The 121,896-nt window shown below is 42.8% G+C and overlaps 1 protein-coding gene across 1 annotated transcript; it reads right to left on the bottom strand.

Moving 5' to 3' along the window:
* Nucleotides 1-2,604: 2,604 nt before the first annotated feature.
* Nucleotides 2,605-61,530, bottom strand: MRPS9 (mitochondrial ribosomal protein S9). The gene is made up of 11 exons (XM_069972426.1): nt 61,372-61,530; nt 48,608-48,811; nt 28,699-28,761; nt 28,021-28,051; nt 26,951-27,030; nt 15,040-15,128; nt 13,772-13,847; nt 8,430-8,598; nt 6,513-6,621; nt 5,147-5,316; nt 2,605-2,790 (listed from the first exon to the last, which is right to left on the bottom strand). Exons 1-11 carry the CDS (start codon nt 61,468-61,470, stop codon nt 2,699-2,701), a joined length of 1,182 nt encoding a protein of 393 aa, XP_069828527.1. The 5' UTR covers nt 61,471-61,530; the 3' UTR covers nt 2,605-2,698.
* Between the last annotated feature and the right edge of the window lie 60,366 nt (nt 61,531-121,896).

Below are 121,896 nucleotides of genomic sequence, written 5' to 3'. Positions count from 1 at the left end.
ATTTACGTTTAAAGACCCCTAATTTCCCATAGAAAATAATGGCCCATAGGAAATAATGGCCACACTCTAACCGCTTACAGCCAATCACAGCACATATGCAAATAGCTGAAATATAGCAGCCAATAGAAATTCTAAGGTCTTGTCAGGCAATGTCTCACAACAGCCACACAGTCACATGTCCACTATTGGCCAATAGAAGATCCTAAACAATTTTGTCTCCCTGACATGAGTAAGATTGTCATGGTAACCGAGCAATGATCTTTACCATTATAAGTAGCAGAGTTTAGTCAGTAAAATAGGACAGCTGAGGCAGCCGTGTAGCAGTGACAGGACCCAAGCAGCTCTTAAAGAGACCCAGGTCGCTCTTAAAGGGACCGGGGTCGTTCTTAAGAGCGACACTGGGTCCCACCCCTTTAAGAGCGACACTGGGTCCCGTCCCTTTAAGAGCGACTTGGGTCCCGTCCCTTTAAGAGCGACTTGGGTCCCGTCCCTTTAAGAGCGTTTAACACCTAAAGGGACCCAAGTCGCTCTTAAAAAGGGACCCAAGTCGCTCTTAAAGGAACCCAAGTCGCTCTTAAAGGGACTCACGTCGCTCTTAAAGGGACGGGACCCAAGTCGCTCTTAAAGGGACCCATGTTGCTCTTAAAGGGACGTGACCCAAGTTGCTCTCAAAGGGACAGGACCCAAGTCGCTCTTAAAGGGATGGGACCCAAGTCGCTCTTAAAGGGACGGCACCCAGGGTTAAAGTTTCTCTTAAGTCACTGGTAAAGGGGCGCTCTTTTCAAGCACTATGTATTTCCCTGGAAATACAAATCTAGTTTCCCTTTAATGCTTGCCTAATGTATGCTGTTGGTTTTGATTTCACAGCTCCTGCAGTCCATTTAGTGCTTCATTGTGCTGCTCATGCTTCTGCAACTTACTTGAGTTGGTGAACGGGCCCTTAGTTAATTTTTTTTAGTGGGTTTATTCAGCTGCAGCAGTGCACAGGATGTGTACAGAGGCTGGTAAATTAGTATTCATCTTTACTGAGCCAGTCTGTGCAGGGCGGAGGGACAACTCACATCACACCCTGCATTTGGTCTCTTTTTTCTGTTACAGATGACCAAATGGCCTTCATGACGGAGCCTCAACTGCAGTTGTGAAACACCTAGTGGCCGATATTATAGCATTGTGTAATTGTACAATGCTAGATTGCAAAGATGTAGAATACATTGATGCTGATTTTACATTATTTTTTGGTAATGACAGTGCCCATTTAAGCCTGGATAACCCTTTTAATGACTAAAGATTTAGTACGGCTTGTCCTATAAGCAACTGTAGGTGTCCCAATAATTTTGACCATATAGTGTATATTAACTTTATGCTCTTTGGGATTCCTACCGATCTTGAGAATAAAAGGCAATAAAGTGGTGGTGTAGTGCTGCGTCCCCTTCACAGAAACACAGTTTTCACTGAGCTAGAGGGTGGAGACTTGCTGTTATGATGTAAATATTGGTGCAATATATGGAAGACGTCACAACCCCAGAAGCAGCAGAGGGCACTATATACTACTACTGAACATAGTAAGATGTGAATCCAGCACTATACCAAGATAAAAAATTTACCACAAGCTTCTGCAATGTCCCTGTAAAATATCTCCCATCTAAACGGTAGGAGACAGTTATTTTGTACAAGTTAGTGAGTTTTCTGAAACTATACTTTCAACTGAAGTTTTTCTGAGATGAGTTAGTAAATGCAGACTACCGATGTTAGGGTATGTTCACACTGGGTAATATAGGCGGAACCCTGCCTGCCTTCCGTCACTTTCCGCTCAAAGAATTGACAGGTCAATTCTTTGAGCAGAAATCGGCGGGAGCAAAGGCGCGCAAGCCCTCCCAAAGAGACACCAAGGCAGGCAGGATTCTGTGGCGGAATTCCGCCTATATTACTCAGTGTGAACATACCCTTAAGTTGTATCAGCAGGTTAGTGCACTGATCTGCTCCGGCCAGCCTGCTCTACTGATACTGATTAAAAGAACTCCCCAGTGCACCAAAATGCCTCATTAGCATAGGGAATAAACTGCTAATATTACGAAAACACCACCAAGGATAAAGGCAACAAACTTACCTTTATCCTCAGTGCTCCATACACTATAGGGACGTATCAACAGGTTAGATTCCCCTAGCTGATAGTTTCCCCGTTAAATAGCTTTGATAAATGAGGCCCAAAGACTGGCATTTTGCACACCAATTTTTAGGGGAAGCCTATTGGGAGGACATTACTACAAATATGGTGTGTAGGCCTCTTCATAAATGTGTCAGATCTGTAGCTGTACATGTGCCAAAGATTCTTAGCTATGTCTGTTACCAGCTGGAATAGATTTTAGCCACAATTTACACCAGCTTTTTGGTTAAAAAGGAGAAAGACAAACATTCCTTTTTTTGTTTTTTACACCAAAAGTGTAAAATGGTAGCTGAAAATGATTCCAGCTTGTAGGAAAGACTTGGTGGGGAAAAGGTTTGGTTGGCCCGTCCACTTTCTTAAAAGCATAAGACTGCTTTGTACAAAAGATGGAGTACAAGACCTAGTAAATTCTTCAAATGGTGTGAAAGAAATAAAGAATGTAGAGTAATATATTACCACTTTATTAGAAAAGGAAAAACTATAATACAGTCAGGTTTCTTGCAGTCCTACAGCTTGCAACTTCTGTGCAGCAGGTTAACGCTTCTTCCAGGTGAATTTCCTGCGGGCACCTTCCTGGCCAGGTTTTTTCCTTTCCCTATTGCGTGGATCTACAGTAAGTAATCCAGCTAAAAGAAACAGTTACAGGTCAGGAAGAAAGAGTCAAACTATAAAAGTTCAGGAAAACAGTGTACATGTTGTTAGCAAAGTGCACTTTTCTCATATAGTACCATCATAAATAGGGATAGTATCCAACACATCATTCTACTATTCACAGTGCACAGTGTCAGTTACACACTCCTCAGCTCCTTAAAACCAGATCGACTGCCTGGCACACAAGTGTAGTGGTTTTTGTACTTGTAAACTAAGAGTTATTTTGGCTTCTGGGAAATTTTCTGTCTGAACACCCCCTGAAATGCTAAAGATGCTATAAATTAGCCTCTTTATTTCCATAAGACATTTTGCATTTGGCGTATTCTTTATTAAGCAAGAAATGAATGCTTTGCACATTTACACATGGGGGCTGCGTTCACACTATGTATATTTCAGTCAGTATATTTCAGTCAGTATTGCAACCAAAACCAGGAGTGGATTAAAAACACAGAAAGGATCTGTTCACACAATGTTGAAATTGAGTGGATGGCCGCCATATAACAGTAAATAACGGCCATTATTTCAATATAACAGCCGTTGTTCTAAAATAACAGCAAATATTTGCCATTAAATGGCGGCCATCCACTCAATTTCAACATTGTGTGAACAGAGCCTTTCTGTGTTTTTAATCCACTCCTGGTTTTGGTTGCAATACTGACTGAAACTTACTGACTGAAATATACATATACTGACTGAAATATACGTAGTGTGAACCCAGCCTTAAAGACACTGGTCATTAAAGCAACCCTGTACCCACAATCTGACCCCCCCCAAACCACTTGTACCTTTGGATGGCTGCTTTTAATCCAAGATCTGTCCTGGGGTCCGTTCGGCAGGTGATGCAGTTATTGTCCTAAAAACTTTTAAAATGGCAGCCCCGTGCCCAAAGGCCTGGGCTTAGATTGTGTATGCATTAGGCTGGCACACCCTCTCCGTCCCTCCTCCCCGCCCTCATCATCATTAGGAATGCTACAGGCAGTTTGTCTCCTATTTATCAGCTGTGTCAGCACGGCACATGGGCTGGATCGTTAAGGCACCTGTGCAATGTTCAGACAGGAGAAAATGTTCCAGTGGCATTCCTAATGATGAAGAGGGTGGTGGGGAGGGACAGAGCAGTGGTGCAAAGTTAGGGCACAGATACTCTAAGCCACCGCCATTGGGCACGGGGCTGCCTGCCGAGCGGACCCCAGGACAGATCTTGGATTAAAAGCAGCTATCCAAAAGGTACAAGTGGTTTGGGGGGGTCAGATTGCGGGTACAGAGTTGCTTTAAGTGTTATTGGTTTCAAAAAAAAAAATTTAAGTTTCATAATGAAGGAAAAGAAATGTAAATGATCATGCAGGTAAATATGAGATCCTTCCCTTGAAGAAAGACTTGTTACATCAGTGCTTCTCAATTCCAGTCCTCATCAACAGGTCATGTTTTGAGGATTTCCTTAGTATTTCACAGGTGATATAATTATACTTGGTGCATCAGGTATTATCACAGGTGTCTTTGTATGGGAAATCCTCAAAACATGACCTGTTGGTGAGGCCTGAGGACTGGAATTGAGAAGCACAGTGTTACATAGTACCAACATCACAAAACAACATGTTAATGCAAAAGTACCATCAGGTACATCGCGCTTTGTTTTTTTTTTACATGAATGGACTGTCACTGGCATGGGGATGCCGAAGCCGCAGTCCTTTTTTTTGAACTATCGCCTGGTTCCCGCACGCAGCGCTGGCCTATTCCCAAACAACACCCCGGAGCAAACTTGGAGCCAGCAGGGCCGCCTCCAGTGTTTCATGCCGGGCCGGTGTTTGGGAATAGACCAACGCCATGCACAGGGACTGGGTGGAGGATCAAAAAAGGACCGTGCCACCAGCATCCCCAGGCCAGCGCGGATCCATTTATGTAAAAAAAAAAAAGCGATGTACCTTATGGTACATTCACTTTAAATGAGTTGTCCAAGACAATTAAAAAATACAGCCTAGGGTTCTAAATTAATGAAATACACATTGTCTGCCTTCCAAGTCTGGAGACACCACTCTGCTCAATGCACCTTTGTTTACTTGCCTGGATGATATGCTCTCCTGATGACATTGGTGGGGCTCCCTGTAGTCAACCATTCAGGCAAAAACCAGAGCAGTGTAATAGACTCAAAAAACGTATAACAGAGTATAGTGTATTTTATTATTTAACATTCCTAGAAGGCTACTTTTTTTTTTTTTTTACCGCTTGGACATCACTGTAAGGTGTTACTGGCAAGGAAAAATGTACTGTATGGTTTTAATTCTACTATTTGGCTTTAAAAAAAAAAACACTGATTATTAAGTAAAGGTCCATTACCTTGTCTCATAGCCTCTATTTCTTTGTCGGAGACAAAACTAAGCAGGGCCTTTGATATAGCTAAGCGGACGGCACCAGCTTGTGCGGATCTTCCACTGTCGGTAACCGTGCATTCTGTGTCATGCTTCATTAATCGATTCAAGAATTGAAATGGGAACATAAGTTGCTCTCTGAAAATAAAATACAAAGTATAAGAAAATGACAGTGCAAATATTTTTATTTCTTCATGTAGAAAATTAATATCATATTTGTGTCATTGTTCATCATCACATTTGTTTCCTTCACTTAATTTTTTCATTCTTTTAAGAAGAAATATAATACATAAGAATATACAAGCCTGCCGTGTATGTTGTTGCACACTAACAGTGGGAAAATAATGCAGTGCAAATCTAGTAGTATTCCCTCTTTTTTCCATTAGGGGATGCTACAAAGACATACATTGAAGCTGAAACATACTATCACTGTAACTGGAGGCGTTTAAAGACTGCACTATGAAAATATCATATGAAGAATCATACAAAACCTGGGTCTGTTTCATAAACTGCTTTCAATGGCCAAAACATGGAAGTATTATTGAGTCTAATGTGGCTGTAAAGTCTGAGCTTCCCACATTTCATCTCAACAAGGCTAAGCCTGTGGCAATCATAGTGTATTGCCATAATACAGGTGTACTAATGTGTCTATGCTACAGATATGTGATAAGTAGTTATTGCAATCATAGCTGTATAAAGAAAAATCACATCCACAGCTGGAAAATGCTTTACTTTAAAATTTGCATGAAATTTTTTTAGGAAAAAAGCCAGACTTCCTGCTCTACAAGTCTGCTGTAACTGATGAAATATCCTTAGGATACACTGTCCACTATTGATCACTGTGGATGCAAGTGCAATGACCCTACTGTTCCTTAGAATGATGGGGACATGGCACTAGTTAAATGAATGAAGCTGTAACATCATTTCTCAGCAACTTTTCTAGCACCTTAGGGCAACTATAGCTCAATCTGCAAAGTGGAAGGTGTCCGAAGTTAGTGTGTCATTTTGGTAACTTCACCTGTCTAGCCCAGTAACATGCAGCCATTCTGCTATTTCTCCTAGTTCTATAGTGTGCAAAGCACAATGGAAATTTGCCTTTAAAGGACCACAGTGAAAGCCCTTGTTTGTTACACAACACTAGGAGGTTCATTTAACTAATTAAAAAAAATAAAATAATGGTTTGAACTTTGACTTTACGCTTGAGGCTGGAATATAAAATTAGCTGTTGAATAGTGAACTAAAAGGAAGTATAATAACATGAACTGCTCAACATATTTCATAAGACTTTATACACAGCATGTTTGGCTTATACACAAATCAAGCACATCTTATACCTGTCTTGAAGTACTGTAAAATATTCTGTGTAATCCTTGCAGTTTATAGTAATTTTTCCTTTTCCCTGGTCCCGTACTATGGCTGTTGCCTCTGCCGTTTTCCTTTTGCCTAAAACAGTAACATGCATACAAAGAAAGTGCCACGGTGTTATTCTGTTTCAAGTAAGACCAACACTAACACACAAAACACTTTGGTCCTGCAGTACAGCCATAGGACCGACCCCCAGCCTTGTTTGGACACATTCTGCCTACATACCTGCTGTATAGGGAACAGAAACAGAGCTAGATTGCAGCTCCCTGTACATCTGCTATGAAGAAAAGAATTTGAAGAGACCTCTATTCTCTAAAGTTCAAACCTCCACCCACCCATTAATAACGTTACACTACATTCACACATTTAGTAGTTTTTCCAGACTGTTTATGATGTCAGCAATGTCCGCAATCCATCCAATTTGCATCCGCAATCTGTATTTTTTGTGGATCAGCAAAGAAAGAAGACTCTGGCTAAATATGTGGTAATGGGTTAAAATGATTACTTATCTGTATATTTTACGGATTTGGGTGTTACCGGCGCTTCTTCCTTAAAAAAATTCTGGATGTGCAAAAATTACAGACACTCCCATAGACGACTTTAGGACAATCTGTGTCACAATTATGGTGCATTCTAGAGCGTGACCAACCTAAATGAAATCAATGGGCCCTAAACCTGGCCATTATTACGGATCTGCAATTACAAACGGAATGTGTGAATGTAGCCGTATAGTATTTTTTTTTATTTTTTTATTTACCAATGTGGTGTAGCATTCTAAAAAAAATGAATAACCCTGTAGAAATGAGGGGGGCTAAACAGGTCGGCAATCAAGCAAACTGCGGAAAACAGTAAAAAAAAAAAAAAAAATACCCCTCTCTTATATTATTGTAATTATATTACATTATTATTATATTTCTTATATTATATAATGTTACATCTGGCCTGTATATAGTTTTATAATAGATAATTCATCCTGTCGTTTTTACTTCTGCCCTCTAGTGATAATACGAAGACAGATCTGATGGAATTTAGCCTGTAATTTGTATGAAGCACACAAAATTAAAGGATTTTTCCACAAAATGTGATGAGTATCTGACCATCTACCAAACTGATTAGAATGAAAGTGTAAATGTCCGATTGTCACTCTAATTCAAATGTGGGGACACAGGACCCCATTTTGTGATTGGCAAGTTCTGCTGGTGGGAAGGCCACGTATAAGTGCAAACCGTCTGCTCTTTCTAACAGTGTGAAAACTAAGGGTATATGTACACTAGACAGATTTGCTTCATAGAAGTTTGCATGGCAAACCCATAGCAAATTACAGCACCAGAAACGTAAACTGGATACAGCAGATACTTCCTGACTGAAACTGGCCTGCATTCAATTAATGTTACCAATGTGTTGTGGATTTTCTCACTGAAATTAAGAAGGTAAAATCTGCGCTGCAGCATTTCAGCGGGTTTTTTTTTTGCAAGTAATTTTGCAAGTAATCCTTAATTTCCCTAAAGTAAGGGAGAGGTAACAGATATTTCTCATAGCGTTTTTTGTAAAAAATCCAGGATGAATCCATCTGCATGTGTTTGTGTAGATTTTACTCTATGCATTACAAACGGTGAAATCCACCTTGATAATCTGCAACAAATCCACACAATACTTGACATAATGCCAATTTAAAAATCCACAGTACGCAACGAATTGCACACAGATTTTATTGCACTAGATGTAAATAGGGTTATGCAAACACCATCCTCGTACAAAGTACTGCAAAGAGTGAATTTACCTTAATATTTCAGAGTAAGTTCTTATATTAAGAAATCACATGAAAAACAAAAAAGTATCACAACCCAAAAAAATGGTCTGCTGAATATATATGGTAATGTAGTTACCTTCCCCTGTGCTGAATGCTACTCCATTCTCGTCATACTGCAGAGGATTAAACATCTGCTTTTTGGACTGGATCTCAAGGCTCTTGCAGTATGCGTGTATATAGCCCTCCTCAATGCTGCTGTGTGGCAGGCTCACCAAGCGTTCCATCGTTTGTAAGAAATACAGGTACTGCGGGCAAACAAAAACTCATTAGGAGGTGTCAGTGTAATTGCCTGTGCTATAGTTCTAGGCTGAAGCTTGGCAAAGCAGGACTCTCATTGACATTCCCTGTCAGATTGACACTTTGGCATATGGATGTTCATTTTCAAACAGTGTGAGACAATACATTTCTATGCTCCACAAAATCCCCAGGACCTGTTTTGCAGACAACAATGAATCAAAGCAGTTTTAAGCTACTCATTTGTAATTGAAGGAATCTTGTCACAAACCTCTGCAAATTATATGAGCCTTCAAGAATTTCTCTCCACTTGCCAGCTGATTTGCATTTTCTTTTGGCACTTTCTACAAATGGCGTTTATGAAATTTTGCCACCTTTAAGACCTTATTAGACTTTAATCTCTTTAAACAAATAACTTTCTTTGTTTATGGGGATGTGGTTGTTATTCTAGAATGCCAAAATGTAGCTAACATATACTAACAATAAAACTATAACTGCCTGCACCTTTTTCAGTTTGAAAGCTCAGTAGAAAACAACTAATGAATAGCTATAAATCCTTGGAGCCATCCTTTTCCGGAAAGTTGGTGAAAATTTCTACTCAGCCATTTCTTAGTTATTTACTTACTGGAAAGCTATGTCATCACCAACATCACCTCCTTCATCTGATATCCTAGCAATGGCACTCTCCCTATCAATCTCAGTGAAGAAATTCAGTGGATGAGTACTCGTTCGGAATATAGCTCTTAAGGTCCCTATACACTTTACACTTTTGTTAGCAGTACCGCTGCCTGTGATTGGTTCAGCCATCAGTATGTGGTGTATGGGGCTCTCCCGACAGTCGACCAGATAGCAGTCAGGTGTGATGTTAAATCACTACCTAACCCCATTGTATTTGGCCATGCTGAAGGTTCCTGGGAAGGGGGGGGGGATGGGAGAGATAACTGTTCGGCTGGAACTTACTGAAGGTGTATGGCCACATTCTAGCATATTTGAAGGGGTTGGAAATTCTATAATAAAATTGCCCAGGGTACAGTATTAGTAAGTGTACTCAGTGCACTTACTAACAGCAGCTCCCTGTGTACCTCATAGAGCTAAAATCAGCCTCCTCTCCTGCAGGCTGTGCTGTCCTGCTCTGTGGTGAGTCTGTGCAAAAGATGGCTGACATGGAGGAGCATGTGACCATGCCCTGCCCCCAGTGTCCACCACTAAGCCTGTATTTACCTATAGCGTATGACCAAATTTAGATTTTCTACTATATCTTTAGTCAACTTGTGAAGAAGTAGAGAAGTAGAAACAATTATGTATAATATGTATTAAAGTACATGACAACAATATCTATCAGATATACTGCAAAGGCTTTGTTCATGCTGTCATTTCTTCCTTTCATCAGGGTTTTGTTCCTTTTAAACAGAAGATTCAAAAAGAATGGTTCAGTGGGGGACACCAATATTGACTTCAAAGACACCACAACCTAATGTGGGTCAAACAGTTGTTGAGCCAACATCTATTTCATCCGATGTCACCATAGGAGGATGAGATTGCTGTAATGCCCCCCCAAAAAATAAAATAAAATAATCTGCTGTCATGGGTAAAGTCAACATACCTCATAACACATTAGATTGAGGGCTTGCATATTGGTACTTTTAAAGGCTAAGGACACTGATTCAATTAAAAACAACCCAATCGCATCTTTAGTGCCCCATTATTTTTAATGGTTTTCTGCACCATAGTCTATAAAAAGGAGAGTTTTGTGTCATGGATTTAAAAGCCCGACCAGCCAATCACTGCCCACAGCACTGTTCCATCTCATTCAGTGATTCCTCCGCCAAGACAAATCTGCCTTGGAAGCGGGGATCCCAAAGGGACCCAAAGACACCGCAGGAGGAGACAGGGGAGCGCATTGAGATAAGCATAGCTCTGCATTATTTTTTATGTAACTGCAGCAACATATAAAAAATGTTCAAATGCAGGAGTACCCCCTTAATTTCAAACGCTGTAAAGGCTTTGCACTGCACTTTTTTCCCACTAAATGTAAAATGAAACAACTTTCTAAGATTCATTACACACGACCTCAGATTGTGGACAGTGTGGAGAAAATTGTAGACAGAGAAGAGAGCAGATACAACACCGTTTGTAGGGGAGAATCACATAGGCTGTAAACTAGTGCAGATAAATGCAACATTTTAATAAAAAACAATGTATATGTAATTTTCGTAAAAAGTACAGCCTTTAAATTTCCCAATATTCAATATTATCACATTAATTATATCAAATCTAGTATTTAATTTAAGAGAGTCACTGCCAACATAAAAACTATGAAACAAGCATCCTAAGTATAAAGGTGCCTTTAAAATTTTAGAAGCAATGCTCCTGTGGAATAGATTTAAAAGATGAGTGGGGACGAGTGTGAATGAGATTTTATCTGATAATAAAAGAGCTCCTTATGTCAGTCTGCTCTACCACAGGCGGCATCTAGCTTCAATAAATGGTCACTTTGAGCCTCCTCCCTTATCTTTTCCACAACACGATCAAGTCTAGCAGTTCACAGCTTGCGAGCTTAACTAAAACCAGGGGTCTAGCCCAAAAGCTCCACAGGTGATGTATGAGAGCATCAGGGCTGGCAGGGGATCCCAACAAAAGCAAAATATTTAAATATGTATTACTCTACGACAAATACATTCAAACAGTATGAAATGTAAGCTTTCCTTATACAATAGAATAATCATGGAATTTATAAAATATACTAATAATTCAGTCATTGGAAAGGGCAGTTTTCAAATTTTCAGTCTTCTATATTGCACAAGCATACACAGGATTATAAGTTAAATTCTAGACTCTACTTGATCCTCACTCTGTTATAGTTATGCAATAGAGGAGCTGTCAAGGTCCAAAAAAAAATTTGTATACTCACCTGCCTCGTGCCCAGCAATGTCTGCCCCAATGGTGTCTGGTTCGGGCTAAGCAGCGCTTCCTGTTCTTCTGCCTCAACATGCATGAGTCGTCCTACTAATACTCTCTTAGTAATGGAGTGTGCAGGCATTTCCTTTGGGTCAAGCTGAAATAGGTGATAATTATCTCATCGCAGGGACAGTCCTGATCCTCTGTTATCAACCCACAATCTCGGGAGTCGGGACCCGAGTGTCTCATCAAAACAGTGCGGTAGTGCTCTCATCAAAACAGTGAGCTTTACCACTGCTACATTAAAGGGGCTATCCAGCGCTACAAAAACATGGCCACTTTCTTTCAGAGACAGCCTCACTATTGTCTCCAGCTTGGGTGAGGTTTTAGCTGCTCAGTTCCTTTGAAGTGAATGGAGCTTAAAAGGGTTATACAGTGCTACAAAAACATGGCCACTTTTCCCCCTCTCTTGTCTCCAGATTGGGTGGGATTTCAAACTCCGTTCCATTGAAGTAAATGGAGCTTAATTGTAAACCACACCTGAACTGGAGATGAGCGGGGAAAAAGTGTCCATGTTTTTGTAGCGCTGGATAACCCCTTTAATTGCAAACCACACCTGAACTGGAGACAAGAGTTGTGTTGTCTCTGTAAGAAAGTGGCCATGTTTATGTAGCACTGTATGCTGTAAGCGGTCTTAAAGCACCAATAGAGCGGCAGTCATGTAAATTTTTTACAGGGATTCTCACCAATCTCTTTCAGGTTTCTAAATTGCAAATCTATCCTTATACTGCAATATAGGGGATTGATATTTTTCAATGCATTACTATGCAGATGTAGCATACTGTGGTCTAGAAAAGCAAGATAACCCTGGGTCATGGCTAACTACTACAGGAAGTGGCATACTGCAGAGAATTTACTAATACTTTCTAAGTCTGATACCATGCAAATGTTGACATACAGCCTTCAAATGCTCCAGATTTATTACGGTGCCTCATGCTTCTTCGATAGATCTGATACATCTAGTTTGGTCCACTTTTGGCATCAAGGTAACACCTCCTTTACTGCAAAGCCATGTCTTATTCCCTTTGTCAGTTAAACTTCACTCCACTTTAAAACATAGGTGAAATCAGGCACTGGTCACACAAGGTTCCAAATGTAAAAAAAAATATTTATGAAAACGCGTTTCAAGCCGGACTGGCTTCTTTATCAAGTGTGTTTCAATTGTTTGCATTGTGGAGAGTTGTGCCTTACCCTTGCACAAGCACCACGAGTGAGCGTTTCACTTTTGTGCACCCACCACGCTTTCAGAGGGGTCTGTACCATTGAAGCTTTCTTTTTGTTTCCCACTCCCTTTTTAGACTAGGTATAAAAAAGGTCTAAGGCTGTAGTCACACACAACAATTTTTGGAAAACTGCCAGTGCCGGTTTTGAGCCAAAGCTAGAAGATGATACGGCAGGAATCAGAAGTATAAAGACCCTATTACCCAGAGCGAAAATCTGCTGAATCAGGTTGATTTGGCACATTATTGCTCTGTGTAATAAAGATAACAAACAGCTCAGCCGATCACTGGCCGTGGCACTGTCCAGTCTCAGACAGTGATTGGCTAAGCAGTTTGTCACTTTAGATGTACCAGCAGCAGCTGTGGTGGTAAGCTTTAAAGGATATTGCGGAGCGTAGATAGGTAAGTAAACTTTTACACTTTTAAGGCAAGGGCTGCACAGGCATCACTAAAATTCTGCGCTTACATTACATTTTGTCCCGCTTAATACTGCCCTAAATATTTTTTTATATTTCCCATTCCTTTTAAATAACTCTTATTTTTGGCTCAGAAACTGCAGTGGCAGTATTCCAAAAAGCTGTTGTGTGTGACTGTTTCCTAAAAAACATAATTAGGTTATGTTCACACACCGTCAAAATGGCATCTATTTATATTGGATTTGAGTTTAAAATAACGTTCGTCCAATGGAAATTTGAACACAGCCTAAAGGTGACAAGTCATGTAATACAGACTTTGGTACAAATTGAAACTGAATTCTGGTGCATCTGCGATAGTAAATCTTTCCTATTGCATTTGCAGTAGTGGTCAGTACATGAAGAAGCACAAACAATTAGACCACCACCATTTAAAAGAAAAATTATATAGTAAAAACCTTTCATATTCTCAGTAATATTAGATTATTAGTAAATTACATCAGTACTATAAAGTACAGTCAAATGTTCTGTTCTAATGTTTCACTGATACGTGCATGTAGAAGTGATTTTACCTGCTGTAAAGAGTTACTTACGTCTTGGTCAGACAGCTTCTCTACTAGCAGGTCCTCCAGTTCTTCCTTAATCACCCATCTTCTCCCGGAGAGGTCTCTGTTCAGAACAAACACACAGCATTGCGCATTCGCTAATTATTCCGGCAATTAGAGACGCATCACCTGATATCACTAATATTGGCATCCGTGGCGTGATGACAAACCACAACACTGTAGAAAATCACAATTTCAACTGCTGCCTATAAATAGCACCTTTCTATGAAAACAGCAGTTCTGCTTCACTGATATCAGGAACATGAGGAGGCAGCAGTGTGCTTAATAAGGGGGATTCAAAGGCAAAGTATAATGTTAAATTGATTTCTTTTTCATTAAATGTTAAATATTGAGGAAAAATTTAGAAGTATTCAAAAATACACCTACCCAAAACTTCTAAAAGCTTATTCCAGGAATGTGATAATGGAGCACACAAATTTTTGTGTCTCTATTTACATATGCAATACAACTGAATTAGCTATACACATTTTCTGAAATGTAGGTATCATTAGTGGGATCTGTACACTGTGACCCCAGCATTACTCTTAGCACTACAGCCCTTCATATTCTGCTGTCTCAGTACAGTAAATGGGGCAAACACTTACAAACTAGGAGACCAGATTTAAAACAAAGGAGTCTGGTACTCAGAGGAGAGGCACTGCCCCTTTGTTTTAGCAATATTTTCTAGTGACCATGTCAGGTGGGTAAGCATTCCCCCTTAAAGGCTATGTTCAGAAATTGAAGACTGAGCCCAAGAGATCTTCCATGGATACACTGTAGTTTTGCTGTGTGTGCAGTAGATCCATAGTAGACTGCCATTGGGCTAATCCTTGGCTTTTTTTCCACCTGATTTTATTCCGTGGTGGTGCCACCAAAATGTTTCACTGCATATGAGCAGCATTGTGGAATGTCCATTCACATATACACAATAGTAATAACATATATAACACTACATTGAAACCTCCTTGCTCCCACTATGTAAGCAGCTAGCACCCCCAGCAGCTCTCTGCAGGACGATGAAGTATTATGTCAGTATGTCCCACAGTACCAGGGCAGACTTCTTGACACTAGTAACATCCATGCTACCCATTACATTAAAAACAGGACAAGCTCCAGCCTCCAATTAAATTAGTATTCATGGTACTATTTTGTTAGCTATAGGTGAATGGCCACTGATGATCTGCAACTCCAGTTCGGACTATACATAAAATGCTAATAATTTCTTCTGAGAAAATAATAAGTTTCCAAAAACTTACACGACTGGTTTATCATTTTCTGCATTCAAGCCTTTTCTCTTGACCTCTTCTCCATATGCACGAATTGACAGAAACTTTGAATGTGCCTCCTAAAAACCAACAGGTAAAGAGAATTAGAGGTAGTCGACATATGATATATCATTATATGAATTATACAAGTTTACCCCAATTTATTGCAGATTTTGGTCAGTATTGCTGTGGATTGTCTGCAGCATATCCATCTTGTGTGAACATGCCCTAAGGGTACAGCCACAGCTGAAACATTTGTAGCATTTCTGCAATGCATAACCCTACCCTAGGACTGGGTTCACACTGTGTGGGTTTGTTGTGCAACAAAAACGCACAGTGTGAATACAGCCATACTGTAATTGATCACATAAAATGGCTCACAGTCACTAAATAGAAATCAGGCTCCCTATGTTTTTGCTGTACAGGAAACCACTTTTATTATGAATAAATAATATATGTCATATATGATTGAAAACTTCTACAGGAATCAAGTTTTCTCTTGGTTCCTAAGCATGAAGCAACAAGAATGAGACCTACCTCCGTTGCTTTATATTCTATTCAGATTAAAGGACATTTCCCGTGGGACCCCCCCCCCCCCCCCCAACACAGACACCATACTCGCCATCCCTCCAGTGACGATCGCCACTCTATTTGCCCGCCGTCCGCCTCTCCGTCACGTCTTGCCGCCGTCCAGCGATGTCTCTCACTTCCAGGTCCATGGGAGAAAAAAGGCTGCCAGTGCGCTTGCGCACCGGAAGCCTTTTCATTGGCTGGAGCGCATCACATGGCTTCCAGCAAGCTCAGCCAACCAGCAGCCTTTTCTCTCCCACTCACTTTCTATTAAGACGCAGAGGAGGAAGAAAGTGGGGGAAGGGGGCCAGACCGGTTATTTAACCACATTACAGAGTTATATAAAACTTTGTAATGTGTGTTAAATAAGCCAAAAAATGTTTTTCGTGGGAGTTGTCCTTTAAGTGGTGTATACTATGAGCAAAGCCAAGCCTTGGAATATGATATATGTTGTCAAGGGCCGACTAGAATGTAGTTTTACAAAAAGAACAATGTGAATTTAAACGGTAGAGAAATAAAGTGTCTGTGACCACAGGTACTGACTCCAGTACGCTCTGGAAAGGGCAGGCAGGTTTACACATTGTTATCCATCCTAGTTATTCTCTTATGACCAGAAATGGGATTTAAACAGTATGTAAATGAATACTAATAGCAGTGATATTTCCTAGATTTAGTACTCCGAAGTGCTTTGCTATTCACAGCCGAACCCTCCGCTGAGCAGAGGACAGACAAGAGCAATGAGACTGTCACTACACAAAACACCAGCTGAGGCAGGGGAGCACGCACAAGACTACAGGACCGCATTACCCAGAACGCTATGTGCCATTTATAAACACTGCCAATTCACAGCTGGGTTACCACTGGATTCACACTACAGTCCCCAAGTCACTGGAGCAGAAAAGACATATTGTAAAACACAAGTACATAAATGATAACATTTATTTATAGAGTCAAGGGTGAGCAGAAAGGTCCCTGCCAATGGACAGAACTACAGAACGAAGGCTGGGAGGCTGGCAAACCTGAACTAGTAATTGTTGAAATGCCATTTGGTGTCACATACCAGACTGCACACTGCTATGCATCTTACTGTTCTGGCTAGTTAGGATTTATTTGTACACATGCCATATATCATCTCCACCATACAACAGGGGATGCAATGAGCTTTAAACACATCGTAAAACCTCTTTACTCCCTCATTTTACATACAGGGGAGGGCTAGGTTTGCAACGCGTACATACATCGCTGATGAATGTGTATTCAAAAAAAGATTTTAAAAAGTAAATAAACACATGCACACTACAGAAAGTCTTCCCATAAACGTTTATTTGTTGTGTAAGCCTTTAATCATATACAACGCTATACAATTCATGTCCTATAGACAGCCCACTTATATCTCTGACCCTATTCATACGTCCGCAAAACTTGCCCGTAATTGCGGATCTGTAATTATGGATAATTTAATGTTTCATAGGTTTTTAGGTGTCTATTCACATTTTTGTGGATCCGTGATTAGGCAGAGATCTGTGCCTGAAATGGGATCCTTTTTTTTTGGCAGTCGTTGCGGATGTTAGTTATAAACCTTTATAACTATCTATAACATAAAACACTTGTCTCCTTTAAGCTATGTTCACACACCTTATTGCTGTCAGTATTTGTAGCCATAACCAGGAGTGGATGTGACTGAAAACAATGACAATGGAAATATTTGCACAATTTCTTTGTCTTTAACCCACACCTGGTTGAAAAAATACTGACCAAAATACGCTCTACTGCTTTATTGGAGTCTAATTTTGGGCCACTAAAATCTGTTTACAACTGCACTACACTGGCTAATTCCTTTGGACATGAAGATTTTTTTTTTAGGGGAAATGTGTGGTACAGCTTAAGGCTACGTTCACACTACGTATATTTCAGTCAGTATATGTATATTTCAGTCAGTATATTTCAGTCAGTATTGCAACCAAAACCAGGAGTGGATTAAAAACACAGAAAGGATCTGTTCACACAATGGTGAAATTGAGTGGATGGCCGCCATATAACAGTAAATAACTGCCATTATTTCAATACAACAGCCGTTGTTTTAAAATAACAGCAAATATTTGCCATTAAATGGCGGCCATCCACTCAATTTCACCATTGTGTGAACAGATCCTTTCTGTGTTTTTAATCCACTCCTGGTTTTGGTTGCAATGCTGACTGAAATATACATAGTGTGAACGCAGCCTAAGAGTGCTGGGCATTTTGGAGGCATAGTGGTCATGGGATTGGGAATTCAGTAGGTACACATAAATTGCTCCCAAGCTAAACTACTCTAAGCCCCAAGGCTGTCTGAGCACATATATATTATTAAGGGAGAAGTCACAATAAAAAAAATAAAAAAAAGAAGGCCAGCAAGCCAGGGGGTTTGGGAAAATAATAAACAAACTATACTTACATAACCTCATGCTCTGTATCGCTGCTCCCGAGTCCTGTTGACAACCAGGACTCGGGACACCACCCCAGTCACTGACTGGCTAAGCAAGTAATCGCTCAACAGGTCTGTAACATTGCAGCTGGAAGTGGGCTACATGATGTACCCGGTTTCCAGCGCAAAATGACTTCCAGTGGCATTGGGGAGGACCTTGGAGCAGCACAACGGAGGCACGGGGACAGGTGAGTCTAGGTTATTATTTTCCTGCACCTCCTGTCTGCCTTTTTTAAAATCGATACAAGATATAAAGTACTTGATAGTCCTTACCACTAGAGGGAGCAGTCCCTCAAGGCACAATGTACCTTACATTAACCAACTGAATAGGCAACTGCATTGTACATGGTGGTGCACTGCAGAGTCAATTATAGCGTCAGATACTATTGCAGGGTCTCCAATCTGGTCTAGGGAACTGGACCTGAGTGGAGGACCCACTCTATAGCATTTATATGGATAAATAGGGCATATGGACTAGACAGGAATTATTCAAAGTGAATGAACCCTTTACACTGGATGTATTAGATGGGAATGGCTGCCGCTAGGGTGATAACCCGTCTTGATCATTTCCGGTCCTTGCGCTTCACATCTAGACAACCCATTCAAAGGGAATCTTTATGGTCTTATACGGCAAGGGGTGTTAAATTCTAAGGTATATTGATTATCTTCATCTGCTGGTCCGCTTTTGTAAAAATTTAACTTTTTATTCATACACTAATGAGGTTGTTTGGTGCACTGGAGACAAGACAGTACCTTTCCCCTTTGCGGCACGGATCCACCCGCTGCCTGGTCTCAGTTATTGCATTCATCATTGCAATTGATTCATAAGGAGGCAGCAGGCAGGCGGACTGGTAAGCCAAGGGGGTTAACTGCAGTCCTTAGAGCGCCAATCAACCACATCAGGATAATAAAAAGTTTTACAAAAATGGCCCAGCAGATGAAAATAAAGGTACATTATTAGTCAGCATCCCTTGCCCTTTAAGAACATAACAGCAGGTCAAATAATGGACTTAAGCTTTTTATCCATTATGCCTTTGTATTATAAAAATAAGACAGAGCTTTATATAAAATTTTGCTCAAAAACAGGCACTATGTCTTATGTTCGGGGAATGTCTTCTTTAGAGAAATAGAAGAAATAAGAATTCCCCCCTGACCTCCCCGAAATACTCACCAACATCCTGGCTGAAGCAGGAGCGCATCATCAGCGGGATGTGCGTCAGGCATGCAGCGGGGTGTGCAGAGGAAGTGGGGGCCGGCAACGCCGGCTGTGAATGTCCACAAGGGGATTAGGGGAGTCCTGGGTGGCAACGGGCAGCCTTACTTTCGGGGGGTGCCCTAGTTTAGAGTAGGGGTGCCTTATTCTCGGGGGGATGCCTTACTTTAGGCTAGTTGGGGTGTCTTATTTTCGTGAAAAATGGTAAGTAAATGAAGCTCAAAAGCCCAGGGGGTGTTCCTTAGCATGGAAAAAGCCCAGCCCATGTCCTCTTACCTAGTTTTTGTGCATTTTCTGTAATTTGTAACCTATCCTGGTCATGTCCATAAGAGAGAAGAAAGCTTACATTCACCGACAACAAGCAGAAAGCTTGAACATTGTGAATAATTTATACAAAAAGTATAGTGGAAATTTAACCATATTCTTGGTTCCCTGGGTACATGAATTTTACTTAAAGTTGTTCTCTGAGGACAACAACCCTGTGAATATGCTGGATTAGGGCATATGGATGTAATAAAAGGGTATCTTCAGTTCTATACCCCGCCCCCACCCAAGTGTCAGAATGGAGGGATACTCCATCCACTGCATAAAATGCAATTCATTTGGTCACAGCACAATCAAAACTCTGCTTTGTTGTTTCCATGTGTCAATCCTTTCAGCTGAGTCACACCTGAGGTCCCATAGCCGACCTTGCAAGAATATCTAAAGCTAAAACTAATCTAAGTGTTCTCCCTGTCCTCTCTCAGTTTATGTGGCTCCGTTTATAAAGTTACAAATATAAATTTATATACCCGCACACATTTTCTGCATACACACCGATACATGATAAAAAGGAGGGAAAAAAGTTGCTTTCTTTCATTGCAACTCTGACCTGATATCACTACATCCCAGCAGGTTAAATGCCCAGGGCACTTTCCAGCTTTCACTATTGTCTTTGACATTATACTTAGAGGTGTTAGGGTTAAATGGTTCTGAAGCACAAGCACTACAAATAAAAGCTTTATTCCTTCCAAAATGTGTAATTTCTTTATTATGATGGAATGCAACAAACACATCTTGCCCTTGGGTTGCTCTGTTTCAGCCAAAACAAATGCAAATGGCTTGTGGGATGACAGCTGTTTGATAAGGCCTCGACAAGACCTGCATGCTAGACTTTTTCTATTTTTTTTCCCTATGAAACTTGGGATGAGAGGCGGAAGGCAGGAAGAGAATTAATGTAGCATACAGTCTAAAGGCAATGCTACAACCGTGATTAAGTAGAAAAGTTAAAAGGCACAGATTTTCCACAGCCTCGCTGCGTGCAACCCATCCGTGTAACGAGTTGACAGGCCTAGCGCGTCCTCTCCATCATCCACTCCGACAGCTAAAACGCAGCACTGCATCCTTTTTCAGAGGAAATTTGCGTCTGCACCATGAAGCGTTGTACATTATTTCTTAGCACTGCGGGGGGCTCAAGTCCATATGGAACCTTCACAAATATTACCACAGATCAAACCGGCGGCATCTCCAGGCAGATTTGACATACCTATTTAAATGAACAGCAGGGGTCCTGCGGCTGCCGGAGGCTGAGCAGGAGAGAAAACCTCTGTGGAAAGTGTGCTGCGGCTCCATTACTCAGCAAAGGCACACTCTGCATTTATCACCCCTTTCATTTCTGCCAGGGCACAAAAACTCATTTGCTCAAGGTCAACGATAACAACAGAGCTTACATTAAAAAACATATTATATACACATTTGTGTGTCTAGTAAGGGAAAAGGTAGAGACCTTGTACACGCTCATATATACCACACAGCTATTCTCATAAGTACATAATTATATGTAAAATGCCTAGGACAAATTAAGTTCCATGTATGACATGGCAAAACTATGCAGCCGAGGTGGCTTAAGTAAAATATCTCACCCGTGTGCCTAAGGATTCGGAGGAACACTTGTTTTAACTGTTTACTTCCCACTGCGGTTTTTACAGCATTTAACTCCGGACTTCATTAAACCTAGAGTAAAAAAGCTGCAGGACACCACAGAGGTACTTAGGAGAATAGGAAGGCAAAGAAAAAAAAATAAGCACTGTTCTGTACTACAGGGAGCTGGGCAACAACTCCACATGACTCAATCAAAGTTTGCTCAGGACGATATACAGGGTTAGTAAAATTAAACTTCCCCCAACTGAGAAGGCTCTGGAGAGTGTTTTGCTGCTCCAAAGAAGACAAAATTCAGATCATGGGAGCTGCAGATGATGCTCTCAACGGGGCTATGGAGTCGGAGATAGTTTTCGCTGGAGTCGGAAAAGATGTTCAGCTTTGAAAAAAATCTTTCAAAATTTTATAATTAAGTTTTCAAATGAATTTTACTCATCAATATATTTTATGTTCTATTAATCTGGCCATATTAGATAGGGGTGATCGGGGAAAAGTTTGTTTCTGAACTGAAGAGTCCATTGTGTGTGTTGGAGGGGGGGGGGGGGGGGAGGAGATCCATGCCGTTCTTTTCCTGGATGCTGGGTCATTGTATATGGGCAGCAGTATAACATGAAGATATCTGGTGTAATATAAAAAAGAAGGAGAAGCCATAACTAGTGTAGCAGTAACCTCTGTCCTCAATGTGGTGTTTTCTCTCTGGAAGAAGATTGTGTGTTTTTCTTCAGTGTGCTATGGCTGCAGCAGGGTGTGTGTGTGTGCGCTGTGACTGCAGCAGGCTGTGTTTGTGTGCGCGCTCTATGGCTGCATGTGTCTGTGTGTGTAAGAGAGGCAGAAATTAAAGGGGGGGGGGGGTTAGGCAGCAGTGAACAATCCAGGGGGGGGGTCATAATAAAGAAGTCCTATTTACCTGTTACCATACCCATGCAGTGCAGCATCACAGCTTATGGTCCCCCGTCGGGCTCCCGATCCTTTGACGTCACGGCCCCAGTCAAAAATGCCCGCTCAGTCAATCAGTGAGTGAGATGGGGTACAGCTGCAGTCACTGACTGGCTGAGCAGGTAGTTCCTGTGTGGCCACAATGATTCATGAGCACAGCTGATAAATCTGGCCTATGTCTGACCTATATATCACAGGGATCTGGCATTGTTAGCAGTGTTTCTTTGTGTATGGTAAATATTTAGTTAGAAACATAGAAAGATTGTCAGCAGAAAAAGATCACCTGGCCCATCAAGACTAGTTTTCAGTTGTTGAGGACATGGAGGCTGGAGACTGGCTGCATCTACGGCACACACACACAAGAGAATCTGCTTTATATCTTTGCCTTATTCACTCATAAGTCGCCCCAGGATTATATAGAACATTAGGAAGAAGCTGCTGAGCCAGTGTGATAGATAACTCCCTGGTGTCTGACTGGCCATTTATGGAGGAGTCGGTCCCTGATAAAATTCAGAAGTCTGAGTCAGAGCTGAGGCTCACCGACCAAAGCCCTGGCTACTGGCAAACTTTGACAACAGCAATGTGGCCTCTTTGCACACCCGATCTCACCCGATATGGCTTATGTCTGACACATGGACAATTTTGACACAAATGGGATCTGTTAAATTTCCGTTTCAATCAATCACACCCTTAAAGCAATGCATTGGACCTTGTTCAGCCTTTAGAACCGCAGCAATCTGCTGTGGCATACATTTCACGAGAAACTGTTCTGTAGGAATATTGAATATTGTCCTGTGTAAACAGGATAGCTTCTTAAACCTCATCCTACCTAGATGGAGGTACCGGCATTCTCTGAATTGCCAATTCTACCCAGTACCCAAAATCCTCTATAGGGGGACTGTGAAGGACAGGGAAGCAAGGAAAACTCACTGTCATGTTTTATGACCCAATCCATGAGTATACAACCATTGTGGCATGGTGCATTGTCCTGTTAAGGGTGCGTTCACACGTACAGGATCTGCAGCAGCTTTGATGGCGCGGATTCAAAGCAAGTCAAATCTGCAGCCGATCTGCTGCAGTATCAAATTTGCGCCATCAAATCTGCTGTGGATTCTGTATACAAGTACGCACACTTAGGCTGCGTTCACACTACGTATATTTCAGTCAGTATATTTCAGTCAGTATTGCAACCAAAACCAGGAGTGGCTTAAAAACACAAAGGATCTGTCCACACAATGTAGAAATTGAGTGGATGGCCGCCATATAACAGTAAATAACTGCCATTATTACAATATAATGGCCGTTGTTCTAAAATAACAGCAAATATTTGCCATTAAATGGCGGCCATCCACTCAATTTCAACATTGTGTGAACAAATCCTTTGTGTTTTCAATCCACTCCTGGTTTTGGTTGCAATACTGACTGAAATATACATATACTGACTGAAATATACGTAGTGTGAACGCAGCCTCAAAGTGTATCTCTACCATCCATAGGTATCAGATGATTCATCAATTTTCATCCAAAATCTGACCCTCTCATCAGTATCGTGCAGCAGAAATCTGTATTCCTCTGACCAGGCAATGTTTGTTCACTGCTCAGTGATCCATTTTTTGCATTCCTTTGCCCCCGGGAGTCTTGCTTTCTGACACTCAAACTGGCAGTCTGCTGTTATAGTCCATAGCTGCTAATAGTCAGTTTACACAAAGCGATAATTCGCCCAATTGTTTAACGATTTTAAAGCAACAATTTTGTTTTTATCAATCAGTGTTTAGACAAATAAATCGATAGAAAAATTGTTTTTAAAATCGCTTAAGCCCATCTCACATTGGGTGAATCTTTGAAAGACTGTTACACGAAGCGATCTGAGAATTTTTAGTGAACGCCCAACGGCAATGAGAACATGTTGAAAGATCACAATGAACGATTTCTCGCTCGTCGCTTTAACGTTCACTGTGTTTACACGAGCCAATTATAGCTCAAATGCGATCGTTATTGCGAAAATTTGAACTATAATCGTTCCGTGTAAATGCACCATAATGTCCATCCAGACATGATAGTCTCAGCACAATCACTGTATTCAGCTGCAGTATTCTTATAGGGCTTGTCCAGCCTGGAACAATTGAAATGTGACTGTCGTTTAATTATAATTTTTTTTTGCAGAAATCAATAGTACTGGCGATTTTAAGAAAATTTGTAATTGGGTTTATTAGCCGAAAAATGCATTTTTATAATGAAAAAGCAGTTTGAACCCCCCTCCCTGTCTTCATAGTTCTCTTATGGAAAGGGGAGGGGTTGAGGGAGATGAGGCACCAAACCAGGACAACAAAGAGTTAATTTACAGCTACATCTCCCACTGTGTAATCCTTTGTTCTCTGCTGGTGACTAATCTCCCTCTTCCCTTCTCCCTCCTCCCCTCTCCAAAGGTTACACAGGGCTGGACTGATGTAAAGGAGTCGAGACTTCCTGATAATGAGCAGTGGATGAGAGAGAATGGGGGGGGGGCTGGGAAAAGTTTTTTTTTTTAATGAAGATAATGGTATATTTGCCTAATAAACCTAATTACAACATTTCTTAAAATCGCCTGTGCTAATGATTTTTTCAAAAAACAAAACAAAAACAGTGACACTTTAACATTTTGCGAGGGCTGTAAGGAACAAAAACGGATATACCTAAAGTGTCACTGTCATTAGAACTTTAAAAATCTAAATCAACAGTAGATGTGAAATGCTTGCAATTTACATTTTTATTTTAAGAAACCGTGTCTTATGGAAGACACGGCACTTCCTGTCTTCTGCCTTTTTTCCCCCCAAAGAGTCTAAACAAAGTAAGTCCTGTGTTTCTCATCTGCTTTTACAGAGAAGGCAGACATGTGACTGATGGACACATTGAGCAGTGACTCTCTGTACTGGCCAGAACTTCATGGGGGAGATTTATCAAAGGGTGTAAAATTTAGACTGGTGTAAACTGCCCACAGCAATCAATCACAGCTCCTCTATCATTTTACCAGAGCTGAAAAGCTGAGCTGTGATTGGTTGCTGTGGGCAGTTTGCACCAGTCTAAATTTTACACCCTTTGATGAATCTAGGCCCATGTGTTTAGTCTCTTTATTTAATCCCCACAAGACTAAAAAGCTGCCTTCCGGAGCCTGGGCATGGATATCTGGCTTTGTTTTACAGCATGAAAAAAAATTATGAATATATATTGCAAACTTGCTTCATATCACATCTACTGTTAATTCGGATTTTGAAAGTTATAAGAACAGTGACACTTTAACCTGCCTGCTCCCCAGCCAATTTCCTGACCACCTGGTCTCTGCCACGGTTCTTTTCTTCACTACTTTTGATGTGCCGTGAAAACAAGAAATGCTCACTCAGCAGCTGATCACTACTGCTTGTCTATGCTGAGTGAGCATTCCCGGTCTTTAAAGAAAATAATGAAGAAGAGGGCCATTGCTAAAACCTTGCAGTCAGGAATACAGCAGGGAGCAGGCTAGGTAAGTATACCTGTTTGTTGAGTTCCCTGCATTTCCCTTGTTCAAAACTGTTCCAGGTTGGGCAACCACTTTAAATTAACACAGCCTTTTCATCACACAGAATATGTTGTTTACATACATACAAGATGTTGGCCAATCTCACCAAATAAGGTGAATTCAGACAAGACACATCTAACAGGCATGGGCACCTTAAGGGTCAGTTCACACGTACAGACTCACAGCGTAAATCTCGCTGCGAGTCTGTCAGGTCCTGGCAGTTCACTCTCTCTACATACACGCAGCTGTATGAACGACCGCTGCGTGTATGTAATTCTGCCGGCCCCTTAACCCTTTCTGCTGCCGCCTGGCTCCCGCTCTGTATACATTACCTCTCCTCGCTGCACGGGGTCTCGGCGTACTGCTCTCCCGCCCGACCAGTGTGTTGCCCTGCCGCAGCCACTGATTGGCCGGGCGGGAGAGCAGTACTCCGGGACCCCGTGCAGCGAGGAGAGGTAATGTATACAGAGCGGGAGCCGGGCGGCAGCAGAAAGGGGTTAAGGGGCCGGCAGAATTACATACACGCAGCGGTCGTTCATATAGCTGCGAGTATGTAGTGACAGTAAACTGCCAGGGCCTGACAGACTCGCAGCGAGGTTTACGCTGCGAGTCTGTATCCAGGGGAACTCTGGATAGGGAAAATTATTTTCTATTAAAAATACATTGAAAATTATATAGACACAACTATATAACTTATCACTGTGTCTGCGCAGTTGATTGACGGCCAGGAAGTGAAGAAAACTTGCCTCCCTGGAATCCACTCTGTCTCCTGCTTTCCCATCCCCTCCCCTAACTTAGGCCACATTCAAATAGTAAGGAAGGTTTATTAGTACTAGTGCATCATGCAAACCATGTGCCAGTAGATCTGCCCATGCAGCGTGCACCACACTTAACTACATGGCGTGCTGATTCTGATGTAGTTAAATAAAAAAAAAATAATGCCAAGTTACACCTTGTTAAAATAGATGAACGGGTTGAATACAAGGATATACAATAAATTAGGTGTGTAAGACATGGCTGACCTAAGCTCTCACACACAGGTAACACGTGCAGCCTAGGATACTGGATAATGATAGAGTAGGGGGAAGTCTGATAATAATTGTCTGGCCAATATCACCATGAAATCTGTCCCAATAAGCTTTTCAAGGCATTTATTTATTGTCTTGGAAGTACAAGGAAAGGCCCAGAGTCTATTTGATGGAGTCCCTAGTGTAATTTAATGCTTTGGCTTGCGGTTTGCACAATTTATCATACAACATAAGATACTCACGTGCAGTAATGAGTAAAACGCCTGCTTGCCAGTGTAAAACAGAAAGTGAAATGGACGCTTGTCTTCTCCCCACTGAATTGCTGTTGGGGAAAAAAATGCACTTTAAGAGATTTACAGTACTTGAGAAGCATCACTGAATCAGAACTAGTCTGTCATGTCTATCTAAATGATGACGTAATAGCATTAGATTATTATAACCAAACTTTATATCAGCAGAAGACTATGTCAGTAACACATTACATAAGGGGGGGGTAAATTGTCCTTAGGCTAGGTTACCACACAGATAATTGCCTGTAAAACGGCTGGTTTACTGCTCAAAAAATGGACTAAAGGCCCTATTTCACAAGGCGGCCCTAATACGACTGATACCGCCCGATACAGATGATAATTGTCTCGTGTAATAGAGCACAACGATCAGTCGACATGCACGATGTCGGCTGATCATTGTTTTTTAGTGTCTTACAGGCTCCGTGTAATAGGAGCGGCAGCAGTAGACCACCTCTATGAGCTGCGCAGACAATCCAGCAATTACCCAGGCAAGATCCCCGTGCCACCCCCCCTCCCCCCCCCCGGGAGATCCCCGCACCGCCCTCCCCCACAAAGATCCCCGGGCGCCGCCCCCCGGGTATTACCCACGTAATAACGCTGGCAGCGAGCGGGAATGTGAAGCAAGCTAGACCTGACAGATCGGCACTCGTTTCCTCCTTAGAATCACCCCGTGTAATAGGGGCTTAAAAAGCTGTCTTTCCATTGGATTCAAAACAGCCATTTATTGAAATGTTATTTGCTTGACTGTAATTATTATGGCTAAAATACAGTTATATGTATGGCTATATTTTGGCAAGTATTTTGGGACATAACCCAAAATACATCCCAATCAGCTGTTTTCTTTTGTGGGTATAGCTTTTCCTTTAGCCAAATACAAACAAACAAACTGAAAACACAGCCAAAAGCAGCAAAAGAAAAGGACTGGAAAAATGTCCAGAATGCAAAAAAGGTGAAAAGTACTGCTAAAATTAACATCAACAAAAAAAAAAAAAAAAAAACACCAACAACTTCTCTTTTCTTACCCAATTGCTTTGGAAAAATGTCATCAGGGTGCTATAAGAGAAAAACAATGCAAATATGAATCAGGACTATATGTACATTAAAGAGTAGGCTCAAATGATCAGCAATGTTTTTACTTAACACATGATCCACCTTGCCTATAGTCAGCTACTGACTTTAGTAGCCTTGACAGTTAGAGCATCTTTAAAATAAATATTTGACCTTTTTAACTTTTTCACTTAGTAAAATGGGTTGTACAGAGAGGACAGCTCCCTTGCCAAATGGTTCAACATCAATTTAGGCTATAGTCACATGTGCAATATCTCATGAATAACAAATATCGCCATGTGAAAATGCATTGGAAGAGAGAATTTTTTGTAAAGTTTTCTCAAGGATCAGCTTCTGAAAAGTTAAATTGACATTTTAAGCTGGGTCCACCCGCAGCGGCCACACACACGCAAAACCATGCACACCTGGTTCAGCTGCACACTGACACACTGGGGTAAAACCTCTGTATCTGTAAGAAGGTGGTCTGAAAGCCAGATCAGCATACCATGTGAGCTCAGCCCTATATCTTGGTGTAATGTTGACTGTACTCTTACAGTTACATATGAAGAGATGGCGATAAAGCATTTTAACAGCACTTGTACTTAGTGATTATTAACTAAACTAAAAACACATACAGTGTAATATCATAGTACCTTCATAAGTGGTCGGGCTTTCTTCTCAAACAGTCCAGAGGGAAAGAGATAGGCAATGGCTTTCTGAAATAAGAGATTTAAATTAGATAATAGCAGAAATCTGAGGTACAAGGAACCTGCCATATAACAATTTTCTACAAAGCACATAATAAAGAATGATATTTGGGTTGAAAATTAAACAACAAGGTCATATGCACATGAATACCATGAATAGTAATACTGGTCATTTTTTGCACCAATATTACAACCAAAAATGCCAGGCTACATTTATACGCACTTTTGTCCTTAATTGTGGATCCGCAATTTAGGGTCCATTGATTTCAATTGGGCTATCAGTATATATACAGATACAGATTGGCTATACGCAAAAATTGCATCTGCAAAGATTACTGACAAGCTCTAGTACGTACCGTAATTGCGGCACAGATTGCCCCATTGATGTCTAACTGAGCGCCTGTAATTTTTCCGCATCTGTAATTTTTTTTTGTAAAATTTCTTTAAAATAGCATATAGATTGTAATGCATTTTTTTTTATAACACGAGTCAATGGCAAACAGAAGAATCAGCTTTAACATCTGTTTATTGTAAACATTTTCTGCTTTTTAAGAGAATAGATTGTATGCAATAAATGTATACACATATGCAGTGTGAATGCAGCCTAACATCAAGTCTAATGACCCAATAAGAACAGCTTCACAGAAAGCCACGATGTTGTTAGTTGGGGTCATGAGACCAGTGGTTGGGGGCAAAATGTTATGAGACCTGTGAAGAGGGGCAGTATATGGGTCATTATATGGGTTAAACCTCTGACAAGTGGGAGTTCGCAAAATTGTAAACGCCCACCTACTGGTAAATCTCAGAACATACATGGACATCTTTTCACTGCACAGGTACACCTATAAAAGTGCCCCTTGTAGTGCCAGATATACAATGTCCTCTATTTGTTTCAACTAGACCGTGACCCCCTGATGCTGCCAGCTACACACTGCTACTAGACACTTTTCTCCTATGTGACACAGAAGATTCAGTATCACTTATTCAGATTCTTGGTTTAGGAGCCAATTGGGCAGTCCTAATCAGTGACTGACAGCTGTCTTTGCCAAGGCAACAAAGGCCGTCAATCACAAAGAGACTGCCCACAAGACCCCTAAGCCTATAATAGGATTTCAATTAATAAGTTAGAAAGAATACTAAAATTATTTTTGTTTTGTTTTTTGCAAAATGATACATCAACCAGTCTGTTCAGCTCCTCCTCCTCTATAACACGTCAGTAGACTGAGCAGCATTTTCAAGTTCCCCTAAATCATTTTAGTAAGGATTGTGCCAGATATATTTTCTAGAATGAAATATAGCCAGACAATTATTGTTTTTCTTTTCTATATATCATTTTGAGGTTAAAAAAAAAAAAAAAAGGGATAAAAGGTCACAAATGTAATAAAAACAGTAATATACTGAGGTGACCTTTCATGCAGTGATATACATAAGTGACCTTTCATTTTCCTAATGAGCAGAATTAACATCTGAAATTAACTGCATGGATACCAATAAACTGTGATTAGACATAAAATATGATTAGCGCCAATTAAGTTATTGTGACTGACTGTCAGGAAAAAATAGCGGTATGAAGAAAAAAAAAAGCCATCGCATTTAAGGTCTATTACCTAATCTTGAGACATAAATATGTTTTCCCATTTGATGGTGGTAGTGTGCCATATTACCAGTTATGCAATGATGTTCTTGGCTGCATGGCACACTATCCTAAGCCCCTATTACACAGGGCAATGGAGAGGAGCAAACAAGCGCTGTCAGCTGGATCGACCGAGCAGCCCATAGATGGTAGCAGCGGTCTGCTGCCGCCGCTCCTGTTCCCCGCTGCTCTGTCGTTGTTCATGTCTGCTGATCGTTGTCTATTATATGAGACAATTATCGCCCGATAATTGTTTTGTGTAATAGGGCCTTTACAAATATACTGAAAAAACTGTGCCTTGGATGCACTCAGCGGGACTTTCTACAGAGAGTGGTATTAAAGCATATGGTACTACACCAGCCTACTGCAGCGGCAGGGGAAGCAATTACATAATGCAAATACAAAACATGTACTAAAATATTGTGTAAAGCATCCCTTACAATGGCAATAGATAAAACATATGTTTAGCCACTTCTAGTCCAAACAGGAACGCTCAACATTCATTTCTTTCCAAGTAAGTTTGTGCCTTAAAGTTGTCACCATGATAAAGGCTAAGCGCCTGATCCCGAAAAGAATTATTTTTAATTGGATGAGGTCCTGATAGTTTGATATATAATACACTGATTTATGATAATGACTCTTAGAATAAAGAATTTGGCATTGACAGATATGTGGCAAGTATAATTCAATCATACCCAAAAGGAAATTATGGATTAATTACACAGCAGTAAAAAGTTGACAATTACAAATTTGTGATTACCTACTTACCAAGCCTGGGTAAAGAAATACATCACTGTCTGCAGTGCATTTGTTTTTCCATGCCCTCATCATTAGAGAAACGTGCAATAAATAACTTATGTTGCAGCGTGTCAAAGAGAAGGAAAAGGGGGAAAAAAAAAAACAAAAAAAAAAACAGCTCTAGGAACAGTCATCACTAGCAACACTGATCCAAAGACACCCATAGCCATGTGCATGGCGTGATAGAAGATATGCCTACTGGATACACTGCTCTTGCTTATAAATGTCTCATACACTGGAGCTATGCTGAGAGAGAGAATATTATATATACAAATACAAATTATATTTTATTAAATAATTCTATTTGAAATTTAAAATTAAACCATTAGGGTATCTTCACACACACACACACACACACCGTATCGCAGTGAATTTTTCGCAGCAGATTAGATCAAAATAACTGAACAAAGCACCAAATCTGCTGCGGATACCGTGTGTGTGAAGGCACCCTTAAGCAAAAAATTAAGAGATTTTACAGTACTTTTTTGTTGTTGCTGGTGATGCCCAGAACACCCCACCAATCGTTTTTTTTGCCAGTGCAGATTGCTATATTCATTGTGTAGTGGCCGTGATGGGTTACTGCAGCTCAGCTCCCTATGAAGTCAAGTGACCCAGCATCGCCACTACTTAATGTATGGTGCAGTACTTTCTTTTCTTGCCCGGTTTACTGTGCTTTGCATGTGCCACAGACAAATGATCAATCAGGCTGCCACCAATAAGGTACTGATGCCGTAATAAATTTTTTTTCCAAAGAACCCCTATACGTGAATAGGCAGCAGGATTGTTATTTCTTTCCCTCCGGTTTTCCAAATACAAAATTTAGAAGGTGCTCTGTACACTATAGATCCTTAACACCAAAGAAACCACTGCTGCAGCATGCTACTGGGTTGTACAGCAGACACTGCCTAAATGCCATGCCCTACTCTGATATCACTCTGTGCTCTATTCATGGAGGCAGCTCCTCGGACTTCCTGCTCTGCTCATCCCCGCTTTAAAGAGGACCTGTCACCCCCCGTTCCGGGGTGACAGGCTCCCAACCCCCGGCTAGAGCACCTTATACATACCTGATCCCGCTTCTTGAAACGGTCGGGTGACGGAGATTTCAGCGCCCGAAGCCTGGCGCGCGCTCCTGAGATGAGTCCAACTCTCAGAGAATAACTGGTGAGTCCGACGCTCCGTCATTCTCTATGAGCGTTGGACTCATCTCAGGACCGCGCGCCGGGCTTCGGGCGCTGAAATCTCCGTCACCAGACAATCTCAAGAAGCGGGACCCGGCGCGATAAGGTATGTATAAGGTGCTCTAGCGGGGGGTCGGGAGCCTGTCACCCCGGCACCGGAGGTGACAGGTTCCCTTTAATTCTACACATAAGGGATACCAAGTCCTCCCTATTCATTTTAAAGTGTACCTTAAAAAAAAAAAAAAAAAAAAAAAAAAAAAATTGCCATGCAGTAGTTTTCAGCTCCGTTCATATCAAATCTGCAGCATAAAATCGGCTGCGATATGGTGTGTGTAAAGCTACACTTATGGTGCGTTTACACAGAGAGACATATCGGACAAATTTGTGAAGCCAAAGCCAGGAATGGATGTGAAAAGAGCATAGATCCCAGTCTTTCCTTTATGACCTGTTCTCTGTTTATAGTCTGTTCCTGGTTTTGGCTTCAAAGATCTATCAGATAAATCTCTCTGTGTAAACGCACCATTAGTCAGTTAAGGACCAGATGTTCAGACCCAAACTGATGGCTGGAACAATTGGTAAGAAGCATGCAGCCAAGCGCTACTTCTCTCTGCATGTGACAGAAGACTGCCCCACAACTTCTATATTATTTTTTTTATAGAAGTCTCCCTTAGTTGCACGGACAGAACTGGCAATAGATTCCACTAAGCGAACACCTCTCCAAGCTTTACTGATGATCAGTGGAGGGTCTCAGCACTGACATGTCTACAGCGAATTAATAGTTTTTCTAACATGACAGTGCCCATTTAATTGTAATTTACTTCTATAGGCACGAGGCTGAAGTTGGTTTCTTATTTGGCCAGTTTCTTATTCAGGGCTGAAGTTGGTTTCTTATTCGGCCAGTTTCCTATTCAGAGGATTTTTCTTTTTCCTGTTTTAGCTATTATTCTTACAGAAAATGTATAATATTCATACCCTACCGTAAGTGAGGGGCCCTGAGGCGACCGGTGATAAAAATGGCCAAAAGGACCCCAAGGTTGGCATAAAAATGGGCATCAAAGTAAAAACACAAAATTATGATTTAAAAATAAAATTGACTTTGGGCCACTGATCTCACACTGATAATACACAGAGGGGGATCCCCCGCATTACATCCAAGAGAGTCTAGCCTGGCCCAAAGTGGTTCTGGGTGTAAAAACTGGCATCAAAGTGGGCAGATTGGCATTATTTCCCAATTTGAATAAGTAACAGGTGTTTTTAAAGGGTTAAATGAGTTTGGGCCATTGATCTCACACTACGGACACACAGAGAGGGATGCCCTGCATCACATCCAAGAGAGTCCAGCCTGGCCCAAAGTGGTTCTGGGTATAAAAACTGGCATCAAAGTGGGCACATAGGCATTTTTTCCTAATTTGAATAAGTATCAGCTGTTTTCAAAGGGTTAAATGAGTTTGGGCCACTGATCTCATACTGATAATACACAGAGAGTGGCTCCAGTTCTTATAATGCTCTGTATGTACAATGGAGCAAATGCCAAACTGCACCACAACGGCATCGAGGATGAAGATAAGAGACATCCCTTCATCCATGGCGTCTCCGCTGCAATAGGGACATATCAGCGGGTTAGATTACTCCCACCTCCAGGTAGTTCCCCTTTAAGGCCAGTTCACACGGAGTAAAATCGGTGGAATTTGGCAACGGAACTCTCCGCCTGCCTGTGACATACAGTCTGTCTATGGGGGCAGGCCATCCCTCTCTGTGTATTATCAGTGTGAGATCAGTGGCCCAAACTCATTTAACCCTTTGAAAACACCTGTTATTTATTCAAATCATGAAAAATGCCTATCTGCCCACTTTGATGCCAGTCTATACCCAGAACAACGTTGGGCCAGGCTGGACTCTCTTGGATGTGATGCGGGGCATCCCTCTCTGTGTATTATCAGTGTGAGATTAGTGGCCCAAACTCGTTTAACCCTTTGAAAACACCTGTTACTTATTCAAATTAGGAAAAAATGCTTATGTGCCCACTTTGATGCCAGTTTTCATACCCAGAACCACTTTGGGCCAGGCTGGACTCTCTTGGATGTGATGCGGGGCATCCCTACCTGTGTGTACGTAGTGTGAGATCAGTGGCCCAAACTTGTTTAACCCTTTGAAAACAGCTGTTACTTATTCATATAATGAAAAATGCCAATGTGCCCACTTTGATGCCAGTTTTTATACCCAGAACCACTTTGGGCCAGGCTGTACTCTCTTGGATGTGATGCAGGGCATCCCTCTCTGTGTAATATCAGTGTGAGATCAGTGGCCCAAAGTCAATTTTATTTTTAAATCAGAATTTAGTGTTTTAACTTTGATGCCCATTTTTATGCCAACCTTGGGTCCTTTTGGCCATTTTTATCACCGGTCCCCTCAGGGCCCCTCACTTATGTTAGGGTATTAATATTATACATTTTCTGTAATAATAATAGCTAAAACAGGAAAAAGAAAAATCCTCTGAATAAGAAACTGCCGAATAAGAAACAAACTTCAGCCCCGAATAAGAAACTGGCCGAATAAGAAACCAACTTCAGCCTCGTTCTATAGGCTGCGTTCACATGTACTGCATTTGCAGTGGATTTCATGATGCGAGCCTCGCAGCCTATGGCTCTGCATTCTCGCAGCGGATTGAATGTAGTCACATCCTTCTTAAAGGGGTAGTGCGGCGGTAAAAAATTATTCACAGACTAACACACATTACAAAGTTATACAACTTTGTAATGTATGTTATGTCTGTGAATGGCCCCCTTCCCAGTGTCCCACCACCCCCACCCGTGTACCCGGAAGTGTGGTGTGCTATACTCACCTGTCACGTGCCGACACCAGTCTCCGATCTTCAGCGAGTGACGTCTTCTTCGGGCGGACGGCGAACAGCTCAGACTGTCCCGAATGCCGGCCGCCCTCTGCAGCGTCATCCAAAACTCAGCCACGATTGGCTGAGCATAACTGTGCTCAGCCAATCGCGGCTGAGCAGCTGATGATGCGGCCGAGTCATCAGCCGCGATTGGCTGAGCATAACTGTGCTCAGCCAATCGCGGCTGAGCACAGTTGTGACGCGGCGGAGGGGGGACGGGCGGCAGCGACTTGGCCATCTGTCCGAAGATGACGTTTGGCACAAGATGGCGGATGGCCCTCGACATGGATCAGGTAATGTATAATGCACCACACTTCCAGGGACACGGGTGGATGGTGGGAGTGGTGGGACACGGGGAACGGGGCGATTCACAGACATAACATACATTACAAAGTTGTATAACTTTGTAATGTGTGTTGTTCTGTGAATAATTTCTGAGCGCCGCACTACCCCTTTAACTAATCATCTGCCGGGCCTTTAAACAAGATAATACATTACCAGCCTGCACTCCCGACTGCTTCTCCAGCTCCAGGGTCCCTGACATCCCACTCAGGCAATCAGTGGCTGCGGCGGGACAGCGCTGAAATTTGCTGCAAATGCGGTACATGTGAACACACCCTTAGGGCCAGTTTACACTGCGGAAAAAAGGCGGAAATTCCGCCTGTCTCACTGTTAAGTATAGGGCGCCTCTGCTCTCTGCTGAAAGAATTGACATATCAATTCTTTCAGCAGGGAGCGGAGGGGCCCTATATTTAACATTGAGGCAGTGAGGGAATTCTGAGCAGAGTCCGAGGTGGGGATTCCGCTGGGAATTTCTGCCTGTTCTTTGGAGTGTAAACGGGCCCTAAGGGTGAAAATGCAGTAGGATTCAGCTAAAATGCAGATCTGCCCAGCGTTTCATTCAGCTGTCAGGATCCATCACAAAGACAGATATTTTTACTGTATAGATTATTCTTAAATAATAATTTAAATTTGCTGCCTAATAGGAAACGGTCCATTTGGTAAGGTATTATCACTTTGGTCAGAACAACAAAAAAGACCAGTACAAAACAGTGTTTAGGCATAAAATGCTGAATGGTTTCCTAGCCAGATGCTTAAATCCCAAAGATAAAGGGACTTTGATGTGTTCTTGGCAACAAACCAAGTCAGTGCATGTGTCAAAAATTCCCAGAGGTTAAAAAATAAAATGCATCTGTTAACTAGGAATGTGCGACCTGTAACTTGTATTTTATTGAAAGCTATTGAGCTAAAGAAAAGTTCATTTTGTTCAGCTTCCAGTAATTCTTTTATCCATTAGAATCTTCCTCTGGAGCCTTCAGTAAATGGACTCTGGGAAGCGGAGCTGGCTCACCGGAGGCATCTGTGCTGCATTAATCTATTACTTAGCATGTCTTTTCTTAATCAAGGTTTAAAGACTCTCCCCAACCAGCCTACTGATTAAATAAGGTTATACTACAGGCTCACAACACAAGATTTTCCTGGAAAACACCTGTTTTGCATTGGCTATATATTGAGCCTGTATCCTGTCACAGGCAGGATTAGATGGGTTTTATCCTTCGGTGTTGTAAAAGTATACGACCTGTGATTGTAACGAATGCAAAATAACAATAACTACTACCATTTTGTTTTGTAAAAATCACACTGTAAACCACACTGAGTAGTGCCGCTGTATGGGCAATGATGCATTAGGGTGCATTCCTAGCATGCCTAATCCAAAATGCGTATGTAAATTTTACTGCCAAACATTAGCAATAAAAAAAAATAAGAAGATAAAAATATCTATTTCTTTGTTATAAAGGTGCCCTTACAAGAAGCTGACTATGCAGTATGGTGCCTGGCAACCTGCTGTAATATGGTGAAAAAGGCTGGGTTCACACTATGTTTTTGGAAAAACAGCCGCATTTGTGCGCATCCGTTTTGATCTGTTTTTCCATTGACTTCCATTATCATAAAGAAAACGAATCAAAACAGATGCTTTTTTTAACCTACACAAAAACATAGTCAACCTCCTTTTTTAATTCCATAAAAAAAAAAAAAAACGGATGCACACAAATGCATAGGTTTTTTTCATCCATTTTTTTGCAAAAACACAGTGTAAACGTAATGTAAAATTTTTATTGGCAAATACTTATTACAATACTACACAGATCTTAGCAGAAACTGTGGGCTGTGGTTGGTTGGGTAGTGAGCCGTAAATGATATAACAAAGAGTTTTATATGGCAGTGAGCCTCAAAACTGTTTGATGAAAATAATGGGACATGCACATGATGGCGAGTGCCTCAGATGATTAGTTCTACTTATAAGTGACATGTGGACTGTGTGAGCACCACCGTCCTCCCATGTGCTGCCATAGAAGGGGATTAGTGACAGTAGTGCCGGGGACTATTCTTTCTGCTGTAAAGATCAGATCTGTCACCAGCAGCCTGACAGCCATTTCCATATAACAAGAGACTATTTTCTTATAGTTCTCCGAGCAAAAACAGAAAAATAATTAGAAACAGCAAAATGAGGCAATTGTGGGACTTTACAAGATCCTACATATGTGGACTAAAGCTGGAGACAATAAAACAATGGTTCAGAAGAATCTGTGTATTTCAGGCCAGTCATATTGTAATGAAATAAAGAAAATATTATAAATAAATTATAAAGATGGTCTCCGTAGTGTAAATACGCTCCAATCTGTGCACGTGCCCACTAAAGGAGAACTAAATGGCATTGCCACCCTTACCAAGACCAAAGCTGTCTGGAAACCTCCTCCTCTTCCCCTGCCCCTTATGTGTTCCAGCTGAGTAAGACTAGTGCCATGAATAAAACATAACCTTATGCCTCACATTTCTCTTGTTTTTCAGGAACAGACTGAATGCATTTTCATTATGTTTTTACCTCGTACAGTTGGAATTTAATGAGATTGTAATGTATAAAGCTTTATGCACTCAACATTTTCAGCCTTGTTTTAACAAACTTTACATTTGTAGGATGTGGTTGTGTAACATCATCTTAAAGGGAGTTTCTGATTAATTACTTATATTACATATCCACTAAACTAACTGCTCCGACTCCAGACAATGTCGGTTCGTGGAAGAATAGGCTTCCTTAAGACTATTGATAAGTATGCAAGCCACCCCTCAGGAAGGGTTAGGGACCGTTCACACTACGGACTCAGTGCCGAAATTCCGTGCGGAATCCTACCTGCTATCTGTTTGAATGGGAGGGCTTGCGCGCCTCCGCTCAAAGAATTGACATGTCAATTCTTTGAGTGGAGAGGAGAGGTGTGGACAGCAGAGGCGCACAAGCCCTCTTATTCAAATAGAAAGCAGACAGGATTCCGCACAGAATTTTGGTGTTGATTCCGTAGGTGCCAGACCAGAAGTCAGGAACCGACTATAAACAGGTAACAGGTCATAAAGGAAAGACTGATATTTCTTCTCTTCTCAAATCCATTCCAGGCTTTGGCTTTAAAAATCTGTCAGATCAATCTCTCTGTGTAAAGGGACCCTAAGAGGAGCCGCTGACCTAACCTTTATGACATGTCAGCCTAAAAGAAATTGGTAATTGACTCCTAATGAAAGATTACTACACCTGTTTTCACAATGACAACCTAATGCATGCCACCATGGCACCTATGGAATCCTTGAATGAGCCCAACTGAACCAGATCTTTAAAAAACAGATTTGGCCATAGCAACCAATAACAACTCGGCTTTTTCCCCTCAAATTGCTCTAGTAAATAGAAGCCTGAGCTGTGACTGGTTGCTATGGGCAAATCAGACAATTTGTTATAGGACAGACTGATAAATCAGGCCATGATTTTATTCACTGTATGGAGCCGGCCAGCAGTAATGTATAGGGCACATTCATAGGGCAATGGCAGAGAAAACATTAGGTGTGATCCGTATAATGTGGAAAGGACATGTTTCCTCACTACACATTATATACATTAGACCTTCATGTCGACATATTATGAATCTGTACAAACCATGAGCTGGTATACAGTCCCCACAGCAGTCTATAGGCTGTGCTGTACCTCCTTGTATAACTGCAGAATGAGTACTCTAAATAATTCTACTCTGTATTCTAGTTTACAGTATGTATTGTGTGGTATGTGGAGTGATAACATAATGCATGGACCAGATGTTACATTAAAGACATGTAGAACCTAAAGGGGTATTCTGCTCAAACATAACTTTTCATATATTGCTGTCCATGGTGAGACTAACAATCCATTCCATAATTTCCCCCGTTCTGAGCTGCTGCTTTCTGCTGAAGACACAAAAATCTGTGTGAGAGCTTTTCTCTCCATCTTCCCCTTCTGAGACAGCTGATGTAAACAGGCCCCTATCTGCAACTTTAAACAAAACTATGAACAGTTACATTGCCACGATTGGCACTCCCACTAATTACTGGAATTGCCCTTTAAGAAGTTATTGGAGCGATTTAGTATTGGAGCGCGTTGGTATTGTAAAACTAGAGCTACAAATTTATGCTAACTATAAAATAGTGCGTCATGCCAGGGGTGGTTATACCCAATGTTTAACCCCTTAGCGACCCATGACGTATCTGATACGTCATGGTGCCGCTCTGAACGGCGCTGATCCCGGCTGACACGTGCAGCCGGGCAGTGCCTCTATTAGCCGGCGCGGGTCCCGTTGCCGCGCCGGCTAATTAAGCCTCTAAGTGCAGCTGTCAAACCTGACAGCTGCATTTAGAGGCACTGCGCCGCACGTCCCTGGTGTCTAGTGGGACGGATCTCCCCCCCCCCCCGCGATGCGATCGCGGGGGGGGAGATCCGTTCTTCTGCCCGTGCTGGGCCTCAGCGTCGGAATGACGCTGATCCCGGCTCGGCAATAGATTGCTATGGCCTGCAGCAGGCCATAGTAATCTATGACCGATCTAATCGATCTTTGCTGTGTATATACACAGCATTGATCTCTATGAGAGATCAGTGCTGTCTATATACAAGTATCCCAGGGGGGCTTCTAGTTACAGTAAAAAAAAAAAAAGTAAAAAAGTGTTTTTATTAATAAAAAATCCCCTCCCCTAATAAAAGTCCAAATCACCCCCCTTTTCCCATTTTATAAATTAATAAATAAATAAACATATTTAGTATCGCCGCGCGCGTAATCGCCCGAACTATTAATCACATTCCTGATCTCGCTCGGTAAACGGCGTCAGCGCCAAAAAATTCCAAAGTGCAAAATTGCGCATTTTTGGTTGCATCAAATCCAGAAAAAATGTAATAAACGATCAAAAAGTCGTATATGCGCAATCAAGGTACCGATAGAAAGAACACATCATGGCGCAAAAACTGACACCTCACACAGCCCCATAGACCAAAGGATAAAAGCGCTATAAGCCTGGGAATGGAGCGATTTTAAGGAACGTATATTTGTTAACAATGGTTTGAATTTTTTACAGGCCATCAGATACAATATAAGTTATACATGTTATATATCATAGTAATCGTAACGACTTGAGGAACATGCATAACAAGTCAGTTTTACCATAGGACGGACGGCGTAAATGCAAAACTCCCCGAAATCAAAACAAATTTGTTTTTTTTTTCAATTTGACAGCGCAAATGATTTTTTTTCCGGTTTCGCAGCATATGTTATGGAAAAATAATGCCTGTCATTGCAAAGTACAATTGGTTTCGCAAAAAATAAGCGCTCATATAAGTCTCTAGGTGAAAAAATGCAAGCGCTATGGACTTTTAAACTTAAAATGGAATAAGCAAAAGCGCAAAAACGAAAATAGGCTTTGACCTTAAGGGGTTAAAGTGGTACTGTGGCAAAAATCTTTCATTCAAATCAACCTGTTTCAGAAAGTTATAAAGATTTGTAATTTACTTCTATTTAAACGTCTAAAGTCTTCCAGTACTTAGCTGCTGCATATCCTGCAGGAAGTGTTTTTTCTCCCCCCAGTCTGACACAATGCTCTCTGCTACCACCCCTGTCCGAGACAGGAACTGTCCAGAGCAGAAAATGTTCTCTATGGGGTTTGGCTGCTGCACTGGACAGTTCCTGACATGGACAGAGATGTCAGAAGAGAGCAGTTTGTCAGACTGGAAAGAAAACACCACTTCCTTCAGGACATACAGCAGCTGATACATTGCCTGCTCCAGGCCAGGGGCTGCGGGCTGTGGGGGGGTTAAAGGGGCCGGGTTACCTATCCGCAGGGGAATGAAAATTCCGTTGCAGATATGTAACCGCATAGACCTTCACACTACATGGACCTTCACACTACACAGCGGATTTCGTTGCAAACTCGCAGCGTGAATCAATTGCGGATCCTGCACTTGTGAACGCACCCTCAAACTATGCAGCTGCCCATTGCTACTTTCTATCGCATTACACGTAAAGGGTTTAGCTAATGAATCTGATATGTCACTAACAGTGGCATTGCAAGATTGACGTAAGCGGGTGCGCTATAATACACTGCTGGAGGGCATGGCGTCCATACAGAGCTGTTGCATGTCCACATGCAGAATGCACCCTGTATAAACTATAAATTACCTAGCTTTACAAGCAACATATTGCTGCAAGCAAAAGAGGATGTGAAGCAGAAAAGAAAGCACTGAGTTAAGCTTCGATCAGAAAGAACGAGAGTGCTTCATGGTCTGGGGAAAGCGCTAGGTCAGGCCTGCTATCTCTATTCATTAGCCACCCCAGCTGGGCAGTGGGTAGGCAGCTGTTACTGTGATCAATGACTTACCTAAATGTCATCTCTACTGATTCGCTTATAAATTACCAGCAAGTGAGACTAATGTACAGGTGCTAATTTATTTAAACTGTTCTCTTCACTTGTACGTAGCATTAGAAACTGCATCTGGCACCTAATGTTAGCTGTCAGTTGTACTTAGTCATGCCTCTTCTAATGACTCTGTTCATTAGAAATGAGCACAAATTATGAAATATTGTGAAAAATGATTCGGCAAATAGAATGGACACAGCAAATCAATTAGAGAAATTTCCTGCAGAATTTTCTCTCCTAGCAGGAGGAGAACATGCAGGTTTCTGAGCAAGAGATGAGATAACAATTAAAAAGCAATTGAAGAGAACTTGGCAGCGTTATTTATCAATCTGCTTGCATTGCAGTTGTTAGAATGATGCACTGGCATGTGGCAACCAATTGTTTACCTACAAAGATTGGAGGGTTCTTTTTATTTTTTTTTTTATATAGCACCAATATTGACCAATGCAGAAGCATTTGCAATAACATAACAGTGTATGCAGTACTGGGCAATAATAGCCTTTTATATACGGGACTCAAATGCATGTACAAATACTAAACACAAAAACTTGTCACCTTCTCATTCTAGAGGCATCAATTATTTGCTTTCCTACTAAGGCTGCATTCACACGTTCAGTGTTTTTCATGGTCCGGGATTGTGGTCTGCTAACTACCTCCATGGTCTGTGCAAAACAGTCTGTTTTGCATTCGTGTGCGTTTTTTTCATAGATCTGTGATTACATTATGTCACATCCGTGTACATCCGTGAAAAACACGGATCTCATTGATTTCTATGGGGAATCATTTCCGTGCATCCGTTTCAAGTAATGACATGTCCTATTTTTTAACAGCGCGGACCATGGATCCGTAAAATCACGGAACGTCTTTCATGTCGGCTGATCGTTGCGTCGTTTGTCTTTCAAACATGTTGAAAGACAAACGACTCATAAAGCAACGATCTGCTGCCGTCGCCAAGTCGAATAGGAGCAGCGGCAGCAGACCGCTGATGTATGCTATGGGCTGCCCGGATGATCTAGCGATCACCCGGGCAGCCCCCCCACACCTCCCTGCGGCCCCTCCCGGAATGATCAGCTCGCTGCTGCCTTGTGGGATAGCTGTGGCAGAGAGCAGGGAACGAGGAGCAACTGAGCGCTGACAGCGCTCGTTTGCTCCTCAGAGTCGGGCTGTGGAATAGGGGCTTTAGGTAGGGCTGGGCGATAATGGCCTAAATCTATATCGCGGTTTATCGTACATATAACTGCGGTAACGATAATTGAGCGATAATTATGACACGCCCCTTTTACAAGCCACACCCACTTGGTTGTGCCAAACGCAATATTTAGTTTCAATAACGTAAAAAAAAATAATAAAAATTAACTGAGCAGCAACCAAGGCTATGTACACACTACAGAACATGTATAGACAGGTATACAGCCACTACAGGATGTGTATATACAGGTATACAGCCACTACAGAATGTGTACACAGAGGTATATAGCTATGTACACAATACAAGACGTGTATACACAGGTATACAGAGCATTGTCTACACTGGATACAGCTGAGCGCAGGACTAGCCATGTACAATGTATCAGTCTGGAGCTCACAGAGCATTGTCTACACTGAATACAGCTGAGAGCAGGACTAGCTGTGTACAATGTATCAGTCTGGGGCTCACAGAGCATTGTCTACACTGGATACAGCTAGGAGCAGGACTAGCTATGTACAATGTATCAGTCTGGAGCTCACAGAGCATTGTCTACACTGTATACAGCTGGGAGCAGGACTAGCTATGTACAATGTATCAGTCTGGAGCTCACAGAGCATTGTCTACACTGTATACAGCTGGGAGCAGGACTAGCTATGTACAATGTATCAGTCTGGAGCTCACAGAGCATTGTCTACACTGGATACAGCTGGGAGCAGGACTAGCTATGTACAATGTATCAGTCTGGAGCTCACAGAGCATTGTCTACACTGGATACAGCTGAGAGCAGGACTAGCTATGTACAATGTATCAGGCTGGAGCTCACAGAGCATTGTCTACACTGTATACAGCTGGGAGCAGGACTAGCTATGTACAATGTATCAGTCTGGGGCTCACAGAGCATTGTCTACACTGGGTACAGCAGAGAGCAGGACTAGCTATGTACTATGTATCAGTCTGGAGCTCACAGAGCATTGTCTACACTGGATACAGAGCAGGACTAGCTATGTACAATGTATCAGTCTGGAGCTCACAGAGCATTGTCTACACTGGATACAGAGCAGGACTAGCTATGTACAATGTATCAGTCTGGAGCTCACAGAGCATTGTCTACACTGGATACAGCTGAGCGCAGGACTAGCTATGTACAATGTATCAGTCTGGGGCTCACAGAGCATTGTCTACACTGGGTACAGCAGAGAGCAGGACTAGCTATGTACTATGTATCAGTCTGGAGCTCACAGAGCATTGTCTACACTGGATACAGAGCAGGACTAGCTATGTACAATGTATCAGTCTGGAGCTCACAGAGCATTGTCTACACTGGATACAGAGCAGGACTAGCTATGTACAATGTATCAGTCTGGAGCTCACAGAGCATTGTCTACACTGGATACAGCTGAGCGCAGGACTAGCTATGTACAATGTATCAGTCTGGGGCTCACAGAGCATTGTCTACACTGGATACAGAGCAGGACTAGCTATGTACAATGTATCAGTCTGGAGCTCACAGAGCATTGTCTACACTGGATACAGCTGAGAGCAGGACTAGCTATGTACAATGTATCAGTCTGGGGCTCACAGAGCATTGTCTACACTGGATACAGAGCAGGACTAGCTATGTACAATGTATCAGTCTGGAGCTCACAGAGCATTGTCTACACTGGATACAGCTGAGAGCAAGACTAGCTATGAACAATGTATCAGTCTGGTGTCCAGGCTGTTTGTATCCAGTGTAGACAATGCTCTGTGAGCTAGACTGGGGCAGGATGGCTCTACTGGCACTAAACAAGCTAGGAACAGACAAGGATCTGATCATGTAGGGAGGGCAGAACACGTGTGCGGTGTGGACTATGGGACCGGGCTGAGTCGCGCAGCGCTCCGTGTGGTATCCACGGGACATGAAGGGCCGCATCGGACGACTGGGGTCTGCTCTGCTGTGGCGGGCGAGTTGGGGTCAACTGTGCCAGGGGGGCTGCTCTGCTATGTGGGGTGAGTGGGGACCCGCTGTGCCGGCCGGCCGGAGGCTGCTCTGCCATGTGGGGTGAGTGGGGACCCGCTGTGCCGGCCGGCCGGGGGCTGCTCTGCCATGTGGGGTGAGTGGGGACCCGCTGTGCCGGCCGGCCGGGGGCTGCTCTGCCATGTGGGGTGAGTGGATGACCGCTGTGCCGGGTGGGCGGAGGGCTGATACCTGTGTCGGGCAAGTGGATGACCGATATGCCGGGCGGGCGGCTGCTCTGCCGTGTCGGGCGGGGGCCGCTCTGCTGTGCCGGGAAGACCGCTGTGATATGCCGGACGGGGAGGATGGCAGGGGCGCTCTGACACACGGTGCTGGTCTCCTATGTGCAGTCCGTGCATCTTTGCACAGACTGCACATAGGAGGCTTCCTCCGGCCTGTGCAGCGCTTAGGGCTCAGGTAGGAAAATAGTAAAAATACCGCAGATACCGTCCTGGCAAAGTTGAGGTCGGTTAACCGACGCCAGAGACGGTATCGGTATTTTGACGGTATACCGCCCAGCCCTAGCTTTAGGGTATGTGCACTCTGAGGAATTCTCGAGGAATTGTAGAGGAAAGTTTTCTGCTTGAAATTCCTCCCTATTCAGCTCTGGCAGAATAGGAGCAGAATACAAGCAGAATTTAGGCCCCCATTGACTCCTATAGGATTCCTCTGGCAGAATCCGCCAAAAGACTTGACATTTCAGCGGAAAGCGGATTAGCAGCAGAAAATTTTGCTCTGAAATTGTTCAGTGTGAACAACAGAGTGGAAATCCCATTGAACACAATGGGACACTGCTCTCTTCATATTTTACGGTAGGAATTTCAAGCTGAAATAAGAGGGGATTCCTCTTCAATTCCTCACCTTTTGCTCAGTGTGAACATACCCTAGGAAAGTATATAAGATTCTCTTGTTGTGTAATGTTTTGAGATAGCATGCACTTTTTTTTAAGCATGCTGAGTATCTCAAAATGTTGCACAGCAAGAGAACAAACCTGCATAGTGTAAATATAGGCTAATGGATACCATTGAATGCATTTTTGTATTTTCATGTTGTACTTACTGCAGTATAAAACACCTCCTCCATAAGTCTTTATTAAAATGTTTAATTTCTTAATTTTTCTAAAGTAAAAACTGTGGAAAATTTTGAAGAGTCTGTCATTAGGTCTTATCTCACCTCTCCTGAATCAATTTCTAGGCTGATTTATGACTTAATCAATAACTCTAATGTAATCATAAATCAGCCCTGAAGTTCCTTCGGGAGAGGAAAGAAGGTCTGTCAAACCAGTTAGGGAACAGCTTCTCAATTCGGTCAGGGTACTGCAGAGGCTGCAGAATAGAAACTAAACAAAACTTTTAATAAAGACTCATGGGGAAAGTGTTTTTGCATCAGAATAATCACAAAGCAAGAATTAAATAAAATGCAGTCAATGGTGTCCAAGCCTTTTACCCTTTGGGCCAGTAGTGCATATGCATCGCGAAACCCACAGGATAACTAAACTTTATATGTAACGTTCTATGTAATAGAATATGATGGTTTCCCCCCCATACAGGATCTGCCGTAGATCTGACGCCTTTATGCTATGGATATCAATGTAACTTAAATCTACAGCTTCAAATCTGATGTGGATCCTGTGCCTGTAAATGGACCCTAAAGGTGGGTTCACATGTACAGGATCTGCACCAGATTTAAAGCAGCAGATTTAAAGCTGCACATTTGCTTTGAATCTGCAACTTCAAATCTGTACTTGTGAACCCTTAGGCCATTTTCACACAACGTACGTTTAGCATAAATCACGGCCGTTCTTGCAATTTGCAGTATACCTTCCAGATGGAATCCTGTCCAGCAGACATGTCAGTTTTCTGTGGCCGCTATTCATTGAATAGCGGCTGCACAGAACATGTCAGTTCACACAATGGTGCGCACGCATCCGAATTCACCAGAAATGAAGATCATCTGGCCTGTACTGCAGTATCGGCCGGGATGATCTTTAGTAACAACGGATCACAGAACAGCCGGTGTTATAAGGAGTGTGAACGTAGCCTCAGTGTTCCAAATGAGAAACTCAGCTCTGCTTCAGATTGCTAACGTATCCAAAGAATGAGACCAGATTTGGTAGCCACCATTTTACTGTTATTTTTCACCATTAGCACACAACATTGTTAACCACTGAGCCACCATGCGGTCTAATGATATACATTTTATTTAAAGTGTCTCTTACAAAGCATACTTTTAACATGTTACATTGCCAGCAAAATAAAAGGGAAAAGTCTGGACTATTCATTTAAACGGTATTCCGGAGATTTTTTTTTTTATGATACATTGCTTTGGTTATATTACTTTGTTATATAACTTATATTACTTTGTAACTTCATTAGGGTAGCTTCACAAGTACTGGATTTGCAGCGCATTTCACGCTGCGAGTTTGCAGCCAAAGCCGCAGCTGCGAGTTTGCAGCCAAATTTTCATTCCGCTGCCAGTATGTGACCCGGCCCCTTTAACCCCCCGCAGCTCCCGGCCCGGACCATACATTTTCAATAGTAAGGGGCAACATGGACCTCTCTGCTGCTGTTTGTGTCGGAACTGTAGGGCTGCTTAAGCACCTGCTCTGATCAAGCGCTCTATATAATGCTGTGCAGCACTGCTTGAGCAAAGCAGGGGTCCAGGAACTGCTGGGCTTAAACAGCCCTGCAGTTCCCGACAAAAACGTTGGTGGCGGCAGAGAGGTCCATGTCACCCCCTCACTGTTGTCATTCAATGGACGTATGTTTATAAGAAAAATTTCAACATTTATTTTAATTATATAAGTAATATAACTTTAATTAAAAAAAAGGAATCTCTGGAGTATTCTATCCAAAAAAAGACAGACAAAAATCGCTAAGTATTTACTGATGCTTCTTTGACGCCTTGAGTAGAAAACTTCCAAGCAGTGCGAGTCTCTACATCCACTAGAGTTTTTTTCTGTGACATTGATGAATGGACTAGATGTCAAACTATCTCATTATTGGTGTTCTCATGGTAACTATTGCAGTACAGGTAAACCTTGCTTACAGCTGTAAACATACAGCAATACTTTGAAATGAAGGATTTCCTTGATAAATGGCGGTATTACAGCGTAATGGAAAGCACAACACAAGTCTCCTGTGTTATACGCAGAGCTTGTCGACATGACCCCTCAGCAGCAGTAACAACACAAGGAAGGCAACGCAGAACGATGAACACACTGTGGCGTATTATTTAATGAGACAATTCCTACACAAGACAGCAGAACTAACACCCTGGCCTTCTCCAGAAATGCGCCCGGCATTATCCCGACAGTTTGATTAAAATTCACAGGGAGTTGGGACAGTTACAGCAGAGTTAAAGAGTTTTCAATATGAAACCCTGCACTAAATTACTTCTCCAACTGAGCAGCTCTACTTACATCAATATCCTCTTGGGTAAACGTCTCTAGATCCTCTCCCATCATGTTGGCTAAATGTCTCTTTCCAATGTTGAACTCTTCAATCTGTTTTTTAATAAAGGCCTCTGTGTACTTTTCAGGTCCCGAGGCTGCAACATTTTTCCTCTGTACTATGGGACTGGTATGTATTAGTTGTGTCGTCTGTGCCAATATAAGAGGGGGGAGCTAGGATAAAGAAGGGGAGAAAAATTTAATCAAATAACAATAATAATAATTATAATGTTACTGTATATAGTGCCAAAAACTACATAGAACTTTATAATTCGAGGAAGGTACATATACAGTCACAAAATGATACAACAACAGACACAATTACATTTCATCACAAACAAATGACTACTTTTAAAGTTCCCTATACTGTACAATGACAGTGGATCATCACTAAGGCACTGCAAATGCAATGCTCTATTATTAGGATTAGGGTACAATTGCACGAAAAACACTGATTGGCAACTTTTCTTATATACTGACCATATGACCACCAAGAAAAGGGCAAATGACTCTCCAAGTGAAACGGGCATGTATTTTAGCACTCATAAAGGGTCGTAGCAGTCATACCTGTCAGTCAGTTGTTTCTTAACAGGCACGGCAACCCTCACTGCCGCAACATTTCAGAGAAATAATACTTTTCATCACTTATTGCTCAAATGGTTGTCTATCTTTTTTCATTGTCGCATTCTAGGAGCTATAACTGTTTGTATGTTTTTATTGCTTACAGAGATATCAGTTTTCTGGCACAGTACAGTTTTGTTTTCACATAAAACAAAGAATTTATTGCTGCATTCCAAGACTTGTATTTTTTTTTCCCCAACGGAAATGGGTGGAGGCTTGTTTTTTGTGGTTTAGGGTGCGTTCACATGTACACGATCCGCAGCAGCTTTGATGGCACAGATATCAACGTAACTGAATAATTGGACACAGCATAAAATCTCCTGCAGATTCTGTATGTGTGAACGCACCCTTATTGGTGTAATTTTCAGGTACATGTGATTTTTTTTTTTATTGCTCCCTTTCCATTTTTCTTGGGAAGCAGATTAACAAAATACTGTCATTCTTGCAGCTGAACTTATGCATTTTTCAGTGGTGGGGTGTTATTACTTTATTACACTTTGAAATCGCCTCATTAGGGGACCTTCACTAGGGATCCTCTGATTGCTCATATAATACACTGGACTACTACTGTAGTGCAGTGCATTATGCAGACAGATAATGTGTACAGCTGTGCCTATATGTGTGTGTATATATATATATACACACACACACACATCTGTAAGCCTGGGTAGCTCAATGTTAATGCTAGGTGTTTGTATATAATTTTTTTTCTTCCTATTTTAAGCTGTGTATATAGTATTAAAGCTGTATTAAGGCTGTAAGCATGCTTTACAAAGCAGGCTCTACCTGAAGCAGAATAGCAGCTTATGTACTACAAATAAAACACTACAAACAGGAAATCCATTGTAAGTTCCCTCTGAATGGCACATGAAAGGGCCCAGATCCAGCTGCACTGGGAAATCAGCAATGCTGATCCAATAGAGTCTGAGCACTCAGGAGAAGAGCGCGCTGTGAGCAGGAGTAAGCTTACCGCACACACAAAATACCAGGGAAACATTTCTAACAAAATATATACCACTTTAGCTTTGTTTCATCCCTCAGTCTTTGAGTTGGTAATCTTTGGTCTCTCTTCACAGGAGCTCTGTCACCAGAATATGCCATTCTTTTATAGAGCAGTACATTATAACAACAGGCTCACTGAGCTGATAGACCAAACACAAAAAGCAATGCGCAGTCTGATTTCATATTCCATATGCAAGAATATGGCCGCGCGTCCCAAGCTCTCCCCCAATATCTGATCAGTGGAGGTTTCAGCACTCAAGGTGTGTTTCCACGTAACGATTATCGTGCGAATTTGCGCAATAACGATCGAATTCGAACGATAATCGTACGTGTAAACGCAGCGAACGATCAAACGACGAAAATGAAATCGTTCATTTTGATCTTTCAACATGTTATCAAATCGTCGTTCGCAAAAAATTCGCAGATCGTTCCGTGTGAACAGTCGTTCGCCGATTTAACCAATGTGTGAGATCGGCTTAAGCGATCGCAAAACGAATTTTCTGTAAGATATATCGTACCGTATAAACGCTGATCGTTATGAGAAAAAAAATCGGTACTCCGACATCGTTAATCGTACGATTGGGCCAATTATCGTTTCGTGTAAATGCACCATTAGACACCAACTGATTTGCATTAAGGGGCCCATACATCTACAATACCTGATCAGCCGACAGCACTATATACACGGCCACACTCCCAAGTGTATGTATATACAAAGGGGACAAGATGTTAGATCTTCCTGGAAGCTGCTTGACCCCTCTTGGCCAAATGATAGGGCAGGTGAAAATCCACAATTCTAAATCCTTTCTTTTGTGCTAAATTGTTAGCACCATTTAACGCACAGTGTCAGCTCTCAAGTCTTAGCCAAGCCAAGCAAGGCTTTAAAGGTGAAGTCCGGCGAAATGCTTATTAAGTGCTTTTTTCCCTGCACTTACTACTGCATTAAGGCTTCACTTCCTGGATAACATGGTGATGTCACGACCCGACACACCCAGAGGTGTGCGGGCTGTGGCTGCTGGAGAGGATGATGGCAGGGGGACACTGAGGGACACAGGGCACTGGAGGGACACTGAGCATCCCTCTGCCATCATCCTCTACAGCCACCACAGCCCGCACAGCTCTGGGAGTCGGGTCGTGACATCACCATTTTATCCAGGAAGTGAAGCTTTGATGCAGTAGTAAGTGCAGGGAAAAAAGCACTTTATGTGCATTTCCTGTAATAAGTGCATATTGGTGATTTGTACAACTTTTGGTGGGGCAATACAATACTTTAATAATAATTTTTGCCTGACTTCTCCTTTAAATGTTTTTAAAATACATAATTATGGTGCCTTCACACGTACCGTATTGCAGCGGATCTCAACGGCCTACTTAATTCAGCATCTGCCTGGCCAACAAGCGAATTCATTACCTGTCTGTGCTCCCGCTTGCTTCTCCTGCTCCCGGGTCACTGGCTCAGCCAATCAGTACGATGTCCCTCAGCAGCCACTGATCGGCTCCCTCTCAGCAAAAGAAGCAAGCTGGAGCGCAGACAGGTAATGAATTCGTTTGTTGGCCCGGCAGATGCTGAGTTAAGAAGGCCGTGGCTAAATCTTGCATCGGAATGAAAATCCACAGTGAGAATGTAGAGCCCATAATAGTACATGTAAAGGCACCCTAAATGTGATTTGCTGGTGCAAAGTGCTCCAGGGATTCTGGAGCATTTGCAGTAGTAGACCTGCCCCAAAGTGCATAAAGCTATTCATACTTTCTTATAAACTAACAGCAAACACCTGTCCGCAAATATTTAATTAAGACCAACAAAATCAGCCTTAAATGTTCTATGTGAATTCTGCCTACTACCTAACCGTGATGTCACAAAGGGCAAACCCTCTCTTCCATGTTCCCATACAACTGGGGATCTTAGCAGAGAATTACATATTTATTGTCAAGAGACCCTCATTTAAGGGGAACTCTAATCTGATGATATGTCTCTATTGAGCAGAAGGCACCAAGGATGAAGATATGTCTCTTACCTTCATCCTCCGCCCTGTAAGACACATATCTTCATCCTCAAAGCATCCAGCGCAATAGTGGCCTATCAGTAGGTTGTATTCATCTAACCTGCTGATATTTCCCCTTTAAGTCCTTTCTTCCATATAATCAGCTATCCTTACGAGGTATCAATCATTTTAACAACATAACTAGATCCCTCTTACATTGCATTTCTATGCACCATTCAGCTGTAATATAAATATATTAGAGCTCATATGTTGTAGTGGAACATGTGCGAGATAAACATTCTGATTTGTGTCGGCACCAGTAACACTAGCTGGTATGACAGCGCAGCTTGCTGCTATGCTGTCACTTCAAGTACATCTGCTCTATCCACACATCTAAGAGATAATGTTGACTAGCTCAAGAAAACCAATTCAGCAAACATGACAGACAGAAAATAAACTTTTGAAGCGTACAACAAAAACCCATAATTATCAGAAGCGGAAACGGAGGAGAGTCCTACTGGTTTAAGATACTGCTTCATAGCACCGTTTCAGGGTGGTGATAAACACTGTGATGGGGATAGCACAGAGCTGATCAGAATACCAATGCCCCACTTAAACATAGGACTGTCAGCAGCAACAATCCTGGCACCCATCCTAGCCAACAGCCTCATAGAGAGACACAAGCTTCCCTAGTTCTCATCATTTATGAGAAAGAGAAAGTTGTGACCTTGAGATTTCCCAGCACTGAAGGTTCCTTTACCTGGAAAGGATTCTGATGAAATAATAACCAGTTCATGGAGAGAGAGTCCTGTGTGTGTGTGCACTGAGGTGTAATACAGCGTTCAGCCTCTGCGAGGGAGCACAGCTTGAGCATACTGAAAGGGATTCTCCGGAGCTAAGTAATGTTTAATATCCTCTCCAGGCAGATTCTGGTAATACGGCATCCCCATCAGGACACCCAATCCCGGGCTAATACCCTGCTGTGTATGTTTTTACGTTTTTTTTTTTTTTTTTCTTCACTTGGCCATTAGGGTCTGGATCACACCAAGCATAAAAAAAACATTCTTATTACACTGCGTTTTTTTAGGTGGATAAAAAAAAAAAGCAAAGATGTTAAATTTATGTAAATGGAATTAATGAAAACCTAATTTCCACCTAACTCTCTTTATAAGGCCATGTTCACACAACAATTTTCAATGTTCGTTGTATAAGGTACCTTGACGTTCATCATTATAATGGCATTATAATGGCAGTACATTATTTCAAGTTTGGGTAAGAGCTGGACACTTTAACACCCTTTTGGTCGTGTCTTTTTTAATGTTGCATTCATTGTTTTATAAATAGCGGTAAAAAAAATAATCTGTGTGTGAACAATGTAACATAATGGTCGCCGTTCGCTAAATAACGACCACAAATTAATGACACGAGCATTAATTTGACGGCCGCTGCAAACAGCGGACATTACGTTATACATTCTGTGAACTAACGGCCATTGTTCCCACAGGCTTCAATGGAAATAATGGAAGACTAAAAATAATGCCTGTTATTTTAAATAAAAATGGCGGACGTTATTTTTACTAAAATAGACAGTATGTTTTAATTGAAACTATCAGAAGGTTAGAAGTATCTGTCCTTCTGATATCTCCCTATAACACATTGGGCGTTAAGGATTTCTTACCATCATCCTTTGCTCCAATTCTGTGATATTAGGAGTTTAATGTGATACTGTCACCCCCCTTCTCCACACCATCCACAAGCTTGGGTGCTGCACATTTGATATACCTGTATAACACTTGTCTGCGTCTTCTTTCTGCGCTAAAATTTCTTTATTTGTTAGACAGTGTCACCTAGACGGGGATTAATGGCAGTTGGGCCCCCCGTCCATCAGACAGGTAGTCCTGCCCCCAGTGCACCAAAATGATTTATTAGTACAGGAATTAAACTGCAAATATCATAGAAACTGTGCCGAGGATGAAGATAAGAAAATTACCTTCATCTTCAGCGCTCTGTGTGCTATAGGGACATATTAGCAGGTTAGTTTACCTGTAAAAAATACTTGTATTCCCTATGAAATCATTCTGAAACATCTTTTCTTGTAGCTCGGTGTTGTGCCGTTCCTCTGTTCTGGATATTTATGACTAAATAGCCATCTGGGTGTTACCAGTTGGGGGCGTAACCCTACACTGCCTGACACTACCCAATCAAAACTAGGTGCAAGGTAGGTTGGCTAAGTTGACATACATTTTGTGTGCACACTGAGGAAAATCGACACTGGGCACACACTCTTCTAGTAAGGCAGCGTTCCCACTGCGTTTTTGCAATCCGTTTAATGTATATGTTTTATGCAAAAAAACGGATGAAATTGTGTCATCTGTGTCAATAGAAAAACTGATCGAAACGGATGCGTTTTTTTAACGGACACAAAAGTAGTGTTGACTACATTTTTTCTGTCCATTAAAAGTAACCAATTAAAAACGGATACGTTGAAGGGATTGCAAAAACGCAGTGTGAACCCAGCTTGGGGGAACAGAGGAACATTACAACATTGAGTTATAAGTAAAGATGTTCTAGAACGGTTATTTTAGAGGGAATGCTTGTGTTTACATTGCACATTATAGGAGCCATTACTGGTGTGGTTGGAGTTAACATTCTTTATTCACACCTTTATCTGCAATAAGTAATGAACATGAATCCGCTACAATAAATGTCCATCCAGAAACACTTTCCTGAATAAGACGCTCCCACTCGGGTGTCACAATACAGAACCTGTATATTACTACACTGACACCTGTTTACTTCTGAATTTTATGGGGGTGGCTGATTCTCTTTATATCCCTGTAACTATAACCAGCAGGTCAGGAAAGGCCATGGCTCTTTTGTTTAATGTGTACCTCCAGTGCTTTCATCAGAGGTGACTGGGTGCAGCACTGTGCACAATAGTCATTTCTGAATTGCACATCTGTTTCGAATTCAGCGCCGAAATAGAGTTGCGACAACGGTTCTCATTGCTCACCACCATATACAGTGGAACCTTAGGAGATGGAACGTCCCACTTTGTCTCCATAACTCCTGTCTCCAGTGAGAGATACAGCACCATAGACTTACATAGCACAGGTCTCTCTGGAGATGGGAGACCTGTGCTGTCCTAAGTTTCTGTACGTGGCGGGAGAAATATCGCTAAGAACTTACAGAACATTACAGAAATGACATGCATAGCGCTGTCTGATGGAAGTACTGGAGGTACACTTTAAGACAAAGCATACCCTATTTGTTGCATTTGTACAAGAACAGAATCCATGACACTTATTTTGCTGTTTTTACACCTAAAAAAAACATTTTTCATGACAATAACCATTTAGGGTCTCACAGAAGCAACGTCCACTTCTTTTACACAGGTGTTTTGTATGGAATGTACAGCTTTCAAATCTTACCCTTTAAAAGACTCTGTATGAACACATCCTAAAACGTTTGTGTTACAGTTTAACATCTATAAGTTCACATCTATATTTAAATGTACCAAATTTCCCACTTTGCATGCTTTTTTATACTGCCTGTCCGGTGCCGGCGTGTAGATCCCAGTGGTGTGGCCACTGTTCAAACTGCAGCTAGGTTCCCACCAACTGTGTCAGTTTCTTGATCTGCAGTTTGGCCTGTTCTATATACTAGAAGCAGGCCCAGCACCTGCAGTGCTCCTATATCCCCTCCTCTTGGTAAAGCAGCTAGACTTGATTCTGATGGAGGTGCGTTACCTAGGGAAGGGGATATCAGAACACGGGAGGTGCTGGGCACACTTCCAGTGCACAGTGCGGGCCAAACTGCAGATTGAGAAACCAGCGCAGATGACTGGAACCAGGGGCGGACACGGACTGCATAGGGCCCCTGTGCAAAAAATGTGCCTGCCCCCCGCATACTGTATACCTCTCCCTCTGTTCTTGTCCCCCCCCCCCATACTGTATACCTCTCCCCCCTGTAGTTGTTACCCCCCATACTATGTACCTCTCCCTCTGTAGTTGTTCCCCCCCCATACTGTATACCTTCCCCTGTAGTTGTCCCGTCATCCACCTCGATAGCAGAGCCAGCCCCCTGTTCTTCCATCCCATAGCAGCATACTGGCATAGAGAAGGGTCATGAGCGTAGCGCCACAATGGACGGCCGAAGCGCACGCACCGAATTACAGAATGCCGGGTGACATCACGCCTGAAGGCAGTACACGGACGCCTGGGACGGGGCTGCAGCAGCTTCCTGTGGGAACGGGCCACCCTGCAGTCAAACACCTACTGCTGACCCTGGCTGTGGGGGTACCGAGGATCTGCTGCCAGGAGTGCCAGGGGGACATGGGCGCAGGACTTGCTAGTTTGTCTGTCACCAGCCAGGCATCAGGATTAGCAGTGAAATCCATGGCTGATTCATGGAGACCCGAACTTTCGGATGAGCCGTGGATTTCACCGCTAATCCTGACACTTGGCTGGTGACAGGCAAACTAGCAAGTCCTGCGCCCCATGTCCCCCTGGCACTCCCGGCAGCACGTCCTCGGTACCCCCGCAGCCAGGGTCAGCAGTAGGTGTGCAACTGCAGGGTGGCCAGGTCCCACAGGAAGCTGCTGCAGCCCTGTCCCAGGCGGCCTCTCACCGGCGTCCCTGTGTACTGCCGCCCCCGCTCACAGCGGCAGTGTCGCGCCCTCTCCTCCCCTCCGCAACCCATCCCGGAGAGAAAGGAGGTTGTGTAGCTGGTTAGGCTACTGCGGGGCCCTGGGCATTGGAGCCTGGCGGGCCCCTCCTTTGCCCAGGGCCCCTGTGCAGCCGAACCAGCTGCACAAACGATAGGTCAGCCACTAAATGGAACAGAGTAGCAGTTTGAAAAATGGACTGTGCCATGTAGATGAAAGAGCCAGCAACAAGCAGGGAATCAAAATAATTTCACTAAGTAAAGTGGTACAATCGCTCTGACAGAGCAGTGACATGGGCGGGAAGACGCCCCAATGACCACCTGCCCACCTCTGCAAAGTTATACAACTTTGTAATGTATGTTATGTCTGTGAATCGCCCCCCCGTGTCCCACCACCCCCGCCCGTGTACCCGGAAGTGTGGGGCATTATACATTACCTGATCCATGTCGAGGACACAGTTATGCTCAGCCAATCGCGGCTGAGCACAGTTGTGACGCGGCGGAGGGGGGGCGGCGGCAAGGATTCGGCCGTCTGTCCGAAGATTGGCACAATATGGCGGACGGCCCTCGACACGGATCAGGTAATGTATAATGCACCACACACTTCCGGGTACACAGGCAGGGGTGGTGGGACACGGGAAGGGGGCGATTCACAGACATAACATACATTACAAAGTTGTATAACTTTGTAATGTGTGTTATTCTGTGAATAATTTTTTAGCGCCGCACTACCCCTTTAAAGGCAATTTATAATATTTATTACATATTTTCCACACATTCACTGCAGGGTGGATTTACATCCACCCTTCTCATCTATACACATCCTGCAGAAAGACCACTGTGCAGATGTATGGAACAGATTCAGGCCTCATCCACATACCAGTATTTCTTTTTAGACCTCATAAACCAGGATCAGTGATGTCCTGGAGAAACCCTCTGTATATCTGTGATGCCTGTTTTGCATTAACTTTTGCAGATCCTCCAAAACAGGATGACCGTAAAAGACAGCAGGGAAGGTGGGGCGCATCAGGACTGCTACTGCAGGACAGGCTGCTGTGCTGCCTATGGGCAGCAGGACGGACATTGCAACAGTAAAGCTGCATTTGCACTGTCAGATATGGACAATGTGCTACAGAATGGGATTCAGAGTTCCTGACAGTCACTATGATGCTGGGAGCTCCGAAATTGTCAGAGCATGTCAATACAGTAGCACAAAGAGTTACAGTTTTGGAACTTATAGCATCATCATTCATGTTCCTCAAGTATAGCATCATCATTCATGTTCCTCAAGTCTCCCAGTACTTATGAGCTGTTGTATGTCCTGCAGGAAGTGGTGTACTCTTTTCAGTCTGGGGAGCAGGAGATGTAATCTATGGGGATTTGCTGCTGCTCTGGACAGTTCCTGACATGGACAGAGGTGGCAGCAGAGAGCACTGAGTCAGACTGGAATGAAAACACCACTTCCTGCAGGACATACAGCAGCTGAAAAGTACTTGAAGACTTCAGATTTTTTTACAGAAGTAAATTACTAATCTTTCTAGCACCAACTGATCTGAAAGATTTTTTTTTTTTGCTGAACTAACCCTTTAAAATGGACCCATTGACTTCTATGGGAGTATCTATGGTGCAAAAATGGACCACGTAATCAGGGGTCTTATTTTTCTGTGTCAGCAATTGGTGGCCACACAATCAGTTTTACACATGGACAACCCCCATACAAATCCATGAGTCCTTTATCTTCCATAAATCAGGACCCTGACAGAGAGGGCTTAATGTCAAAGGTGAGACCCACCGGAGGCTTGGCTGTGTGCATAATGCTGGCACTTAGAATATGTATGTTATCAGTGATCAGCAGCATCACTGGTTTAAGTGTCACCGTTGTTATAACTATCAAAGGCAACAGGGGATGTGCTATAAAGCAAGTTTACAATTTACATTTTCTTTTAAATTATCATGGAAAACACGGAACTTCCTGTATTAAGTCTTTGAAAAAGATGCTAAACACAGGAAGTCCCATGTATCCCAGGCCATCTGAGCGCTCACAGAGAGAAGGCAGTCATGTGACTGATGGACACATTGAGCCACGACTGTCAAAAAAAGTAAAAAAAAAAAAAAGTAAAAAAAAAAAAAAAAGTCAGGCTCTATAGGAGCCCATTATAAGTCTGACTTTTTTTTTTTTTTTTTATCCAGAGCGGAGAGTAGACAATGAACACTCAGACCCAGACTGATCAAAACTTTTGACATGTCAAAAGTTTTTTTTATATAATGATGAGTAGACGTTAAAGTACAAGTATATATATTTTTTAAGAGTGTGAAAAATTGAAAAAATTGCTGCGCCCAGCTCATTCACAAGATAAATAAGAAATCCCTGTCCGTCGTGGTGTCAGTAAGGAGATATAGCGAGGGCTCACAGCTCGGCCGGCTGCTCTCAGCATGGTCATCACTTTGGTGGCCGTAATAAATGACAGCTGTTATTCTATACGGTGTGTGACTCCAATGGAGCGCTTTATTACTTCACAATGACATCAGTATTTGGTATTATTACTGTGAAAACATATGGCGGTAAGAGATGAGGAATGCCCTGTTCTACCACAACCTAGAGCAGGGGGGGAACCTTGGCTCTCCAGCTGCTGCAGAACTACAACTCCCATCATGCCTGCATAACCAATCCTTTAGCTGTCCAGGCATTATGGGAGTTGTAGTTCTGCAGCAGCTGGAGGGTCAGGGTTCCTTACCTGGGTGATGCATGGTAGTGTACATGTGGTGGTGTGCATGTGGTGGTGTACATGTAGTAGTAGTGTACATGTATGTAGTGTACATGTATGTAGTGTACATGTATGTAGTGTACATGTGGTGGTGTACATGTAGTAGTGTACATGTGGTGGTGTACATGTGGTGGTGTACATGTAGTGGTGTACATGTAGTGGTGTACATGTGGTGGTGTACATGTGGTGGTGTACATGTGGTGGTGTACATGTGGTGGTGTACATGTGGTGGTGTACATGTAGTGGTGTACATGTAGTGGTGTACATGTAGTGGTGTACATGTAGTGGTGTACATGTAGTGGTGTACATGTAGTAGTGTACATGTAGTAGTGTACATGTATGTAGTGTACATGTGGTGGTGTACATGTGGTGGTGTACATGTAGTAGTGTACATGTAGTAGTGTACATGTGGTGGTGTACATGTGGTGGTGTACATGTGGTGGTGTACATGTGGTGGTGTACATGTGGTGGTGTACATGTGGTGGTGTACATGTAGTGGTGTACATGTAGTGGTGTACATGTAGTGGTGTACATGTAGTGGTGTACATGTAGTGGTGTACATGTAGTAGTGTACATGTAGTAGTGTACATGTATGTAGTGTACATGTGGTGGTGTACATGTGGTGGTGTACATGTAGTAGTGTACATGTAGTAGTGTACATGTGGTGGTGTACATGTGGTGGTGTACATGTAGTGGTGTACATGTAGTGGTGTACATGTGGTGGTGTACATGTGGTGGTGTACATGTGGTGGTGTACATGTGGTGGTGTACATGTGGTGGTGTACATGTGGTGGTGTACATGTGGTGGTGTACATGTAGTGGTGTACATGTAGTGGTGTACATGTAGTGGTGTACATGTAGTGGTGTACATGTAGTGGTGTACATGTAGTAGTGTACATGTAGTAGTGTACATGTATGTAGTGTACATGTGGTGGTGTACATGTGGTGGTGTACATGTAGTAGTGTACATGTAGTAGTGTACATGTAGTAGTGTACATGTAGTAGTGTACATGTAGTAGTGTACATGTGGTGGTGTACATGTAGTAGTGTACATGTGGTGGTGTACATGTAGTAGTGTACATGTAGTAGTGTACATGTAGTAGTGTACATGTAGTAGTGTACATGTAGTAGTGTACATGTAGTAGTGTACATGTAGTAGTGTACATGTATGTAGTGTACATGTGGTGGTGTACATGTAGTAGTGTACATGTGGTGGTGTACATGTAGTAGTGTACATGTAGTAGTGTACATGTAGTAGTGTACATGTAGTAGTGTACATGTAGTAGTGTACATGTATGTAGTGTACATGTAGCGGTGTACATGTAGCGGTGTACATGTAGCGGTGTACATGTATGTAGTGTACATGTGGCGGTGTACATGTGGCGGTGTACATGTAGTAGTGTACATGTGGTGGTGTACATGTAGTAGTGTACATGTGGTGGTGTGCACGGTCGCTGCATGTCGGATAACCTGGGCTGTGTGTGTGCTGCTCCATACATACACACATGGGACAGCGGGAGCCAAGGAGCTGCAGCTCCGTGTCTGGTCACTTCTTCAAGGCTCTGTCCCTGACAAGACGTGTTATCATAGTGACAGGTGAGTGTGGTGCAGGGGGACAGCAGCCAGGTCAGATGAATGACACATGGCGGTGCACGGTTATATACGGAGTGTATGTACCAGGCCCGGCCGCGTTACTTACCTCACTGCCCGCTGCGGTGATCCCTACGGACCTCCAGGGACTCGCAGCCGCCACACGCAGCAGCGCTGCCAGACCCGGTCTGAGGCACAGAGCGGCCATGCTGGAGGATGGAGGCGAATGGAGGTCACATGACCGGACGGGGCGGAGACGGGAAGAGGCTGAAGCAGTGCGCGGTGTGCCGGCTCATACGGTATACAGGCGGCGTGGTGCGCGCATATGTGCGGCTGTACGGCAAGCGTCCACCTGTGTCCGGCTAGTGAGGGGATAAGGCGGAGGACGGAGCCGTGTGTGGGCAGTGCGTGAGCGGGACTGGCAGCTGGATGGTAACATTAGGGTATAAGGAGCCGTGTGTGCTGCCTGCTCTGCTGTGGGGTGTTAGTCCTAGTTATGGCCCCGTTATCTCTGGAGGGCAGGTTGTGAGCACTGTGTCACCCAGCAGGCGATGGGGCAGATAGGGCAGCAGCAGGTACAGTAATGGGGCAGATAGGGCAGCAGCAGGTACAGTAATGGGGGCAGATAGGGCAGCAGCAGGTACAGTAATGGGGGCAGATAGGGCAGCAGCAGGTGCAGTAATGGGGGCACATAGGGCAGCAGGTACAGTAATGGGGCAGATAGGGCAGCAGCAGGTACAGTAATGGGGCAGATAGGGCAGCAGCAGGTGCAGTAATGGGGGCACATAGGGCAGCAGGTACAGTAATGGGAGCACATAGGGCAGCAGGTACAGTAATGGGAGCACATAGGGCAGCAGGTACAGTAATGGGGGCAGATAGGGCAGCAGCAGGTACAGTAATGGGGGCAGATAGGGCAGCAGAAGGTACAGTAATGGGGGCAGATAGGGCAGCAGCAGGTACAGTAATGGGGGCAGATAGGGCAGCAGCAGGTACAGTAATGGGGGCAGATAGGGCAGCAGGTACAGTAATGGGGGCAGATAGGGCAGCAGGTACAGTAATGGGGGCAGATAGAGCAGCAGAAGGTACAGTAATGGGGCAGATAGGGCAGCAGCAGGTACAGTAATAGGGGCAGATAGGGCAGCAGCAGGTACAGTAATGGGGGCAGATAGGGCAGCAGCAGGTACAGTAATGGGGCAGATAGGGCAGCAGCAGGTACAGTAATAGGGGCAGATAGGGCAGCAGCAGGTACAGTAATGGGGGCAGATAGGGCAGCAGCAGGTACAGTAATGGGGCAGATAGGGCAGCAGCAGGTACAGTAATGGGGGCAGATAGGGCAGCAGCAGGTACAGTAATGGGGCAGATAGGGGAGCAGCAGGTACAGTAATGGGGCAGATAGGGCAGCAGCAGGTACAGTAATGGGGGCAGATAGGGCAGCAGGTACAGTAATGGGGGCACATAGGGCAGAAGGTACAGTAATGGGGGCAGATAGGGCAGCAGGTACAGTAATGGGGGCAGATAGGACAGCAGGTACAGTAATGGGGGCAGATAGAGCAGCAGAAGGTACAGTAATGGGGGCAGATAGGGCAGCAGAAGGTACAGTAATGGGGGCAGATAGGGCAGCAGCAGGTACAGTAATGGGGCAGATAGGGCAGCAGCAGGTGCAGTAATGGGGGCACATAGGGCAGCAGCAGGTACAGTAATGGGGGCAGATAGGGTAGCAGCAGGTACAGTAATGGGGGCAGATAGGACAGCAGGTACAGTAATGGGGGCAGATAGGGCAGCAGGTACACTAATGGGGGCAGATAGGGCAGCAGCAGGTACAGTAATGGGGGCAGATAGGGCAGCAGGTACAGTAATGGGGGCAGATAGGGCAGCAGCAGGTACAGTAATGGGGGCAGATAGGGCAGCAGGTACAGTAATGGGGGCAGATAGGGCAGCAGGTACAGTAATGGGGGCAGATAGGGCAGCAGAAGGTACAGTAATGGGGGCAGATAGGGCAGCAGAAGGTACAGTAATGGGGGCAGATAGGGCAGCAGCAGGTGCAGTAATGAGGGCAGATAGGGCAGCAGCAGGTGCAGTAATGGGGCAGATAGGGCAGCAAGTACAGTAATGGGGGCAGATAGGGCAGCAGCAGGTGCAGTAATGGGGGCAGATAGGGTAGCAGGTACAGTAATGGTGGCAGATAGGGCAGCAGGTACAGTAATGGGGGCAGATAGGGCAGCAGCAGGTACAGTAATGGGGCAGATAGGGCAGCAGCAGGTGCAGTAATGGGGGCACATAGGGCAGCAGGTGCAGTAATGGGGGCACATAGGGCAGCAGGTACAGTAATGGGGGCAGATAGGGCAGCAGGTACAGTAATGGGGGCAGATAGGGCAGCAGCAGGTACAGTAATGGGGGCAGATAGGGCAGCAGGTACAGTAATGGGGGCAGATAGGGCAGCAGGTACAGTAATGGGGGCAGATAGAGCAGCAGAAGGTACAGTAATGGGGCAGATAGGGCAGCAGCAGGTACAGTAATAGGGGCAGATAGGGCAGCAGCAGGTACAGTAATGGGGGCAGATAGGGCAGCAGCAGGTACAGTAATGGGGCAGATAGGGCAGCAGCAGGTACAGTAATGGGGGCAGATAGGGCAGCAGCAGGTACAGTAATGGGGCAGATAGGGGAGCAGCAGGTACAGTAATGGGGCAGATAGGGCAGCAGCAGGTACAGTAATGGGGGCAGATAGGGCAGCAGGTACAGTAATGGGGGCACATAGGGCAGCAGGTACAGTAATGGGGGCAGATAGGGCAGCAGGTACAGTAATGGGGGCAGATAGGGCAGCAGGTACAGTAATGGGGGCAGATAGGACAGCATGTACAGTAATGGGGGCAGATAGAGCAGCAGAAGGTACAGTAATGGGGGCAGATAGGGCAGCAGAAGGTACAGTAATGGGGGCAGATAGGGCAGCAGCAGGTACAGTAATGGGGCAGATAGGGCAGCAGCAGGTGCAGTAATGGGGGCAGATAGGGTAGCAGCAGGTACAGTAATGGGGGCAGATAGGACAGCAGGTACAGTAATGGGGGCAGATAGGGCAGCAGGTACACTAATGGGGGCAGATAGGGCAGCAGCAGGTACAGTAATGGGGGCAGATAGGGCAGCAGGTACAGTAATAGGGGCAGATAGGGCAGCAGCAGGTACAGTAATGGGGGCAGATAGGGCAGCAGGTACAGTAATGGGGGCAGATAGGGCAGCAGAAGGTACAGTAATGGGGGCAGATAGGGCAGCAGAAGGTACAGTAATGGGGGCAGATAGGGCAGCAGCAGGTGCAGTAATGAGGGCAGATAGGGCAGCAGCAGGTGCAGTAATGGGGCAGATAGGGCAGCAAGTACAGTAATGGGGGCAGATAGGGCAGCAGCAGGTGCAGTAATGGGGGCAGATAGGGTAGCAGGTACAGTAATGGTGGCAGATAGGGCAGCAGGTACAGTAATGGGGGCAGATAGGGAAGCAGGTACAGTAATGGGGGCAGATAGGGAAGCAGGTACAGTAATGGGGGCAGATAGGGCAGCAGCAGGTATAGTAATGGCAAATATGGCATCAGCAGGTGCAGTAATGGAGGCAGATAGGGCAGCAGGTACAGTAATGGGGGCAGATAGGGCAGCAGCAGGTATAGTAATGGCAAATATGGCATCAGCAGGTACAGTAATGGGGCAGATAGGGCAGCAGGTACAGTAATGGGGGCAGATAGGGCAGCAGCAGGTACAGTATTGGGGCAGATAGGGCAGCAGCAGGTACAGTATTGGGGCAGATAGGGCAGCAGGTACAGTAATTGGGGCAGATAGGGCAGCAGGTACAGTAATGGGGGCAGATAGGGCAGCAGCAGGTACAGTATAGGGGCAGATAGGGCAGCAGCAGGTACAGTATTGGGGCAGATAGGGAAGCAGCAGGTACAGTAATGGGGGCAGATAGGGCAACAAGTACAGTAATGGGGCAGATAGGGCAGCAGCAGGTGCAGTAATGGGGGCAGATAGGGCAGCAGGTAGAGTAATGGGGGCAGATAGGGCAGCAGCAGGTACAGTATTGGGGCAGATAGGGCAGCAGTTACAGTAATGGGGGCAGATAGGGCAGCAGGTGCAGTAATGGGGGCAGATAGGGCAGCAGCAGGTACAGTAATGGAGGCAGATAGGGCAGCAGCAGGTACAGTAATGGGGGCAGATAGGGCAGCAGCAGGTACAGTAATGGAGGCAGATAGGGCAGCAGCAGGTGCAGTAATGGGAGCACATAGGGCAGCAGGTACAGTAATGGGGGCACATAGGGCAGCAGGTACAGTAATGGGGGCAGATAGGGCAGCAGCAGGTACAGTAATGGGGGCAGATAGGGCAGCAGCAGGTACAGTAATGGGGGCAGATAGGGCAGCAGCAGGTACAGTAATGGGGGCAGATAGGGCAGCAGCAGGTACAGTAATGGGGGCAGATAGGGCAGCAGCAGGTACAGTAATGGGGGTGTATAGGGCAGCAGCAGGTACAGTAATGGGGGCAAATAGGGCAGCAGCAGGTGCAGTAATGGGGGCATCAGCAGGATGCAGCTTCTCTGATAGTCGGGCACCTTGTACGGTGATCTGAGCGGGACCGGAGCCGGCAGCCTCACTGCAGCCGCGCTGCCGAGCAGGTACTGTATGCTCTCGGCGGCAGGATGCAGGCGGCGGCGGGCTGGGGGTGGGCTGATGGGGGGATGTGGCCGGGATGGGGGGGGATGCGACGGCGGGGCTGTGGGCACCAGGGAGTTAAAGCACATATTCACAGCGGGATGTCAGTCCCGCTGCGAATATGTGCTATCATAGGGGTGAATTGATACCGGATCCGCAGCGGTTCTCGCTTCGAATCCGCAGAAGTGAGATCCGCTGTGGATCCGGTAGGTGTGAAGGCACCCTTAAGGGGTTTTCTGATCATTGGACTTTGGAGCTATATATGTGAGGAGGGGGTGAATGTTGTCCTGTTTAGATGCTGATTGGCTGAGGTGGCCTGCAATGTCATGAACTGTATGATACCGCCAATGTCATGGGCCCGCCGGCCCCCAGTGTGACAAAGCCCTTCCCCTCTGTGATGCGGCTCCATTGATTCTAGAGGTGGAATTGTTCTTGTCACATCTCCAGTGCTTCAGGCCCGGCTGGTGCCCGGGAATAGACCGCCACCGTGTGCTCTGAACAGGCACCAACTGATGATGAGAAGGCAATGTTTTGTTTTCGCCGATAAATGATTGCAAACAAGAGCTTTTGGGAACGACCTAAAATAATTCACCATAACAGAAAGATAGTCGTTCGTTACGATGGTTATTATGATCATTACTACAATCGTTTACTCCTTCTGATCACAGCAAAAGACTGAGCAATGGAGGTGGTTAATCAAAGGGTGTAAAATTTAGACTGGTGCAAACTGCCCAGAGCAACCAATAACAGCTCAGCTTTAAGCTGTGGTAAAATGAAAGCTGAGCTGTGAATGGTTGCTGTGGGTAGTTTACACCAATCTAAATTTTACACCATTTGATAAATCACCCCCAATGTGTACATACATCAAACAATGATTTTATGGTCAGCTTAACCCCTTAACGACATCGGGCGTACCCATACGCCCCCGTTGCCTGGGCTTTAACGCAAACGGGCGTATAGGTACGCCCGATGTTTCCCCGATCGCTGTGTGTTCACACACAGCGGTCGGGGAAGATGGCCTGCTATAAATCATAGCAGGCCATCTTAGCTTCACGGCACGGGGGGTGGTTAACACCCCCCGTGCTTACGATCGCCGCTATAGGCTGATCAATTCAGATCAGCCCATAGCGGCGATCGGAACCTTTCCGGGTCATCGGTGACCCGATGACCCGGAAAAAAATGGCGGTCGGTGCTTTCCGAGTACTGTAAAAAGTAATGGTGGTCACCGTGCCACCGGCCCGATCGCCGTGAACGGCCGGCCGTTCACGGCGATCGGGCCGGTGGCACGGCGATCAGAGTCCCACAATATAGTAAATACCTGCCCTGGACCCCTCAGCTAGGTAGCCGAGGGGTCCAGAGCAGGTATTTGTACATTACTCACCTGTCCCGGGCTCCTGATCGGCGTCTTCCGGGTTCGCGGCGTCCTCGTCTTCGTTCGGGTCTTCGGCTTCCTCCGTGACGTCACATTCGGCTATTTTCGGCTCCAGCGTCGGCTTTTTCTGTATTTTGCGCTCTGCTGCCCTCTAGCGGCTGATATGTGTAATACACTTATCAGCAGCTACAGGGATGTTCAGAATATAGAAAAAGTTTTTGTTTTTTTTTTCAAATTTTTTTTTTTCTATTTTCCACACCCTATCGCCGCTGAGTGTTGATCAGCATCGCACGAAAGTGCGCTGCTAATCAGCAACTCCTTCTTTTTGGCGTAGGGTGTTTTTTTTCTATATTCTACTGCCACGGTCTGCTGATAAGTGCCGCACATAAGTGCGGCATTTATCAGCAACTCCTTTGTTGGGGCGTAGTTTTTTTTTTATACTTACTCTAAAAAAACACGTAAAAAAACACTACATTACACCACACTACATTGAATAAAGTTTGACACTACACCACTACATACCCTATATACCAATCCCCATATAAAGATGGCCCCTAGGGTGTTTTCGGTGTCGGACGCATACGTTATTATTGCCTCCGACACCGAAACAGCCAGTAAGGATGAATGGGGGGATCCTTCTTTCCTCCATTCATCCTCATCATCCTCATCATCCAGTGACGTGTCTGGGGGTAGCGTAGCGTACGCTGCCCCCCAGACACGTCTTTTCCGCCAGTACCGTCCTAATAAGAGATGGCGGTATGGTGGGAAATTCTACAAACTGTGTGAGCGTACCTCAGGGTACACTTACAGATTTAGGGTACGTGCATACTGCGGAATGGAGAAGGATAACCCTTTGTGCATTCTGCAGCTGGCACCCGCCGGCGGACTGATGCGGGCGCATGTCTCCACCCGTGTCATAGACTCCATGTTATGCATGGGCGGATTCCATCGTCCGTCCAAAGAATGAACACGTTGGACGGAGAGCGGAATCCGCCCGTGCATAGAATGGAGTCTATGACACGGACGAAGACGTGCGCCTGCATCAGTCCGCCGGCGGGTGCCAACTGCGGAATGCACGAAGGGTTATCTGTCGCGATTCCGCAGTGTGCACGTACCCTTAGAGTGTATGTAGGAAGGGACACCCGAATCCAGCCCCAGATGCCCCCTCCCCCCCCCATCCTCGGAACAAGTGGGAAGATCGTCCGGGAACTGATCTTCCCACTGCTGGATAAAGGTCACCACCTGTACGTGGATAACTTTTATACCAGCACCCCCTCTTCCGGTCCCTCGCTGCCCGAGCTACTGTAGCTTGCGGCACGATCCGAACATATCAGAAGTAGTAATAGAGCCCTAATATTTAGCAGCCATGGAGCGGACCCAGCGCTTTTGGATATGAAGGACCCCGTATTGCACCAGGACAACATTTTTCAGGTGACGTCCCCCACACTGGAGAAAGGGAGACCCCAGAAGAAGTGCAGAGTGTGGCGTAACAGGGGGATCAGGAAGGACAACATTTACCAGTGTGACACCTGTCCTGATCACCCCGGCCTCTGCATACTGGATCGCTTCAAGGCGCACCACACGTCACTGGGGTTCTACATTATCTAAATTCTGTCCCTTATTCCTATTTCAGGGGTCACGTTGATCCAGGGATTATTCTGATCGCCATTATGGAGTCGGGAAGGAATTTTCCCCTGTGATGAGGCTACTGTCGTCTGCCTCTCGAGGGGTTTTTGCCTTCCTCTGGATCAACACAGGTTGAATTTGATGGACACCTGTCATTTCCAACCTTATAAACTAATAATTGGCCTAATACCCCCAAATAAATTAGAATTGTCCCTTTTCCCCAGCTAAGTAGGTATGGCCGCCATTCCCATTAGAGGATGCCATGATGCAATTACAAAGCCTCTGTTCGGCCAGGACAGTAGAAACCCCCCACAAGTGACCCCATTCTGGAAACTACACCCGATAAGGAATCTAACAAGGGGGGCAGCGGGGATATGGCCCCCTGGTGACGGCCACATTTAGGACGTGAAAATGAAAAAAATTGTATTATTTATTTTCTCGGCACATGTTCTACGTAAGTGCCCGTCACCAGTGGGGTCCATATCCTCACTGCACCACTCGTTAGATTCCGAATGGGGTGTAGTTCCCAGAATGGGGTCACTTGTCGGGGGTTTCTACTGTCCTGGCAGCACAGGAGCTTTGTAATTGCGACATGGCCTCTATCCTCCATTCCAGCCTCTAAATGGCGCTCTGTCCCTTTGGTGACTTGCCCTGTGCCCATATGGCACATTATGCCCACATGTGGGGTATTTTCGTACTCAGGGGAAACTACCCTACACGTTTTGTGTTCATTTTCTTATTTAACCCCTTGTGGAAATGGAAAAAAATCAAGGCTAGACCAACATTTAGTGTAATTTTTGTAAAATTTTTACTCTAAATCATTAATCTTGTCATGATTTTTTCATTTTCACAAGGGGTTAAACGATAAAAAAAAACATTTAATGTGTAGCGCAATTTCCCCTGAGTACGGAAATACCCCACATGTGTACATAAAGCGCCATTCGGGTGCAGGGTAAGCCTCCGAAGGGACGGAGCGCCATTTGGTTTTTGAAGGCTGGATTTGGATGGAATGGATTTCGAGGGGCCATGTTGCATTCAAAAGGCCCCTGTGTTGCCAAGACAGTTGAAACCCCCCACAAGTGACCCCATTATGGAAACTGCACCCCTCAGGGAATGTAACAAGGTGTGTAGTGAGCATATGGACCCCACTGGTGACAGGCACAAATGTGGAACAATGTGGCGTGAAAATGAAATATTACATTTTTTACACTATAATGTTGGTTTAGCCTTGAATTTATCATTTTCACAAGGGGTTAAAAGAGGGAAAAAAACAAAATGTGTAGAGCAATTTCCCCCGAGTCCGTAAATACCCCACATGTGGACATAAAGCGCCATGTGGGCGCAGGGCAAGCCTCCCAAGGGAAGGAGCGCCATTTGGATTTTGGAGGTTGGATTTGGCTAGAATGGATGATGAAAGCCATGTCGCATTTACAGAGCCCTCGTGCTGCCAAAACACTGGAAACCCCCCACAAGTGACCCCATTCTGGAAACTGCACCCCTCAAGGAATCTAACAAGGGGTGCAGTGAGGATATGGATCCCTTGATGACGGGCACATTTGTGCCATGAAAGTGAAAAAATGAAATTTTTTACTTTTACGTCACATTGTTCCACATTTGTGCCCGTCACCAGTGGGGTCCATATGCTCACTGCCCCCATTGTTAGATTCCTTGAGGGGTGTAGTTTCCAGAATGGGGTCACTTGTGGGGGGTTTCCAGTGTCTTGGCAGCACAAGGGCTCTGTAAATGCGACATGGCGCTTGAAATCCTTTTCAGTGAAATTCAGCTTCCAAAAGCCAATTGGCGCTCCTTCCCTTTGGAGGCTCGTCCTGCGCCCCCTTGGCACTTTATCGCCACATGTGGGGTATTTCCGTACTCGGGAGAAACTGCTCTACACATTTTGTGTCTTTTTTTGCCTCTTATCCCTTTAAGAAAATGAAAAATTGAAGGCTAGAACAACGTTTTAGTGTAAAAAAAAAAAAATTTCACGCCATATTGTTCGGAAAATCTGTGAAGCACCTATGGGGTCCAGATGCTCACCGCACCCCTTGTTACATTCCTTGAGGGGTGTAGTTTTCTAAATGGTGTCCCTTTAGGGGTGTTTTTTAGGTTTTGGCACCCCAGAGCCTCTGCCAACCTGAAGTGGTACAGTCAAAAATGACCAAATATAACGGAGGCGTTGAAATTCACTAGGCGCTCCCTTATATCTGAGGCTTGTGGTTGCGTCAAATAGCGCAATAGGGTCACATATGGGGTATTTCTATAAACTGCAGAAACGGGACAATAATTATTGGGGTGCATTTCTCTGGTAATAGGTTTATAATTATGAAAAATATTGGATTACAATAAAATCTCTGCACAGAAAATTAAAATTTTCAAATTCCTTACACACTTAGCTTTTATTTCTGTGACTCCCCTAAAGGGTTAAAACACTTTCTGGATATGCTTTTGCAGAGTTTGGGGGGTGCAGTTTCTGAAATGGGGTGCTTCGTGGGGCTTTCTAACATACAGGCCCCTCAAATACACTTTAAACCTGAACAGGTCCCTAAAAATATCTGATTTTGAAATTTGACTGAAAATTTGGAAATTTGCTGCTAATGTTTTAAGCTCCCTATCGTCTAAAAAAATGAAAGATAGTTTAATAAATGCCGCCAACATAAAGTAGACATGTTGCTAATGCTATTTAATATATAATTTATGTGGTATAACCACTTTCTGTATACGCAAAAAAGTTTCAAAGTTGGAAAAATGCATTTTTTCACATTATTTGGGGTTTTTTCAAAAAGATTTGTTATGAGTATCGACTCCAATTTACCAGAAATGTAAAGTACAATATGTCACGAGAAAACAATCTCAGAATCAGCCGGATAGGTAAAAGCATCCCGAAGTTATTAATGACTAAAGTGACACAGGTCATATTCATAAAATTTGTCTCTGTCATTAAGGCCATTTCAGGCTCTGTCCTTAAGGGGTTAAAAGATACCTTCAACGACACACAAATTATCTTTTCGATTGTTGCCAGCATACACACAGAAATATTATTGTTTAAATTCAAACGATAGAACAGTTTTTCGCCGGACAGTTGTTCGGTCGTCAGTTATTGAAGGTGTATGTGGAAGGTCGCAGCACAAGGTCCTGACAGGTAGAGATTTCCAGGATGCACAGGCGCTGATCAGTTGTTATTCTGCTCTGTTTAAAAAGATGATAGGAGGCGTAGTGATGTTGAAAATAGCAAGTTTTATAATAGGAAATGGATTATGCATTTCAAAGGTCCCCCTTCTTCATCAGATGATGAATCTGATGAAGAACGGTAACCTTTGAAACACATTATTAATTTCCTAATATTAAAGCTTGTTATTTTCAACATCACTACGCCTCCTATCATCTTTTTAAACAGAGCAGAATAACAACTGATCAGCGCCTGTGCATCCTGGAAATCTCTACCTGTCAGGACCTTGTGCTGCGACCTTCCACATACACCTTCAATAACTGACGACCGAACAACTGTCCGGCGAAAAAGTGATGTAAACACCTCTGGATGCATCTGGGAAAGCAGGGAAACAGTTTACATGAATTGCTATTACCGGGGTTTGCGATCCTCTGCACTAATGCGATGTCTCTCATGGTTAATATATTAAAATAATAAAACACATTTTCGTTGTAATAAAGTCCCTTTCGTTGTTCAATAATTAAATTTAATTCTAACGAATCCATCATTTTGCAATTAAATATACTGTTAAAATAAATATATATATAAATAAATGTATATTTATATATATAATTATTTTTTGACAGTATATTTAATTGCACAATGATGGATTCGTTAGAATTAAATTATTGAACAACGAAACTGAATTTATTTAAACGAAAATGTGTTTTATTAATTAAATATTAATTAGTACAGGAAGCTCCATAAGCCGTTAATTCATATTCCCGGTAATAGAGCATTCTGTACTAATCATCACTTTACTTTAATGAAAACATCAAATGTTTCTTCTAATTATGTTATCACAATAGCATTATTAGAAGAAACATTTAGAATTATATGTGCGCTCAGCTGATTGGCTGATCGGCTGAGCGCACATATAATTAGCGGGTCCGCAGCACAGTGACTTCATTGTGCTGCGGACCAGCGAAGAGACAACATTGGGGTGAGTATAGAGCTCTCCCCACCCCCTCCCCAGCACTGCACCCCTCCCAGCAAGGAAGGGGGGTCACTTAACCCCTTCCTTGCTGGGATGGGTGCAGTCTGACATCAGTCTGGCCCCTAAGGGGTTAAGGGGGATGCAATACATCCTCCCTTAACCCCTTGGGGGCCAGACTGTAAGCAGCGATCTGTAAAGATGCTGCATACTGTAAGGAGCACAACACCGCTCACAATGATGGGTGTTGTGCTCCTGTTTGTGTGTTTTTTTGTGTGTTTCTCCCTTTTTGTTTTTCAGATATCGGTATCCTGGGGATTACATCGCATTCCGTGGACTACGTCGATGACCAGCGTTTTTTTGTTGTTTTTTTTCAATAAAATGGTCAATGAGGGGTGTGGGGGTGTTTTTATTTGAATAAATTTTTTTTTTAACTTTTGTCTTCTCTTTATTTCTTTACTTTATAGACTTGGTAGTGGAAGCCATCTAATAGACGGAATCCATTACTAAGTCGGGGCCTAGTGTTAGCCGGTATAAAATGGCTAACACTAACCCCCCTATTATTACCCCAGTACCCAATGCCACCAGAAGTACTGGGAAGAGCCGGGTGCCAGTGGTCCCGGAGCGTCAAAACTGGCGCTCCTGGACCGGGCGGCAGCAGGCTGGTAAGATTTAGGCTGGGGAGGGCCTAAACCAATGGCTCTTCCCACCCTGGTGTTACCAGGCTGCTGTCGTTTGGTTTTTAACCCGGCTGGTTATAAAAATAGGGGGGACCCTATGCGTTTTTTTAATTATTTATTTATTTAAAAAAAAAAAAAAAACGCATAGGGTCCCCCCTATTTTTATAACCAGCCGGGTTAAAAACCAAACGACAGCAGCCTGGTAACACCAGGGTGGGAAGAGCCATTGGTTTAGGCCCTCCCCAGCCTAAATCTTACCAGCCCGCCGGTCATCGACGTAGTCCACGGAATCCGACGTAATCCCCAGGATACCGATATCTGAAAAACAAAAAGAGAGAAACACACAAAAAACACACAAACAGGAGCACAACACCCATCATTGTGAGCGGTGTTGTGCTCCTTACAGTATGCAGCATCTTTACAGATCGCTGCTTACAGTCTGGCCCCCAAGGGGTTAAGGGAGGATGTATTGCATCCCCCTTAACCCCTTGGGGGCCAGACTGATGTCAGACTGCACCCATCCCAGCAAGGAAGGGGTTAAGTGACCCCCCTTCCTTGCTGGGAGGGGTGCAGTGCTGGGGAAGGGGTGGGGAGAGCTCTATACTCACCCCGATGTTGTCTCTTCGCTGGTCCGCAGCACAATGAAGTCATTGTGCTGCGGACCCGCTAATTATATGTGCGCTCAGCCGATCAGCCAATCAGCTGAGCGCACATATAATTCTAAATGTTTCTTCTAATAATGCTATTGTGATAACATAATTAGAAGAAACATTTGATGTTTTCATTAAAGTAAAGTGATGATTAATACAGAAAGCTCTATTGCCGGCATATGAATTAACGGCTTATGGAGCTTCCTGTACTAATTAATATTTAATTAATAAAACACATTTTCGTTGAAATAAATTCAGTTTCGTTGTTCAATAATTTAATTCTAACGAATCCATCATTGTGCAATTAAATATACTGTCAAAAAATAAATATATATATAAATATACATTTATTTATATATATATTTATTTTAACAGTGTATTTAATTGCAAAATGCTGGATTCGTTAGAATTAAATTATTGAACAACGAAAGGGACTTTATTACAAAGAAAATGTGTTTTATTAATTTAATATATTAACTATTAGAGGCATTCGGCATCATTGCCGGCTATTTTTGAAGTTCTCCGTACGGACCGCCTGTCAATCCACGGCCGCGTTTCCAGCCGCAAACAATGGTCTTGATCATTTTTTACGGGTCCGTTTACGATAGGGCCGTAGATTCATACATAGTGTGCACTGTGCAGCCTTATATCGTATAGTTTCCAGCGTACGCATGAACCACCAAAAATACCGCCGCACAATTACAGCCACAAATACAGCCGCACACTTACATAGTCTGAACCTGGCCTTACACTACAAATAAAGCAAGTGACTGGAAAGCTAATGCTGTCAGACAACAGCAGCTCAAATGGCTGAGATTTTTGTAATATAAATACAAGAAATAATGTGTCAGTGACAATTTTCCATCTACAGAAATTACATATATATATATATATATATATAATACTTTTCCCTGTCCATTTCCAGCAATGCAGCAATCCTCTGAGACTGACTGACATTTAATTCATCATTAATTATTTACACCTTTTGATCTGCATAAATAAATTGTAAAGGGAAAATAATTGCTTCACCTACTACATTTATAACTGGCACAATTTACTAAGTAAGCCTCCGACCTGTTTTAGTACAGAGTTCCTGACGTCATACAGTTATAAGGCGAGAATATCAGGCATAGGCCATTGAATTAATTAGCTTTAGACAAATAAATTATTCAACAAGTGCCACTAAAATGACATGAAATTGTACTAAACCCCAAGAAGGCACATTACCAGCTTAAAATTAGGTTTCCAGATTAATTTAGAACTATTGCACTTTTTAATTTGTAAGAAGTGGCGTATGTTTAGCGTGATTCATTAATATTATTTGCTGAGCCTTACTCCAGAAATGCAAAGCTGTGAAGGTGAATAGCTGCTCAATAGCTTTTAAATATTGTGGCACTTCTTTAAAAAGGATCTGTAATAAAAAATTTTAATAAGTAAATTTTTCAATTTGTCTGTTGAGTATTTTAAAGCATTAAAAATGTGAACAGCCTTTTTAAACTACCTCTTAGAGGGAGACAGGAAATCAGTGACGGGTAATACAAAATGAGACATTTGGAGGTGACACTGAATGTTTGACACTGAGGGTGCGAGGCATTAGTCATACCTAGGGGTTTACATTTAGCAGATAATATAAGGTAAAGGGGTTATCGCTTTAAAAAAAGGGACTCTAAACTGATGCATTATGTGAAATGAAACATATTACTGCAGTGAAGCACTTCTGAAACTGTCCTGTTTGAGATTTACTAATCCCTCATGTTCTTGCATTGTTTTGATAACCTGCTACCCTTGGTTATGACCCAGTAAGGTGGGAGAAAAACTGTACAGCTCCTTTACATATATGAGTGTGGTCCACATCTGATTTTACTAACTTTGTTTCATGGTACAACCCCTTTAAGTGTTGACGTATACGTTAGAGATGAGCGAACCTTTCGGACTTTTGGTCCGAAAGCAGTTTGCTCGATCGTGATGCCTGCGATCCCGGGTGCATACTTGCGATCCTGGGAATATGCGGCCAGGATATTCCATGGATTGGATCTATTCCCTGGAATATCCTGGCCACATAATCCCGGGATCGCAGGCATCACGATCGAGCAAACTGCTTTCGGACCAAAAGTCCAAAAGGTTCGCTCATCTCTAGTATACGTGTGTCCTTTTTTTGTTTTCATTATACCAGGTTCCAATAAAGTGAAATTCTACATTGACACTTTTTAGGTTCAGAATTTACTATAAAAAATATTTTCTGTCTGATGTGTATGCCTCCAGCAAATTACCAAAGAGATTGGGACCCCTGTAGAGTGATTGCAGGGGTCCTGATTTTTTGTCTGAGGTGTTTTTTGTTTTGTGTTGTTTTTTATTTTACTGTACAAATATTTTTTTTCCAGTTTTGCGGCATATTTTATGGAAAATTACGTGTCAATGTAAAGTACAATTGGTGTACAAAATAAAGGGCTGTGGGCCTGTAATGGGCCTCTCTGCTTGTCAATCATCCCCTCCAAGGGCGCTGACAGGCAGAGAGCTGTGACTAGGCACGGACGGGGAGCCGTCTGGATGACTACCTGCCTGCCGTGTGCCTAGGGATTAAAACTTAGTTTTCTCCAGTATAAAGCTGCTGCTGCAGCCACGGGCAGTATGTGCTGCAAGCTGCATAGTAGCTTTATACAGTGATGCAGGAAACAATTAGGCTGATTGGTTAATTGGATAAAAATCTGGTCCATTATCAGACTGTGTGGTCTAAAGTGGCTAATCTACTAGCTATGCCTAACAACATCTGACCAATAGAGGTCTAACAGTTTTGTGCATGAAACTAGAAAGCATAAACTATGATTTATCTACTAGTTCTGTGTTCTGGTTAAAGTGCCCCTGTCGTTATAACTTTTAAAACCTAAATCAATAGTAGATGTGAACTAAAGCAAGATTTTAATTCACAGTCATTTTTTTTAGTTTTTATGGAAAACATGGCACTTCCTGTGTTCTGACTTTTTTTTCTCAAAGAGTCTAAATTCAGAAAGTCCTACGTTTCCCAGGTAATTTACGTGCTCACACAGAAGTCATTAGATTAACGGACACATTGAGCTGTGACACTCTGTACTGGCCAGACTTCATGTGTTTAGTCTGTTTTTTTCAACCAGCACAAGACTAAAAAGCTGCCTTCAGGAAACTGGACCTGGATTTCTGGTAAGTATAGCTTTGGTTTACAGCATGATAAAAAAAAAAAAATATATATATATATATATATATAATTGTGAATTACAAACTTGCTTTATATCACATATACTGTAATTTTGTATTAAATGTGGTCACAGATGGATTACTTCTGGTGAGGTTTTTAGGCCTAATAACTGACTGTACAGGAACAGGAAACAATACCTGTTAGTGTATATTACGTTATTTTTGACCACACATGCTTTAGCATCAGACCAGTCACCAGCAGCTTGTGTGGCCTACATAAGGATCCAGCTTTTTAGGTACTGACAGTGATTAGTCGAACATGCCTGAGTGTCAGTCGCAGAATCTGCCCCCGTTTTAGTAATCATCAGAGCTAATTGCCAGCCTGCCCTGTGAAGACGAATGTGAAGTTGGAGCTTGATTAGAATATTAGATTTTTCAGCCATAAGATAAACAGTGTTCTTGCTGTGACAGTGGTCTTTGTCAAGTGCAGCTTAATTATTATTCCTTTCCGCCTGAAGAGAAAGAATTGAGAAAGGAAAATAAACCTTGCACCCAGATGAATAAGTCTAAGTTTCATATTCTTTCACATGCTCAAAGTCCATGGCCCAGCTGTGCCTGGTTTAACATTTGGAAATGGTCTATTTTACTTACTTCTCACTAAATGTAATCAAAAAGTTAGACCATGTGCAGCAGAATTTTTGGATAATGGATGGATTTTGCCACAAATGCACAACAAATTTTGCCGGTGGAAAATGCTGATTTTGCTGTGGATTGTCTGGGTATGTGTTCCTGCTGCATTCAAAGATGTGTAATCTGTGGTGAAACTCCATGACAAACCCTAATTGACTTCTGGCTAAGGACTGTACAGTAGATTGTTCTGAATTTTACCTGTGCCAAACTGCTCGAGTCCATCCGAACCCGAACTTTCGGCATTTGATTAGCGGTGGCTGCTGAAGTTGTATAAAGCCCTAAGGCTATGTGGAAAACATGGATATAGTCATTGGCTGTATCCATGTTTTCCAGACAACCTTAGAGCTTTATAAAAAATCAAACTGGGACAGCACTGAAAAAAATGGAAAAAAATAAGAATATTTAGATGGAGTGCACGTCTCACCGCACAGGACCCTTCCGTTCGGCTTCAATCCAATAGTAAACGTCGGAGACAGTACTTCTTGTGAAAAAACGTGATTTTTTTTATTCACATCAGACGCGACGTTTCGGCTGGTACTTCAGCCTTTCTCACGCTTGAGAAAGGCTGAAGTACCAGCCGAAACGTCGCGTCTGATGTGAATAAAAAAATCATGTTTTTTCACAAGAAGTGCTGTCTCCTACGTTAACCTTAGAGCTTTATCCAAGTTCAGCAGCCGCCACTAATCAAATGCCGATTGTTCGGGTTCGAATGGACTCGAACCCGAACTCGGTTTGCTCATCTCTAATAAAAACCAAACAGTAACCATAAACTGCATTTTAGATATTAATGTAATATTAGGTGTGTCTGACAATAATCAAATGTGTATATCCAAGGATTGGATCTGTGTAGAAAACATCTGATGCAAGTTACCAGGGTTGCAAAAGCCCTATTCACATTTACCCATACACATCTTGTTGCAGAATCCATGGCAAAATCCATATCAGACTTGACCTTTGTGACCACTGTTTCCAACAGTTCTGAAAATAACCTGCCTTTTTATCCTTGTTGAGAAATTCCATTAAAGGGGTACTCCAATTAAGAAAGATCTTCACCCATAATTTAGTCTTGTTTGTAATATGTTTCTATTACATGAACTGGTCCATCTTTCTGCTGTACATCCTGACCCTGAAGCAGCTAAAAATCCTTACTTCCAGGTCCACTCTGTCTCAGCTCCCTTGTCCTCTCCCTACCTTCTGAGACCAAAGTAACATAATCTCTGTCTCTTCTGTTGTCAGGCAAGGTGTAACAAAGGTGTAACACCTCATCTGTAATGCCACCCACCACTGATATCACACCAATCAGTAAGCTCCTGGCCAGAGGGCGAGGAAACAAAAGTACAGTGTCAGTCTCCTGAGCAGTATAGGGGAAAGGAAACACAGTTGTTTCATCTCTTTCTAATCTACTTATGTAGATAGATAGATATTTTGTTTACAGTGTAAGCAGAAGTGGATTGAGCCAACGATGGCCAGATACTACATGATGAGGCGGATACTTGGCGGTTGGCTCTTAGGGGCAATGCATGCAGGGAAATATAGTTTCCCGGCCGGCGCCATGTTGGATATAGACTGGCTTTTAGAAAAACTTGTAACTGAGGAAGAGCGGCACCAAGAAAAACAGGAGATGGCTGAAAAAGTTCAAGGGGGCTTGGTAAAACCAGCTAGGTTTGGGAGCATTTCACTTTTTAGGTCTTGGCTAGAATACCTTTTTAAATATTATACACTGTTCAAAAAAATAATGGGAACACTCAACACATCCTAGATCTGAATGAATGAAATATTCTCATTGACTACTTTGTTCTGTACAAAGTTGAATGTGCTGACAACAAAATCACACAAAACAGCATGGATCAATACCCTTTAACATGTACGAAACATGTGAACATGGCCATTTAAATGAATGAGTCCACAGTACTGCAAGTATTTTGGGTCCGAAATTACTGGCGCACTATGGAATGTGTAAATGAGGCCTAACTCAGAACAGAAGATGAAGGTCAGAGCCATGTAACTGACTGCTTGACATCTTGGAGGTCCTGCAGAATTTTCATCTCCCACTCTATTCTGAGTAAGTTTGAACATAGGACCTTTACTCATGGGAAGTTGGATTTGATGTGCCTATAACTTTCAACTATATATATATATATATATATATATATATATATATATATATATATAATTTCTGCTCTTTATATGTTTCTTGAAGCATCGGTGTTCATCTACAAAATGATTGTAAAAGGTCAACCAGGTAATCACAGATTAGCCAAGAGGGCATTGGCAAACGTTACCGTGTGTGAATGCCAGGATTTGAATGCAAATAGATTGCCAGGACACTGTAGTGTTGTTTGCAGAGTAAACATGACAGTTTGGCACTGCTTAAGCCAGGGATGACTATAAAGGTGAAAATTGGAATGTCAGATATTTTCTTCAAGAACAAAATCCTACCTTGATATTTATACTTGGGGAACTCCCGAGCATACATTTCAAATTGACGTCTGTCCCAGATGTATACTGTCCCGTTATTTTGATTCTAGATTAGTAATGTGTTACAAATCCTTTTTTTTTTTCAACATATTTTACTAGTAGCGATATTCTTAATAGAGTTGAGTGAACTTCAAGCCACTCTAAGGTTCGTCCGAACTCAAGCGTGCGGCATTTGATTAGCGGTGAATGCTGAAGTTGGATGCAGCCCTAAGGGGTCCTGGAAACATGGATACAGCCCATGGCTAGTTTGTCCAGTTGGGAAGCATCTTTGTGTGCATCCCCTTCAAAAGCACAGTCCAAGGACAAGCATGATGCTGTTTCTGGTGCAGTTTTTTTTTTTTGAGAAATTTGAAAAAGCCAGAAGTGGATCCAGCAGAACAGAGATGTGTAGGTCTTTCCTTTATATTTCCCATTGTTTTTGTATGCTTAAAAACTAAGTGAAAAACTGACACCAAAACTGTAGCATTCACTCTAAATCACTCTAAAGTTGTGTTCTCACAATCAAGTTTTATGCTTTTTATGCTTTTTTTTAAAGCCAAAGCCAGGAGTGGATCATACATGTATAATTAAAGACTAATGGGAAATTTATCAGTGAATTTACATTTCTTGTATGTGTATATCTTTTAAGGGTGCCCTCACATGTACCGTATCACAGCAGATTTCACACTGTGAGTTCCAAAACGAAATCTGCTGTGATATTGTGTATTGTTAGCCACGGCCTACTTCACAACAGCATCTGCTGGGCTGACATTAGGAAGCTGCATGAAGTTCAAACGCAGATGGCTGACAAGCAGACGGCCAAGCTTAGGGCTTCGGTAGCACTCTAAATTTGCCCATCCCTAGCATTGCTAACCAGTGAGTGCTGAAACACTGTCCTGTATAAGTGAGTTTGGGCTGTGCAGCGGTGGTCACTGTTGTGTAGGCGCCAGCAACACCTACCAAGCAGGGCTGTGGAGTCGGCGCTAGTTTTGTCTGGAGTCGGAGTCGGAAAAAATGTTCAGACTCCAGCTTTAAAAATTTTTTAGAACAATTTAGAATTGAGTTTGATATGAAGTGTACAAGTTTTGCTCATCAATATATATTATGAGCAACATTCTAAAGGATACTGGCCCTATTAGATAAAGGTGGTCGAGGAAAAGTTGTCGGTCACTATTTGGCAGTTTGGTTCTGAGTTGGAAGAGTCCATTGTGTGGGGGGAGATCTGTGCTGTTCTCTTCCTGGATGCTGGATGACTGTATATGAGCAGCAGTGTAATATGAAGATGTTCCGTGTAATATAGAGGAGGAGGAGAAGACATAAGTAGTGTAGCAGTAACCTCTGTCCTCAATGTGGTGTTTTTCTTCAGTGTTCTATGGCTGCAGGCTGTGTGCGTGTGCTATGACTGCAGCAGGCTGTGTGTGTGTGTGTGTGTGTGTGTGTGCTATGGCGTGACCCCTCTATATCACTATGGCTGACCTCTATATTACAGGTATCTGACATTGTTAGCAGTGTTTCTGTGTGTATGGTGAATATTTAGTTAGAAACATAGAAGACTGTCAGCAGGAAAAGACCACCTGCTCCATCTAGCCTAGTTATGAGTAGTTCAGGACATGGAGGCTGGAGACTGGCTGCATCCACTACACACACAGAAGAAGCTGCTTCATTCCCTCAGAAGTCACCCCAGGACCATGTAGGACATTAGGGAGAAGCTGCTAAGCCAGTGTGATAAATAACTCCCCTAGTATATGACTGACCATTTATAAAGGAGCAGGAGTTGGAGTCGGTCCTGATAAAATTCAGGAGTTGGAGCTGCGGCTTACCGACCTGCTACCACGGCCCTTCTACCAAGGACTCACAATATGGAATCTGAGGCGAGATGCTCATATAGCCTCATGGCATATCCATCCCTGGTCTGAACCCACATACCATAAGATATAGCATTTAGATGAATCAAAAACTGCACTATTTGAACTTGACCTGAACCCATGATACTCCTTCCTAAAAGATTTTTTTTTTTAAACGCAAACATGTGAACTCAGCCTGCTATACATATTCAGATCACATAACTAATTATATAGATGTTTTTAAGTGTCTGCTAAGAGCTACACAGAATTGCCTAGTATGAAGACAGAAAACACAGAGTGGCAAACAGAGGAGGCCGTAAACCACCTCCTTTCTATATGCAATGCTCTTCCTCTATCAAACACACAAATTGGATACTATTTCAAGGCACACCAGTAATCTAAATCCTACAGCCTTGTTAAAACTCCAGACACACACATCTGACAGATACAACAGAGATTAATGAGCCATGACCAGAAGTTTGATTTTTCTGTCAAGTGCTCCCATCCGTTTTTAATAAACAGAGGGACAACATAAACGCTAAATGCTAGGTGCTCTTTGCTGCTCCTGCTAAGCTAGCTGCTTTTTGGTGATATATGTCTTTTTGCTGAGTTATTACAGAAAGCCACTGACAAATACTTTACTAGACCCTTCAGCCAGACCTCCAATAAAAAAGCCTCTTTAATGTGAATTGTACAGAAATTACCAGTGAGATGGCTTTAACCGCATTACTGCCGAACCCACCAGGACTAACATGACCAGTGGATTTTGTCAGAACCCACTTGTGATTTGTAGGTCATAGTTCACAGCATGTATAACTATTATAGTTCTGTGAGTTTTTTTTATCATATGCTTGTTGTGAATTGTAGAACTGTTTTTGCAATATCACAGGTTGCGTTGAAATTGTTGGGAACCACATGAGAATGGGGCTCACGAGGAGGATGGGTGGAGTAGTCCAGGGCAGCTAAGGGCAGTATTACCTTGGCCAAAGTCTCTATTGTCACAGATGGTTGTGTGGTTGGTTAGCCCTGTAGATCCTCCTGTAAGCCCTTGCAAACTATGTAACAGAGGGGTATGCTCAATAGATTGAATGCCCTTGCAGGCAGAGACCTATCATCCTATTTACCAGTCTGTCCTTTACTTGGTGTGTTTCTAATTCATTTTATGTTACAATCTATATGTTCACATTCTGTATGTTAACTTCTGATCATATGTACAGTGCTCTGGAATCAAGGGTGCTTTACAAATAAATGGTAATAATAATAGGTATAGCCCTTGATCCCGGGGGTACACTTGGTGGGGTGTTAGGGGGGTTGGTATACCTATAATTGTGTGTTCTATAAAAATACTTAAAGGGGTACTCCGGGCGGGAGGCATTTTTTGATTGTCGCCGGGAAGGAGGTTGATTAAGACAATGATGTCCATTTATCTACCCAGCTCCATCGATCAGGCCCAGGATCAGGATCAGGAGACGTGACATTGTCAGGCCCACTCAGCCATTCAGCAGCAGAGGCAGGATCCCACTACAGCCGCTGAATGCCTAAGTGGGCCTGCCAACATGGCGTCTTAAGATCCCTTTGAGATGCAAGCAGCCTGAGACCGTAGCACCAGAGAAGAGCGAAGTCTGCCAAAATGTTGGGGAGGTAAGTGCATGTTGTTATGTACATCCACCTCCTCCCCAACTGTTTGAAAAAAAAATAAATCTGTGTCCGGACATCTCCTTTAAGTGTTGGTCAGGATAGGTAGAGTAAAAAATAATGACGTGTACACTGGCCTATTACATCTGGGAAGGCAGGTGTGTGCATGTCTTAGATAACAAACAAGAAATAAGAACAAGCACTGGCCAGGAGGACCGCACGGAGAATGCACTGGAAGAATATGCAGGACCAGGCCATAACTGGTGAGCAGAGGAACACAGCCTGGAGACACCCAGCGGCACTACAAACAGAATACTTGAGATGAGTGCGCTCTTGGTGTGGACATTTGTGGTGCTGTGATTACTGTGACTAACCCAGATCTGAACTTTAGCAACTGGAACTGGAATTAACTCACTGGCAGGACTAGGTTTTGGTTACTTGCTTCACAGCAGCATTTAGCTGGAAACGTGAACACTTAAAGGGGGTTGTCTGGTGTAAATGGGTAATCTATTATGCTGTGGGGGACTTAACAGAGCTGTAGACTTACCTATCCTGTTCCACCACAGCTGCCATTTCCGAGGCCAAACGATGTCCTCTTCTTCAGAACTTCTGTTGACCTGCTGTGTGGACAGGAAATAACTGCTCATCATAGAAAGCATTATACAGTGGAAGTTCTGAAGAAGAGAATGGTGGCAGACACCAGGCAGCCTGGGAACTGGCAGCTGCAGCAGAGCAGTATGGTTAAGTATACAGCTTCGTTATGTCCCCAGCAGTGCCATAAATTACCCATTACATTGGACAACCCTTTTACCTAGGCCAAATCATTCTAGTCCTCAGGAGTTTGTTTAGATGCTCACTCTTCTGCTGATCATTCAAGCTCCATTAGGTTGGAAGGGGACCATTGGTGGACAGTCATTTTCAGGTCTCTTCATAGATTTTCAATTGGGTTGAACTTAGTGTTCTGACTGGGCACATTCACAGAGTTGTTCTTAGGTCACTCCTGCAATATATTGCTGCTGCCACCACCATGCTTGACTGTAGGAATAGTGTTTGGCAGGTGATGAATAGTGCCTGGTTTCCTCTTTTAGGTGCTTCTTTGCAGACAGGCTTTCATGTGTTCTAGAAAGAAAGGGGGAGGTGGTGCAGATCACAGGTCTAAGTGCAAATGACTGAGGTTAAAATATGGTCTGCCACTACCTATAGTGGCATAGTGTACCAAGAAATGTAAACAAAAATAATATGTAGTCCTCTAAGTCACAGCAGCCCTATGTGATATTGTTAAGAAACATTATAAAATAACAATAAAAAAATGCAAATGTAATTATAATATATAAAATCACATATAATGATCATGGAAACAATGCAGTACAATAAAAGGACAGAGATACTAGTAAAAATGCCACAGGGCTATGGCAGGAAAGTAAATAAATGAATGATTGGAGGTACCAGAACTGCGGGGTAAATCTGTTATGGGTAATGTCCAAACAGCAATAGGCAGAGTAGCTATGGATGAATAGGTAGGCAGCTATTAGCCACTTAGCCACGGAGCTTGCTGTATACAATGGTTCAGATGCAATCACGTAGTTGTGGTGGTTTGTGCTCCCCAAGGTAGCGATGTTGTAACAATCAGCAACAGTGAATGTTATGTGGAATAAACAGACAGCAATCCATAGATAGTCTGTAGCATATAGTACAAAGTCACAAACTGTAGATTTTTAGCAGGATTCTTCTGTAGGACTTGCTCTTACACATGTGTGGGAGCATAATATTTAGCCATACGCATTTTAGAGTGTCAGGTTAACATGTCAATTCTTTGAGCGGAGGTGCGTTAGCCCTTCATAGAGACGCTGTTTGACACCGAGGCAGGCGGGATTCCGCTGCGGAGAGCTCTGCCCAATTTGCTCAGTGTGAACATACCCTTAGGGGTTCTGGACCTCCCCAGTGCATCAAACCAGGACATTGTCAGAATCTTATTTTTGCCAATATCTCAGGAACACTTCAACGGAATGGAAGATGGAAGAAAGTGTTTTTGTCAGGGTGACCTGTGCTTCTTCATCGTACCAGCAGGTTAGTATGCCCAGATCTCATGTTTAATTTTAATTTTCTTAAAAATAAAGGTACTAAATATATCTACAATTACTTTGTCATTTCAGAATGTTATTTCCCATATTTGTTTGCTTTCTATGGATAAAAGATCTGTACTTCTCCTCAAATGCAATTGTGCTTTGACATTACAACATTTACTTTATCAAAACAAAAATAAAAAGGTCTGAACTACTGTATTTCTATTTTTCTAATAGATACACTGATAGATGCTCTACAGATGTCAATTAATTTTCTTCCAGTCCTGAATACCTTCTCTATCAAAATCAAGGGACTTCTTCAACGCTTATAAATAGCTAAAGTCAATATAATTGTCAGTGGCAAAGCAAAGGAACTGAAATATCACCCCTGTGTGGGCCTGAGATCCTAAGTGACTTGAGATGAGTGAATTAGACTTGAATCAAACAGAGAACTGCCTACTAATTGGCCTACCATCTGGATCATTCTCCTCTGAAATTAACTTGTCATTGTATTAGATTTTCTGTACTTTATAAAGTAATTTATGTCTATTTGATTTTCTTTTTTCCACAGATGAGGAAATAGTTCCTAAAAACCTGCAGTATTTCCAACCCACACATGCTGGTATGATCTGATGGTGTGGTAGTAATGAATAATGTATTATTTTTTTGAAACAATGTACCAATTGTCAGAGGTTTGTGTTTAAGTAAGTTGGAAAGGCCTGGTTGTCTAACATAATCTATAGGTAATCAGATCCTCATCCATATCTGAGTGATTCAGAATTATCTGCTCTGCTACCTTGTCACTTCCATACTTTTCATTGGGGGATATTAAGGCATCTGTACACTTTTCAGCAAGATAGAGTTTTGTATCTATCGTATTTTCCGGCGTACTTTTTAACCCCCAAAAATCTGCCCAGAAGTCGGGAGTCGTCTTATATGCCGGGTATGTTTGCTGCATACGGTGGGGGAGCTCAACAACGGCCGCATCCCCACCATAAGCGGCGACTGATATAAAAAAATCAAACAATTCAATTCACCTGTGACCTGTTTCTGGCAGCCACTTGTCTCCCATCATGTTTCCGGTGCAGGCAGTGTGATGCAGAGACACTGCCTGTGCCAGAGGTCCCAGAAGCTCTCCGGGCAGCCGAGCGTCTCATCAGAGATGCTCGGCTTCCGGGAAAGTTTCGGGAGAATGACAGAGGTGCTGAAGCCTCTGTCATTCTCCCGAAGCTCTCCCGGCAGCCGAGCGTCTCTGAGCTTTTCCGATGAGGCGCTCAGCTGCCGGGAGAGCTTAGGGGACCTCCGGCACAGGCAGTGTCTCTGCATCACACTGCCTGCACCGGAAACATGATGAAAGACGCGTGGCTGCCGGGAATGGGTGATAGGTGAGTTGATTGCTGTTTTTTTTTTCTCCCAACTTTGGTTAACCCCTCCCTGACTGCTAGCAAACCCTGCTGCAGTCAGGCAGGGGTTAACATTTTCCGCCATATAAGAAAACCCCTGAAAATCCTCTTAAAATTCAGGGGTCGTCTTATACGACGTAAAATACGGTACCTAGATTCCTCTAGCATAAAGGAAGGGGTTTATCAATATGCTGAATTATGTACAGCTGCACCCCTCTACATAAGTCCTAGTATATTGGAAAGTGTAAACTGGGATAAACACAGTGTGGGTGGAGGTCAGGCCCCCTGTGCATGTAGCTGTGTTCACTGTCCCCCTCTAGATCCCTGGTATGAGTGGCAGAGATAGCAAAAAGTTTTTGATGTGTGCGTTGCCCATGATAAATCTCCCCAAAATGTATTTTTATATTTTAAAGATCCTTGGTTCATAATGCCATTTATTTCATTTTTAGAGAGAAACATACCTTAAGGATTCATTTGACCTAGATCTAATTGAAATTCTTTTTAAGGTGGCTTAGCAGCTTCGAGAGAAGTGCTCAGAGTACTTGTCACTTGGCTCACACAGTGTTGAAGGGTGTGTAATTCTCCTGTGCTTAAATGTAGGCGTTATATACTGTTATATACTAATTATGTCTTGCAGTTTTAGTTGTCCTAGTTTTCAACCTTACAGCATACCTTATAATTGTACCTATTGTTAAATTGTTCTGAATGGATAGACTCCTCTTGGGTAATGGCTGGCCTTGTTTTCCATTTGTTTCATGCTGCCCACACTTTTGATATGCTATGCTCAACACCTTGGGTTACACGTATGTGTGATCACTTCTTTTACAGAGAGGGAGGATAGTGCAGAGCAATCTGTGATACACAAAGTTATGTATATTGCAGATATAAAGATGTGTAAATTTCTGTGCAGTGGCTTTGTATTGTCCACATGCTGAAGAGCAGGGAATCCCAGCAAATTAATCTCTTAGCTTGTTGCTTGTTGAAATATATACCCTGCTCCTGCTTCTATATCTGTATTAGGGATACAGAAAACATTGGAGATAAACTGCTCGGATCAGAGCTATCATTGGTCTTAGCAGTTGTGCCAGGAGCAATCATGTTCTTTCCAGTGATCCTGTGGGGACAAGATCCATTATAGCATATGCAGGGGAAGGGCCAAGGGGGATGAGTGAGCAGGAAGAGGAGACAAACATGGCATTCCCATATGCCATAAAAGAAGTTGGAATAGATCAGTTCCTTGTTGTGAACAGCTAGGATATTTCCATATTATATTAGGCTTTAAAAGCATGCATGGGCATGGCTGAATAAATTAAATATTATTTGAGTTTCCCTCCATTTCTTGTTGACCACACACAAAATTCTGTTAATCTGGCATGTTCTGTATATAGTCTCCTATCTCTGGGCCACACTAGAAAACTGTATTTTTTCTGTATTGGTTGCATTGGTTGTTTTCATATATGGTACGTGTCACGGTAGCAGCCACCCCTGCTCCTTCAGTGTCCCCGAAGTGGGTCTGCCCCCCCCCCAGCCACTTCCTGAACTACTCTCCTGCTCTTGCTTGCTGATGCATGTCCCAGCCTCCAAGGACTTACGCACACTGGTTAGTGAAATTTAAAGGGCCAGTGCACTCCTAATTGCTTCTTGCACTTAAGCACTCCCCTTTGTGAGCACCCCCAGGAGCCTCTGCATGTTAAATGTTTTCAGTCCCAGCTCTCCTGCACGTGATTCCTGCCATTGGTTCCAGCCACTGACTTCAGCCCTGATCCCAGCTGTAAATCTTGCTGCCTTCCTGCCTACCTTCTTGCCTACGTGTTTCCAGCTGCAACTTGCCTGCCTCTGCTAGCAAGCCAAGCCAGGGTTTTCTGCCTAAGCAAGTCTTGTGGTGGTCTCTGGTAAAAACCAGTGGCCCCTTAAACTCCCTGGTGCAGCTTTCAGCATCGCTAGCAGCGGCTCAGCGGATCCACGACTGACGATGACTGACGTTACAGTATGTCCTAGTTAAAGTGGTTGTCCGTGCAGGGCAATTAAAAACAAATTGCCCTGCCTGGACTTCCTCTTTAAGGTCAATGCATTAGAGACAGGGCCTTTTGTATAATTGTTAGGAGTTCATTTTGTGTAACCCTTTCACGACCTGGGGTCAGTCATTCCTCAATGCCCAGGTCATTTTAGGATATCAGCTTATGGGATCATAATGATCCCATAAGCTGATGTCCCTGTGTCTGCCCCCCTCTGTCCCCTGCCACTGTTACTATCTTGTGACAGTGGCACGGGAGAGAGGGGAGAAAACAGAGCTCACAGGCGCGGGCCCAGCCTTGCCTCCCTCCGCCGGCCTCCGTAGCCAGGAAACCGGAAGCCTGAGGCTTCCGGTTTCATGGCTACCATCGCTTCGCAGAGCCCCGATGGACAGCGGACAGAGAATTTTGCCTCTGTAGAGGGAGAATTCTCTATCAGAAGCCCTATAGATGCTGGGGTCGTGCTGACTGCAGTATCTATAGGCTTAACTCTCAGCACCGGAGCGCAGTGGGTCTCTGGCTATCACTGATAGCTGGGACCCGCCGCGGATGACACAGGCACAGCTCCTGCGCCTGTGTCACCCTGGATCGTAAATTAACGCCGCTGCAGTGTCAGGCATAGGCTGCAGCGACCTTGAAAAGCAAGCATAACAAATTGAGATGTCAGGGTTTTAAAAAGTCAAACATTGGCTATGAAAATATTTGGTAGTTAATTAAAAAAATCATATTTTAATATAAAACTAATGTTTTATTTTATAAGGTGATGTTTTTCTTTATTGTTTTTTTTTCTCACACGGCACATGAGCATAGTCTAACACATTTTCAAATATGTCTTAAGTCTTTCTGATTGATTTTGCATGTCTTTCTTATATGCACAATATTAAAAATGTAATGCTTTCCAATGGCATTTGAAAAATGTCTATGCACTGTATTACAGGATCTTGCTGTCTACGTACACTTTTTATATCGATTTTAAATTCAGTAACAATTCAATTTTCTTGAAGAATACTATGGACTATTAAATAATGTATAACATACTTATATTAGAAGACTGCAAATGTCTAAGAAATGAGGGTTCTGCTGCGAAGGGTTCACCGCTCATTCTTTGGTGGTAGAACACATAATTAGCTAGTAGATACTGTATATTGTTGTCCTGTGGGATCAGACATTTTGGAATGCCTAATGTACAGTAGCTCACATTTATCTGACCCACTGCTGGGTCTAGAACCAAACTGGCATTGTAGGTAAAAATAAAGTTATTTTAAACATAATTCTGCAAAAACCTTTGCACTGATTTATTTTTAAACATATTTAAAGTTTTTTTTTTGTTAATAACAACACATACAGTTAGCATATTAGATCTACAGTTATTCCCAGGTACAATAGGCAAAATAGGAGCATACATAGTTATAACAAGTCTATGTACATTTGTATATTAGTCACAGGGAAGGCTGAGTATAGGAAAGGGGGAAGGGAAGTAAGCCCCCCCCCCTGGGCAAGGTAGGGAGCGAAAGTAAACATGCATCGTGTTTATACTACACTTCATTATGTGCAACATGCCCCAAAGAATATAAACATATACAATACCACCTGCTATGAGAGGTCCCGGCACCTAGCCCTGCGCCATGCTTCCGTTAGTTCACTGCTAAGTTCCTCAGGGGTTCTGATGATGGAAACTCATAAACAAGTATAAATATCATAATGCAAACATGAATATCCAAAAAAACATGCTATCAATGCAGACTTGCATGAGTAGTCAGTGAGCGTTAGCACGGATAGTGCATGGTATGGCCGCCGAGACTGAAAATGACAGGTCTTGTGAGAGTTGCAACTTTGTGATTAGTGCCATGATTGCCAGTAGTACAATGAGCATCCATGCAAACAATGTGTAATGTGGCCGCCGATACCAGAAGACACAGAAATCTCGTGAGAGTTGCAGCTATGTTACTGGTTGCCATGGTCATCAGTAATGCAGTGAGCGTCCGCGCAGACTATTTTTAATATGACCGCCAAAAACAGAAGCAACAAGAAGGTTGCAACTTTTTCATTAATTGCCGTAATCTCCTATAAAACAGAACATGAGCAGCCAGACCAGAGGCACTGTGAATCTCATAATCCTATCTCATCAGTTATCACATATTCAAGTTCTCAACTTTTCAAGCTTCCCACTCTTCCAACTAGGTAACTCCTATAGTCTAGCCACATAGTCGCATTTTGCCTCCCACTCTGCAATGGTGGGTGGAAATTGGGATAAGGTCTTTGACAGCCATTAATAAGTGTGTTATCAGACTTTTAGAGCTAGAATTCTGCAGTGGGAAGCCATAAAAGAATAAGCCTCGGCGTGAGCGCTAATTTCAAGCTTGCCACTTTCTCAGTTATTTTTCTAATGGCTGTCCAGAATGGTTGGATAAGATGGCAGTCCCACCACAAGTGGGTGTATGTCCTTGAGGCTTGATGGCATCGCTGGCACAAATCCTGTAAACTCAACCACACTACAAAGAAGGACAGGATTCTTGTATCACCTAAAACCTTTACACTGATTTCTTCCTGCATTAGGGATAAGGGGCATAAGACCCTTCTTTATGAGCCAGGACAGCCATTCGCTTTGTTCCTACTGTAAAATTTGCTCATCTCTATTGGTAGCTCTTTAAAATCCTTTAAGGACCGTGCTAACTTTCGTTTTTGCGTTTTCGTTTTTTTCTCCATGTGCTTAAAAGGCCATAGCACTTGCATTTTACACCTACAGACCCACATGAGCCCTTATTTTTTGCGTCACTAATTGTACTTCGCAATGACAGGCTGAATTTTTCCATAAAATGTGCTGCGAAACCAGAAAAAAATTATATGCGCAGTGAAATTGAAAAAAAAAAACACAATTATTTTTCTTTGGGGGGCTTCATTTTTACGCTGTGTGTCCTATGGAAAAACTTAGTTATTATATATGTTCCTCAAGTCATTACGATTAAAACCATATATAACATGTATAACTTATATTGTATATGATGGCCTGTAAAAAATTAAAACCATTGTTAACAAATATACGTTCCTTAAAATCGCTCTATTCCCAGGCTTATAGCGCTTTTATCCTTTGGTCTATGGGGCTGTGTCAGGTGTCATTTTTTGCGCCATGATGTGTTCTTTCTATCGGTACCTTGATTGCGCATATGCGACTTTTTGATCGCTTTATATTACATTTTTTCTGGATTTGATGCGACCAAAAATGCGCAATTTTGCACTTTGGGATTTTTTTGCGCTTACACCGTTTACCGTGCGAGATCAGGAATGTGATTAATTAATAGTTCGGGCGATTACGCACGCAGCAATAGCAAACATGTTTATTTATTTATTTATTTATTTTATTTGTAAAATGGGAAAAGGGGGGTGATTCAGACTTTTATTAGGGGAGGGGATTTTTTATTAATAAAAACACTTTTTTTTAACTTTCCCTCACAGTAATATGAAGCCCCCTGGGGGACTTCTATATACACAGAACTGATCTCCCATTGAGATCAATCCTGTGTATATAATAGAGCAATGATCCATCAGATCGGTGCTCTATTATAATGGTCTGCTGCAGACCATCTGAATAGATTGCCGAGCCGGGATCAGCGTCATTCCGACGCTAAGCCCTGGCCGGCTCATTAGAACGGATCTCCCCTCCGCGATCGCATCACGGGGGGGAGATCCCCCACTGGACACCAGGGAGAGGGGGCACAGCTGCTATTCAAATGCCGCTGTCAGCTTTGACAGCGGCATTTGAATAGTTAATTAGCCGGCCGCGGCGATCGGCCGTGCCGGCTAATACACGTGGTCCCTGGCTGCACTTAGCAACCGGGGACCGCGCGCTGCAGAGAGGGCTCACGCCGGGAGCCCTCTCTGTTTACTCTTAACGGCCGCATGACGGGTATACCCGTCATGCGTCGTTAAGAGGTTAAGCTGTGCTTGTGCCTGGTCATAAACAGGAATCAATGGACACCTTAATGTGTAATAGGCCAATCCACCGGGACTCCAGTTCTGGCAGAATAGTATATTTAACCCTTGAAGGACACAGCCAATTTTCATTTTTGCACTTTTATGTTTTTCTCCTCGTGTTTACAAGGCCATAGCGCTTGCATTTTTTTTTCAGCTACAGACCCACATGGTGTCTTATTTTTGGCAACACCAGTTGTACTTTGCAGTGACACACTTAATTTTTCCAATATTTTGTGAAACCAAAAGAAATATATATTTGCGGGGTGAAATTGAAGAAAAAAAAAGCTATTTTTCTTTTCATTTCAGGAGGGTTTCGTCTTCACGCCTTCACCCTGTGGTAAAACTGACATGTTATCTATGTTCCTCAAGTCAGTACGATTACAAGGATAAACAACTTATATAACTTCAATTTTACTTTACTTTTTGCTTTAAAATTTTTTTTAAAAGTTTTTAAAATTGATCTATTCTAATCCTTGGAATGCTTTTATTTTGTGCTCTATGGGGCTATTTGAGGAGCATTTTTTGCTCCATAATCTGCACCTATTATTTTTACCTTGCTTGCTTGCGACTTTTCAATTACTTCTAATTACTTTTAATTAGTTGGCCAAAAATCAGCAATTTTGTTCTTTGGTGGGTTTGACAGGGCTGCTGGTATTTACAAGTATACATGGAGCTAGCAATCTCTGTTCATACCCCTCTGCAACCTGAGCACTGTAAATGAATGCTTGCACACATGTTAAATGGGATTTTGGCTTTCTCAGTTTTTTGTAACTGCCTTTGTTTATTGTATCTAGCACATATACAGCGTAACATTTTTTTTTGCAGCATCACTTCCTTTATTTTCACAATGTATCTCATAGAATTTATCCGAGCGGGTAAACATTTGGGGAAATGTCCCAGTGTATACCTCTAAGGCACAGAAAAAAAGGAAAAATTTGGTCATTTCTCCTAGAACACCATTCATACTAGGCAGGAGCACGTTGCTATGGCTGAAATTGCTAACACACAAAAACACAGAGAAATTCAACAGCTCACCGCTCATGGCAAGATACAGACCCACTACAGATATGAAAATCACTAAATGCAGTCCCTCAACTGCCCCCCAAAAAATCTTCATAAAAATAATGGGGCTCTTGGTTACCATTTGCAAACCATCCCACCAACAATAAGGTGGCCTCATGCTCAGGATGGACCTCCATCCTGAGCCTAGTGTGAATGGTGTTCTAGGAGAGCTAACCAAATTTGTCTTTTTTTCTCTGTTCCAGATGGGGAAAGGGCTACTTGGCCGTGTACTTAACCCATCCCATCCCAGTGGTTATTATTTTTGCAAGTACTAAATGGATTCTGCATGCCCAGAACAAAGGCTTATTGTATGCCATGGAGAGGCCTAAGTACAGTGTAGGTCCATCCCGAGCATGAGGTCACCTTATCTTTTTTGGGATGGTTTACACTATTTTCAAATGGTAACCAAGAGTCTCATTATTTTTATGGAGATTTTTTTGGTAGTTGGTGGGCTGCTTTTAGTGATTTTCTTATCTGTATTGGGTCTGTACCTTGCTATTGCAGTGAGCTGTTGCATTTCTGTGTGGTTTTGTGTGTATACCTCTAAAGGATCTAAAGGATAACACTAAAGGATCCATAAAAAATATCTCTTATGTAAACAAAACCATACACTGAAATATTTTTACTGTCTTCTGCACTGTTCCATACAACAAATAAATGCACACCATGAGGTATACTGACCAACTGGGGTCCCGACTCATGTAAGATGGGCCTGTTAATTTTTTTTCTTTTTCAAATAAATATGGTTAACAGACACTGAATTTAGCCTTAGATGGTAAGCTCTCGGGCAGTGTACTTTTGAAGTCCTGCAAGATTTATTGCATATATATATATATATATATATATATATATATATATATATATATATATATATATTTCTGGTTTAATTTTCATTGCTGACAAACTTCACGGGATTTGCCATCTGTATATGGTTCTGTCTAATATTTTATTCATAGAAGTGCATTACACATGTATGATGTAATATACATTCCAGAAAATCATCTCTTTATGAAGCCTTAAGAGTGTACTGATGCTTGACGCCTCAAATTAACATGTTTCTCATGTACTTGTCCCACCTAGTTAAGTGATATGTATGATTTTTAGGTATAGGCATCTAGAAGGCTATACGGGAACCTTAGGTTTCCTTGCTACCGACAAGTCTGCCTTTCTGCAGGTGGATATGTTGATGCCTTAGGCTAGAATATCCATACCTTCCCCAATGATCTTACAGGGTCCTTTATTGCAGATGGTTCCAATTTGAGGCCAACACGCAGAAGTGAAGCTGGATTGAGTTTCTACCCTGAAACCAACAAGTCCCTCTTGAACATTGTGCTTGAATTAAGCATATTTGTCCCCTTTTTCACAGGGCAGAGAAGGGGATCTTAAAACCACTGAAGGAAGGAAATCATTATTGGACTTTACAGAAGTAGGTCATCTGCTACAGCTGCTGATAGTTTAGGAGGAAGAAACATGGGACCTCAGACGTGGAACATGACTCCCTGAAAATGTTTGAGATCAACCCAAGAAAAACTTCCTCAGAGGCTTGTTTAATAGGCATTATCTGTAATAGTCTCAATGTGTGCTTATGTTTCCTGACGAGTTTGCACCTTCTTCCCACAGCTAACAAGGCCCTGTAATGGAAGACAGAACAATTTAATGAAGGGGATTTAATAGTTTGTGTTAAAACTAATATGGTCCATTAAGAGCTGTCATTTTTGTAAACAATGAAGATATATCATGTAATGCTGAGCCATCCAGGATTTTTTTTTCTTTGCTAACTGTAATGTTATAGAAGATGCGCCTGACAAAGAACTCAAATGCTTAAGAACTCATTTAGATTTCTGTTCTTACATCCAGTTTTTAGAGGATGGGTAATATATACAAAATAGGTGGACATAAATAGGATTAAAGAAGAAAAAAAAACATACCAGAGAATGAAGCAAATGAGGGTTGACTTTTCTAATAAATGACAGCTTTGTATTTAGAGACCTCTAGCTCTTTGTTTGAAGCATTAACAGCTGAAGAGGCCAACAGCATACTGCATCACTACACCCTCCAGCCAAATGAAATCAAAGATTGCTGCACAGTCCATTCAGTGCCAGCAAAAGTCACTCTCATCAAATGATTTGTGCTCCTTCCAGATTGTACAGGCAGAGCTTTATTTCTCAGGTTTTGCTAAAGAACTAATTTCGGTAAAACTAATAATTGGTGTACAGTAGGGCTGGGCGATGTGGCCAAAAAATAAAATCTCGATTTTAAAAATTTTTTGGGACGATTCTCGATTTAAATCTCGATTTTTTTTCTTTTTGCTAAATAAACAGGACATTTTTCTTCCTGCAGCATCAGATACTATTTTATTAACGTTTGAGACAACTTTATTGCTTCCCAGTGTAACAGTGCTTCACCTGTGCCCCCATGTAGTAGACAAGCCCCCTCTGTGTCCCATATAAGTAGTTTTCCCAAATATGTGCCCTATGTACTCTGTGCCCCAATATAGTATAGTGTATATCTTCTATGTGCCTCCATCTAGGTAGGGTGTAATAGTGGGGGTATAGTGGATAAGGGGTGTCGTAGTACAGGTAAAGATGAGCGGTGTGGTAGTAGTACAGGTATAGATGATGGGTGTAGTAGTACAGGAATAGATTAGGGGGACTGGGGCAGCTGAGGGTGACTGGGGGGCTGAGGCAGACTAGGGGTCACTGAGGGGGTATGGGGCAGACTGGGGTGACTGAGGGGGTATGGGGTGGGCTGAAGGTATGGGGCAGACTTGGGATAACTGAGTGGGTATGGGGCAGACTGAGGGTCACTGGGGGGTATGGGGCAGACTGGGGGTGATGGGGTATGGGGCAGACTGGGGGTCACTGGGGGGTATGGGGCAAGACTGGGGGTGACAGGGGGTATGGGGCAGACTGGGGGGAACTAAGTGGTTATGGGGCAGATTGAGGAGGTATGGGGTTGACTGGGGGTCACTGGGGGTATAGGGCAAGACTGGGGTTCACTGGGGGGTATGGGGCAGACTGGGGGTCACTGGGGGTATGGGGCAGACTGGGGGTGACAGGGTGTATGGGGCAGACTGGGGGTGACTGAGGGGGTATGGGGCAGATTGGGGGGAACTAAGTGGTTATGGGGCAGATTGAGGAGGTATGGGGTTGACTGGGGGTATAGGGCAAGACTGGGGTTCACTGGGGGGTATGGGGCAGACTGGAAGTCACTGGGGGTATGGGGCAGACTGGGGGTGACGGGGTATGGGGCAGACTGGGGGTGACTGAGGGGGTATGGGGCAGACTGGGGGGAACTAAGTGGTTATGGGGCAGATTGAGGAGGTATGGGGTTGACTGGGGGTCACTGGGGGTATAGGGCAAGACTGGGGTTCACTGGGGGGTATGGGGCAGACTGGGGGTCACTGGGGGTATGGGGCAGACTGGGGGTGACAGGGTGTATGGGGCATACTGGGGGTGACTGAGGGGGTATGGGGCAGACTAGGGGTAACTAAGTGGGTATGGGGCAGACTGAGGAGGTATGGGGCAGACTGGGGGTCACTGGGGGTATGGGGCAGACTGAGGAGGTATGGGGCAGACTTGGGATAACTGAGTGGGTATGGGGCAGACTGAGGGTCACTGGGGGGTATGGGGCAGACTGGGGGTAACTGGGGGGTATGGGGCAAGACTGGGGTCACTGGGGGGTATGGGGCAGACTGGGGGTGACTGAGGGGGTATGGGGCAGACTGGGGGGAACTAAGTGGTTATGGGGCAGATTGAGGAGGTATGGGGTTGACTGGGGGTCACTGGGGGTATAGGGCAAGACTGGGGGTCACTGGGGGGTATGGGGCAGACTGGGGGTCACTGGGGGTATGGGGCAGACTGGGGGTGACTGAGGGGGTATGGGGCAGACTAGGGGTAACTAAGTGGGTATGGGGCAGACTGAGGAGGTATGGGGCAGACTGGGGGTCACTGGGGGGTATGGGGCAGACTGAGCAGGTATGGGGCAGACTGGGGGTCACTGGGGGGTATGGGGCAGACTGAGGAGGTATGGGGCAGACGGGGTCACTGAGGGGGTATGGGGCAGACTGAGGGGGTATGGGGTAGACTGGGGGTCACTGGGGTGTATGGGGCAGACTGAGGAGGTATGGGGCAGACTGGGGGTCACTGAGGGGGTATGGGGCAGACTGGGAGTCACTGAGAGGTATGGGGCAGGCTGGGGGTCACTGAGGGGGTATGGGGCAGCTGAGGGGGACTAAGGCAGGTGCGGTAAAGTGTCGGGTCCAGCGCTGTGAGGTGCAGGGACGGCAGTCAGGAGAGATGTGGTATCGGCAGTACCAGCCTCTCCACAGAGCCGCGGCTGACCTGTCCCCGCCCCTTACACGGCAGAGCCACACTGACCTGCGTCCTGTTCCCTTCCTGTCACACGTGCAGGTCCCCGGTCTGAGGAGGAGGCGGCACGGACTGCAGAAGAAGGAGATAGCGTCGCTACGGGTCCTGGAGCTGTACAGCAGGCAGCGACGCTATCTCCTTCTGCTGCAGTCCGTGCCGCCTCCTCCTCAGACCGGGGACCTGCACGTGTGACAGGAAGGGACCAGGACGAAGGTCAGCGCGGCTCTGCCGTATAAAGGGCGGGGACAGGTCAGCCGCGGCTCTGTGGAGAGGCTGGAGCCGCCGGTACCACATCTCTCCTGACTGACGGCCCTGCACCTCACAGCGCCGCCCTGACACTCTCCGGACCTGACACTTTACTGCGCCGCCCGTCCCTGCACCGCTCCGCCTGCAATGATTTTATATGAAAATCGAATTTACGATTTTCACAAAAAAGCAAATCGATTCTAACTTTCTGGGCGAATTAATCAAATTAATTCGATTAATTGCCCAGCCCTAGTGTACACGTTATTATGAGTTATAAGTTGGATTATTATAAGGAATATCCTCCTAGCTTTTCAAGGCAGTTTAGGGTACAGTCTTAGACGGTGGCAGAAAAATGCACCATTATAGCCCTAGAAAAATATAATTTTTGATTCCTAGAAATATTTCTGATAAAACCACAACTGTAAATTCATCAGATTCTCAGTATTTTTCTTGCATTCTTTAATTGCACGTCTGCAGTAAAACAGCACAAAATTTGTCACAGTTTCGGTATACAGCAATTGGACACAAGTACAGACATCTATTGGAGCGCAAGGTACAGCTGCACTGTGCTTTTAACCCCTACACAACCCAGGACATAAATGTACGTTCTAGCGTCCCTAGGGGAGTTAACAGGGGCTACGCTGTGACTCTGCTCTGAACTGCCATGATCCCAGCTGCTATCTGCAGCCTGGGACCGTGGCATTTAGCGGGCTCAGTCCGATTGCAGTCCCCGCCTATTAGGCATTTAGATGCAGCTGTCAAAGTTGACAGCTGCATTTAAATGCCTATTTTCCCCCATCCGTGATGGTCTAGTGGCGGAATCACAATCACGAAGGAGCAGTCCCTGATTCCTATCAACGATCTCATTGATCTATGCAGCATATATGTACTGCATAGATCTCAATGAGAGATCAGTGTAGTAATACTAGAAGTCCCCCTGGGGGAAAATTTGGATAAAAAGTGATCAAAAAGTCACATATATGCAAACAAGGTACCCATAGAAAGTACAGGCGCAAAAGATGGCACCTCAAATGGCCTCAAAGACCAAAAAATAAAAGCGTTATAAGCATGGTAATAGAGCAATTTTAAGGAACATTTCTTTTTTTTTTAAAAGGTTATAATTTTTTAAAAGCCATCAAATAAAATAAAAGTTATACAAGTTACATATCATTGTAATTGTACTGACTTGAGGAACATATATAACATGTCAGTTGTACCTTAGGGCAAACTGTGTAAACCCCCCCTTCAAATTAAATTTTTTTTTTTTATTTTCAATGTTACCACACATATTTTTTTCTTGTTTTTCCTGCATATTTTATGAAAAAACTAAGTCTGTCATTGCAAAGTACAATTAGTGGCGCAAAAAATAAGTTCTCATCTGGGTCTTTACATAAAAAAATGCATGCGCTATGGCCTTATATACACAAGGAGGAAAAAAATGAAAGCGGTTAAAGGGGTTATCCATCGAAAAGGCTACTGTCCAGAGCTGTAGCATATCCCCATAGAAAACCTTTCCTGCTCTGGACAGTTTCTGACTCAGACAGAGGTAGCAGCAGAGAGCACTGTGTTAGACTGAAAAGAAAGCAACATTTACTGCAGGACATACGACAGCTGATAAATATGGGAAGAAAAGATTTTTTAATAAAAGTATATTACAAATCTATGTAACTTTCTGAAACTAATTGATTTGAAAGAAAAATATTTTTGCTGGATAAGTGTGGCGAAGGATGAGAGGGGTGGCCTGATCTACCTTTCAGGAACACAGCTCCATCCCCACTTCCTGTATTTTGTCCTGATCTAACTTTTACTAAAGACATAATTAGCCTAACAATAGGCAGTGGACAGCAAAATGCAGAGAAGTGAGACTCCTAGTGGCCAGGATTTTACATCTGTTTCTCTGGGGTACGGTGTCATTTATTGCATATAAAGTGATGTATAAATATTATTGGAATTACATTGGCTATCAAATGGAGAGAAGTGAGCACCAAGCAGAGGGCTTCAAAAAACTCCACCCACCAGCAGCTGATTGGCAGTTATCTATCCATGTTATGTATGGGCAGCCAACTGCCAATGAGCAGCAGGAGGGTGTGGGGGAGGGGTGCGGCAAGAATCCCAGTATCCTAGGAGAATGGCAAGAACAGAATAATGTAATATACTGATCTGTTCAGCATTTCTGTCACTAATTTATGCTGCCCTCATTTAACCCTGAGAGGACCGGGCCAATTTCAATTCTTGCGTTTTAGTTTTTTTCCTCCTTGTGCTTAAAAGGCCATAGCACTTGCATTTTTTTACCTAGAAACCCACATGAGCCCTTATTTTTTGTGCCACTAATTGTACTTTGCAATGACAGACTGAATTTTTTCATAAAGTACACTGCGAAACCTGCGCCCTGGGGTAAAACTGACTTGTTATATATGTTCCTCAGGTTGTTATGATTACAACGATATGTAACATGTATAACTTTTACTATATCTGATGGCCTCTACAAAATTCAAACCATTGTTAACAAATATATGTTTCTTAAAATCACTCCATTCCCATGCTTATAGCGCTTTTATCCTTTGGCCTATGGGGCTGTGTGAGGTGTCATTTTTTGCGCCATGATGTGTTCTTTCTATCGGTACCTTGATTGCGCATATGCGACTTTTTGATCGCTTTTTATTACAATTTTTCTGGATTTGATGCGACGACCCGACTCGCAGAGCTGTACGGGCTGTGGCTGCTGGAGAGGATGATGGCAGGAGGATGCTCAGTGTCCCTCCAATGCCCTGTGTCCCTCAGTGTCCCCCTAGTGACAGATTCCCTTCAAGTGTGGCTGTAAGACATCATATTTTGCATTTTGGGGTACATGTATTATATTAAATAACTTTTGTGAATATTTTACAGGAATGAAAACAAAAACAGCAAATCTGCCTTAATTTTTATTTTAGTTGGTATAAATGCAGTGATGTGTCTAGTTTTTTTTATTTTAGTATTTTTGCACAATAAGGCTATGTTCACACACAGTCAAAAGCAAAATATATCCTTAATTTTGAGTTAAAACAGGTTGTACATAAATGGGCATGTTAACAGTTTTTTGTTTTCTTTTTTATGCCTGTACTCCATTACGGCTGTTTTTCTCTTCCATGTGTGCATGTGTTTAAGGAAGCACATTATTACATTGAAAGTATGACCATATTTTAAACTCAAAAAACTAAGAAAAAATACATTTCAGTGTTGCGGCATTGCAAGAGGCATATCTTTTTTTTCCTTCTTTTTTTAGGCAACAGGTTTGTTGTGGGGTGAGCTGTCATTTTCATTGGTGCTGAATAAATGTTGATTTTGGGTTACATAAAATAGCTTTTAATATTTTGAGGGCATATATTTTCTCAATGGTTTTTCACATTTTTATTAAATTAACTTTATTTTTCTTATTTTTTTCATTCCTTTCAGTGTGGGTCCAAAGATATTGTAATACAACATAGTCAAAGTTAAATGAAAAGTCAGCCTGACACGAGAATTGCTGAGGACTTAAAAGATCAAGTGCATAAGCCCCCCATTTTGCAACAGCTGGAGGGCTAAAGGTTCCCCATTCCTGCTTTAAAACCCTTCCAGTCCTGTGCTATAATATGTATATTTCAGTGAGTGGGTTGTTTCCAATAACTACCAAACAGGGCAATCACCCTGCTTACCTTCAAAAGACTGGCCCTGACTTTACTGTGTAATCATCAGACGGCTAGTATGAGTGCTTTGGAATGCTCATTATGTCAAAACATTGCCTGGTAATTCATTAGTTTATGCCTCTGGCACAGCTATAGTAGGCCTGGAGGCCTCTTTTAATAACTTAGGCTGCCATGGCAACCATTGGCACCCATGATCAAGTCTGCAGGTTAGCAATGGTAATAGTAGGAGCTCTTTCCCCCTTTCAGATCCCATAGATGCGGTGGTCATATTGATCACAGCATTTAAGTAGTTAAACTGCTTGGAATAGACTCACCCCCATCCCAGCATATGCAGCACAGCCCTGGCTGTGTATTACAGACAGGCTCCTGCTGCTTGACTGCACGGGCATAGTGACAGCATTTGTACAAAAAACTGTACTGGCCAAGGCCATTAACCTGAGGGAATTCAAGCAAAACTGCAAGGGGAGGTTAATTAACTGACCTTTTTAATTCTTGAATTAACCAATTCCTTTTCAATACCGATCCAAAAGAATGCTATAAATTGTTCATTAAGGGGGGGGGGGGGGGTTCTTTCTATGACTTCAATGTCCAAATAGGGAGGAACTTAGGCAAGCCCCCTAAGTGTACATAATAAATATTAAATGTTTTAGTCATGTTTTGAGCTTATGATACTTCGCATAAAGGTAACCTAAGTGGTTAGAAAAATATAAAATATGTATGTGGTTTTAAGTCCTCTATGAAAGCACTGCACCTGTCAAATCAGAATGTGACAAATTTGTTCCTTAAAGGAACACTTAAAGGAAAACTAGGTCCATACTGAGGCTTTATGTTATAAAAAAAATATTTCAAATGTCCAAGCATTTCTTAAAATGTATCATTTGAAAGTTATAGACTCATTAATCCCCCATGTGGCTACTTCGTTTTGATAATCTGTTGCCCTTGGTTACCGCCCACTGGGCATCCACTAGGTTGGGTCAAACATGACCAGTTTAGTTGCTGTCTTCTGATCTGTCACAACGTGTAAGCAAGGAGGATTGTGGGAAAGTGTGTTGCCTGCAAACAACAGGGATATAGTTTACAGAGGAAACCAGAAAAAGATTAGATACACAGATACATAGAGCAGGGATGTAAGTTACTTTACAAAAGCAGCAAATTTGGTCTGCTTTACATACACTACCGTTCAAAAGTTTGGGGTCACCCAAACAATTTTGTGTTTTCCATGAAAAGTCACTTCTTCCCCACCATACGTTGTGAAATGAATAGAAAATAGAGTCAAGACATTGACAAGGTTAGAAATAATGATTTGTATTTGAAATAACATTGTTTTTACATCAAACTTTGCTTTCGTCAAAGAATCCTCCTTTTGCAGCAATTACAGCATTGCACACCTTTGGCATTCTAGCTATTAATCTGTTGAGGTAAGCTGGAGAAATTGCACCCCATGCTTCTAGAAGCAGCTCCCACAAGTTGGATTGGTTCGATGGGCACTTCTAGCGTACCATACGGTCAAGCTGCTCCCACAACAGCTCAATGGGGTTCAGATCTGGTGACTGTGCTGGCCACTCCATTACCGATAGAGTACCAGCTGCTGCTTCTGCTGTAAATAGTTCTTGCACAATTTGGAGGTGTGTTTAGGGTCATTGTCCTGTTGTAGGATGAAATTGGCTCCAATCAAGCGCTGTCCACTGGGTATGGCATGGCGTTGCAAAATTGAGTGATTGCCTTCCTTATTCAGAATCCCTTTTACCCTGTACAAATCTCCCTCCTTACCAGCACCAAAGCAACCCCAGACCATCACATTACCTCCACCATGCTTAACAGATGGTGTCAGGCATTCTTCCAGCATCTTTTCATTTGTTCTGCGTCTCACAAACGTTCTTCTTTGTGATCCAAACACCTCAAACTTGGATTCATCCGTCCACAACACTTTTTTCCAGTCTACTTCTGTCCGATGTCTGTGTTCTTTTGCCCATCTTAATCTTTTTCTTTTATTGGCCAGTCTCAGATATGGCTTTTTCTTTGCCACTCTGCCCTGAAGTCCAAAATCCGGCAGCCGCCTCTTCACTGTAGATGTTGACACTGGTATTTTGCGGGTACTATTTAATGAAGATGCCAGTTGTTGACCTGTGAGGCGTCTGTTTCTCAAACTAGAGACTCCAAATGTGCTTATCTTCTTGCTTAGTTGTGCAACGCGGCCTCCCACTTCTTTTTCTACTCTGGTTAGAGCCTGTTTGTGCTGTCCTATGAAGGGAGTAGTACACACCGTTGTAGGAAATCTTCAATTTCTTAGCAATTTCTCGCATGGAATAGCCTTCATTTCTAAGAACAGGAATAGACTGTCGAGTTTCAGATGAAAGTTCTCTTTTTCTGGCCATTTTGAGCGTTTAAGTGACCCCACAAATGTGATGCTCCAGAAACACAATCTGCTCAAAGGAAGGTCAGTTTTGTAGCTTCTGTAACGAGCTAGACTGTTTTCAGATGTGTGGACATGATTGCACAAGGGTTTTCTAATCATCAATTAGCCTTCTGAGCCAATGAGCAAACACATTGTACCATTAGAACACTGGAGTGATAGGTTTATAGAGGCCCATTTCCAGCAACTATGTAGATATTGCACCAAAAACCAGACATTTGCAGCTAGAATAGTCATTTACCACATTAGCAATGTGTAGAGTGTATTTGTTTAAAGTTAGGACTAGTTTAAAGTTATCTTCATTGAAAAGTGCTTTTCCTTCAAAAATAAGGACATTTGAATGTGACCCCAAACTTTTGAACGGTAGTGTACATGTATGTGGTACACATCTGATTTTAGCTTCTTTGCTTCATGACACAACCCTTTTAAGTAGGAGACTGAGAGTAAGAGAGTGAGTAACAGGGGCGGGTTAACTTTACCATAGGCCCCGGGCTGTTCACCAAGCCTGGGCCCCCCATCCCACTGTAAGTATGGCAGCACTTGCATAGCGTTCATAGTACAGCAAAGATAATGTCATGATGCCCTGATTTGTGCAAGATTGTTGTAAAAAAGCAGCAATTTTTTGGAAATCATGGCAGAACTGTAGCCCGGAGACAATTCACTACTAAAAGTATAAGTCATTTTGGGTGGCTATGGGCCCCACAGGAGCTCAGGGCCCTGGGCTACTGCCCGAAAAGGATCTATTGTAATCCGCTACTGGTGAGTAACCCTTATTCAGGAAAAGAACAGTTAGGCTAGGTTCACACTGTGTTTTTTGCATCAGTTTTTTCCTTTAAACATTTACGTTTATGTGGACAGCAAAAAGTATCACACTGATGCCTGCAAATGACCGAACAATGTTTGTTTACTCCGAAAGATTTGCAAATGATTAGCAATAATTTTTATGTCAACACAAAAGATGCCATCTAGAACAAATGACTTCTTGTTCATCGCCACCTTTACACCAAACGATTATCACTCCCGAGTGATATATCGATTCCTCGCATGATAAACGTTCCATGTACTCCTTTTGTAGAAGTCACCAAGCTAATATTTCAAAGTTGTATTTACAGCCTTTGGCTATTTTTCAGCTCCGTTTAAAATTACGTCCGTTATTTTTAGTCTGAAATAACGGCCGTCATTTAGTTGTCTTGCCTCCCCTTTGTGCAATGACTGGTGTTTGTACATTATTCTAGTTTGGGATTGGTAATTGCTCCTTGGGTGCGGCTTAATTGAAAAGTCCATTGAATTTAATAGTAAAAAACAGAGAAAGAACGGTGACAAAAGAAAAACTGCGTGTGAACAACTAATGAAAAACGTCCGCTGTTTGCAAAAGACGACCGAAAATAATGATCATGTTCATTATTTTGACGTCTGCGGTAAAAACGTCCGTTATTCAATGCACTGTGTGCATTGGACATCCGTTTTCCCATTGACTTCAATGCATTGCCATTGCAGTCAGTTAAATCACGGCAAAAAATGGCATTTTTTTTATATCAAATTCAGACGCCTTTTCTCTATTTATCATGTTGTATGAACATAGCCTTTACCTGTGCTGCCAAAAGACACATACAGGAACCAATTCTGTCTTGGGGGTCTACTGATGTGCTTTTTGCTTATTCAAGGTGTACTTGTGAAATTCATTCGAAACATAACACATATAACACTAGTTCTTCATTGTGTAAACCTTCTATAGAGCTTTGCTTTAAATGCCAGGAAATAGTTAATTTTATAAAGGCACATACTTTTAATGAAGGAAGCCTTTTGTTTCTATATGAATCTTATAGGTAAGAAAGACATTTTGTCGGCACCGGCTAATAATATGTGCTATATAGATGGATAGGGAATCTCTTCATTTTAATGCTGCATTTTATTGTCTAAGAACATTTAATTTCTACTTCATTTTTATATGCCTATATTCAGGGCTTATAATGTGTTACTTGCTTAAGTCTCCGGCACCCTGGCTGCCAATGAGTGCCTCTTCCTGTTAAGGTTATGTTTTTATGAGTCTGTGTTATGTAGCAAGTAGTCATAGTTCCTAATCTAGGTCTAGCATTAACACAAATGGGTGGTAATAATAAAATGACTTCTCAACTGCTCCAGCAGAAATGAATTCACATTATATCATTTATCCCTTCCAGGCATTTTAATACTTGTATAATCTCTTGATGGATTCTTTATGAGGGGTTATGAAATAGCTTTTACAGCAATGTGGTTTTGCTACCATTTGCGAACAACTACATTATGTACAGTATATACGTATATAAATATGAGTTTATACTTATACATTAACTTCTTATACTTGAAATGATGTACAAGGATAACATAAAGATATTATATAACATGTAGGCTAGACATTTAGACCCTACTATATTACAATATCCAGCATAATACATGGAGTACAGTTCTAATCACAGACCTTTGTATTTATTACATTTACCATATATAAACAGAATACTTATGTAGTAAAATAAAATGAACTATTCATTACTGAACATGTGCAAGACTCGAAATGTAAATTCTTCTTTCAGGATATCTGAGTGTGCAGATGCAAGCCTTCAATTTAAGAGAATAAAGAGATTTTCTATTATCTACTATGCCAACCAACATGCCTAAACCCTAATTCTCCCCCAACCCAGGTGTTCCCCTACCATGAACTAAAAACATAGACAACCTGTGTACATTAACAAACAATTACTTTTAAAATATTGTATTTCAGATTTGTGGTCAAACTTCAGTTCTGTATTTGTATATTTTTCCTTAGTAAAATCTGCTGTTCGCTGGTGTTTTATTGCAAAAAAGGGTTAATTTAGCAAGATCGACCCAATAAAGGGAAACTGATATCCCCCTATAGTGCATGGGGCGCAGAGGAGGAAGGTAAGTTTGTGCTGTTTTCATGATATTTGGAGCTTATTTCATATGTTAATAAATCTATTTGGTGCACTGTGGGCAGGACTACTGCCCCATGTGCTTGATCTGCCCCCAGCCACCCTGCCCCTCCTAATAAATATCAGCAGAGTGGGCCAGGTGGGTGTGGATCAGTCCTGCCCCCAGTGCACCAAATAGACTTATTAGAATATAAATGAAACTCCTAATATCATGGAAATGGCACCGAGACTTTTTAACCTGCTGATAATTTGGGATATTTTCCAGGAGGATATGGGGTCTGGGTGTCTTCAAAACGAATGCCTCAGCCAGTGATTGGCTAAGTGGGTATTTCTTGTGTATCAGCAAATATGTAAAACGCCAGGTTAATTCTACTTAGCAACTTGCCAAAGTGGCCACACATAGAATGTACTGATTATATACAATATTACCAAATAAAGATCAATTAAAATGGGATAAGTGACATTTTTAAAAGGGAATCTGTCAGCATTATATCATGCCCAGTCCTGCAGACACTGGTAGATAGCTGATAGGAGAGATAAACAAGTGATTCTTGTCTTTTAGCTTATGGTTGTTTGTGAAGTTATAAAACCGAGTTTTTCTTACAAAGTCAAGTATTGTAAATGGTGTGCTAAGCTGCAGCATGCACACCTCCTCCTCTCATCCCTCTTTGATGTACATGAGGTGCAGAGAAGGAGGCATGCATTGGTGTAGTTTAGCACTGTCTATGGCACTTGAGCTTGGAAGGAAAACATAATTTTACAACTTTACAAACAGCCATTAGTTAAAGAACAAGATTCATTTCTTTATCTTCCCTATCTGCAGCACTGGGCATGACATAATGCTATCATTTTCCTTTTAAAAACATTTTCCAGAGTGGCAATTTCCATTTAATTGATCTAATTTCTTCATTTTGTAACATTTAAACACAAGGTATGACAAGTTGAGTAGAATTAACGTAAATTTTTAGATATTTTATATTAATAAGTGATTTAACAAACAGACACAATGTATTATCAATACAACTTCCTTTTCTTGTGTTTCTTCTTTATTTTGATTTGAACAGATAAAGTTTAGAACTTCTTTTTTAGCTTAGCACATAAGAGGTGCTATACATGACAAGTATTCTAGAGAGTTGCTAATTTTCATCTGGCTTAAAACTAATTTAACTGCCTCACCTTCTGTCAAAAAAACTTTACACTTTTGGTATGCACCTGTAACATTTTCATCTATGTGTTCCTAACAAAAGCCCAGTTATATTTTCAAGTCAAATTTTTTAATAGAGCTGACTTTTTCAACATTTTAGCTTTGCACAGTAACCAGCTTATATAATTTAGGGGGCATTCACATGTTCCGTGCAAGGTCTTCAATTAGGGACAATTGTGCAATGGAACAGACTTCATCATAATGAATAATGATGCCAGGGTCTCTGAAACTGTTTAAATCTTCACACTGTTGTACAAACTTTGCGATACTGTACAGTAGTGGGAAGGTTTAAACAATTTTGAACCTCCCGCTATCATCCGGAATCAAAATGCCAGGCAATGTTTCTAGACAGTCACCGTGCAGGTAGCTACAACATATTACTTGGCTGGGGCTGTGTTGCCGTTCAGTGCACATTGTGCGACTGTGAGTGCTTCTGGGAAGGTAATAATCAAAAGGGACTATTTTATTCATCAATATCCTAGTCAAATGTCTTAAACTGGTATTCCCATCTCAGCTTGTTATCCTCCATCCACAGAATAGGGGATAACAAGGTAATCACTAGATGCCTGACTGCTGGGACCCCCACAGATCCCAAGAAAAGAAGCGTAGAGTAGAGAACTTCCCCACACTAATAATGCACTTTTTGTGCTTCCTACACATAAGTTATGCACCCTTTAAGCCCACATGCATTTGTAGTCTACTTTTGTGCACCACAAATGGTAGGTAGACACCCCTATACAGTATGTATATAGTAAGATTGACCACCCATATAGTAGGTATATGGTAAGTCATTAGACACCCCCTTATATTAGGTATATAGTGGGTAGGTATGCTCCCCTATTATTGTCCTCTTTGTGCCATAAATCCCAGTAGGTAGGTCCTTTCTACCAGCTCTGTCACACTTTTCAACTACATGCGCATCCTAGACACATTCAGTTGAAATTGGCACTAGAGTATATGCCCTGAAATGTCCAGTGCTAGCGACTGGCTAATAAATGTACTTCATAATGGTTCCCTTCTATACCAGCGTTTTCAAATGTATATGCATCCTAGGGATTAGGCTTTTAAGTAAAAATAGAAAAAGTAGAAACAGCACTTGTATTTCACAAATGTCCTGAGTGCACGCCTTCCACAGCCTGAATCCAATACGAACAGCGAATTTTCCAAAGAGTCTAAACACAGGAAGTCCTGTGCTTTGCAGGTCATCTGCACTTACAGAGAAGGCAGTCATGTGATTGATGGACACATTGAGCCGTGACTCTCTGTACTGGCCAGAATTCCTGCGTTTAGTCTCTTTTTTTTCCAACCAGCACAATACTAAAAAGCTGCCTTCAGGAGACTGGACCTGAAGTATAGCTTTGTTTTACAGCATAACAAAAAAAGAATGTAATGAGTGTATAATGCAAATTTGCTTTATTTTACATTGTTGATTTAGATTTTGAAAGTTATAACGACAGGCACAGGTAGCCCTACTACCAATGGGTCTTCCTTTACCCTATGGTAAAAAATAAATAAATAAATAAATCTTGGGTATCATAAAGAAAGGCAAATTAGACTATTTTGTTTATTCAGCTTATGCCATTACTTTTGAGTTATCTGGTTCAACAGGTTAAGGTGAGTTAAAGACTAATATAAGCAGAATTTCTGAGGATAAAATACCTTCAGTGATATTTTTTCTTTAAAGGGGTACTCCGGGCTGGGGTTATTTTTATTGTATGGCCGGGGAAGTGGTGGAAATAGAGGCCGCCAGTCACTTACCTCTCCGGTTCGTGCAGTGGGCGAGGCGGTACCCTGCAGCGACCGCTGAATCGCTGAGCTGCATTGAGACGTCACGTCTCAAGCCGCAGCTCAGACCAGGAAGCAGCAGCGGGAAGGGAGAACAGGGGCGTCGCAATCCGGGACCTGGCACTGGAATCGGGGAGGTAAGTGACCGGCGGCCTCTATTTCCACCCCTTCCCAGGCCATACAATTAAAAAAAAAAACAGCCCTTAGTACCTCTTTAAATGTTAAATCAAGGGAATTGTTCAATAGAGTCAAATGAATTACACTTTGTCACTGTAGTTTACAGTAATATTTGTGTAAAAAAGTTTTATAAACTTTCCTTGCACATATACCTCACATATAAAAGAATATACAATGTGACACCATGTAGGCAATCAGTCCCTCAATTGACCTTCTTCTGCTCCTATTGACCTTCGTCACTTTTCTAAGATCTATATGTTTCCTTTTTAATTTTCGAACACGTTATTTCCCATGTATTTTCCTGAGACATGGAAATGCATTCATACAAAATAATATACTACTTTCATTTTCATTACCCTGAGGGTATTTTAACAATTGCAAGAGCTCATCAAAGAAGCAATTAAATGTGCCAGAATCTGCCTTGGGGAATATGCCCCTCTCAAAATTACCAATAAGCATATGCATAGTGCACACCAAAAAACCCATGCTCTTTGATCCCAAGTAACTTAAGAACGTGGGTGCCCCACTGCTAAGGGCAAGCTTCCTGGCCAGATCCCTATGAATTAGAATTAAAGTATAAATCCCAAATGAACACCTCCATTCTATGTGTTGGCTCTCTATGTATTAACTAAAAAATGTATAATTAATTATTTAAATAAATAACCCATTCACTGATTAGTCACTTCTGACTATATTTGCCCAATCTACCCAGAGATCACATTTATAAAATAATTACAATGATACATGGATTGTAGCAGATGTTTTTCATGTTTAATTTTCCATTTATTGTGATTTACAACTAATAATAATATATTCAGAATTCTATCCAAGAAGGACTCCTTTATTCAGGCCGGGCTGTATCAATTAAAATAAGATGCTGTCAGTATTTTCATAAGATACTCAAATACATGTGTCCAGACACAAATGAAACACTGTAGAATTTGATACCACCCAGTATCCAATGCTTGTTACTGGTAGACAGGGTCATATTTATAGAAAAATGGGTCCATAGGCAACAAGTTAAGTAGGTCCTTCCTCAGTTGACAAAAAATGCATATGTACTTTTAAAGGGGTAGTGCGGTGCTAAAAAAATATTCACAGAATAACACACATTACAAAGTTATACAACTTTGTAATGTATGTTATGTCTGTGAATCGCCCCCTTCCTGTGTCCCACCACCCCCACCCATGTACCCGGAAGTGTTGGTGCATTATACATTAACTGATCCGTGTCGCGCATGTCCTCCATCTTGTGCCTAACGTCATCTTCGAACGGATGGCCGAATCGCTGCCGCCGCCCCCCTCTGCCGCGTCATAACTGTGCTCAGCCGCGATTGGCTGAGCACAGTTATGCTCAGCCAATCGCGGCTGAGCGGCTGATGACGCGGCCGTGACACGGATCAGGTAATGTATAATGCACCAACACTTCCGGGTACACAGGCGGGGGTGGTGGGACACGGGAAGGGGGCGATTCACTGACATAACATACATTACAAAGTTGTATAACTTTGTAATGTGTGTTATTCTGTGAATAATTTTTTAGCGCCGCACTACCCCTTTAACCTAATATTTAAACCCATATACTGCCATACAATGCCAAAAAATATGTCCATATAATGTGCACACGATGATATATGATATGATATTCCATGTCCAAATAATGCACCCCAGTAAGGTTAAACCAGTAGGAGATGGAGTACCTTGTTTTCTCCACTAGGCGTCACTACTGCTTTTATGTCTTCTATACACAGCTGAGGAGTAATGGGTTAATTGTTTTGTGTCATGTGTTGTATGCTGACCAGTTACAGGTGCTCTTTCCTTCTGTCCTATCCTGTCTCCTATCTCTCTTGCACACACTCACCCCCACCACTCACAGGAGGGTTTAGATATAGCCCCTGGGGGAGGTGTTGGTTCCGTGTGAGAGGAAGTGCGGGAGTTCAGACTACATTTTTCGACTTTCTTTATGCAAGCAGTTATTACCGTTATGCAGTGCTAAGCTTCAAGTAGGGGAGAGAAGCCACCTAGGATCACCCTAGCCCATGCCAGGAACATGGCTAAAACATGCAGAGCAGACTCCTGACTCCTGCGCAGCGCAAGACAACCGGGTAACCTTAGAAGTCTGCTACACCCAGATAACTGACAGCTGGGGCTTATGCTACCCACCTAGGACGGGTTCTATGCAACTAGGGGCAGAAGGCGGTCAGACTTAGTCTATACGTGAGTATGAGTATCACTTATCACTTACTTCTTATCTACACTTTAGTTCCAGCAGAGTACAGAGTCTACATTGGGAAGGGTCCTCTGGCAACTCCTCTCCTCTTCCTTCTCTACAAAAGCACTTACTACTTCTACAAAAGCACTTCTACAATCCACAGGATAGGGGAAAAGTAGGAGCTTTCAGGGAGTCTGACCCCTAAACCCCCCAGCGATCTCCGTATCAGACTACGCCGGGTCTGTTATGAATAGGGCCCTGGGTCGGCACGCAACCCGCAGCTCTATTCATTCCTATGAAGTGTCAGAAAGAGCAGAGTACAGCGCTCTTCCGTTATACCTGCTGGGGGGTTCAGGGGTCGGACCCCCTGCAAGCCTCTTCTTTTCCCCATCCTGTGGATAGGGGAAAAGTTAATAAAGTGAATACCCCATTAAGCCGGCCTCTCCATTCACAGCTCATGAATGCTCAGGCCGATGTTCGTCATGTTTATACGGTAGGTCAGTTGAATGAGAAAACTGTTCAACCAATGGCTATTTTGAATGTATGGCTGCCTTAAAACTAAAAACAGTATACAAGAGAATGGGTATGGTCAGTTCTGGCTTACTGTAGCTCTGGAATATTAATTTTTTTGTAGTGAAAATGTTCTCAACTACACTTTACCATTTTACTTTCTGTAATGCAAGTTATAAAGTTTAATCATGGATAACCTGTCTTTTATGTCATCTGCTGCTGATTATTATGTGCTTTAATGACAAAAGTATTACACAGCTTGAGACTTTTCCCAGAAGAACAAAATGTTTCTTAATGTTCCCTTTATTCTACTCAAGATAAAAACAGCCATCTCATTTATATGTCACTAAAATATTAGAAATATTACATTTTTTAATAAGGGAAAGCACCATCATTTTAAAGAGAGTTTTTCAGCTTTTATAAAAAATGATGTTGATTTTGTTGCTATTACATAAGTTAATTATTGTTCATGCAATCATTCAGATTTTTGACGATAAATTCAACCCAGATTTGCAGATTTGTTGGAAAAGTTTCGGTGACTGTCCTATTCATCTGAATTCGATTGCCACCAAAACAGCCCCATTCTGATGAACACAAGTGACTTTCAGCTTGGGAATGTCTGCAACAAATCTGCTGCAAGTGAATATCCTCTTAAGTGCTTCCAAAGTAGATATAATCTTCACAGTAAATGGGCTAGAGCTCAGGACCGATTCCTCATTTCACGGTCTGAGGTTTCGTCATATTTCCTATGCTTACTCATAGATCGGCTTATTTTATTGTTTCCAAATGTATGACAAAAATAGCATTTAGAAACTGAATAATAACAAAATTAAGTCTTAAACATTAAAGGTTTTTTTTTTGGAGGGGGGGGGGCAGAAAACATTTTACACTGGAGTGGGAGTGCTTTCAAAATTAAAAAAACAAACCATATGGAAGTGGCCTAATCCCCGTCAGCTGCCGTTCTGACTACTCCAGGTTTTTGCTGCTCCCTGATTCATACCTGCAGGAAACACCTGCCCAGCAAATCACCAATACAATGTAGGCAAGGTGACAAGGTACCCAGGTGACAGTTACCCCACTTTTGGGTATAGCACTGCATTGCTTTTCCCTTACAGACTCTCAGAAAACTGTTCTCTCTCCCTCCAGCTACTGAGTAGAACTGACCCTCCAACCAGGAACTAGGCAACCTTTACAGGGGTTACCAGGACCAACTTCCTATTGGTGGGAAAAGTGCCAGAAGGGGTGTAGTGTCAGAATGTCATAGGAGAAGTGTGAGGCACCTAACCCAGTGAAAACATGCAAATTTAACCCTTTAAACCTTTAGTTGTGCACAAAAATAGGGGAGAGTGAGACACCAAGTGGTGATAGTACAGAAAGGCACTCGTCATCCCAGAGTGTGGCACCTGACAGAGTTACCTTTTGACAGATGGAATAAGAACTTAGTGGCACACTTGTATTCTAACAATACAGGTGAGATGTAGACAACATTCTGACACTGGCTGTAGTTTCAGGGCGTTGTCTGCGGCTGTGCATAGGTGTGAAAAGATGAAGTATGGATGAAGTGAATAACCAAAAATAAACTAAACAGTGTTCAATAGTGGACCTTTACTTGTAGGAAATAAAGGTGGCAACATATTTTCTACATATTATTTCTGAAATTAAATTGAACTACATTTTCATATGAATTCTTCTTTTCTATTATGTTTCATTTGTGAGTAAAAATAACAGCATTCATATTTTGTCTTATTGTTTTTATTATTAGCTGGAGCAGTTACAATGGCTGCAATAGAAAGCAATCTCTGTGTCCTTATGACGCTACCATTTCAAGTTGTTGAAGGCTTTTAAGAATTATGCAGCTATAAATTTCCCTTTAGAAATATTAATATTTGCCCAACTGTATTGTGCACTCACTTTCACATCCAGAAAAAACAATTTTGTATATTTATTGCTTGTGCATTTTCTCCGTATTTTGACCACACAGTCCCGTATAATAAGGAGGTTTTTCTCCCATGATATTTTGCTATGTCACTTTTTTTCCAGCTCTCTGTCAGCTGAGACTTTAAGTCATCAATTTTTTGGCTTCAGTTACACTCCGGCATTGCTCATCTTGGAACGCATTAAACACTGTGTATTGTGGGAGAGCTATGACATTATGGCAAATAGCAACTATAGATAAATGTTTTCTGTATACAACTAAACTGAAACTACTTGTTGACAAATTGCTGAAGGATACATTTAATTACTTTTCCGAAAATAGCTGTTTGTGTAACCTTTCTTGGTTTCAATAAGGAACTGTTTATCTGCCAGTGACAGTCAATATATATTTAATTTTTTTTAGCAGGGACTATAAAAAACATGTTAATATTTTCTATCAATTACTTTAACACATAGGTTGTATACTTCTACAACTTAATCCTGTTACATGGTAAGTGATGTTAGTCTTACTATTGGACTAGCAGTCCGTGGCTATGTTCCCACTTCGGGAACATATCAGGCAAACTGTGTCGTCTTGTTAAATAGACTTATGCTAATAATGATCATAACCATTATTAGCGGCTGTATGTTACGGGAAATATGTAGAAGACAGCACTTCCGTGGCGGTGGTGCTCGAGGTGAGAAAAATGTTCAGATATTAGGAAGAGCCCGGCACTCACCAAGTAGATTATGCTTCATTATTGTAGTGTAGCAAACATATGGTACAAGAAAGCGTTTCGTCCAAGCATGGCCTTCATCAGCTTAGGGGTGTACAATGCAGTGAGGTCACCAACAAGTATATACATACAAAAAACCGCCAAAGTATATGGTGGGGCCGAACGTGATGACGTCACAAAGTGGGTGGGGCCAGACATGATGACGTCACAAAGTGGGCGGGGCCAACGTAAAACCGTTAAAGAAGTAAACTATATGGGGAAAACATCAATGGGAATGGGAGGGGAGTAACATAGTAAACAATGGGACATGTGTCACATGATAATGAAGAGTATACACTGCAAGGAAGTACATATAAACATAAACAAACGTGTTGCTAGAGATGGCAAATAATAATATCTTAAAGCAGGTCAAGGGGGAGTGGTACAGAGCGGGCCAGTTGCTCCAATCGCAAAGTGAAGTTCATGAGGGAGAGCCGTGTTACAGCGCTGCTGTCAGTGAACGGAGTGTGCCCGTTGGCGCATGGGTATAGGTGCGCGGATCGGGCTGCTTGTGACAGTCAGCTGCTCGGCGACAACAGGAGATGCGGCGAGAATAAATACTATCTCCAGTGCTGCGGCTCGGCCATGGGAGCCAACGTGGCACCCCCATATGCAAATGCATACATGGCCTTCTTTGGGAGCAACTTTGTATACACTAACAATGATTTCTGTAAATATGCCTGGAAACGTTTTATTGATGATGTGTTCTGTGTATGGGACGGTCCGAGGGAGTCTCTCGATGCATTTCTTTCAGCCATAAACTCTGTGTGGCCTGAACTCAAATTCACTATGCATTGCAGTCTCGAGTCAGTAGACTACCTTGACACTAGAGTGAGTAAGAAGGGTATGGGTAGACTGACCACTGACCTATTTAGAAAGGCAACCGACAGAAATAGCCTTTTGCATTTTGACAGTGCAGTGTTAAAAGATCCATCCCCAAGTCGCAATTCCAACGGGTCAGACGCATCGTGGCAGACCCGGACACTAGGAACACGAGACTGGAGGAGATGGAAAACAAGTTTCTGGAAAGGGGTTACCCCAGACACATATTTAGAGAGGCCAGAGATGGGATCAGCAGACCTAGAGACACCAATATGCAAAAGAACACTGCAGAGACACCATCACATGTCTCGACGTCAGTGAACTAGCCAGACCTTCCCTCCGGGAAGGAACAACCAAGCCAAAGCGTTCTCCAGTCAAGGAGACCACCTCAGCAAGGTATCCATCCACAGACAGCTGTTTCGGGGTTTTTGCCCCTCATCAGTGTGGAGTAGGTTTCTGGCTAGTGGGAGCAATGACTAGTAAGTGCATGCAAAAGGACGCTGGTTGACCTCAGGGAGATCAACCAAAACACCGCAGAGACACCATCACGTGTCTCAACGTCAGTGTATTCTAGAACATTGCCCCCTGGGAAATCGAATATGCAAAAGAACACTGCAGAGACACCATCACATGTCTCGACGTCAGTGAACTAGCCAGACCTTCCCTCCGGGAAGGAACAACCAAGCCAAAGCGTTCTCCAGTCAAGGAGACCACCTCAGCAAGGTATCCATCCACAGACAGCTGTTTCAGGGTTTTTGCCCCTCATCAGTGTGGAGTAGGTTTCTGGCGATTTCCCAGGGGGCAATGTTCTAGAATACACTGACGTTGAGACACGTGATGGTGTCTCTGCGGTGTTTTGGTTGATCTCCCTGAGGTCAACCAGCGTCCTTTTGCATGCACTTACTAGTCATTGCTCCCACTAGCCAGAAACCTACTCCACACTGATGAGGGGCAAAAACCCCGAAACAGCTGTCTGTGGATGGATACCTTGCTGAGGTGGTCTCCTTGACTGGAGAACGCTTTGGCTTGGTTGTTCCTTCCCGGAGGGAAGGTCTGGCTAGTTCACTGACGTCGAGACATGTGATGGTGTCTCTGCAGTGTTCTTTTGCATATTCGATTTCCCAGGGGGCAATGTTCTAGAATACACTGACGTTGAGACACGTGATGGTGTCTCTGCGGTGTTTTGGTTGATCTCCCTGAGGTCAACCAGCGTCCTTTTGCATGCACTTACTAGTCATTGCTCCCACTAGCCAGAAACCTACTCCACACTGATGAGGGGCAAAAACCCCGAAACAGCTGTCTGTGGATGGATACCTTGCTGAGGTGGTCTCCTTGACTGGAGAACGCTTTGGCTTGGTTGTTCCTTCCCGGAGGGAAGGTCTGGCTAGTTCACTGACGTCGAGACATGTGATGGTGTCTCTGCAGTGTTCTTTTGCATATTCGATTTCCCAGGGGGCAATGTTCTAGAATACACTGACGTTGAGACACGTGATGGTGTCTCTGCGGTGTTTTGGTTGATCTCCCTGAGGTCAACCAGCGTCCTAGAGACACCAATGACACCACTAAGCACATACCCTTTGTCAGACAATACCACCCACTCACGCCCCGGGTTGACAATATTGTCCGCAAACATTGGAACATATTGCGGACCCCAATCTCCTGTTGTCGCCGAGCAGCTGACGGTCACAAGCAGCCCGATCCGCGCACCTATACCCATGCGCCGACGGGCACACTCCGTTCACTGACAGCAGCGCTGTAACACGGCTCTCCCTCATGAATTTCACTTTGCGATCGGAGCAACTGGCCCGCTCTGTATCACTCCCCCTTGACCTGCTTTAAGATATTATTATTTGCCGTCTCTAGCAACATGTTTGTTTATGTTTATATGTACTTCCTTGCAGTGTATACTCTTCATTATCATGTGACACATGTCCCATTGTTCACTATGTTGCTCCCCTCCCATTCCCATTGATGTTTTCCCCATATAGTTTACTTCTTGACGTTTTTACGTTGGCCACACCCACTTTGTGACGTCATCACGTCTGGCCCTGCCCACTTTGTGACGTCATCACATTTGGCCCGCCCATATACTTTGGCGTTTTTTTTTGTTATGTATATACCTGTTGGTGACCTCACTGCATTGTACACCCCTAAGCTGATGAAGGCCATGCTTGTCCGAAATGCGTCCTTGTACCATATGTTTGCTACACTACAATAAAGAAGCATAATCTACTTGGTGAGTGCCGGGCTCTTCCTAATATCTGAGTATGTTACGGGAAGACCGCCTTTCCCGATATGTTCCTGAAGTGAAACATAGCTCATAACAGATTTTAACATCTTAATCCTAAACTGTAAGCATAAATTTATATTTTCTGGCAGTGGTTAGGAGTAAAAAAAAAGAAAAGAAAAAACTTAGAAAAGGGCAATATATGTAAAGCATAGAATCCTGGCATAAAAAGAAATGGATCCTCTGTAGTCAAGTATTCAAGTACATAGAGTCCCATGTTAAAAAAAAAAGAAAAAACATACCGTATAATATGCATTTTTCTTTACAGGATCAGCCAGATTGAATAGTGGGGTAATCTGCACTATTTCATCCAGCAAACCTCAACATATCCATCTGGAACACAGGCCAAAATGACCTTCATTGGGAGCTGCATGGGTCCATTTAATGCATACAGCAGCTGATAAGTACTTGAAGACTTCTTTTTTTAATGGAAGACATATACAAGTCTGTATAACTTTCTGACACCAGTTGATTTGTAAACAATTTCATTTTTATGCACCTTTAAGGGTTTGTTCACACTTGTGAATTTGCTGCAGATCTTCTGCAGAAAACATGCAGTGATTCTGCACTACAACAAATGTTTTATTATACATAACATAAAAGTGAAAAACTGCACAGAGGAACATATTTTGAGGGTATGTTCGCACATGCAGACTTGCTGCAGATCTGTTGCAGAAAATCTGCAGTGTTCATTGAAACAAATCAGTGTATTTAAAATCAGCTGCAGAATCTTTCTATTCACTGAGAGCAAGGAGTGATCTTGAAATGATGAAAAACTGAAGTGCAAAGAAGGTTATAAAATGGTCAAAGCCTTCTACTGTACAATGATTGGGATTAGGATAAAGTCAGGCAATCAGATAATACATATGCACGCAGAAGTTATTTCAAAGGACAGAAACTGTAAATCAACTGGCTGTAGAAATCATGACTTTCTTCCAGGTGCTAATGGTCATTTAAGTATAAATATGCCCAACATATCGGAGTGGTTTCTCTATAATTTACTGCCTGTGTGTTTGAGTCTAGTTCTGAATGAAGCAATTACAGCTGAATAGTATGAATAATACCTATTGAAGACACGCAAGGATCTTAAGCTTTGCATATTCTTATGTTATGAATGTAAGTGATCTTCTTGAAATTGAAGTTATGCTCCGTTTATTGTATTCATTCCTGGTGAATGAAAGTACAGAGGTGATTACAGTTAAATGGTCTAGTCTGCCTTAGCAATCAAGACAATGTTCTGAGATTATCATTCTGCACTCCATCCTTGTGCTGAAATGGTTTTATATCTCTATCATGAGGGCAATTTGCAGAGCTGCAGTGTAAATATAAAATAGCGAAACCATTTGGAAGTGTCACATAAACAGTGTTGCATAAGTGTGAGATTTATCATGGTGTGTGATTATTATTCACTCTAGGTACGGGAGTGTACCAAAACATACAGAACTGAGAAACATAAGGACATAAAGGAAAACCTACCAAACACACTTCTGTGAGGTTCTCATGCTAACCACTGAGTGAATGTGAGATGACGCAGGGGAGTCATTGCAGGTCCCATGTAATGAGGTGCGAGAGAAATAAATGTATTGATTTTAACATCTTAAATCCCACCGACATTCTCATTAAAAAAAAGAAAAGAAAAGTTTTTTCTGTGTTTTCCATTGGTTGGATGATAGCATTTACTACAGAGAGAATTATAGATAGGATTTTTGATCTATTACAGTTAAACAGAATGATTTTGAAACTTCAAACTAATTTTACCCCTGGTTCTTGTTTCATATTGTCTACTATGTCCTTGTAATCACATTGCTTTCAGTCTTTCATCCTATAATACACAGTATTTGCAACAACGGCCATGATTAATTCAAAATATATGTTG

Source organism: Dendropsophus ebraccatus, chromosome 5 (genome assembly GCF_027789765.1).
Source record: "Dendropsophus ebraccatus isolate aDenEbr1 chromosome 5, aDenEbr1.pat, whole genome shotgun sequence".
Lineage (NCBI taxonomy): Eukaryota > Metazoa > Chordata > Amphibia > Anura > Hylidae > Dendropsophus > Dendropsophus ebraccatus.
This window is presented reverse-complemented; position numbering and strand designations above follow the sequence as displayed.

Bases quoted from the DNA above. Each gene is read 5' to 3' on its own strand.
- MRPS9 (XM_069972426.1), bottom strand. From the start codon at position 61,470: ATGGCCGCTCTGTGCCTCAGACCGGGTCTGGCAGCGCTGCTGCGTGTG. The intron at 28,052-28,698 runs GTACTATGATAT...TTTCTCTTATAG, and splicing joins AAGCCCGACCACTTATGAAG to CACCCTGATGACATTTTTCC. The intron at 8,599-13,771 runs GTAAGTAACTCT...GTTTGCCCGCAG, and splicing joins AGAAGCTGTCTGACCAAGAC to TACCTGTATTTCTTACAAAC.